General features: G+C 40.3%; 2 protein-coding genes across 5 annotated transcripts in view; one reads left to right on the top strand and one right to left on the bottom strand.

Annotated features, from left to right (window-relative positions):
- Positions 1 to 36,067: 36,067 nt before the first annotated feature.
- Positions 36,068 to 107,266, bottom strand: LOC136844450 (uncharacterized). 3 transcript variants are annotated; one of them, XM_067113699.1, is made up of 10 exons: positions 107,194 to 107,266; positions 102,702 to 102,759; positions 101,918 to 102,052; positions 90,339 to 90,560; positions 87,046 to 87,262; positions 86,521 to 86,666; positions 76,525 to 76,635; positions 66,096 to 66,253; positions 53,800 to 54,012; positions 36,068 to 39,446 (listed from the first exon to the last, which is right to left on the bottom strand). In XM_067113699.1, exons 1-10 carry the CDS (start codon positions 107,251 to 107,253, stop codon positions 38,958 to 38,960), a joined length of 1,809 nt encoding a protein of 602 aa, XP_066969800.1. In that variant the 5' UTR covers positions 107,254 to 107,266; the 3' UTR covers positions 36,068 to 38,957. The 3 variants fall into 3 exon arrangements, with proteins under 3 accessions (XP_066969800.1, XP_066969799.1, XP_066969801.1); XM_067113698.1 differs by having other exon boundaries at positions 106,935 to 107,251; XM_067113700.1 differs by lacking the exon at positions 107,194 to 107,266 and adding an exon at positions 106,727 to 106,797.
- Positions 107,267 to 137,413: 30,147 nt separating this feature from the next.
- Positions 137,414 to 142,411, top strand: part of LOC136844456 (transmembrane protein 47) — a 450,890-nt gene continuing 445,892 nt past the window's right edge. The window contains exon 1 of one of the 2 annotated variants that reach the window (XM_067113711.1): positions 137,414 to 137,541. The gene's annotated coding sequence lies outside the window, so the exon portion shown is untranslated. Of the gene's footprint in view, positions 137,958 to 142,411 lie in introns of both variants that reach the window. The other variant, XM_067113712.1, reaches the window with a different exon arrangement.

The following is a 142,411-nucleotide window of genomic DNA, read 5'->3' as shown; positions in this document are numbered from 1 at the left end:
TAGACCATAATATATTAGCAAAAAAATTAGAAAACATAATATTGTGGACAAAGTAGGAAGATGGATAAAAGAATTTTTGCAAAACAGAAAACAGATAGTGATTGCAAACGATGAGAAATCAGATGAAGTTAAGGTAAAATCCGGTGTGCCACAAGGTACGGTGTTAGCTGCATTGCTGTTTGTTATTATGATTGCAGACATAGACAGTAATGTTAAGGACTCGATAGTGAGAAGTTTCGCCGATAAGACAAGAATAAGTAGAGAAATTACTTGTGATGAAGATAGGAGCTCGCTACAAAAAGACCTAAACAAAATATATGAATGGGCAGAGGTAAACAGAATGGTATTTAACTCTGATAAATTTGAATCAATAAATTGTGGTGATAAAGAAAGAATGCTATATGCATAGAGGACCTAATAACGAGACAATCACAAATAAGGAAGCAGTTAAAGACCTTGGTGTGATGTTGAATAGGAATATGTTATGCAGTGATCAAATAGCAATACTATTGGCAAAATGCAAAGCAAAAATGGGAATGTTGTTCTGGCACTTCAAAACAAGAAAAGCCGAACACATGATTGTGTTTTATAAAACATAAGTACGTAGTCCACTTGAATATTGCAATATGATACGGTACTCACACTACCAAAAGGATATTGCACAAATAGAGAGTGTACAAAGGTCCTTTACAGCTAGAATAGAAGAAGTTAAGGACCTTGACTACTGGGAAAGACTACAATTCTTAAAATTATATAGTCTCGAAAGGAGAAGAGAACGCTACATGATAATACAGGCATGGAAACAGATAGAAGGAATTACCGAAAACATCATGGAGCTAAAAATATCAGAAAGAACAAGCAGAGGTAGATTAATAGTACCTAAAACTATACCAGGAAAACTAAGGAAAGCACAGAGGACATTAATCCACTATGCACCAGCATCGATAATGCAGCGTCTATTCAGTGCGTTACCAGCTCATCTGAAGAGCATATCAGGAGTGAGCGTAGATGTGTTTAAGAATAAGCTCGACAAATATCTAAGCTGCATCCCAGACCATCCAAGATTGGAAGATGCAAAATATACCGGAAGATGCATTAGCAACTCTCTGGTAGACATCAGAGGTGCCTCACACTGAGGGACCTTGGGCAACCCGAACAAACTGTAAGGTAAGGTCTCTCTCTCTCTCTCTCTCTCTCTCTCTCTCTCTCTCTCTCTCTCTCTCTCTCTCTCTCTCTCTCTCATAGCTCGTTTTAGTTATTGTTACTTAATTTTTGTTCGAATTCCAGCTTCTCTCTCTCTCTCTCTCTCTCTCTCTCTCTCTCTCTCTCTCTCTCTCTCTCTCTCTCTCTCTCTCTCTCTCTCTCTCGTTTTAGTTATTTTCACTTTATTCGAATTCCACTCTCTCTAAAAACCTCAACATTGCCTCCAATCGAGCCCCTGCTGTTTTGCTGTATCGCATGTTTGTATCTTGTTTTCAGATGTATGGCTCTACCTTACACTCATTCTCATATAGTTTCTGTAATCATGTTCATAGCCATATTGTAGTTCACGTACTATTGTTGTATGGCTTCTGTAAAGATCTCTTATTTAGTCAGTCTTTGTACCACATCCTCGTATTTTTCTCGTTTTTCTTTATACATACGCCAATTGTTATGCTGCACAGCAGTTTCTTTTTCTCAGCAATACTGGCCAGCATGTTTTTTGTACAACACTCAACAAGGTACTGGCATCGTCGGGCACGCCCGCCCATTCGTCAACTCTGCCATAGGGGCAACACTCACGGGTAAGCCCGGCAGAATTTGCCTGCCACCCGCGCTCCCTGGCGGGCACACCCGCTCGTCTGGACAGGCCTTAATATTCTTCTCAAATTGACAAAATCAAAATTTTAGATATAGCGTCTTTGTTATAACATGATTCATGTCCTTATAGCAATGCCGAACATACTAGATATTCTGTATGTATAATCTTATTTTGATATGCAATTTTAGTCTGATGGATTTCCATATTGTATTCAGTTTGCCCATTTTTTTATTTGCCTTTTTAGCCTTTCACTAAATTCCAACTAAAGAAGCCCTGTACTGAAAGATTCGACCAATACAAGTATTTTTCCATAATGGTATTTCTTCCCTTTGTGCATATGCTGTCATCTTTACTACTGTTTTTTTAGATTTAATCGAGTCCCATCTCTCTGGGTATATAATGCATTCTATAGGGCAAACTTTGTAAATCCTGTGGTGTTTTACAGATGAAAACATCATCTGTATAAGGCAAGTCTGTCCATTTTTTTTGCCATTACTCCAATATAAGCCATGAGCTGGTGAGACAAGGCAATGAAAGGTTTAGTAAAGGAAAAATATTAGTCGAGGTGGAATCGTATTAAGTATTAAGAGAACAGATCATGCAGAGGTATACTGGAAGGTAGATAAGATAGTTCAGAAGAAGATGAGAGATAAAAAGGAGGCAAGAATAGAAATAAAGGGAAAGAGGTGAGCAGGAAATGTATGCCACAAGTAAGAAAAGTTGGTAAACAAATAGATACCAGAAAAAAGTTGCAAATGGAGAGACGTTGTCTGAAGTGCATCCGGTCTTAAGTTAATGGAGTGAGTATTTTGAAGATTTATTGAATGTAGGAAACATGGAAAAATGCAGAGTTGAATGATCCATGAGTGGAAAGCGTAAGCAAGTGTTAAAGAATGCTTGTGGAGGTGACTGTTGAGGACGTAAGAAGGACTGTTACGAAGTTAAAGAACGGAGGTACACCAAGAGTTGAAAGGATGAGGAGAATGAATGAGGGCAATAAGAGGTTAAAGAATGGACAGGCACCAGGAGTTATGAGATTACAGTGCGATACTGCAGAACAAGGGTGACTGTGATGAACTGGCTGTAAAATGGAATGCTCCTGTATCACAGTTTATCATGATGGTTTTTAGCTTTCTTTTATAAAGGTTATTTATCTATTATGTATTTTATTTTATGGCTGGGATTTCTCTCTTTGCTTATGCTTTTAGTTCTTCATTTGGTCTTCCTATTCTCTGGAAGCTTCCTTGTCATATGAGTGACGTTTTGAGAACTGCATATGTATACTTATATAAATTATATATATATATATATATATATATATATATATATATATATATATATATATATATATATATATATATATATATATATATATATATATATATATATATATATATATATATATATATATATATATATATATATATGTGTGTGTGTGTGTGTGTGTGTCTGAAGTTCTGATGTTATTGCTGTGCACCGGTTGTACTTATCTTTTGTTTTCTCCCTTCGTCACCAGAAAGAATTTTAAATAATGCATTTAATACCTGTTGGTCATAGACTTTAATACTGCTAAAGTATATATTTGAGATATATATATATATATATATATATATATATATATATCAGGACAGGGTGACAAGGAGACAGTCGGTCATCTATAGGTGATATTTATTTGCCGACGCGTTTCGTAACACACTGTTACATCATCAAGGCTGCTAGACTAAAAGTTGAAGACTGATATATGCTGTGGCCTGCTTGCGCCAGCAACTCCTATTCTCTCTCTCTCTCTCTCTCTCTCTCTCTCTCTCAACTCTCTCTCTCTCTCTCTCTCTCTCTCTCTCTATATATATATATATATATATATATATATATATATATATATATATATATATATATATATATATATATATATATTATAATATTATATATATATATATACCCCCATACAAAAATGGGAATAAAAGCACGTTAAAAGAAAAAGAAGAAGAAGATATATATATATATATATATATATATATATATATATATATATATATATATATATATATATATATATATATATATATATATATATATATATATATATATATATATATATATATATATATACATTGTCAAGAGGTAAACCTTGCACACGCCGTCTCATTCTCCTAGTACTGAAGTAATGTAACTTGTGAATGAGAACAATTTTACTTTCTTGAATTCATGTTCATTTATTTCTTTTATCTTAAAGATAGTTGCAGGTGGAAATTAGCCCCTATTTCATCTCCTCTCACCACTGCCCTGTTTGGGAAATCTTTAACTCTTTCCTTGCTCTAGTGATGCTAAAGACTTTGATTTCAGGTGCTGATCCATCCAGAGAACACTAATCCCGCCTGAGGCAGGGAAAGCCAGCAGAGGAAGAAGGCCAAAAGAGAAAGTGGTGCCCACCCTGAGCAACTGACCATGTGCTGGGCGCCATCTTGAACACCTGGCCGTTTGACCCACACTGTATAGAAAACGAGACACCAGGCAAATGACAGTACCGCTGCTGGGAGTAAACAACAACGTAATCCTTACATGGCCCTAACAGGATGAGCGAAGACCTGACCACCCTCAGAAGACATTGGAACTCACCCAGGACACTTGGTCCTCCACTCTGTTCCTTGAGATGCCCCCTTTGCAATCCGACACGGCTGTCCCTGAGCCTAAGGTTTCCTTTGTTAGTCAAGTCCCAAAACGCTACCCTCCACCGCTGGCCCACCGAGGAACAAGGAATCCTTCTTGCAACGAAGACCATGTGCCAATGCCAAGGTTCTTAAGTCAGTCATGCCCCTGTTAGCCTTTTACTATTTTTCCTTTTCCTTGCTAAGGCGATATACCTGCAGTGAGATCTGTATTCCTTTCAAGTTTGTGTTAACGTAAAGATACCTACAGTGAAGTGAATTATCCATTTTATTAGTTGGAATTAGAGTCACCAGAATTGAGGCCCTTCTTAGGTACCTTCTGTGCACGCCTTCAATTCCCTAATTAACGCTCCCAATACAGCTACGTAATCACCTATATTCCCGATTACAGATAGGAATTACCTGCTGTGGATCTAATCATCATCATGTGCGTGGTATAATTCCTGCTTTCTCCCCCTCTGCGGTGCCCTTTTGAAGCGGGCCTTTAGAGCTTCATCGGGGAAAATACCCACAATTGTTTGTTGTTCCTTTGGAACGACAGGATTCTGTTTAACTGCCCTAAATTACGCTTCATTCCTCTCCTGATATGTCTTTCATGTAGATATACTCATGTAAGTGAAACCTAAGTGTTTACCTGAAATTTCCCCCTTTGAAGTAGGCCCTCAGCCAACGCTTTTTGCATATGTTTTACTGTACTTGGCCTAAGAGTCAGACATAGTCAATTTTCAAGGTAAGTCTCCATTGCATTCAGTCGTAAAACATGTCAAATATATATATATATATATATATATATATATATATATATATATATATATATATATATATATATATATATATATATATATATATATATATATATATATATATATATATATATATATATATATTACGTTTTTCCTGGCGATTTAGTTTGAGATATTCTCTGTGAGACAAGTAGCAACAATTTAAGGTAATTTAGCCTTGTGATTCTGACTTCGTGGGTCCAGGAAAATGTAAAAAAGAGGAAAACAAAGGGGAATTTCATATGAGCTTAAGGCTCTTGTTACTGAGGGAAATATTACATAAAACACGTGGGCAAATTTAAAGGAGTGTATTTACATAAATGACATTAGTACGGGAAAGAGGAATGCAAGTAGATTATTGATCCTGAAGGGGATTCCTACGGGATGAATGAAACTGGGGGATTTCAGACACAGTCCAAGAAGCTTCCACGAAATAGGGTCCCTCTGAAATGAGAGATATGCACATTATACGCCAGTAATGAAAATAGACAAAAGAATAATGAATTCGAAGCTGCACTGAGGGTGCCAAAGGGCTTCCACGATATATTAATGATAGCTTAGCACTGCCGACACTCGAAGAGCACAGACATTTGACAAGAGATGCAGTGATTACTGGCTCACAATTTAAGTAAATATTACGAGACAAAAGCGTGACTGAATGGAGGTCTTCCAGGGCACATTACCGTAAGACAGGCTCCAGTGTAGAAAAGGGGTCCGTGGATGACTTGCGATTTCCGAGGGCGAGTTTCTTCACGTGTTAGAATGCGGGGCTTCACGTAAAAGGGCAATGCGTGGGAATTTCACGAAGGGCCGGGCAATGGCATGTGGGCCTCCGGCAGGTCAACGGTGGAGCAAGCACGTGGCTTGCGGTCGAAGGGCACGAGGAGAAAGTCTACTTTGAAAAGGGCCACGTGGTTAGCTAAGGGCACTGCCAAGGGCAGGTGGCTTGGTCCTTACTCCCGCCAGTCCAGCGCACGTGTGAGGCGGGAGGCCTCGTGTTTTCTGCTTTTATCTCCTCCTATGGGCAGGGGGCACGTCCAACACATAGGGGGGGGTTGAGTCATGTCCAGCTGATGCCCGCAGGGGTAGTTGTGCCTGTAAGAAAACGACCAGACAGAAATCACTTTTGCCTCGAAGAAAGATCTGCTTAAAGGGAGTGGCCTTAATCCGTTTTAAACCCTTGTATTCTGACCGTGCGAAGTCTCAATAGACAGATGTGTCTATCAATCGAGCCGCTTGCAGTAAATGAAAACAACAGAACAAACAACAACAACAAAGGAGGGGGAGGCAATTTGCTAGCGAGTTCTTGCTAATCATAATAATATATATATATCTATATATATATATATATATATATATATATATATATATATATGTGTGTGTGTGTGTGTGTGTGTGTGTGTGTGGTTGTGTGTATTGAATGGATAGATTTCTTACGAAGGTGGGGCCTGTTGACAACATAATGGGTCAGGTATTGATGCTTTGTTTCGTATTTCTTTAAAATTCCATAATATTTTGTCTCGTTATGCCTTTGTGACAGTATTCGTATCTGCTGATCAGTTTAACGAGAAAAGAATTATTCGTCTCAGCACTTTAGAAAACGATAGCGATTTCTACATTTAATGTCCTTCATTGCGTTCCATTTTGCCGAACATAATATCCAAACAACACAGATATGCGACCACTTTCTTGCAAAAATCGACTGCTGTTTCCTTACAATTGTATCGATTGGTTTTCTGTTCTGTAAAACGTATTGCAAGAGATCAGAAGCCACACAAACACACAGGATATGTCAAATCAAAATTCCCTGGCGCTAAATGAACTTCAGCTTACCAGAACGTACGAAAAACCGTCGGTCCCAAGAAAGAGAGGTCCCCTTTTCTTTGGACCTTGGGGAGGTCAACCCACAGGAGGCACAAAATTTGTCTCCACCTGCACATCCCGGATTATGATGTCAGAGTAGATCCACTAGACCTTGTTTATCGCAGGTCGGACTACTGAATTCTCATTCGTTTACCAACGAGGCTGGTGACTGTCAGGAAAACGTTCGTACTTCCCTATTTTTATTAAATCAGTAAGTCTTGTGTCGTACTGTAGTGGCACTACTGTCATACAAAATGCCTAAATACTATACTATGTATGGTTGTTCCTAGACTATGTATATATATATATATATATATATATATATATATATATGTGTGTGTGTGTGTGTGTGTGTGTGTGTGTGTATGTATGTATGTATGTATATATATATATATATATATATATATATATATATATATATATATATATATATATACATATATATACTGTATATATATAAAACAAGTTTTCACTGCTTTCCTTAGAAGGAAGAATTAAAATATTTCTTCCTAATATCTACCCCACTGACCTTATGAGTTTTATTTAACATTACTTCCTACTGTCTACCCATGTCTGAAAGATAGTTTTGTACCAGGATATCGTTTTATTATTAGTTGTAGTAGCGTGAAAACGAACTTATTCAAGATTTATCGTGAAAGCAAGAATTTAACCGGGACACGCCAATCCATATAGAGGGAAAAAAAGTGTTTTAGACACGGACGTGCCCGCCACTCCTTGTTTTGAAACAACACCAAACGACCCTATTGACAATGATGATTATGTATAGTTCCTCGTTGGTTGAGCGGGTTCCGTTCTCAGCTATCACTCTGTTGGCCGCGAGTTCGAATCTCCGACCGGCCAGTGAAGAATAAGAGGAATTTATTTCTGGTGATAGAAATTCACTTCTCGCTATAATGTGGTTCGGATTCCGCAATAAGCTGTAGGTCCCGTTGCTAGGTAACCAACTGGTTCTTAGCCACGTAAAATAAATCTAATCCTTCGGGCCAGCCCTAGGAGAGCTGTTAATCAGCTCAGTGGTCTGGTTAAACTAAGATATACTTAACTTAGCAGCGAACGACTGCTAAATCACTGGAGTACTTTGGAAGCAAGGGTTTATTTTAGGATATGCACTGGCAAGCTACAAGTCATTCCATATCCCTAAATGATTACTGGTTTGACTCATTTAATTGTCGAGTCCCTTATGACGAGAAACCGTCAAGAAAAGGGTTAAACTTGCAAACACAAAAAGTTAAGTATACATTAGTTTCACCAGACCACTGAGCTGATTAGCAGCTCTCCTAGGGCTGGCCCGAAGGATTAGACTTATTTTACGTGGCTAAGAACCAATTGGTTACTTAGCAACGGTACCTACAGCTTATTGTGGAATCCGAACCACATTACAGCGAGAAATGAATTTCTATCACCAGAAATAAATTCCTCTAATTCTTCATTAGCCGGCCGGAGACTCGAACTCGGGCCTAGCGAGTGCTAGCTCACAACTCTGCCGACTCTCCCAACGAGGAACTGCCTGCAAACACAAAACTAGATATTGGATAGCATGATTGATGAGTGTCTGTGGAAAGAAAAGGATTCTACCAATTTCAGAAAGGCTTGGTCATCTCTTTCAAGTCTTTGCCTATATTGCTTGACATGGTAGAAAACAAAATTTAACATTTCATATATATTAACTTACGGGCTCAATCAGGACGGTCTAGAACATCACCTGTGTCAGTCAAGCACCGTGTTAGATCACATCTTAAGGGGAAAACACATGGGTAAGGGCAATAAGCAGAAAAGAGGGAAAGTTAAAAAAAACAATCAAAGACATTTTCGGAACAATTAAAAACCATGGAAAATGTGTTCACATTTTAGCGCGGTGGAAAAGGAATAAAACCCGGTAGAGGTGCTATCAAAAGGCTGTTTACTTTTATTGGGCATTTTATTCCTGTGGTGCATGATGTAACAGCTTATTTTGTTCGTTGCCGTACTTTTTTCAGGATACGCAATTTGAACAGAGAAATTACCTACTCCAAGAAATTGGCAAATAAGCTGCAAAAACTGTAAATTAATTGTAAACCATGAGGGAATGTATGAATGTAAATGCAGTTCATTAAGTATGCGCTTGTGTAGTTTAAATATTTTGTGTTTAGTTATGAAACAATATATATATATATATATATATATATATATATATATATATATATATATATATATATATATATATATATGACTACAGACATGCATACTTATTACGTTTGTTTCACTTGTATATATATTGATAGGAATTTTAATCTGCCTCATCTAGGTATTGGCATATAACAAATGATATATTTTCTATGGCATCTCATATGAATGAAACAATAAACACTTTTCATCTCATTTCTATGGCATCTCGTATGAATGTAACAATAAACATTTTTCATCTCATTGTATGAATTTTTCTTAATGATCAATAGATTACATAAATTACATCCGCCATTTCTTTGCCAGGTTCCCTATAATCCATGTTAAATTTCACGGAAAGTATTCCCTCAATTACAAAACCCACGAACAGCTGTGGCAGCACTATTTATGCATATACCTCCTCATTGCGTTTGAATTTTTGTCTGAAAAACAAAAAGCTTCTGTGTGAGGAAAGGCTACCCGCTGAACCATCGGTCTGCTCTGACGTCACAAATTATCCCCCTCCCCTGCCTGGCTCGCCCCCAATTCCCCTGCGATTCACAGGGAAGACAGGAAAGGACGTGGTGTAACGTACGTGGAATTAATGTGACTAAATAGTTAAGAATTTTTTCCTTTTTGTTTCTATTGTTTAAAGCAGTCTCTTCCAAAGCATAAAGCGCTATGGTCAAGAGGCAGCCATAGGAAATCAGAACTGACGTTTGCTTCTTCCATAATAGGAACCAGCATATGAAGGAGAACGAATGATCGTTTAAACTTCGGCGCATAATCAAAAATTATCAAAACGTATCTCGGCGACACGTTCTTTACATCATCCTTTAGGAGATGAACTGTCTTCAAAGAAGAATGATAACGGATTTAAGTCATCATAGGATCGCAATGTTCAGTTATGCTAAACAGATATATGGTTCCATGTCCTTAATGCATAAACACATATATGTATGTATGTGTATGCGCATATATATATATATATATATATATATATATATATATATATATATATATATATATATATATATATATATATATATATATATACTGTATATATTGAAGACTGAGATCCTGCGATGGCTTAAATCTGATATCATTCGCCTTTGGAAACATTTCTCCCGGGTGGCCTTGGCCCGTCTCGTTAAGGATGATGTAAAGGAAGAACTTGATGTAAAGAACGTTGAAAGAAATATACGTCAGTTTAGTTTTACTTTTGGTGCTGCTTAACCATGTCGCTTGATGCTTTTGGGAGAGAATGCCTTAAATCAATAGAACAAAAGGAAAAATTCTTAACTTTTTATTCACTTTCATTCTATGTGCGTTACATCATGTCCTTTCCTGTGAATCGATTTGTGAATACTTTATCGATTTTTAACGGATGATCGATTCCTCGCTATACTCGTCAACGCGGGACGTTTTCGGCAAGGAAAATAGAACGATCCTATGCCAATTGGACAAAGTACGATGAGCTGCTATCGCCGACGGTTTTTCTCACGTTCTGGCAAGTTGAAGTTCGTTTAGCACCATATCCTGTGTTTGTGTGGCTTCTGATCTTTTGCAGTGTATATGTTTTATGGAGCAGGAAGCCAATCAATACAATAGTAAGGAAACAGTAGTCTATTTTTGCAAGAAAGTAGTCACATATCACTGCTGGGTATTATGTTCGGCATAACGGAACGCAATGAAAGACTTCATATATAGAAATCATTATCCTTTTCTAAAGTGTTACGAAGAATAATTCTTTTCTCGTTAAACTGAGCAGCGGATACGAATACTGACACAGAGGTATTACGGGAAAAAATATAATGAGATTTTAAAGAAATATGAAACAAAGAATCAATACCTGGCGCGATATGTTGTCAACAGGTCCCACCTTCGTAAGAAATTTGTCCATTTAATGAATGGATTTCCTTCTTATCTTTGTTTGTAAACATTTGGGCTATTTTATTATGAACAGATGCGTTTTTCAGTTTTTGTTAGTTTTCATATTCTCCGCCTTTTTTCTTTTCTATTAATGTGTATATTCTCCTGGCAACAACAATATTCTAAATACGTATTTCTTTAACAACTAAACGTGTAAGTTCTCAGGCAAAAGGACACTGTGAACATGCAGTTTTCTATAATTACAAAAGTATCGTTCCAGACCAATAAAAACATCTTTACGGTTACGAACCTCACGTTCTCAAATTACCCTGTAAGCATGGTGTAATATACGCAGACCGTTTTAACAAACTCGATAAGCATGGCGTAACATGGAACGTTTTAGTAGATTTAGAAGGCGTGACTTAATACGCAAAACGAGTTAACATCTTTAGTAGGAATGGTGTAAGACACAAAACGTATTAATAAATTTAGTAGGCATGGTGTAAAACACAAAACGTTTTAACAAACTTAGTAGGCATGGCATAAGGCACAAAATGTATTAACAAAGTTAGTAGGCATGGTGTAAAACACAAAATGTTTTAACAAAGTTAGTAGGCATGGCATAAGACACAAAACGTTTTAACAAACTAAGTAGGCATGGCGTAAAACACAAAACATTTTAACAAACTTAGTGGCATGGCATAAGGCACAAAGCATATTAACAAACTTAGTAGGCATGGCGTAAAACACAAAATGTTTTAACAAACTTAGTAGGCATTGCGTAAAACACAAAACATATTAACAAAATTAGTATATATGGCATAAGACACAAAATGTATTAACAAACTTAGTAGGCATGGTGTAAAACACAAAACGTTTTAACAAACTTAGTAGGCATGGCATAAGACACAAAACGTTTTAACAAACTTAGTAGGCATGGTGTAAAACAGAAAACGTTTTAACAAAATTAGTAGGCATGGCATAAGGCACAAAACATATTAACAAAATTAGTATATATGGCATAAGACACAAAACATATTAACAAACTTAGTAGGCATGGTGTAAAACACAAAATGTTTTAACAAACTTAGTAGGCATGGCATAAGGCACAAAACATATTAACAAATTTAGTAGGCACGGTGTAAAAAACACAAACGTTTTAACAAACTTAGTGGGCATGGCACAAAACAAAATGTTTTAACAAACTTAGTAGGCATGGCGTAAAACAAAACGTTTTAACAAATTTAGTAGGCATGGCCTAAAACACAAAACATTTTAACAAACTTAGTAAGCATGGCATAAAACACAAAATGTTTTAACAAACTTAGTAGGCATGGCATAAAACATAAAACGTTTTAACTTAGTAGGCGTGGCCTAAAGCACAAAACATTTTAACAAACTTAGTAGTGAAAACGTTTTTTGTTTTAGGCCATACCTACTAAGTTCGTTAAAATGTTTTGTGTTTTACACCATGCCCACTAAAATTGTTGCAACAGTTTCTGTTTTAGGCAATGCCTACTAAGATTTTAAAAATGTTTTGTGTTTTAGGCTATGCCTACTAAGTTTGTTAAAAAGTTTTGTGTTTTACACCATGTCATATAAGTCTGTTAAAATGTTTTGTGTTTTACACCATGTCATATAAGTTTGTTAAAACTTTTTGTGATTTAGGCCATACTTACTAAGTTTGTTAAAATGTTTTGTTTTACACCATGCCTACTAAGTCTTTTAAAATATTGTGTGTTTTACACCATGCCATATAAGTTTGGTGAAACGATTTGTGTTTTCGGCAATACCTACTAAGTTTGTTAGAACGTTTTGTGTTTTGCACTTGCCTACTAAGTTTGTAAAAAACTTTTTGTGTTTTCCTCCATGCTTACTAAGTTTGTTAAAGTGTTGTGTGTCTTATGCCATGCCTACTTAGTTTGTTAAAACGTTTTGTGTTTGTTAAAATGATTTGTGTTTTAGGGCATGTCTTCAAAGTTTGTTAAAACATTTTGTGTTTTAGGCCATACCTACTAAGTTTGTTAAAACGTTTTGTGTTTTGCACCATGGCTACTAAGTTTGTTACGATGTTTTGTGTTTCGCGCCATGCCTACAAAGTCTGTTAAAGTGTTTTGTGTTTTGCGCCATGCCTACTAAGTTTGTTAAAATGTTTTGTGTTTTGCTTCATGCCTACTAAGTTTGTTAAAATGTCTTGTGTTTTAGGCCATGACTACTAAGTTTGTTAAAATGTTTTGTGTTTTACACCATGCCTACTAAGTTTGTTACAATGTTTTGTGTTTTGCGCCATGCGTACAAAGTTTCTTAAAACGTTTTGTGCCATGCCTACTAAGTTTCTTAAAAGTCTTGTGTTTTGCACCATGCCTACTAAGTTTCTTAAAACGTTTTGTTTTAGGCCATGCCTACTAAGTTTGTTAAAATGTTTTGTGTTTTGCTACATGCCTGCTAAGTTTGTTAAAATGTTTTGTTTTAGGCCATGACTATTAAGTTTGTTAAAATGTTTTGTGTTTTATGCTATCCTACTAAGTTTGTTACAACGTTTTGTATTTTGCGCAGTGCCTGCAAAGTTTTTTAAAATGTTTTGTGTTTTGTGCCATGCCTACTAAGCTTGTTAAAACGTTTTGTGTCTTGCTTCTGGCCTAATAAGTTTTTTAAAGTGTTTTGTTTTGCTCCATGCTTACTAAGTTTGTTAAAATATTTTGTGTTTTGCTTCATGCCTACTAAGTCTGTTAAAGTGTTCTGTGTTTTTGGCCATGCCTACTAAGTTTGTTAAAACGTTTTGTGTTTTATGCCATGCCTACTAAATCTGTTAAAATGTTTTGTGTTTTACGCCATGACTACTAAGTTTGTTAAAATGTTTTGTGCTTTAGGCCACGCCTACTAAGTTAAAACGTTTTATGTTTTATGCCATGCCTACTAAGTTTGTTAAAACATTTTGTGTTTTATGCCATGCTTACTAAGTTTGTTAAAATGTTTTGTGTTTTAGGCCATGCCTACTAAATTTGTTAAAACGTTTTGTTTTACGCCATGCCTACTAAGTTTGTTAAAACATTTTGTTTTGTGCCATGCCCACTAAGTTTGTTAAAACGTTTGTGTTTTACACCGTGCCTACTAAATTTGTTAATATGTTTTGTGCCTTATGCCATGCCTACTAAGTTTGTTAAAACATTTTGTGTTTTACACCATGCCTACTAAGTTTGTTAATATGTTTTGTGTCTTATGCCATATATACTAATTTTGTTAATATGTTTTGTGCCTTATGCCATGCCTACTAATTTTGTTAAAACGTTTTCTGTTTTACACCATGCCTACTAAGTTTGTTAAAACGTTTTGTGTCTTATGCCATGCCTACTAAGTTTGTTAAAACGTTTTGTGTTTTACACCATGCCTACTAAGTTTGTTAATACATTTTGTGTCTTATGCCATATATACTAATTTTGTTAATATGTTTTGTGTTTTACGCAATGCCTACTAAGTTTGTTAAAACATTTTGTGTTTTACGCCATGCCTACTAAGTTTGTTAATATGCTTTGTGCCTTATGCCATGCCACTAAGTTTGTTAAAATGTTTTGTGTTTTACGCCATGCCTACTTAGTTTGTTAAAACGTTTTGTGTCTTATGCCATGCCTACTAACTTTGTTAAAACATTTTGTGTTTTACACCATGCCTACTAACTTTGTTAATACATTTTGTGCCTTATGCCATGCCTACTAAGTTTGTTAAAACGTTTTGTGTTTTACACCATGCCTACTAAATTTATTAATACGTTTTGTGTCTTACACCATTCCTACTAAAGATGTTAACTCGTTTTGCGTATTAAGTCACGCCTTCTAAATCTACTAAAACGTTCCATGTTACGCCATGCTTATCGAGTTTGTTAAAACGGTCTGCGTATATTACACCATGCTTACAGGGTAATTTGAGAACGTGAGGTTCGTAACCGTAAAGATGTTTTTATTGGTCTGGAACGATACTTTTGTAATTATAGAAAACTGCATGTTCACAGTGTCCTTTTGCCTGAGAACTTACACGTTTAGTTGTTAAAGAAATACGTATTTAGAATATTGTTGTTGCCAGGAGAATATACACATTAATAGAAAAGAAAAAGGCGGAGAATATGAAAACTAACAAAAACTGAAAAACGCATCTGTTCATAATAAAATAGCCCAAATGTTTACAAACAAAGATAAGAAGGAAATCCATTCATTAAATGGACAAATTTCTTACGAAGGTGGGACCTGTTGACAACATATCGCGCCAGGTATTGATTCTTTGTTTCATATTTCTTTAAAATCTCATTATATTTTTTCCCGTAATACCTCTGTGTCAGTATTCGTATCCGCTGCTCAGTTTAACGAGAAAAGAATTATTCTTCGTAACACTTTAGAAAAGGATAATGATTTCTATATATGAAGTCTTTCATTGCGTTCCGTTATGCCGAACATAATACCCAGCAGTGATATGTGACTACTTTCTTGCAAAAATAGACTACTGTTTCCTTACTATTGTATTGATTGGCTTCCTGCTCCATAAAACATATACACTGCAAAAGATCAGAAGCCACACAAACACAGGATATGGTGCTAAACGAACTTCAACTTGCCAGAACGTGAGAAAAACCGTCGGCGATAGCAGCTCATCGTACTTTGTCCAATTGGCATAGGATCGTTCTATTTTCCTTGCCGAAAACGTCCCGCGTTGACGAGTATAGCGAGGAATCGATCATCCGTTAAAAATCGATAAAGTATTCACAAATCGATTCACAGGAAAGGACATGATGTAACGCACATAGAATGAAAGTGAATAAAAAGTTAAGAATTTTTCCTTTTGTTCTATTGATTTAAGGCATTCTCTCCCAAAAGCATCAAGCGACATGGTTAAGCAGCACCAAAAGTAAAACTAAACTGACGTATATTTCTTTCAACGTTCTTTACATCAAGTTCTTCCTTTACATCATCCTTAACGAGACGGGCCAAGGCCACCCGGGAGAAATGTTTCCAAAGGCGAATGATATCAGATTTAAGCCATCGCAGGATCTCAGTCTTCAATATATACAGTATATATATATATATATATATATATATATATATATATATATATATATATATATATATATATATGCGCATACACATACATACATATATGTGTTTATGCATTAAGGACATGGAACCATATATCTGTTTAGCATAACTGAACATTGCGATCCTATGATGACTTAAATCCGTTATCATTCTTCTTTGAAGACAGTTCATCTCCTAAAGGATGATGTAAAGAACGTGTCGCCGAGATACGTTTTGATAATTTTGATTATGCGCCGAAGTTTAAACGATCATTCGTTCTCCTTCATATGCTGGTTCCTATTATGGAAGAAGCAAACGTCAGTTCTGATTTCCTATGGCTGCCTCTTGACCATAGCGCTTTATGCTTTGGAAGAGACTGCTTTAAACAATAGAAACAAAAAGGAAAAAATTCTTAACTATTTAGTCACATTAATTCCACGTACGTTACACCACGTCCTTTCCTGTCTTCCCTGTGAATCGCAGGGGAATTGGGGGCGAGCCAGGCAGGGGAGGGGGAGGGGTATTGCCGAAAACACAAATCGTTTCACCAAACTTATATGGCATGGTGTAAAACACACAATATTTTAAAAGACTTAGTAGGCATGGTGTAAAACAAAACATTTTAACAAACTTAGTAAGTATGGCCTAAATCACAAAAAGTTTTAACAAACTTATATGACATGGTGTAAAACACAAAACATTTTAACAGACTTATATGACATGGTGTAAAACACAAAACTTTTTAACAAACTTAGTAGGCATAGCCTAAAACACAAAACATTTTTAAAATCTTAGTAGGCATTGCCTAAAACAGAAACTGTTGCAACAATTTTAGTGGGCATGGTGTAAAACACAAAACATTTTAACGAACTTAGTAGGTATGGCCTAAAACAAAAAACGTTTTCACAAACTTAGTAGACATGGCCTAAAACACAAAACATTTTAACAAACTTAGTATTCATGGTCTAAAACACAAAACGTTTTAACAAACTTAGTAGGGATGGTCAAAAACACAAAACATTTTAACAAACTTAGTATTCATAGTCTAAAACACAAAACGTTTTAACAAACTTAGTAGGCATGTCCTAAAACACAAAACATTTTAACAAACTTAGTAGGCATGGCCTAAAACACAAAACATTTTAACAAACTTAGTATTCATGGTCTAAAACACAAAACGTTTTAACAAACTTAGTAGGTATGGCCTAAAACACAAAACGTTTTAACAAACTTAGTAGGTATGGCCTAAAACACAAAACGTTTTAACAGACTTAGTAGGTATGGCCTAAAACACAAAGCATTTCAACAAACTTAGTAGGCATGGTGTAAAACAAAATGTTTTAACGAACTTAGTAGGTATGGCCTAAAACACAAAACGTTTTAACGAACTTAGTAGGTATGGCCTAAAACACAAAACGTTTTAACAAACTTAGTAGGTATGGCCTAAAACACAAAACGTTTTAACAAACTTATATGGCATGGTGTAAAAGACAAAACATTTTAACAAACTTATATGGCATGGTGTAAAACACTTTTCAACAAACTTATATGGCATAGTAAAACAGAAAATGCTGTAACAAACTTATATGGCATGGTGTAAAACAAAATGTTTTAACAAACTTATATAGCATGGTGTCAAACACAAAACGTTTCAACAAACTTATATGGCATGGTGTAAAACACAAAATGTTTTAACAAACTTATATGGTATGGTGTAAAACGCAAAATGTTTCAACAAACTTATGTGGCATTGTATAAAACACAAAACTTTTCAACAAACATATCACATGGTGTAAAACAAAACGTTTTAACAAACTTAGTATGTATGGCCTAAAACACGGAACGTTTTAACAAACTTGGTAGGGATGGTCTAAAACACAAAACGTTTTAGCAAACTTAGTAGGCATGGTCTAAAACACAAAACCTTTTAACAAAGTTATACTCATGGTGTAAAACACAAAACGTTTCAACACACTTATATGATATGGTGTAAAACACAAAATGTTTTAAGAAACTTAGTAGGTATGGCCTAAAACACAAAATGTTGTGACAAACTTATATGGCATGGTGTAAAACACAAACCATTTTAACAAACTTATATGGCATGGTGTAAAACACAAAACATTTTAACAAACTTAGTATGCATGGTGTAAAACAGAAAATGTTTTAACAATCTTAGTTGGTATGGTGTAAAACACAAAACGTTTTAACAATCTTAGTAGGCATAGTGTAAAACACAAAACGTTTTAACAAACTTAGAAGGTGTGGCCTAAAACACAAAACATTTTAACAAACTTATATGGCATGGTGTAAGACACAAAGTGTTTTAACAAACTTATATGGCATGGTGTAAAACACAAAACGTTTTAACAACCTTAGTAGGCATAGTATAAAACAGAAAGCGTTTTAACAATCTTAGTAGGTATGGTGTAAAACAAAAAACGTTTTAACAATCTTAGTAGTTGTGGCCTAAAACACAAAACGTATTAACAAACTCAGTAGGCATGGCCTAAAACACAAAACTTTTAACAAACTTATATGGCATGGTGTAAAACACTTTGCATTTTAACAAACTTAATGGCATGGTGTAAAACACAAAACGTTTTTACAAACTTAGTAGGCATGGTGTAAAACAAAAAATTTTAACAATCTTAGTAGGTATGTTGTAAAACAAAAAACGTTTTAACAATCTTTGTAGGTATGGTGTAAAACACAAAACATTTAACAATCTTAGTAGGTATGGCCTAAAACACAAAATATTCTAACAAATTTAGTAGGTATGGTGTAAAACACAAAACTGTTAACAAACTTAGTAGGCATGGTGCAAAACACAAAACATTTTAACAAGCTTCGTAGTTATGGCCTGAAACAAAACTTTTCAACAAAATTACATGTCATGGTGTCAAACACACAACGTTTTAACAGACATATGGCATGGTGTAAAACACAAAATGTTTTAACAAACTAGTAGGTATGGCTTAAAACATAAAACGTTTTAACAAACTTAGTAGGCATTGGCTAAAACACAAAACTTTTTAACAAATTTATATGGTATGGCCTAAAATAAAACGTTTGAACAAACTTAGTAGCTATGTCCTAAAACGCAAAACTTTTTAACAAGGTTATATGTCGTGGTGTAAAACACAAAACGTTTTAACAAATTTATATGGCATGGTCTAAAAAACAAAACACTTTAACAAACTTAGTAGGCATGGTGTAAAACACAAAACTTTTTAACAAACTTAGTAGGTATGACCTAAAACAAAACGTTTTAACAAACTTATATGGCATGGTGTAGAACACAAAGCATTTTAACAAACTTATATGGCATGGTGTAAAACACAAAACATTTTAACAAACTTAGTAGGCATGGTGTAAAACAAAAAGTTTTAACAATCTTAGTAGGTATGATGTGAAACACATAACGTTTTAACAATCTTAGTAGGCCTGGTGTAAAAGACAAAACATTTTAACAAACTTGTATGGCATGGTGTAAAACACCAAACATTTTAACAATCTTAGTAGGTATGGCCTAAAACACAAAACGTTTTAACAAACTTATATGGCATGGTGTAAAACACAAAACGTTTTAACAGTCTTAGTAGGTATGTAAGGAAGGTATTGAGTGACATACTGGCTAGGTGTTGTCTAGTTTACTACTAGTTCCTTACTGAATTGAATGTACAGAATCTTCATGGTTGTTATTGGCTGGTGCGAGCCGCAATGTAGTTTCTACACACAGACAAACAAGGCAAAACAGAGATTATATTTCGGATATCTGTGCTTGTCGACAGACAAACAGATGGCGATTGTGAGAGACATAATAAATGAACAATGATTAAACATATCAATGGAAAGTCCAGGAAATTCCTCATATGGACATTTGCATGAGATTCAAGACAGACTAATGAATACAATCTTATAAGTGAAATGGCGAGACGTTTGGCGTCTTCACAAACGAAAACATACATACAGTTTGATACAGAAGATTCGGTGGAACATTATGAGTACATGATGGGAATGGTTGCATGGCAATGCAAGTAGTGGTGATTGTACATGAATCGAGACAACAATGGTTAGAGAGAAATAGACAGGAATATTGTATGGTAGAAGTTGCATTCCTTCGAGCGATCGCCGCTGACGCACGGGAGGGAGAGAAAGCGGGATGCTTTGTCTTGTTTTGTCCGATGGCTGACTCTCACGCACATGTGCCCGTAGGACCGCCATGTGGTCCCTTACAGGTATGTTGTAAAACAGAAAACGTTTCAACAAACTTAGTAGGTATGGTGTAAAACACAAAACGTTTTAACAAGCTTATATGGCATGGTGTACAACACAAAACGTTTTAACAGTCTTAGTAGGCATGGCGCAAAACGCAAAACGTTTTAACAAACTTAGTAGGTATGGTGTAAAACATAACAAACTTAGTAGGTATGGTATAAAACACAAAATGTTTTAACAAAGTAGGTATGGTGTAAAACACAAAATGTTTTAACAAAGTAGGTATGGTGTAAAACACAAAATGTTTTAACAAAGTAGGTATGGTGTAAAACACATAACGTTTTAACAAACATAGTAGGTATGGTGTAAAACACAAAACATTTTAACAGACTTAGTAGATATGGTGTAAAACACAAAACGTTTTAACAGACTTACTAGTTATGACGCAAAGCACAAAACGTTTTAACATATTTAGTAGCCGTGGCGCAACACACAAAACTGTTAAAATTACAAAGCCGTACTGAAAGCCAAAACGTTTACGCAAGGTAAGAGAGATAAATACATAAAGTAAAAGTCAGATTCCGACACCTCTCCTCACTAATGAAAGTTTATATTATAGTAATGACATCACCAACCTCTACATAGACGTGTGCAGGTCTTGATTACCGTAAAAGGTTAACTTGTCTGTCATGGTCATTTACAGAGGTCCTTCCCTGCTGTACCAAACAAAATGATGGAAAAGGTTTTTAAAACTGTTCGTGTTGCGTTGCGTGGAACACTGAGATAGAGATATAAGTGCTGCGCCTTTATTAACAGATTTCTTGTCTGTCTGTCGTAAAGTTTTTAATCGTATGTGAGTGTTCGCCATGATACCTGCACTGCATTATTTTACTCGGACATGTGTAGTAAAATGAGAGGTTGCCCTAATAAATGTGATTTTATTTTTATAGTTACAGGAAGTAATGTGTGGCTTCCCACTAAGGACGTTAGTTTTAGTTGTTTATGTGGGGAGAACTGGAACAATAGGCTGGTGTCGTATAATTCGGAAGGAAAGAATAGAGTGGGAACGCAACCAAAATTTCTTGAATGTAATACGATGATGGAGACCATTGGTTTCCTGCAAGAATCGACTAGTTAAATATGCAATCAGAAACTGTCTAAAGAGTGATATTATTGTAATTCATCCGGAGAAAACTTTAAATCCAGCAAAGGCAGTTGACAAAACTACGTTGAAATCTTTTCAGTAAGACCTTTCTGTTACATGTTATTCAGGTTGTCTTTGCAATGTTTTAATAGGCATAATGTTTATAATACGTGGGATTTATGGTAGTTAACGATCTTACGTTAATATACGGAACACAGTTTACTCAAATCGCTTACGTTTGTAAGAAATATAAATTTTTCACTTAGATTTCTGTATATTCTAATGATAAAATGTGCTAATTAGATTTCTGTATATTCCAATGATAAAATATGCTAATCTATACACATATTCTAAACATTGAAAAGCTACTTTGCTTCTAAATCATCTCCAGCATCCCTTCTCATTTTCCTTGTCCAAGTAAGCCAAGGTTGTCCAACCCTTCAGGTGCCCACAGAAACCCAGCTGATACTACCACGTACTATTTTCCCGGGGGATATGTGAAGGACATGCCCAAGCAATCTCCATCTCATCATTATCTCGTCTACTTATGGACCATCCTTTGTTTCCCATTTCTTATTCTGTCCTGCCATCTGATTCCCAACACTCTTCTCAAAGCTTTATTCTCAGATCGACAAAACCTTTTTCTCTGTATAAATATTCATATAACGGAGTGATTTTTATTTGGATCTGTTACGCGCACTCCACCACGTATTTATTTATTTATTTATTTTTATTGTTTTCCTTCCCTGGTAATAAGTACTTTCATCCGTGCTAGCTCCCACTTTAATTCCTTCACAGATTTCATCTTCATTTGCTTTAATACGACCTTTCAGTCATCTGTTGTCACAAAGTTATTACAACTACGGTGCAAGAGGGTTTCAAACAGCATCTGTAGTAATTTACTATACCTTTTCGAAATATTAGCGGTTTTCGTCTTATCAAAGATTTAGGTCAGTTACAGTAATACTTTTGAACATATTTCAGCATACAAAATAATATTCAGGCAAAAGCAAACATTGTATGAAGTAAAACTTTAAAAAATGAAGTAAAGAAGAGTACATTTATATTATAATGTAAAAATATGTGCCACTGTGTCTGTAGAGGGCTAAGTACGAGGAAAAATAAAAGCAAACTGTATATACGTTTATCGAATAGAAAAAATATTCTGCCTTTAACATTGAGAGTAAGTTGGATAAAAAAAAGACAGTATTTTGTGCATATCTCTTGATGTCTGTAAACCAAGTATTATGTCTATTTTAAACTTATAAAAAGCATTCGGGCTGAGTGAATTATACTCGTAGAAGCGGTGGGTCTTCCTTAAGATACAATTCGTCTTGTTCGGTACTTGAAATGTTCTCTTTGTGTTGCAGTGTTCACGAACAGGACGCATTTTCTCTTAATGTGTGTTGTTGCGGTTTTTCATTTCTGTACGATATGATTTCTATACAATATGATTTAGGCCCTTCTGTAATACACCAGTCCGTAACGGCTATGCATAACTTAGTAGCTCTGTTTTAATTTTGTTCACTACCTCCAAAAACCTGTATACGTGAAAAATTATGAGGGAATCCGTAAGGTGAAAACAACTTAACTGATGGTCACTTCAACCTCCGGAGCTGGGGATTAGTTCAGTGTCTGATGTTAACATTTCAACTTTTGTTCAATCAAAATACTATTTTTCTCCTAGTTACGTGCATTTACGTCAATTCAATTTGAAACTTCTCATCGATTATGCACTTAGTTAATGCATAAAACATGATGTATACCAGGCTCACACAAACGGAGTTGCAGCCTAAAGGATTCGTGTCCAAACGCCCACCACTTCGCGTATTCTACAAAAGTGAACCTGTCCAAATACGTTTCTTGTGTCTCCCATCCAGTAGGCGCGTCACACATGTACAGTAAGTAAATCTTGCATGAGCAAGAAAGAGTGTCAGTAGCTGGCCCTTATGCCATGAAAAGAAATTCATGTTAGCTCCTTAAACGAAATCTTGCCTACTCCAAGTACTTTTTTTTCATCAGTCAACATTATACATGTAAATAGAACCTCTGTGCATGGAAATAGTTTCCACACATTTCTTGAAATTCTTTTGTAAATAAGCAGTACTGTATATTGATTCGATGGAGCTTGGATGTCTACGTGTTTGTCAATTACTATCCGAGGTAAAAACGTAATGTTTTAATTTAACTGCGGAAATACTCGGAAAGCTTTGTGATGCATATGATTCGTTTCGTAATTACATCTGCATCACTTACATGTTACTGCATTATTTCCCACCGCAGCAGCCACCCCTTTAAAACAATATCAGTGGTAACGCCTAACATGGGGAATTATAGATACCAGTTAACTTAGTCAACCAAATAAAGGAATTGGGAAGTGTTATGAAGAAAACATTATTCTCGTAGAATTAATTTTCCTTCCTTCAGAGAGCATTTATCTAACCCGTTAAACGTTCCCTCTAGTTCTACAGATATTTGATTAACTTCGTATATTAATCATACTTTTTTGTAAATATTTCAGTTATATTCATGAAGCCGTGAGCAGACGAGCAGGGTTTGGTGTTCAACCCCCACCGCTACCCCATTTAGGAACAATTGAAATATTAAAACAGATTGAATAAACTTGTCAGTGCAAACAGAATAAGTAGACGTTTTAAAATAAAACTCCTGTTTCAAACAAATACTTGGAAGCAATTATGTCTAGTACAGGTTCTTTTGAGTTTAAACTTAGTGAAAAGAATAAAAATGGACATATCAAAACTTAGTAAAAAGAATAAAAATGGACAAATCAAAACTTAGTGAAAAGAATAAAAATGGACAAATCAAACAATGGGTACATTGAATGAAGCTGAAAATTAAATGTGTACGGGAATTGCTTATGAAAGTAAGATTATACTTAGCCTAGTACGAAGGTAAAAAAATTAATCTCTAGACCTTGTCTAATACGATCCGTATTGCTATACGAATATAAATTATGGTATGACAATGAAACTACGTCCAGAAGGTTTTGCCCATTCGAGCGTAAAATTTTAAGATCAGGAGTCAGGTACGAGGATAGAGATAGAATTATGCCATAAGTGATATCATGAAAATTCTATATGTAGGTATGATAATGATAGGGAGATGGCTGGACATGTCTTGTACATGATTAATTTATCAGTCAAGGTAAGGCACCTTTACAAACCAATAGACAGTTTCAGCAGACCAAGAAATCTGAACCTTTTTTGTTCGTAGATGACGAAAGATCACATCTAGAGACCATAGTGTATTACAACAAAATCAGATTTAGCACATTTAGTATGCATTATGTCAAACAAGAATCGGTGCACATTATTTTAGCAATGAACTTCTCTGGCTCTTTTTCTTTTCCTTATAGGTTTCCAGATTTTCTCCTGATCTAAGTCCACTAGCATGCACTTCCTTTTTTTCATTTTTGTCTCAGGATATGCCATAGCTTACTTTACAGGAAATTGGGCTTTGTTAGGCGTTATTCATTCAGGGATATTTTCATATAGTATAAGCCTTTTAACATGCATTCTGAATGAAGCACCCCTGAAATGGTTTATACATTGACCCCTCTCCTCTGTTCAGTCTCATGAGATCTGCACAAGCCTAGGGAATGGTCTGCTCCAAAGACCAGCAAGGGTGATATATGGACCACTTATTGACCTAACATTATAGTTCCTACTGCGGTCTAATATTACTCCATTATCAATGTCACATCATCATGCTGCACCAGATTCTGGGGAATCCAATTATATGCCTGGATGCTAAAAAATTTCCCTCCCAGATGTTTCCTTTCATCGAGGGCTGCCTTAGTCAAGACATCAGCCATCTCCACTAAAGTTGTGCATGGTCAAGCAGACTATTATTTTGCACTCATTGATAAGTTTCTTTTTCAGCTGTTGGAAAAGTCAAAGCCACAACGACTGAGCTGGTGTTTCACAAAATACTCTTTGGAGGCACAATACTTCATGAATTCTAGAGTGATGTTTCAAGAGCTGTCCATGACAGCAACATTCCACCTGACATTTGATTCTGTTGAGCACAGTAGACTGCATGAGTTATTTGCGAAGGTCTCTAATACAAAAGTACAGATAATCAATAGAACTTCATTTTCCCACAGAATCCACTGGTTTCTGGGTTTTCCGGGGACGCCCACGCCTCTTTCCTGCATGCGGGGATGTCCGAGGGGGTGCCATACCCTGCGGGAGGTTTTGGGGACCGCCTCCGTCATCCTCCTCCAGGAATGCAGGTTTAAGACATTCTGCTGGAAGCTGAGTCGGGGAGAAGGCGAAGGGTTCGTTGACACGCGAGGTTGTCATCGTGGGTCGGACACCTGCCATCGGCTCATTCAGGTCACTCCGGGGTCACCAGTGTAAGGATGGTATTGAGTGACATACTGGCTGGGTGTTGTCTAGTTTATTGGTGGTTCCTTACTGAAAAACATGTACAGAATCTTTGAAGTTGTTATTGGCTGGTGTGAGCCGCAAAGTAGTTTCTTCACACAGACAGGGTAAATCAAAGATTATGTTTCTGACATCTGTGCTTGTGGACAGACAAACAGATGGCGATTGTGAGAGACATAATAAATGTACAATGATAAAACATATATCAATGAAAAGGCCAGGAAATTCCACATATGGACATATGCATGAGATTTGAGACAGATTAATGAATACAGTGCAGTAGCATGATATATGTGAAATGGTGAGACGTTTGGCATCTTCACAAACAGAAACATACATACAGTTTGATGCAGAAGATTCGGTGGAACATTATGAGTACATGATGCCATGCAAGTAGTGGTGATTGTACATGAATCGAGACAACAATGGTTAGAGAGAAACAGACAGAAATATTGTTTGGTAGAAGTTGCGTTCCTGTGGTCCCCTCCAGTTGACGCATGGGAGGGAGAGAGAGAAAGCGGGATGCTTTGTCTTGTTTTCTCCAATGGATGACACACACACACACACACGTGCGACTGCAATGCGACCCCTTACAGACTTTTTGTTCAATAGGTTACTATGCATAAAGTACCATGGCACTGACCACATTTACCATGATTCTTTCTTTACTTTTCAGTCAAGTTAAACATCTTGTAAAGTCCCCGCTCAACGCGTTCTCTGTAGAGAACATCCCATTTTCTGTGGTGCCTTTTCATCAACCTAAGGTTGATCGGAATATATATATCATCATAATTGTAAACTGTATATATGTTGTCTTTCTAAACAATCATGTTTTATGTAAGTAACGAGTTATTTATGTTATATGTCAGACATTGTTGATCACTGTGTTCTCTGTATGAACCTGTCCTGTTTTTGTAAGGAATTAGTTTGACCTCAGGTCACCTGTAAATCTTTGTACCAGCGGCCTCTGCGAACTACGCAGACGTCTGCATCCCACTTTATAAGCAGCTCGTTTTCATCAATAAACCAGCAGTGGACCCAAACGGCAACTAAGTCTTGGCCCAATGAACCTAATCCACGCTCCTAGCAGACTAACTACGGCGCTCTAACAAAGCGGTTGGACGTTAACTGACCCTCGTTGGCAGGTCGCCAGCATCATTAACGGACCCACATGGCACACTCCCCCAGCGTGTATTGGTGTGAGTGTTCCCACACACTTCAAGTGAGAGCGCGAAAAGAGCATGAACGGAGACATTCCCAACCACGGACAAATTACCATGAACCTCTCGGAGGCAGACACCTCCCTCTCACAACCCCCTCCCGCGTGCACCTCCACACCGGTACTGCCGCCCCATGCGATAACCCCCCTGACGGACCAACCAAAGACAGCCCTTAACATAAGGCTGCCGCCATTCACCAGGGAGAATGCAGCGTCTTGGTTCTACAGGGTCGAGGGGCAATTCAGAATAGCAGGCCTGACTGACGAGGTGTTGAAGGCGGACATCACCATTAATGCCTTCCCAGGGTAGATAGATATATAAGAAGATTGCCCCTTGGTTGATGACGACGTTGGTCCCTGCCACCTTCCAAGAACTGGAATCCACTCTCATCGAGACCTGCTCCCTGCCTGTCTCCGAGAGAGCTGCCCGTGCCCTCGACCTCGCCCTCAACCCCCGGCAGGAGGGAAACCTCTTGGAAGTGTGGCATGCCCTCCAGGACCTCTTCCCCCTCCCCGAGACTGACAGCAACGGCAGGCGCAAGGAAATCAGTCTGTTGAGGGAGATCTTCCTGTGGCAGCTACTGCCAGAGGTCCGTGGGCAGATCACGGACTTGTACACCCTGCCGGTCGAGGACCTAATCAGGTTGGCGCAGCAGCTGATGGACTCCACGAAGCCGGTCAAGTGGGCGACCAAGCCAGCACATTCTGCCAACTGCCTCCTGCCGGAGGACCCCAACACAGAGCCCATCAACTCTGTTGAGCAGAAAAGGTCGTCCCACCAGCAGAAGAGGGAGGGGCTGGGGCTATGCTACTTCCACTGGAGGTTCGGGAGAGCCACCCGGAAGTGCGAAGCCCCCTGTCCTTTCTTCCCTTCAAAAAACGGAGGAGGTGGCGGCCAACCCCACAGGCCGCCGTGGCAGCAACAACAAAAATACCCAGGGGCCCCTTACCATTAGGGTTCTACGTCCACGACGCGATCTCTGGCAGGATGATGTTGGTCAACACTGGAGCCATGCTTTCGGTGTTTCCACCTTCAGGAGAGGACCGCAGATGACTGCTGGACCCGACTGCCTGCCTGACGGCCACAAATGGGTCCCCTATCTTCTCCAAAGGCACCGAGCTCCTGTCGATCTCTATCCTTGGCCAGAGGTACAGCTGGGAGTTCATCATCGCGGACGTCAGGACTCCACTCCTGGGGGCGGATTTCCTCGCCCACTTCAGTCTAGCAGTCGACGTCGGCCGCGAATGCCTGCTGGACACCCAGTCCTGCCAGCCCCTGCCCTTGTCGCCAGGCCCCAGGGAGCCCGCCATCTGTTCCATCACGCCCCACCAGTATGGTTTCCTCCTGAAGGAGTTCCCAGAGGTCTTCAAACCCGAACTCCGCCAGATGCCCGGGACTCCTGCCAAACACGGGATATACCACCATATCAAGACAAAGGGCCCCCGACGCACACAAAGTTCCGACGGCTTCCCCCGCAGCGCCTTCAGGAGGCCAAAAAGGTCTTCGCAGAGATGGAAAGGATAGGCATATGCAAAAAGGCTCCCAGCCCGTGGGCCTCCCCTCTTCACATGGTGCAGAAAGCGGCACCTGGAGGCCCTGGCCTCTTTCCATGGGGCCAGGATATTCTCCAAAATGGACCTAAAAATCTTATTTTCAGGTCCCAGTAGCGCCGGAGGACATCCCCAAACCTGCCATCGTTATGCCCTTCGGGTCCTACGTCTTCGCCATCTCCACCTTCGGCCTGAGGAACGCGGGCGTGACCTCCAGAGATTGATGGGCAGCATCCTGGGGGATCTCATCATCAGGTTTGACAAATGCACCTTCGGCGTTGAGAAGGTGGAGTTCCTGGGCCACGAGACATCCCTGGGAAGCGTCCGCCTGATGTCATCAAAGGTCGAATCCGTCGAGAAGTTCCCCACCCCTACCTCCATCAGGGCCGTACAAGAATTCCCTGGGATGGTCAACTACTACAGAAGATCCATCCCGGGGATTGCTCATACCATGACCCCCATGACAGAGGTCCTGAAGGGACGTCCAAAGACCCTAGTGTGGGACCCCGACCAGCAGAAGGCTTTCCTCCTGACAAAGGCCTCCCTCGCCAAAGCAACATCTTTGGCTCACCAGGGCTCCAGCGCTCCCCTCCAGCTGACGACGGATGCCAGCAACATCGCCTGCAGAGCAGTCCTGGAACAGGTCATCAGAGGGACCCCTCAGCCCATCGCCTTCTCCAGTAGGAGGCTAAACCCCGCCGATTCCCACTATAGCACCTTCAACCAAGAACTCGCAGCATACCAGGCGGTACAGCACTTCAAGTTCCTCCTGGAGGGGACACCCTTCACAATTTGGACCGACTACCAGCCGCTGGTCCACGCCTTCATGAAGCTGGGCGACGCATGGTCCTCTGGGCAGCAGCAGCACCTCACAGCCATCGCAGAGTTCACCTGCACCATCAAATACCTCCCCGGCAGGAAGAACCCGGTAGCCGACACCGTCTCGAGGATCGAGCTCGATTCCATACAGCTCAGGATCGATTACGAGGACCTCGCCCACTAACAAGCTGCTGACCCTGAGACCCCAGCCTACCGTACAGCCATCATGTCGCTGAAGTGGAAGGATGTGCCCTTCGGCACAGGAGGATCAACATTGCTGAGCGATGTCAGTACCGGACACCCCCGCCCCCTGGTACCCGCCTCCAGACATCGGCTGGTTTTCAACATCATCCACAGCCTATCCCACCCCTCCGGAAGGACAACAGCCAGACTACTGACGGAGAAGTTCGTCTGGCACAGCATACAGAAAGACGCGACGTCCTGGGCAAGACAGTGTATGTAGTGTCAGACAAGCAAAGTGGGACGGCACACTGAATCGGGGGTGGCCGAATTTCCCCAGCCAAAGAGACGCTTTGGGCACATCCACGTCGACATAGTAGGACCTCTTCCCCCATCGGGAGCCAGATATCTTCTGACAGTCGTCGATCACTCCGCCAGGTGGCCTAAAGCTACGCCCATGAAAGAAGCCACTTCCAGTGCATGTGCGGAAGCCCTCCTCTCCAGCTGGATCAGCCGGTTCGGTGTCCCAGACGACATAACGACAGACAGGGGACCCGCTTTCCTGTCCGAGCTGTGGACCTCCCTGGCACGTCTAATGGGGACCACTCACCATAGCACCAACGCCTATAACCCCCACAGCCAACGGAGTGGTGGAAAGGTTTCACAGGTCTCTGAAGGCATCCCTCATGGCTCGTTGCTCCTCTGAAAACTGGAAGTACCAGCTGCCCTGGGCCTTCCTCGGGTTGAGGACTGCCCTCAGAGCCAACGGCGACCCCTCGTCAGCGGAAAAGTCTATGGGGAGACTCTGGTAGTCCCGGGGAACTCATCGTAGAGGACAGGGATGACATAGGAACGCAGAGGCTCCGAGACAGGGTTGGAAAGTTCGCCCCCTGCCAAAAGACATTCACCGACAGGACATCCCCCTTCATGCCCCCCTTGCTGTCCTCTGCCACCCACGTTTTCGTCAGGGACGACACCGTACGCCCACCCTTGACTAGGTCCTACAGGGAAATTCCTGGTGCTGGAAAGGAACAAGAAGGCATTCCAAATATCCATCCATGGGCGGGAAGACTGGGTGTCAGTAGATCGTCTAAAACCCGCATTCCTGGAGGGTTAGCAAGGAAGGCGGACCCCAAGATCTCCTGCGGGATGCGGCAGCCCCTCAAACAACCCCGGTCACAGGAAGGAGGCGAGGGCGTCCCCGAAAAACCCAGAGACCTGATGGAAAGGCATCCCAACAAACCACTGCAGAGGACACGGGAGGGAAGGTGACCGCCCTCTCCAGTTGACATCGAGAAAGAGAGGCCCCCTTCGTCGCCCCAGCAAACACCTGGTTTAATCAGACGTTGCCTCCGTTTTGGGGGAGGGGGCGGTTATTGTAAAGTCCCCTCTCAATCCATTCTGTGTAGAGAACATCCCGTTTTCTGTGGTGCCTTTTCATTGACCTAATGTTGATCGGAATATATATTTATCATCATAATTGTAAACTGTATATATGTTGTCTTTCTAAACAATCACGTTTTATGTACAAGTAACGAGTTATTTATGTTATATGTCAGACATTGTTGATCACTATGTCCTCTGTATGAACCTGTCCTGTTTTTGTAAGGAATTAGTTTGACCTCAGGTCACCTGTAAATCTTTGTACCAGCGGTCTCTGCGAACTACGCAGACGTCCGCATCCCATTTTATAAGCAGCTCCTTTTCATCAATAAACCAGCAGTGCTTGTCTTCCTGCTCATTATTTCGCACCTCTCTCACAATCTCACCAACAAGGATCTCAGTGTTTACTAGCAATCCTAAATGATTCATTAATGTGTTACTCTGAATAAAATGAGCTTAAGTAATTTAGTTTATTATGGAGAATTCACGAGTTCAGTACATATTGGAAATTGTGCTTATCAACATGCTTTGGTTCCAGAAACCAGGTCATTATCTTAGGGGAAAATTTGCATTTTTCAGCAGTTATGGTAGCCTATGGCAGTTAACAACTTTAGATTGCTGTACTAAATTAATTTTATTTTTTATGAAGTGGACTTCTTTTTTTTAAGACTTTTTACACTCTGCAAGTTGGTCAAGATATTTCCAACTTTGTTACTTCAATAGAGTCCTTGCCATCCGTGGGAAGATTAACCAACCATATCTCTATCAAATCTTGTGAATGCTTTATTGTCCTTTCAAGATTCACAAACATTATACTGTACAGTAATACTACTCTATGGCCTTAATATATATACTCTTCTTCATTTTTTCCTTCATTCGGTATTTTTCAGTGGTAGCAAATAAGGAAGAGACTGTAGTGTACTGAGCTCTCAGGCTTTGTGAACAGCACTCTTAGCCCCCAGTTCAGGGCATTTGTCAAGAACACAGTAGCATTTACATAATTTGACTGCCTTCAGTAACATGATGGGACATAATTTATTCCTGTATGAACTGCTTATTCCTGTATGAACTGCAAGCTTGAGTTGCTGACAGACGAAGCATTCAGATGCATTGTTTACATGTATATTTCCAATTCAAAATGTACTTGTTACATTTCCAAAAAAGTGATGCACTTACGATTCCCAAGTAAACATTGATTTTTAATTCATCAAAATTTTTAGAAAATGTAGGTGGTATAAAAGAATGTAAAGAGTTACTGTATACTGAAATACTCCTACCTCTTCAGCTGGATGGAATTACTTTTTCTTCAATATTTAGCGATGTATGCTAACTGGACAGAGAAAAAACAACATAACACTCACACTCATTTTCAAACTTTATTGCTCAATCATTGTTGAACCTCCTGTACCGTACAATCTCTGTAAAATCAGCCACTAGATTGATTGTTACTGAAGAGTCATCAGGAGTGAGGTCTTCCTCTCCTTCCCCCCCCCCCCCCAACACTTCTAGATTATATACTTTTTGCCAACCCATTGTTGTTAAAATTTTCCACTAGACCAGACCATCTCAGATTACTTTATCCATCCTTTTGCTAATGCTAACCTTTTTACCAGTACATTTCTCTCCGTGTGAGTATCTTTCTTCACTATACATATGTTATGCAAACAATTCATCCCACGTTTCAACTTTTCACATGCAGTCAACATCCAAGCTTCACTTTCCAAAGTATTACTATTATTATTATTATTTTTTTTTTTATCTATCACAGTCATCCTATTTGACTGGGTGGTTTTTATAGTGTCGGGGTTCCGGGTTGCATCCTGCCTCCTTAGGAGTCCATCACTTTTCTCACTATGTGCGTTGTTTCTAATAGCACTCTCTTCTGCACGAGTCCTGGAGGTACTCTGGCTTCTAGTTTTTCCAAGTTCTTTTTCAGGGATCTTGGGATTGTGCCTAGTGTTCCTATGATTATGGGTATCTTTCTTATTTCTATTTTCAGGCCTTGATACTTATCAGTTCTTTCTCATCTACTCTGGTGTCCCATGGTATTGTGACATCAATGAGTGATACTTTCTTCTTGACTTTGTCAATCAGTGTCAAGTCTGGTCTGTTGGCTCTTATCACCCTATCTGTTCTGATACCATAGTCCCAGAGGCTCTTTGTCTGATCGTTTTCTATCACTCCCTCAGGTTGATGTTTGTACCACTTTTTACTGCAACCTAGCTGGTGTTTCTTGTACAGGCTTCAGTGGAGAGTTTTTGCTACTGAATCATGCCTCTTTTTGTACTGGTTCTGTGCAAGCACTGGACATTCGCTTGCTATGTGGTTTATGGTCTCATCTTTCATATTGCACTTCCTGCATATGGGTGAAATGTTATTTCCATCTATTGTTCTTTGGACATATCTTGATCATAGGGCCTGATCTTGTGATGCTGTTAGCATTCCTTCTGTTTCTTTCTTGAGTTCTCCCCTCTGTAGCCATTGCCATGTTTAATTGCTGTCCAGTTCTTTAGTCTGTCTCATGTACTGTCCATGCATTGGTTTGCTGTGCCATTCCTTTGTTCTGTTTTTCATTCTCCTGTCTGTATATTTCTCGGTCTTCATCTACTTTGATCAGTCTTTCTTCCCATGCACTCCTTAGCCACTCGTCTTCACTGGTTTTCAGAAATTGCCCCAGTCCTCTATGCTTAGTAGACCTCTCCCTCCTTCCTTTCGTGTTATATATAGTCTGTCTGTATTTGCTCTTGGGTGTAGTGCTTTGTGTATTGTCATGTGTTTCCTAGGAAACACGATTATTATTATTATTATTATTATTATTATTATTATTATTATTATTATTATTATTATTATAATATTTAGTAGTGTAACAAGACCACAGAAGTACTTTGCTGCTAAAGTCATAGGAATGCTCTACATGATTTATTCATGGGTGAAAATTGAAAGTGGAACACATTCAAGTTAAAGAAGTTGAACAGCTGAGTGAGAAGAGACCAAGGAAAGGATGAAAAGCAAAGCAAAAGCAGAAAGTAATGAGGCTAAGATTGAAGACTTGGTTACAATTAAATTGTTTTATAAAACTGAGAACTGTTACCTTCACTGAGGTCCCTACCCTCTGTCAAATAAGATACAAAGCTGTTTATGCTAAAGAAAGAAAACTGGCTGGCATAGTAAGGAAATGTTTGACACTCTCATGGAGTTGCAAGTGGTTTTTTCTTACAAATTTTTTGTTATTTGCTTCTTTAATACTGAAGTGACCAGTCTAATACAACAATGGTACATGTTCTTCATTTCTACTGCTATGCCCAAGCTAGGGTTGCTTTGGCGCACCTTCTCCAACTATTCTGTTGAAAGCTTCTTCCTGTGCTAAACACTTCTCAGAATCTTCTGTCACTTTATCACCCCATCTATTCCTTTACCTTCCTCTCAATCTTCTACCTCTTATGGGTTCAACCGAAGCCCCCTTCCACCTTCCTCCTCACTCACCAGTAGTTTAAGAAATAGAAAGTTACATTCACCAATACATATAATTAATATAAATTGGTAATATGGTACAATCTATTTGAGATTGTAATTCCTCTTTTGAAATTATCTCAAAACCTTATTTCCTTGACACTGAAATATGAAGGAAGAATTCTATACTTTTCACCCTGCTGTCCCTAAGCTAAAAGGTTGGTTGCCTTAATGCATCTTCTCCAACTATTTCTATCAGAATTCTGTAATTGCATCCAGCATGGTTTCAAGATTTGGCTAAGGTTCTCTTATGACCATATGCCCTTGCAGTTGTCAACCACAGTTATCGGCAGTTGACCTAACCTTTGACTCAAAAAAGTCTATCTGAAAGACAGCTTTTGTCCTCTTAGCTTCATTTTACAACAAGCAAAACTACAGTAGTGGTATTCTTAAGCCCCATCTGTAAGTGTGAAACAGACCCATGTTAAAAAAAAGGATACACACATATTACTGAAATAGACCTATGTCAGAAAAGGATACCCAGGCTTGTAAAATGGGTGTCATCATAGTGGTTGGTGTATTATATATGGAAGAGGTTTATGATAAATAGGATATTGAGAATGCTGTATACTAGTACTGTATGTTATAGGAATAGGCCTGTAAGAAAGAGGGTACATGGAATTGTAAAAATCACATTCTATGGCTGTAATATACTAGAAATAGCCATATGACAAAGGGAATATTTAGACGTGTAAAAAGCATGATACAGTATTAAGATGCTATATTATATCAATTTTCCCATTACCTCATCATGTAATATCATAATTTATGTAATCCCCACATAAGTAATATATGTAAAGCCCACATAAGTTCAGCAAACATATATTTTCTAGCATTGAGTACCCGTAGGTGGTACTTGAACCATTTATAAATAAAGTAGGTGACCTTAAAAAATTTAAAAATGAGCCGTCTGCAGCAGTATTTATCCTTTGAAACTAAAATTAGATTATAATTAACACTTTTTGTCATTTCTGCCTACATTCTGTATATATTTGTAAAACTTTTTCCACTTCAACTCAAGTCTAACATGGTACCCTAGACAATATAGACTTAGCCTAGGCTATTATGTCACACAGTACATGCCAACCCATACCATTCTGAAGTGTAATTCATATTTTGGCCTATATTCATCAGATTAGTTTATCTTACATTTGCACTAATTAAATTTGTTCTTCATTTATTTATAGTAATTAATTTTATTTACTTTTATGAATGATTTACAGCATATACAAATAAGAAGTAGACAGTTAAAATTTACCATAGATAATGTAGATAATGATAAAATTCTTACAGATACAGTACTTCCACTATTACACAGCTGTCTGTAAAAATAAAAAATTAATATTGTACTGCTTTCTATTGAAGGTCCAAAATTACCAATGATAACATGGGTAACAAAATGAGTAGTATAGTAAAGTTCTCAGTTTTTAGATGTTACCTTTGTTTTTATTAAAAATAATCTCAAATACAAAAACGAAAGTCAACAAATACATTCTTATACAGTAAACACTTGGCATTATCATACAAGTTGCAGTACAGTTACTGCTCTGCAGTGGTGAGTGTACAAAGAAAAATAGTTGAAAATTTATGCAAATTACCATTTGTTAATATGAGTAACAAATTGAGTTGCATAGGATAACCCTCAAATTTTGAGGGTAAACAATACATAAAATGTGGAATTCATAAGAGTTGCTTGGTGCCTACCACCACTACCAATACTGTAGTACTAACACCATCTCCGCTGATATGTGACAACCACAGAACAATGACATTGAGATACCTACTTCATTCTTTGATTATTGTAAAATATCTTTAATAGGCTTCAAATTATAGTACAGTACATTATCAGTAGTATTGTAGAAGGTATGGGCAAGGGAAATGAAGATTTTTACATGATTGCAAGGGAAATGAAGATTTTTATATGATTACATAAGTTTAAGTAGTTACGTGTGCAGTGGACAGTGTAATGATTTCACAAACTGGATAAGAATATTGCAGTAAAATATTGTTTATAGACTTACACTTACAGTATCAGTAATCAGTGGAGAGAGAGAGAGAGAGAGAGAGAGAGAGAGAGAGAGAGAGAGAGAGAGAGAGAGAGAGAGAGAGAGAGAGTGTGTGTGTGTGTGTGTGTGTGTGTGTGTGTGTGTGTGTGTGTGTGTGTGTGTGTGTGTGTGTGTGTGTGTGTGTATTGTTTATAGACTTACACTTACAGTATCAGTAATCAGTGGAGAGAGTGTGTGTGTGTGTGTGTGTGTGTAGGCAAGGCAACAGCAACAGCACCCTGCTCTCCCACCCAGAATAAATCCTGCTAAGGCCTTACTCACATAAACGTATCCATAAAGATTTCAGTTAAAATGTTTCTTAAATTGTTTTGTTTGGTTGACTTGTTTAATCCCCTCTTATAAACAAAAGTTTTTTGGAGATACTTAAGTGTGGTAGCTTCACGCTCAGTACAAAATCAGCAGACAAACACTTAGTATATATGGTGGTTTTTTTTTCAGGTGACTGAAAAAGCAGTCTATGACCCAAAAAGTAGGCACCAGATGAGAGAGCAAATGAAAATATGTACCCTTTTGTCCTTGTACTCAAGATTGTCCCTATTTTTACTTTTAATCTCACATTTCCCCCTTCTAATTGTGAGACAATGACAATACGGTGTGAGTACATATGGTGGTGAAGACAAGCCTGTTCATAGTAGGCAATAAACTACCCTAAATTAAAATCCTAGTTCTCACATATTCGTGGGATATTTATCTACAGCACCATATTCTTGTATTGTTAACTTGATAACAAAATTTATTTACTAAAATTTTACTTACACTTTGGTAATAGAAATATATACTGTAATCCTCTAAATAAGATTTGTATAGGAGAAATGCCTTTTAGGATAGCTGTCAGAACCTGAAATCTTTGTAAGTCAAAAGGTCACTAGTACATGCATACAGTGTCTGTACTGTTAGAGGATGGGTTTAAAAATATAACCTTTGTGTGATGTAAGCATAAATTGCTATTATGAAACATTTTACCCAGGCTGCTGAGTTAACATTCTTAACTTTCATAAGGCTGGCCCAAAAGGGTTATACATATACATAAAAATCACATTTGTCAGTACTGTATACATGTTCAGAAACATATCCACAAATGCTGCAAATCTCTCTTCACAAATGTTCTTTCTTTTACCATTCTTCTGTTGTAAAATGACAACCTGCCAATACTTACAAATCATGGTGAGTAATGCAATTATATTCTGTTGTACTGCAAATATAATAAAATCAATGACAAAAAATTTTTATACTTTACTGTTTTACCATAAAATAATAGTTTCACTGTAAGACTGCAGATATTGGCGTAGAGTATTAAATAGAATATTCCAAAGGTTACTGATGATTTTTTTTAAATAAAAAATTCTCTGCCAAATTTCACTAATATTATTGTTAGAAAACAATACAGTGCAGGAAAAAGATACTGATATAATCAAATGTCATATAAAGATGCAAAAAGTCAAAATTAATGAAAAGCAGAAACATGAGTCATAACCTGCTGATAGTTACCCAAGTTGAAAAACATGGGTAATGCAGAGCAGAAACATAATACTGTGTGAAATTGTTTTCAACTTGTTGAAAGCAGTTTTATACAGTATAACAGTATAACAGAAGATCTAGCCTATTTTACAAACATGCAATTGAGAGATTTTTACAAGTATCTTACATGCCACACCATATGTATTGTTAGTTTCAAGTTACCTGTTATTTGAGATAGATTGTCTTTTGTTTTATATTGTACCATATCAAGTACTTTTGCCTTTATAAGGAAATTCTCTGAGTATCCAAACCACCAAATTTTAGCCATTCAGATGGTAATGGACTGATTTCTACCATGAAGCCAGCTGGGGCTATAGTAAGTGCATGAATATGAGGCCAGCTGTGCAGATCCAACTTCTGAGAAACTTGGTGGCTGTTGAGAAACTTGGTGGCTGATCAACAGCCAAGACTCACCACTTTTTCATTTAGAAAATTGCTGCTCATTTTTTGTGAACTCTAATAATCCTGTTTTGCTTTCTGCCCCGGGAAAGTACAAGTCTGCCAACTATCATCTCAAATGAGAATATGGTATACTGAATACTTTTTCAAGACACCTATATAGAACTATTTAAGCTGTTAAAATCTAGTATTAAAACTACTTAATATAAAAAAATATTTGTTTAGACAGTACAACACAAAGCTGAACAAGTAACCATAATCTTTAATTATATCTGTTGCTTTAAAACAAATGCAATAATGCTTAAAACCTAAAAAATTATTCTCTAATATACTATAAAAAATAGGCATCATCAAGACCTGAACTATTATCTGAATCATTGTCACTTTCATCCACATAAGGAGTTTCACTTCTCTCTAATATGTCTTGAGCACTTGCAATATTAGGATCAAACTCATTTCCACCACATTCACTAGCTAAATCTGTATCACTGGAGTCTTCTGTGTCAATTAGTTTATGTTTGCAATCATTATTTCTGGCATGCGCTTGTGATGCAGTGTCTATTCCACTAAAATTATCACTTTCTAAAATGTTTCTTTCGCTATGCAGTGTTTTACCAACTCCTTTGTGACACTTTGTTTCTTGTGAAGCTTGATCCACAATTTCCAAAAGTTTTGCCACAGAAGGAGCATCTGAATTTTTGGATGCTGACCTAATTTCTGGTCCCCATAGAAGTGTCTGGTCCAACCAACTTCCACCATGTATCCAGGTCACAAGAGACGGCATTTCACTAACTAGATTAAATCTTCTCACATTACCAATCTGAAAGAAAAGCTGTATTAGTGCTAATGAACACAATTAAATAATACAAATCCCAATTAAAGATATTATAAGGACTTCTCTACATACATAAAAGTAAGGTTTCTAAACTCCTTACGTTTGCTGAAAATTTTCTGTTGGCTGAAAGAACCTTTCAGATACCTGACAAAAAAACCTCAAACCCCAGTTACATTGCTATAAAACAAGTAAAAAATGGCCAAAGTTTCTTTGACACAATCAAGTTTTCTGTACAGTGTGTAATGCTCTATGAAACTCTCAGTCATGGCCCATGAAACTTTCAGCCACAGCCCAGTGGTGGCATGTGTTCAGAAGCATGATCATGGCTAACTTAACCATAAAATAAACCTACTGAGGCTAGAGGGCTGCAATTTGGTATGTTTGATGATTGGAGGGTGGATGATCAACATACCAATCTACAGCCATATAGCCTTAGTAGTTTTTAAGATCTAACAGCAGAATCTGAATGCATGCCATAGCTTAGTAGTCTAATCCAAAATCCCCAACTGCAAAAATATTAAGAAGCTAAAACTTTTTAAAGGGGCTTTAGACTAAGCACTTAGCTTTTATATAAGTAACTTACCAAGTAACTACATAGCTATTATGTTTCATTTATCGGCAGCTTAAATTTGAAAATTCACGGTAGAGTTCCAATATTTTGGTATAGGTAACTTGCCCCGCCCACTTTCAGGGAAGGATAGGTACAACACTACTAACGAGCCCAATTCGTTTCTGCTGGTTAACAGCTTAACACGGTTGTTAACTTCAGCTTTCTTTTGACTTAGTATAATTCGCTGGATGATTTTCATCGTTGTTTGGTGAAGTATTCTGCGTCTTGGTAGCAAATGCGCTAATTGCATTAGCTTATTTAACTTGGACTTTTGTTTTCCAGGATATGTCTGACTCTAGTTCTGCTAGTAGTAGGTTTTGCAGCAAAGTCTGTAATACCAGACTAACTTATATCAATTATGACTCTCATACCATTTATTGTCAATGTACAGGACAAACTTGCTCTTCAGTCTTGACTTACAAAGAATGGGATCAGGGGAAATGGAAGACTTTAATTAGTTACTTACATAAACTAGAGAGTAACAGACATAGGAGAGCGGCAGCTAAGACCGAAGCTAAGAATTCAGTTAGTCCAACCCCTATATCTGCATTTTCCCCTATCACCAGTCCTCTAACTTTACCTGTGACTCCTTTATCCAACTTCCAAACTTCCGAACCCAATGCCATCGCCAGTCTGGAAGCCAGAATGGACCAGAAATTTGGTCTCCTAGTGAACACTGTAGCTCAAATGGGGCTTCAGTGAGGGGCCTTATGGATAAGGTTAGTGCCAGTGATGTCGGTGCAAGTGTTGTGTCAGTGGAGGAAGTGGATACTCGTCCCACGATGCTCCTAGACAAAGGTCCCTGTCAAACTCCCCTAAACCTGGGATGAGGCAAACCGTAAGTCCCAGGGAGGTTGGTGGGGTTTGCCCACGAGTAGTTGGCCCCTCAACCGATGTTCGGAATTCCCAGGACTTGACGGACAGCCACTGAAAAGGTGTCCATATTGGTGTTCATGCACTTTCATCGAGTGATGCGGATTCAGAATCCAACGAATCCAAGTGCAAAGTGAGGAAGTGCAGCTGGCACTTCAAAAGTGCATCCAGGCCATTGAAAAGGCTGATATCCGCAGCTGAGTCTGAATTTCCAATCCCATGCAAGCGAAACAGAGATCGGGATCTGAGTCCCAAACCTTCATGTAGTTTTTGGGATGATCCATCTAACGTGTCGCCCGTAGTGTCTGTGTCAGGGCATCAGTTTCTGTTGCCCAAGCGGACCTCTAAGAAACACGGAGATCGTACTTTTGGATCCAAGGGCTCCGGGCATCCAAGGGGATCCAGTTTAGTGGGATCTGGTGGATCCACGTACCTACAGTAAACCCCCCGTATTTGCATTCTCAAGATTCGTGGGCTCACGTATTCACGGATTTCTCTGTGGAACGTATCTACCCATTATTTTTCACTGAGAAATATTCACTAATTACTGTATTTTCATATCATTTTCATGACAAAATGAACTTTTTGTGATAAAAATATTAAAATACTCAGGTATAAGCATTTTTAGAGGGTTGTTCTTGTGTTTAAACTATCAAAATAGGCAGTTCTAAGTGTTTTTAGAGGGGTTTTAAGCATTCGCGGATTTTAGCTATTCGAGGGGAGGGGGGGGCGCAGTATGCATCCCCTGCGAATACGGGGGTTTACTGTAGTGGAATCGGAAGGATCCAGATATTCAGTGGGATCTGAGGGATCCAGACATCCATTGGGATCCGAGGGATCCAGTCGTCCAGTGGGATCCAAGGGATCCAGTCATCCAGTGGGATCCGAGGGATCCTTTCATCAAGTGGGATCTATGGGATCCAAGTGTTTAGTGGGATCTTAGGGATCCAAACACAGTGGGATCTAGAGGATCTGATGCACCCGCTGAACCAGTTCAACAAGTAGTTTGCGAACAGTCGTCAGTGCACGATGACACCCTTTCCGAGCGGGCGCCAAATTATTCCAGGCATCTGACACCACATTCCACTTTTCACCCATTTCGTCTTCAGAAGAGGACATAGAACAGGATCAGCCTGCTTCAGCCTACGCTTCCTTTTTGAAATACTTCTTGTTTTGTTTCCCGGACTTCTTTTCTCCAGAGATTCCCTTTTTGCCGGGTTCTTCTTTTATGATGAGACAGCCTACGGAAGCTTCTAGGCTGCCTAAGATGGTGCTATCGAAGTCGTCAAAGAAAGCTCTGTCAAGTATCGAGAGCTGGTTGACAGAAAAGAGGAAGATGGGGAAAGCGGTATTCTGCACTCCTCCTCCTTGCTTATCCAAAAGGAGATACTTATCCTATGTGACTGGGGAAGTGCCGTCATTGGGAGTTACTGCCCCCTCCCAAAGGGATTTCTCCAGTTTAATTGACTATCAAGGAGACCTGCCTTCTCCTCTTCCAAGATCTTGTTTACGACTCCTGAACTTGAGCATTTGACTAAGGACATCTTTAAGGTCTTCGAGATCTTAAGTTTTCTTGACTGGACTGTCGGCACTTTAGCCAAGAAAATAGAAGATTGTGCCTTTCTCCGAGCTAACTTCGCTACAGACTGGCTGGGAGTGCTCTCATGTGCGGATAAAGCAATCTGGGAAGGATCCCAGGAGCTGGCAGTCTTGTTCGCGGTGGGAGTACTTAAGAAGCGAGACCAGTGTTGTTCATTCACTTCCAAAGGGGTCACTCCCCACCAGAGATCCGCACTCCTTTTTGCACCTTTAAATCAACATGAACTCTTTCCCAGCACTACAGTAGAACATAACGCAGCAGAGCTGTAAAAGAAATCCACAAAAGACTTACTGGCCAAGTCCACCAAATGCCCTAAGGAGTCTGGACACCAGCTTATTTTTCAATTCTCTTCCATCTTCTTATCCACCCGCTATGACTACCGCTTCTATATATGTATATGTATGTGTGTGTATGTATGTGTATATGTGTATGTATATGTATATATGTGTATATATATGTACTGTATATATATGTATATTTTCTAACTCTTTGGTTTACATAGTGTGGATATTTCCACCTTCATTAAATTTCCTGTCTGTGTGAAAGGAAAGGGCATCATACCTTGGATTGGGGTTCATGTTCGAAGCTAAATGTGGGAACTGTGATTGGGAGTGTCACCCAATCCGATGATGTTTGGACCAGAAGGGTGTTAGTATGATGTCATATTGACACCCTGAAGGTGGAACTATCCCTGAGATCAGCCCGTGGATTCCAGGGGTGGGCTGTTATTAGGGGTAGGACTCCTGGCATATTTTCCGGTATGCCCACCAACATAGTCAGAGTGGGGATGATTGTATTCTAGTAATAGTCTCGGTCCCAACAAGCGGGTTAGGCTTACACTTGTGCCTCTCTGGTATGTTGGTGCTATCCCTTTTGGGTAGGGTAAGGGGTGGACATCTGGGAGTCAGTTCCTACTGGTGTCGTTAGTCGAGAATAGGGCCCCATGAAAAGTCAATGGTGCCTCTTCAGTGTTCACCAGCAGTGTTTTTTTTTTTTTTTTTTTTTTTTTCAGGTCCCCATGTTGAAATTGGTACCCTGGGCCAAGTGACAATCAGACACGGTTGACGACCCAATGCCAGGCAAGAAGGAATACAGCCAGGAATCTCCAACAAAAGCATCTGGTTCCAGTATTGTCACTCTGGAACCATTTGCAATAAAGAAAAGCAAGAAGTATGAAATAGTTCCTGGGGTCTTTGTACCCAACTCATACGAAAAATATTTAAATTTGAAGCTCAATGGTGACAATATTGATATTTTTGAGGTAAACAGGGAAATTGTAAAATGTTGTGGCAGACAACCGAAAATATCCCCTCAGAACAGTAATATGCTCCTGGTAGAGAGTATCTCCCCAGAGGAAAGCACGGTTGATGAGTTTGTCGGCCCTTGCGGGAGTAATGGTGGAGTGCACTCCCACTCCAGCTTGAACTGCAGCAAGGGTTTGATTTATGCCCTCAGCTAATGGGTTTCTCTGAGGAGAAACTTTCAAATGAATTGAAAGATCAGGGTGTAATTAAGGTGAACAGGATCACAAAGAAGGTGGATAGAGATCGGATACCTCAACCTACTTTGATATTGACATTCAATACGTTAAGACTCCCAGAGTATGTCTCTGCAGCCTGGCATAGATACAAAATAAAACAGTACATCCCGAGGCCCAGAAGATGTTTCCACTGCCAACGTTTTGGACACACCCTTCAGACGTGCCGGTCGAAAATACAAGAAAATCCCTATGGTTTGTGTCAACTGTGGAGATGATGAGCATGGTATGTGCACAAGGAACCTAAATGTGTTCACTGTGGTGAGGGACATGCATCATCATCTCAACAGTGTGATATATATTTATTTGAAAAAGAAATTCAGGCATTAAGAGTGATGGAAAGGATAACTTTTAAGGAAGCAAGAGAGCAAAAGCTAAGATTGTAAGACCTGGTCTAAGTTTTGCCTCAGTAGTAGCAAAACCTAGAAACCAACAGAAAGAGACAAATAAAGTAATAAGAAGCACAAAGGTAGAGTCAAAAAAAAGAATCGCTGAAAAGACGCCTAACAGATTCATCAGAATCTATTGACGATGGTAATGCGAAGACAAGGTTCAGTAGAACCAACAAGGAAGACGTCAACTTAGAGCTAAGAAAATTGAAGTGTCAGTTGAGACACACCCTCCACCATCTGCCTCTTTGGAGGCGAGGCCAGCACTCGCTGGCCCGGTGCCAGCTTCTGTTGGTGCCAACTCCTCTTGGAGGACAAACCAGCAGATGCTGGTCCCCAGCGCCAGTCCTTGCTGGTGCTTCTGCCTCTTTAAAGGCAGAGCTGGCTACTGCCAGCAATAGCAAGACAGTTGAGGAGGTCTCTTTAGAGAACACCTCTGCTCTCTCCGTCCCGATTGAGACAGAGAGAAAAGAAACAAAAAAACCGCTCACTGTCAAAGACACTGAAGGAAAGGATGTTGGCTCTTTCAAGGTGGTTATTCCCCCCAAGAAGCCAACAAAACTGCCCATTAAATTGTCCTCCCCAATAGAAAAAAGAACCCTCCCAATCTTTTAAAAAGGAACCATACTGATGGTCCCAGACAGAAATAAATTCACTTCTATAATTCAGTGGAACTGTCAGGGACTCCGAGCAAAGTATGAGGAAGTGAAGATTTTGCTCTATGAGCATTCTCCTGTTGGGGTATGTTTGCAAGAGACCATGCTAGGTGAATATACCCCTTGTCCTAGGGAATATGTTCACTTCAGAACTGAATTTGATTTGGAAGTGGGAAATCACGGTGGATCCCTCATCTACATCCGTCGAGATACTCCACACTACAAAGTAAAACTAAACACTCCACTTCAAGCTGTGGCTGTACGGATTAATTTACGAAGGCAGTATACCATATGTTCCCTTTACATTCCACCCAATAGTCATGTCTCCCGAGAGGACTTAATATCCTTAATGTGGCAGCTACCAGAGCCATTTCTTCTTCTTGGTGACTTCAACAGCAGACATCCATTGTGAGGAGATGTAACATCAAACCAAAAAGGGAATATGATGGCATCTATCGTAGAAAATGAAGATATAGGCCTTCTTAATACTGGAGAACCTACCCATTATCACATTCAGACTGGTACTGTCTCCTGCATTGACCTTTCAATTTGTAGCTCTAATTGCAGTGTTGATTTTAGTTGGAGAACAAGTGATGACTGGCATACCAGTGACCATTCTCCAATTATAATCAGCACCAATGATGATCCACCTATCCCAAGATCACCACGATGGTGCTTAGAGAAAGCAAATTGGAAAAAATTCAAAGATTTGAGCGAGCTGGAAGGGGATGCCAAAGATTTCCCAAGTGTAGATGATGCCATCGATCTCCTCAATGGAACTTTCCATACTGCTGGCTTACATTCAATTCCCTCGAACTAAAGGACTTTTCAGGAGACGGCCAGTTCCATGGTGGTCAGAAGAATTAAGGCTGCTGCATCGAGCTACAAGGTCATCATTGACCAGGTGCCGTGAGACATCGCACTGTGGATAATGTCATCACTTATAAACAGTGTAGGGCATGATTTTGAAAAGCTATGAAAGCTGCCAGAAGACAATCATGGGCAGGATATGTATCCTCTATTAACAGCAGAACACCAGTCAGCAGCATTTGGAAGAAAATAAGAAAAATTCAGGTAAATTTACACCCAATCCTCCTCCAGTCCTTAAAGTAAATAATAATCATGTCACTGATGCCACAGAAGTTAGTAGTATATTTTCTGAACACTTTGCTCGAGTCTCTGAAAAATCAGATAGTTCCCAGGACATCATTTCAGAATGATGGAAGAACAACAGGTACTTGATTTTTCATCAAACAAAAGTGAATCTTACAATATGCCTTTTTCTGAATGGGAATTTGACTCTGCTTTAGCCAGGAGCAAGAACACTGCCCCTGGCCCCGATGAGATTCCTTATAAAATGTTTAAACACATTTCAAGGAACACAAAACTTTTATAATCAGCATTATCAATAGAATATGGGATGAAAGCAGCTACCCTAGCATATGGGAATTGGCAACCATGTTACCATTTCTTAAGCCTGGAAAAGATCCTCTCTATGCAGCAAGTTACCGCCCCATTGCGTTAACTTGCTGTTTGTGTAAATTAATGGAAAAAATGGTAAATGTAAGGCTGATGTGGTATTTAGAGCACAACAGTATCTTAACACCTTCTCAGTGTGGCTTTCGAAAAATGCACTCCACACTGGATATCTTACTGCAACTTGAAACCTCTGTCTGTGAAGCATTTGCCTCCAAACAACACCACGTGAGTGTTTTTTGATATAGAAAAGGCATATGACACTGCTTGGAGACATGGAATTCTCAAGACAATGCTAATAGTGGTCTACGAGGAAAGTTACCTTTATTTGTCAGATCATTTTTACATCGTAGGTATTTTAAAGTTAAAGTTGGCAGTACTTTATCAGAGAAAAGGTGCCAAGAAGAAGGTGTTCCCAGGGCAGTGTTCTCAGTGTAACACTTTTTGCTCTGGCCATAAACAGTGTTACATCTGTTATTCCAAAAGAGGTCTTAAAGACGTTATTTGTGGATGACCTGTCAATATCTTTTGCTGCCACCCGGATGACTGTAGCCGAAAGAAAGTTACAATTAACGATAAATAAAATAACAAGTTGGGCTGAGAAACAGGGTTTTAAAATCTCTGTAAGTAAGACTACTGCTGTCCACTTCTGCCGGATTAGGGAGTACATCCTGATCCAGACCTCTGTTTGTATGGCCATAGAATCCCATGTGTAGAACAAACGCGCTTCTTAGGCCTAGTTTTTGACAGCAGAATGACTTGGGTACCCCATATCAAACATATCAAAGCAAAGTGCCTAGAAGCTCTACACATCTTGAAGGTGCTGTCTCACACCAGTTGGGGAGCTAGTAGAAATCTTATACTAAAGCTTCATAAAACCTTAATTTTATCAAAGCTGTCGTACGGTTGTGAAGTATATTCTTCAGCCTCTTCATCTAACTTAAAAATTTTAGATTCTGTTCATCATTCAGGTATTCGTATAGCCACAGGAGCTTTTCGTTCATCACCAATATCTAGTTTGCTAGTCGATGCAGGAGAAATGCCCCTTGAACTCTATCGTCAGTCATCATTGCTTTGATACTGGTTTAGAGTGCAAAGACTTCCCAAATCTCTGGCTTTTGCTGTGGCAAACAGAAATATTTTTAACAGTTTTTATGAAAATCATCCAAGGTATCCTACTCCTTTTAGCTATAGAATTAAAAAGATTTTAGAGGATACAAATATTGGAAAAATCCCCGTACTTCCTTGTGTGTGTCCCATTACTCCTGTCTGGAAGGTACCTGCTGTGAAATTCTGCAGGTACTTCAGTGGAGCAAAGAGGGATAAATCTGATGAGGAAATGAGGGCAATATTTTTAGAGCATGCTTCAGAGCATATGAATACAAGATTTATATTTACCGATGGTTCCAAATCCAATGCTGGCGTTGGTTATGGAGCTTTAGTGAATCTTTTAACCGAAGAGGTGCGCTTCCTTCAGTTGCTTCAAACTTTACAGCTGAGCTGTATGGCATCTTAGTAGCACTGGAACATATTGCAATACTCCCAGTGTCTGGCTACACAATATTTTGTGACTCTAAAAGTGCCTTAGAGTCCCTGGAAGTCTTCAATACTGATCATCCCTTAGTGTTGAAGATCTTGCAGTGGATCTTCTTGCACCATTGTAGAGGAAGCATTGTTTCTTTTTGTTGGGTTCCTGCCCATGTGAACATATCAGGAAATGAAAAGGCAGACCAGCTAGCCAAATCAGCAGCAGAAATTCGATACCCAGAAAATGTCCTGTTCCATATCGTGATGCATTCCATATTATATGGAAATCCATCCAGCAATTATGGGCACTTCAGTGGGACAGAGTAGGCCCCAATAAAATGAAAGAAATCACTAGTCAGACACACCCTTGGAAATATGACCTAATGCCAAGGAAGTGGGAGGTTGTATTGTGTAGATTACGTGATTGGCCATACACGCTTAACTCACGGCTTTATGATGAATGGGGAGAATGAGCCCTTCTGTGACGATTGCTTGGTTCCACTGACTGTTAGGCATTTGCTGGTTGAGTGTCCCAGTCTGGTGGAACTTAGGAGAATCATTTTTTATCAAATAGCAGTGAAGCAGGTGGTAATTATAACATGGCAAAACTGTTGGGAGAAAGTATGTGTATTAATAATGTTATCTCTTTTATCAAAGAAGCTGGTCTTCTCAAATATATCTGACAGCTGTGCTGTCTTAGTATATATATATATATATATATATATTTTTTTTTTTTTTTTTCTAAAGTTATACTGTTTATCTGATCAAATCTATTAATAGTTCTTTTTAGCAGAATTTTATATATTTATTTATTTATTTTAGCTAGTTTTCTTTTTGTTTTTCCTTTTTAATAAAATTTATATGTAGTTCTTTTTAGCAGAATTTTAATTTTAATTTTTATAACATACTATAAAAATGAAAAGATCACACTTAGTATTCAAAAGTCGGTGACCCTGGTAGTTTGACGCCAGATAACTCTCAATTAATCAATCAATCAATCATCTTCCGCATTGTTTGCACCTAGAACAGTTTCCCTCTACAGCAAACATTTCAAGGAGGTAGAGGTAGATTTCAGCCCCGTTCCCGAGCGTATTCTAGGTCCGTTCAGACAATCAAGAAGTCAGCAAGCAAATCTTCCTCTCGCAAGTGAGGATATTATCCTCCATGTACCAGTGGGGGCCAGGTTTCTACATTTTTGGAGCAAGTGGAAGGACAGAGATGTAGAACCTTGGGTTTTAGAGGTGATCAAAGTAAGATACTCCTCCCATTCAGGGAGAACCCTCCCTTAGTGTCCTCTCCTATCAACTTGGCGGCCTACTCTTTAGGCTCAGAGAGGTATTTTGCCCTTTCACAGGAAGTTTCGTCTCTACTTGCCAAGAGAGCCACAGAAATAGTCAGAGATATCAACACGCCGGGGTTCTACAACCACCTATTCGTCGTCCCACAATCATCAGGAGGCTGGAGACCTGTTCTGGACGTCAGCGCCCAAATTTCTATATTCAGACTACGAAATTCAAAATGGAAACAACCCACTCAGTTCTGTCTTCCATCCAACAAGGGGATTGGATGGCAACCATAGACATGCAGGACGCATATTCCCACATTCCAGTTCACCCATAGGCCAGGAAATATTTACGGTTTGAGTTCCAGGACAAGGTCTTCCAATTTCGAGTGCTGTGCTTTGGACTTTCAACAGCCCCTCAAGTTTTCACCCGAGTCCATGCCCCAATGGCAAAACGGCTACATCTCATGCGGATCAACATCTGCCTCTATTTAGACGACTGGCTCCTACACTCCCCCTCGGAATCAAGTTGCACAGAGGCCCTAAAGAAGACTCTTGCGTTAGCCCAAGAATTGGGCCTATTGATAAACCTAGACAATTCCCAATTAGTCCCGAGTCAATCAATTCTTTATTTGGGAATGAAGATCAACTCTCGGGCTTTTCCCTCCGACAAGAGAATAAAAGCCTGCAATTGGACAGTTCAGAAATTCCTCTCTCTCGCGTCATGCTCGGCCAACGAATGGATGAATTTACTGGGAATTCTCGCATCTATAGGAAAGTTCATTCCCCTAGGGAAACTTCACATGAGAGTACTACACTTCTTTTTGAAAGCCAATTGGCAGAGGAAGTTTCTCCAATCACACCTGAGATCAAAGAGGACCTTCGATGGTGGCTTGTAACAGGAAGGTTTGCAGAAGGGAAATCTCTAAAACCTCTGAATCCCAACCTCACATTATACTCAGATGCATCGGATCTGGGTTGGGGGGCTCTCCTAGAAAACAACGAAGTGTCAGGGACATGGTCCCTACCTAAGAGAGAAATTCATATCAATGTGAAGGAGCTGAAGGCAATACACTTAGCTCTTCAACATTTCTCAACAGCGACTTACAAATCCACAGTCATAGTCCACTCAGACAATATGTCAGCTCTGGCTTACATAAAGAATCAGGGAGGGACCCACTCCTTTTCACTGTATCAAGTGACCAAAGATCTCCTTATCTGGGCGCAAGGAAATCAAACCAGATTGTTACCCACTTTATACAGGGCAAACTCAGTGTCATAGCGGACGAATTAAGTCGTTGCAAACAGGTCCTACCCACGGAATGGACACTGAATCCACAGGTATGCACTGACCTGTGGAAACGGGGGGGCGTCGATAGATCTATTTGTAGCGTCGAGGAACCACCGACTCCCTTTGTATTGCTCCCCAGCCCCGGACCCTCTCACGTGGGCAATGGATGCGATGCTCCGGGACTGGTCGAACCTTTTAGTATGGTGAGAGACTCAATCAACAAATTTCTCTTCCACGACAACATGTCGATGACCCTGGTAGCTCCCTTCTGGCCACAGAAAGAGTGGTTTCCAGATCACCTCAATCTCCTAGTAGACTTCCCAAGATTGCTTCCACAGCAACGAAATCTACTCAAGCAACCGCACTTTCACTGGTTCCATCTAAAACTATCCACCCTCGCTCTGACAGGCTTCAGACTGTCAGGAAGCTTGTCAGAGCGAGACTTTTTGAGATCAGCTGCGGAAGCAATTGCCAGATGTAGACATCAGTCTCCCTCAAACGTCTACCAGAAGAAATGGTCAATATTCTGCAGCTGGTGCAGAAGACACAAGGTATCATCTTCTTCTACCTCTGTAGTGCAAATAGCAGATTTCTTGCTGTTTTTAAGGTCTTCACAAGGATTGGCTACGTCCACGATCAAAGGCTACAGAGCGAAGCTCAACTCTGTTTTCAGACTAAAGGTCTGGATCTATCAACTGATAAAGACATCAGTGACCTTATCAAGTCACTAGATACTGCGAAGCAAGAGAAGTCAGATTCCATATCCTGGAATCTAGATGTTGTTTTAAGATGGCTCTCAGGTCCGCCTTTTGAAGCTCTTGTAAGATCCCTCAGGATCTTACAAGAAAAACACTATTTCTAGTTGTTCTAGCTACTGCCAAGAGAATTAGTGAGTCACGCCCTGAGCAAGAAGGTAGGATTCACACAGGGAGACACGGTCTGTTGCTTTACTTTGAGGTTCCTAGCAAAGAATGAAACACCGTCCTTTCCCTGGCCCTGTTCATTCACAATCAAAGGCTTGTCCAGTAAGAGCACTTACGTATTATTTAGAAAGAACTAAGAATATCAGAGGCGCATCCCCTAATCTCTGGTGTTCAGTTAAGGATCCATCCTGTCCTTTGTCCAAGAACACACTGGCGTTCTTCTTGAGAGACATGATTTCTGAGTCGCACATTAAGATTCAAGAACTAGACTTACCAATTTGCAAGGTTAAAGCCCACGAAATTAGGGCAGTAGTGACTTCGATTTCCTTCAAGAGGAGTTTATCCCTATCTTCTATTTTACAATCCACTTTCTGGAGGTGCAAATCAGTGTTTGCAAATTTTTATCTATGTGACATCAGAACTGTTTACAAGAACTGCAGTACCCTTGCCCCATTATCTTTGGCTGGCATGGTATTGGGGGAGGAAGGGTAGGGGGTACCCTTACACTCCCCTATCTACTCGCCTTGAATTAGGTTGTCGAGTTTTGGGAAGTTGGGAGGTACTGAGTACCTGGAGCACCCTTCATTCATTGTCATGTTATGAATGGGTCATGGTATCTGATCTGTTTTATGGTGTATGCGTAACTTGTGTTTTATGGTCTTAGTTGGTACTGCACCCAGGCCAAGGGCTTTTGTGTTTTGTATGCTTTGGCAGCCATCGGAATACTCCTCTGCTGCAAAGCCCCACTATGTAGAGGCACCTCTGGCTTCGCTGTCATGCCACTACGGTGGAGAGGAACCACATCAGAGGCAGCATTTTCCTGCTGGAGCTCTCTCGCCAGGTAGGTTACAACTAACATTCTCAATGTTAACTACTTACTATTTTAAAATTCATCTCCATTCATGAGTGTTTTTTGAGTAGTACATGCCCATGCATCCCACCTCCTGTCAATGTGGGATTCAGCTATGTAGTTACTTGGTAAGTTACTTATATAAATATGATATTTTTATAATAAAAGTTTTATATATACTTACTCAGTAACTACATGATCATAGCCCTCCCTCCTCCCCTCTCATGGGCATAGGGCATAAACGAATTGGGCTCGTTAGTAGTGTTGTACCTACCCTTCCCCGAAAGTGAGCAGGGCGAGTTACCTACACCAAAATATTGGAACACTACTGCGAATTTTCACATTTAAGCTGCCAATAAATGAAACGTAATAGCTATGTAGTTACTTGGTAAGTATATATAAAACTTTATTTTATTATAAAAATTTCATTTTTCCTGCAACAATATCATTGAAAATTTTGCCAAAAGGGCAACACAGAAGAAAAATTCATCTGGAGCGACCTGTGTAGTGTCTGCTTACTGCCACAGACCATAAAGTAATGGGGATCTTTGCCAGCTTGTGTGCTGTTGCCATGTGTGTGAGTAGGGTAAACGAAAAGGAAAACTAGGTAATCGCTGTAGGCAAGGGAAAGCGCCCTCTTGCCTTGAGTCCTTTAATACTCTCTCACTGTATCAATCAAAGGCAATATTCTTGCCAAGGCCAGCTATGAGAGAATTCTTTGATATTGGCTGATCTGTCTTATGGAGACTTAGGGGAATCATAAGAGTAACTCCTTTGAGGACAAACAATGGCTACACTTTCAAAAATATTTATTTGGCATACACTTTGTTGTTAACAGAAATTTATCATCAATGGTAGCATTCAGAACTAAATTTCCCCTATTTCTAATAACTTTCTTCAAAAACCAAGAATAAGTCTTCAGAGATGCTAATGTTGAACTAAGGAAGAGTTTTGTATTTGAAAACCTTTAAAATAGCTAAGGGATACTTGGGTTTTTAGATTCATTTAAAGTGCAATAAGGGCTTGCTTCTTATGACATACACAAAATAGTTTCTCAGACTTTAAAGAATATGTTGTTGTTTCTCAGGCTTTAAAGAACGTGTTTTTTACTTATCTCTATATTAGCACAGTAGCACATTCTGCCATTCCATACTGTGTATGTCCATTTAGAAATGTATTGATATTAATGGCATGGGGAATTATATCAGTTAAATACTAGCTTGCCTGATCCAACAGTTTCTTCATGAATAATATACTTACCCCCTTAGGTGTATCCAGCATTACAAGTCTACTCAACTAATATAATAAAATTAAATTCACTTACTTCATGAGGCACATCAGCACTGAATGGAAGGAGGACTGTAGCGGATTTTGTTTTAGCATGATTAGTGAAGAAATAATGACCAGAGAAGTATTGCAAAGCATAAAGCCACTGGTCTCTTCTTGGGGTAACACTAATACCATTAGGATTACCAGGTACAATGAACAGCAACTTATCAGCAGTATTCATATGTTCACTTGTCCAAGTATTTGGATTCTGAAAGTAGGAAACATTTCTCAAGATATCTGTATAACAATAAGAAATTAATTTTTTATTGAAAAAAATTTACCATGTAGTATTTTCACACAAACCCATCACTTACTGTATATACTCTCACATAAGTGACTTCAAATGTACCCAAACAATGTACAGTACAGTACTCCTTTTGTCTAACTCATGATCAATAGAAGCACAGTGCAAAGCACTACCTGGAGACTGAGTAACTAAAAACTGAAGGATGGAGAGTGAGAGGAAAGCAGAGGATGAAATATATTAACAAAATAAGGAAAATGACTAGAAGAGACACAACACTCACAGAGTTAATGCAGATGGCAAGAAATAGAAAACACTGGAAGTCAATGATCGCAAATGTTTTAAGAGACATGGCACACTGAAGATGATGAAAAATGACATTTTTATGATAAAATGATGTTTCATTATACTTAACAAAACACTGTAAAAGCTTTTATCTCTTTAAAATAGACACGTCCGAGAAATAAATTTTCAAACTTTGTTTGGAACGCTGATACAATTGGCGGAGATCTAACCCCACCGGATGCCGGTGGGGGTAGCGTGGCAGGAGACATACCCATAAACCCAGGTCAGTTTCATTCTTGGTATACACAAATAGTGAAAACCTGAGATAACGTCTCCCCTGCGGGGGGAGGAGGAGGTTTTATGTTACAGTGTTTTGGTAAGTATAATGAAACATCATTTTATCATAAAAATGTCATTTTCATTATAATGACTTACCAAAACACTGTAAAAGCTGATTCCACATTTAAGGTGGAAGGGCAGGGGATGAGATACCAGTTATTGAAAGGTTACACACACACACAAAAAAAAAAAGAAAAGGAACAAACTCTAACCATGGGTATCTTAAGGATCCATACCAACAAAAGGGCAGGAGTCACCTTACCTGGTAGATGGGCTTTTGCAGGGAGGTACTGCTGCTGGTTGAAGCTCCATTACCTGCAGAGGCCTTGGGCGTAAGCACTGCTAGCCACTCTGCTCCATAACAACCCAAGCAGTCAGGGAAGTACACCGCTGACTGAGACAAGGGGTGACTTCCTTTTGCTCTTGCCCTGAGCAATTGGAAAGCAACCAGACTGAAAAAATGGGTCTCACCGCCTAACCTAAAAATAGTTAGATATATCCCCCTTCCCTATACCCTCGGCAGCTCAACTAGAATGGAGGGTACTCCAGGTGAACTGAGCACCCCCGGCTTCCCATTAACTCAGCGACCATAAAACCACAGGGGGAAGGAAAGATAAGGAACCTACCCCCCTAGTGTGTTCCCTCTAAAACCAAGCCTGCTACCGATACGGGACCTAACGCAAACAGGTCCTGATACGCAACTTCAACCTCCCTAAGGTAGTGAGACGCAAACACCGACTTCGACCTCCAGAAGGTGCTCTGTGTGATCTGCTAAAGTGACTTATTATGACGAAAGGCCACTAAAGTTGCTATTGAGCGCACTTCGTGAATGTGAGACTTGACTAGGCGTGCGTCCTCTTCGTTGATGTGCCTGTGCGCCTCTAAGATGAGTTCCTTGACGAAGAAAGCCAGGGCATTCTTGGATAAAGGTCTGGTTGGATCTTTCACTGAACACCACAGGTTAGAGGAACGTCCTCTGATGCTGGCCGTTCTGGCCAAGTAAGTTTTGATAGCTCTAACGGGGCACAAAGAAGCCTCCAATTCTTGAGGGCCAGCCACTCCGGAGAGGTTCTGAATGTTAAAGGACCGAGGCCACGGGTTGGAAGGAGACTCGTTCTTGGCTAGAAAATTCAAGGTGAACGAGCAAACAGCACTACCTTGTGAAAAACCCACTTCCTTGTCAATGGCTTGTATTTCACTAACCCTCTTTGCTGTTGCTAAAGTAACCAGAAAAAGGGATTTCTTAGTGAGGTCCCTAAGAGAAAGACCTTCTAAAGGTTCGTACCTTGGAGACATTAACCACCTCAAAACTATATCTAAATTCCAGGCAAGGGCAGGTTTTGGGGCCTTAGCTGTGTCTAAGGACTTGAGGAGGTCTGACAAGTCTCGGTTATTTGATAGGTCTAACCCCCTATGGTAGAAGACGGAGGAGAGCATAGCTCTGTAGCCCTTGATGGTTGATGGCATCAATTTTCTTGAATCCCTCAAGTAAATGAAAAATCGGCAAGTTGAGTTATAGACGTCGAAGAAGAGGAGATACTATTTTTTCTACACCAGTTCCTGAAGACTGTCCACTTGGATTGGTATAACTTGCTCGAGGAGTCCCATCTGCACCTCGCAATAGCCTCTGCAGCCTTTCTTGAAAAACCTCGTGCTCTGATGAGCTTCCTGACAGTCTGAAGCCTGTCAGAGCGAGAGTGGACAATCCCTGGTGGAACTTCATTAGGTGGGGTTGTCTGAGAAGCGACTTCTTTTGAGGGAGAAGCCTCGGGAAGTCTATCCGGAGATCTAGCAGGTCCGGGAACCACTCCTTCCTTGGCCAGAACGGGGCAACGAGGATCAGCTCGACCTGCTGATGGAATTTCACTTTGTTTATCACCTACCTGATGAGCCTGAAAGGAGGGAAGGCATAGGCAAACAGGTTCGTCCAGTCTAGGAGCATGGCGTCCACCAAGTGAGTCAGTGGGTCTGGAACTGGTGAGCAGAACACTGGGAGACGATGGTTCTTGGAGGTAGCGAAGAGATCTATTATGGGAGTGCCCCACAGATTCCACAGATCTAGGCACACTTGTGGGTGCAGGGTCCACTCCGTAGGGAGAGTCTGGTTCCGACGGCTGAGTTGGTCCGCCAGGACGTTCAGTTTTCCCTGTACAAACCGAGGGAACAGGGCCACCCTGTTGCTGTCCGCCCACAGAAGAAGGTCCTCGCAGCTTTGAACAGGGCGAAGGAATGGGTACCTCCTGTTTCCGGATGTAGGCTAGAGCCGTCGAGTTGTCGGCGTGAACAGCTACTGCTTGGCCTGAGACGTGGGTCGAAAATTCCTGGAGAGCGAGGTGAATGGCCAACAGTTCCTTGACATTGATGTGGAGCTTCTTCTGTTCGTCCGACCAAACTCCTGACGTCCTGAGGTTGGCTAGATGTGCTCCCCACCCAACATTGGACGCGTCTGAAAACATCTGCAGGGATGGTTGTCTTGGGAGGAGATCCAGACCCTCCGAAAGCCTTTCCGGCGACCTCCACCAGAGAAGATGCCCCTTGACGGCGTGGGGAATGTTGAAGACCGTGGAGTCCGTTTGGGTCCTTCTGTCCCAAGAGTCCCTGAGGAAAAACTGTAAGGGTCTCATGTGCAGACGGCCTAACCTTACAAATTGCTCCGCTGACGACAGAGTTACCAGGAGAGCCATCCACTGATGGGCGGAGCAACTGTCCAGGAGAAGAAACTTCTCCACCGCCTGAAGGCAGGAGGAGACCCTTTTGGGAGACAGAAAAGCCCGAAAAGCTAGACTGTCCAGAGTCATCCCCAAATAAAGAATCCTCTGTGAAGGAACTAAGCTTGACTTTTTCGTGTTTATCAGAATCCCTAAGTCCCGAGCTAACCTTAGGGTTCTGTGAAGGTCCTCCATGCAGCGGTCCCTTGATGATGAACGGAGTAGCCGGTCGTCTAGGTACAAGGAGATCCGAACTCCCTCCAGGTGGAGCCAATGACCTATCGGGGCGAGAATCCTGGTGAACACTTGCGGGGCTGTCGACAGGCCGAAGCAGAGGGCCCGGAACTGGTAAACTCTGTCCTTGAAAACAAAGCGAAGATACCTCCTGGAGTCCTGATGTACTGGAATGTGGAAGTAGGCGTCTTCCATGTCGAGGGTCACCATCCAATCCCCTCGAGCTAGTGCCTGAAGAACTGAGCGGTTCGCTTCCATGGAGAGCTTGGTTTTCACTAAGTACATATTGAGAGCACTTACGTCGAGAACTGGCCTCCAACCCCCTGATGACTTGGGGACTACAAACAGGCGGTTGTAGAACCCTGGGGTTGACACGTCCTGCACTACTGATGACCGCTTTCCTAAGAGAGACCGGACTTCTGTCTCTAGGGCCGAAAACTTGACTGAGCCTCTTGAGTATGCTGTCAAGGAAATGGGAGAATTGGAGAGAGGAGGAGGTTGGGCGAACGGTAGACGGTAGCCTAGCTGGAGCACTTGCACTACCCACTGATCTGCACCTCTGTCTCTCCATTCCTCCCAAAAGAGGCTGAGTCTGGCCCCACCGGCGCATGGAGGACAGGGATCCTACTTACTGGTATGACGACCTTGCGGCTTTGAGGAGAACTTGTGACCCCTGGAGTTGTAGCGGGACCTTGAGTAAGGTTTGGACCTGGAGTTACGAAACGGATGCCTGTTAAGAGGAGATACCGTCTTGGTCAAAGGAGCGGGAGCAGGCCTCGGTCTTGTGAAAGACATAGACAGGATGTGTGACGACGCCCTCTTATCCATGGCTGACAGGACGTCTTTCACTACTGCTTCTGGGAAGAGGCCCTCCTTTGTCAAAGGGTGCGAACATCAAAGCCGTTCTCTGCGAAGAAGTCACAGCCTTAGACAAGAACGAGCACCAAGTTTCCCTCTTCTTCAGAGTGGCCATGGCGAAGAGGGAGGAAATTTCGCCTGCCGCATCATGGATAGCGATATTGGTGCAGGACAGGAACCCCGTGATTTTTTCCAAGACGTCTTCTGCGAGATTAGCCTGCTCCACCTGTTTGAAAACAGCTCCCATTGACCAATCGATAAAGCTGACAACCTCTAGGAGCTTGAAGAGGTTCCTGGAAAAATGTTCTACGTCTAGGGCAGAAAAGGTCTTGGCTGCCTCGAATGAAATGCGTCTTGAGGGGTCCACCAGGGAGCCGAAGTCCCCCTGTGCTGAAATTGCGGATCCCAGTGAAGGAGAAGCTCCTGTGCTGTAATAATTTTGCCTCCTTTTCGACAGCTTTGAAGGAGGGTACGCAAACGACGACTTACCCGAGGACCTCTTAGCTTCCAACCACGCCTCTACCTCTTTTAATGCTTTCTTGGAGGCGGTGGAGAGTACCAACTTGGGAAGTGAAGTGGTAGGACCTTGTTTTCCCAGACGCAACGTAGAAGTCGGAGAAGAGGGGGCTGTCGGCTGAAAATGTTGCGGGTACGACTGCAGCAGAAAGCTGAGTAGAGAAGCGTAATGTGAAGAAGGTCCCGATTCACCTGGGCCTTCCTCTTCACCAGAAAGAATCGGTTCCGTGCCCAGACCGTCCAGGAGTTGAGGAGGGACGACTTCTCTATCCTCGGGAATACCATGGACTTTGCGGACTACCTTTTCTATCTTCCCTTCCAACAGAATAGACTGCTGGGAGGGCGAGGATGTAGCCAAAGGCGCAGATACTTCGTGTGCAGGAGGAGGAGTAAGAGGGCCGGGCCCTTGCGGCAGAACTTCCTGGAGAGGGCTAGGCCTCTTGACTGCACTAGGGGACCTGGGAGGAAGCGTCTGAAATGTATCTTCTTGATCGGATCCCCATGCTGAGCAACCAGGTATAGGGCTGGTTGTCCTTTTCTTGAAGAGTTTAGTAACCCTAGGGCAGGAATTATCCGAAGAATGCCTCTTTAAGGGCCGAGAGGTCTGATCCCACTTGCGATGACGAGGAGGGGGATCCAAGAGCTGGAATATGAAGAGACTGAAGATGAACTGCTGCTACTCTCACCTGAAGAGCTTAACCTTAGGTAGTGCCGCTTCGACTGCGACCACCTTGATGAAGTTTCTGGGGACACCATCCTGCGATGTCGGCGATGGCGAGAAGATCGACGCATCGATGGATCACTTTCACGTCTCCCTGAAGCTTTTCGACGCTCAAGGCAAGTCAAGCTTACTACTTCCGCCACCAGGACTAAGGCTTTCCTGTGCCTTAGAGGACGAGCCTGCTCGTGGGCAATAATTTCTGACCTTTTTCGCCAGCGCCGGACTGTCTTCTAGCCTCAGAAGGCGAGCGGGACAGTTGCCTTTGCTCAAAAGACTCAGAAAACGAGCAGACTTTTGAAACGCGATCGCGAACAACCACATTGTTATCACCAACACCAACACTGACGTCATCACCGACGCTAACGCCGACTATGGTGCGAACGCACTAAACTTAAGACCGACTCCATGAAACCGTTCATTTGCGCTTCCATTTGATTTCTGAAAAGAACGAATTCTGATTTATCAGCCTCGAGGCTGGGCTTGGCTTTAGGAAAACATACTGGGAAGCTGGTGAAGAAGAGGGGGAATATGAGAGGGGAAAGAGCAGCAGTAGAGGAGGGGGTAGGAGAGGAGGAAGGAACAGCCGGTAGAGGAGGTGACGCCAATGCCACCACCAAGAAGATGATAACCTAGCTTCCTTTACGCTAAAGGCTTTCCTATCCCTATCCCTAACCAGCTTAATCTGATGGGAACTGTATGTTTGCCAAAACTCCTGACTCCATTCCGTACATTCACTGCATGTGTTCTCCTGGGAACACTCTTGACCCCTACATGCTGTACACAAAGAATGGCGATCGTATTTAAGTTTAACTAGTTTGGCGGAGCACAAATTCCCTGCGCAAACTCTGGATCCCGAGAGCTTGAATCCGACATAGCTACGAAATCCCAGAGCTAGGCTAGCTAGATAAATAAACAGGCAATTGAGTACTTCACCAAGGAGAGACGCCACAACCAAGTGCAAGCAGACAAAGGAACCCAAACAGTTTGAGGCAGACGGACGCGCGAGAGATGCGTTCCCAATACGCCGAGAATGAAACTGACCTGGGTTTATGGGTATGTCTCCTGCCACGCTACCCCCACCGGCATCCGGTGGGGTTGGGTCTCCGCCAATTGTATCAGCATTCCAAACAAAGTTTGAAAATTTATTTCTCGGACGTGTCGATTTTAAAGAGATAAAAGCTTTTACAGTGTTTTGGTAAGTCATTATAATGAAACCTTACTTTTTGTGTAGTATGGATATGAGGCTGAGAGATCTGCAGGGCTAGAAGGAGGAAACTCATTTATGACTGATGGGTTTGCATGAAAAAATTAATTTTGTTGGAAAAAAATTCAGCCTATCACAATCCCATCGATCACGTTTTCAAATTGTAACTTGAGTGGAAGGACTAAGCTACTGAATGCTCCAGACTGGTGATGAGACCTGAAATATCAAGGTGAACAATTGGGGCTGATATAGGTCAGGGACCAGGTTCTAGTAATACAGAGGGTGCTTTAAGGATGAACCCTTCAAAACATAAAGCAAGGCACTTGTATTAGTATAGGTGCAGACTGACTCATGAAGTGAAGATACCTACTTTTCCTGTTAGACATAGAATTAAGGTAAGACGAGGAAGATGATTTGGTAACTTAGTTGCTTTTGCTTGGATTTCATAGTGTGGTGGTCCTGAATTCAAGCCCTGCTTATGGAATGATGCATTTCAATGGCAAGCACAACTTCCCATGATCTTGGAATTTGGGGTTTGGGGGAGCCTAAAGGCTACCTACCTTCAGTAGTCACTGCCTGGTCACCCCTAGTCCTAACTTAAGTAGAAAAGGGGCTTGACTGCTGATATGTTCTGTCTCTAGGACACTGTGCACCAGTGCCATGGTCTTTCCCTTGCCTCAGTTGCCCATGAGCAACCCTTAAACAATAGGTAAAACTTGGCCTACCGTGGCTACTGGTGCCAGTGAACACATAACTAATGATTTCAATTTCAAGTTGAATCTCTGTTGTAAAACTTTGCAAAGGCATTGGCTACTGTCTGTGATTATAATAAAAGTTGTGACCAAATTACATTTATAAGCTGATGAAGTGGAGAGACTTTGACTGCATGGATTTTACAGCTCTTACCAGTTCCACTTCACCATTTGTTGTATTACTTGACTCTAAATTTGACCTGCCTGAGCCAGTAGCAGGCCATGTTCTTTATGACTAGTTTCTTGCATTGAACCATAGATAGAAACATTTTGGGAAAGTCATCTCATGAGTTTCTAGTTCTGGCTTTCACTGGACAGAAGATGTCCTCATCATTACTGGTGAAGGAAGGAAGAGGCTTTCACTGGACAGAAGGTGTCCTCTTCATTACTGGTGTAGGAAGGAGGAGGAGGAGGGTTGAAATAGGAGGCTGTGATAAAGCCTAGTTGCCTGGAGTTTGAGTTCTACTGCCAGTGCTATAGTCACTAACAAGCACCTATTGATGAAGACTGCTGAGCATACACCAAGCTGAAGCAAATTACCTCTCTTCCCCAACAAAACAAAGGTAATGCCTCAAAGCCACAGGCATTGGAACATGGAAATACGACAAATTTTAAAAATAATTTGTATTTTTCCTAGGTAAAGAAACTCTCCACCCTTCATATATGGAGTCCTAGTGCTGCACATGCCTGCAGATGTGTGTACTGACTGAGAAAACAAAAGTATAATACAGGTAGGCCTAGGATATCATATCCACTCTTTGCTGTCCTACCCAAGCCATTGTGATTCTGGCTACACTTAAGTGTGGACATATGATTTCATGCATAATACAGCTGTGTACTGCCAACCTTTGTACACTGACGTAGTGCTTTTGCTATTAGTGTGGTGTTTTTAATAAGCCCATGAATGTGACATGTGCTTATTCTTTAGGTCTAGGGATGCTAGGAAATTCCCCTTCCTGATGGAACAACCAACCAAAGTCACTCTCTCCATCCTGAAAGGGGTTTACTCCACAAACTTAAGGGCAATCTGCCAGCTCCCTGTAACTTACTGGACAAAAAACAGATGACAGTAGAATACATGTGAATTGTTCCAGACTTCCTTGATTACCTGCTACTGCAGCATTAATTTCATCCAGAGACTGAAACCTCATAGCTATGACTGTAAGCATACTCTACTGACTGCAACAACAGTGGGGCTTGTCTCTAGAAAAAAAAAGTTCGTAGCCATCCCCAATGAAAAAGTTCATAGCCATCCCCAATGATTCCCATCACCAAGACTGCTCCTAACTGCTACCACAATCTCCAGAATATCTGAAAACCCACATGAGCAGAACTTTTACTGAAGGAATGCCATCCCCATTGCCTTACCCCAAAGGACTTTGCTATAGGCTGTCTGCCTTTCCTAGCTAAAAGGGCAACTGCTCTCTCCTAAATGGAGTTGTCTTGTCTTGTTGAGGTTGGGATATGAAAGCCTGGAGGCTGTAGTCAGAGCTGTTGATTTTCTTGGTGTTTTACTGCTGCCCTGAAGGAGTTAAGGTGCTGCCCCTATTAAGGATGGTTGTCCTGGTCAATGCTGAGGTCAGCTTCTCATCAAGTCCTTGTATCAGACTTTTAGGAACAGGAATGGGTGTGGAATGTCCAAAACCCTCTGCTCCTTATTGTCTGTGGAAGACAGAACTGCAGAGTTTTCTCATAGCTAGGTTCCATTTCTTCATTACAACACTATGAAGAAAAGGGGCTCACCCAAGAGACCTCACCATCCTTTGGCTGTGAAACTGACATCCAACAATTTGGCTCCATCAGAAAGCACTGAACCAAGAGCTCCTAACTTCATTCCTGCAAGTTCATCATAGCCAGGAACTATCAGAGAAACTTTTCTATCATATCAATCTCCATTAATGAAAAAATGAATGAGCAAATGAAAATCTCAATTACTCCTATGCTTCAATTATAAAGGAGGATAAACAAATAAAAATGGATCTATCAATTACCAACCAACTCCCCACTGCATAGAAGAAGCAGAATGCAAAACTGCTGGAATTGTGAAAAAAAAAAATGAAAGGGTAACCACGAAGCAAGGTGTCCTTAGGATTCTCAAATGATATTGATTTCTTGCTCAATTCAGGGCTAAGTTATCAACTGAGATTAAGAAAGATGTCATTAATAGAGACACGGCCTACAATCTCAACTAAAATAAATTAACAGAAACCATGACAAAAAGTCACTGAGAGATGATCATTAGAATGGTACTTTTACACCTCAAGTTTGCATGCTCTCAGCAAATATATCCAGGAGTACAGATATAATGAATGAAAAGCCATGTAACACAATAAACATAAGAAAAGCCATGTAACACAATAAACAAAAAATAAGCTGGTCAGTCATAATGAAAGCAAAATTCTTATCCTCTGGTTCAATCCAAAATCAATATCAATTGGGACAGGAAAGAAAATGTCTAAGGGAAAATTTTGATTTTGAATCAAGGGGTCAAGATGCTCAGCCCAAACCTGACAAGAATGAAGAATCTTTTCAAATCAACCTAACTCTATAAAAATGGCCAATTTCCTCAAGTGTAACTGCAGAGCTCAACCTCACAAACTGAAAATTATCTGCCCTTAACTCAGGTATCATTATTCTTCAAGAAACTAAGTTTGGTGATGAAGCTTATGATTGTGTTTTTGATTATGTAAATGTACAGATATAACAGTGAGCATGACAAAGTTGGTGCCACTGTTGTTATTAATGCAACTTAGTTCACAGGAATGACTTCTTGAACCAGTAGTAAAAATTGCAAAAGAAACTTCTCTGAAGTGGAGCAATAAAAATGTTTCATCAGTATGTCATACTAGACAAAAGCACAGTTCTTTTGCCCCTCATATTTAGGGCCAATAGCAATCTTCTTGAAAAAAAGTGGAAAATTCTGAAAATGTGCATTATTTTTTACAGATACACAAATCCTCATCTTTATGTGGATATACTTTGGGTGCAACTGGGGCCAGTTGATGCTCAGAAACAAGGTTTCGAAATTTGGCAGTCTCCCTTGTGCAGGGGTTGTGGGTAACCGCTTGTGCCCACAATAGTCATAGCGTCAGTCTCTCTTTGTCCAGTGCTGCGTGTACAGTAAACCCCCCTTATTCACGGGGAATGCGTAACCCCCCCCCCCCGTGAATAGCTAAAATCCGCGAATACTTAAAACCCCTCTAAAAACACTTAGAACTCCCTATTTTGATAGTTTAAACACAAGAAAAACCCTCTAAAAATGATTATACCCAAGTATTTTAATAGTTTTATCACAAAAAGTGCATTTAGTCATGAAAATGGTATGAATATACAGTCATTAGTGAATATTTCTTCATGAAAAATACTGCGAATGGGCAAACTTTTAGTGAATAATGGGTAGATATGTTCCACAGAGAAATCCGCGAATACGTGAGTCTGTGAATCGTGAGAACGCGAATACGGGGGTTTACTGTACACATAATTTGTGCTCTTTGTCGCTGTTTTCTTTGTGCTATTGTATCTGAATGCCTTGTGTTTGGGCTTCCTGCCCGTTCTGTTTGTGGGTAACTTTTAAGCATGAAGGTACCAGAGAATACCGAGTTTCCTTGTAAGGATGACCAATGAAGATGCCTAGGATGAGGTATATAGTATGTGAGTTTCATGTCAACTCTTACCATTGACCTTCACTTTTTGTATTCAGCTTGCAGAGGCCATGAGTGTTCAATGTCTCTGACCTGCTCAGAGTATGCCTCGTCTCATTTCCAGTGGCAGAGATGTAGCTGGAGAAAAAGGAAAGCAAAGAGGATACTGTCGGTGTCTTCACGAGGCAATGTCTATGGTATCTCCTCTTTTCATTCCAATGTTAGCTCCAGTAGCCATCCCTCCACCAGATGTAGTTTCTACCCATTCTCCCTCCCCTACAGGGAGGAAGCTACTCCAAAAAGAAAGTGAATCAACAAGACCTGCAGTTTTTTAATGGAAAAAACCTACACAGTATTTAGAATTACTAAAAAATGTTATCAAACATATGCAAATGATGGAACTCCTTATACCAAAGGTGCATGCCATTGTGTTCAAGTAAATCTTGGATGTATTTTATTAATGGCATAAACTCCAAACTCCACAAGATTAGTATGCAGTAAATATGCAAGAAATTGCAACATTACCCACTTGGAAAATAAATGACAGACTAATAACTACACCAAGTGAAGCTTCAGAAAAATAGTTTCAGAAACTCGGAGAAATCCATGATATATACTCGACTATAAGATCAAAATTCATTGCAAAGGTCAGATACCAAGTACTGAGCATTAATAAAACATATTCATATTTATTACCATAAAAAGTAAATAACAGCCCTTGACATTTGGAGAAAATAAATTTCATCTTTGGATTACACCATAATTCAATAATAAAAATGAACTTTTTACCTGGCTTCCTACATCTGTGTCTATAACATATGGATGAACATAACATTTTTCCTTCAGGAAACTGGCAAACATTTCCACCAACTCCAAGCATATGTCATTTTCCGGCAAATACAGTAGTAAAACTGATGGTTGGTTGTACTTTAAAGATGTTAACAGCTCTGAAAATGTAGACAAAAAAAACTGTTTATAGAGGACATCAAAACAAGTCTCTGGTCAGGTAAAATTTAGTTAATATAAAAACTATTAAAGGATTTTTATAATACAATCCAGTGCTGCATATGCACATCATGCTGTTTCTAAGTGAGAATGAAACTAAAATTAGAATTACAACTCTTTTGGTGGTTTTAATGTTAAAGACAATCAATTGTGGGATTTTTACTTGGACTGGTATTTCTTAATCTACCTTACCATGCTCAGAGGCATATATGAATGAGGATCCCACAGCATCGAGTTCAATACATTAAGGGCAGCTTCTATATATTTTTCTTTTTTTTTCCAAATTTTTGATGGAAGTTAAGCCTTTCTCTCAATCAGTATGTGGGAAATACAAAATCTGCTTCTAAAAAATTTAGTGTAATGTTTAGAAGCATTAAATTATTTTCTTCATTTCAGGTATTAAAACTCTTTTTGCCTTATTCATCTCTGTCTGGAATATTGCTCTCATATTTGGGATGCTTCACCTATGTCTCCTTCCTTGATAGGACTGAATCATGATAATTTATTTGATCCGTGTCCCTGCCTTACCTCTTTGCTCAAAACTTTTTCTCCCTGCCATACCATAACTTTTGTCTTTCCTACAGGTATTGTTTTGCCCAATATTCTGTTGAGCTTCAGGTTACCTTATCCCACATTTGCTCAGCAGGAATAGATAATGACTGACCAAATCTGCCCATGGATCATACTCTCCACTGTAAAAAAAAAAAAAAAAAAAAAAAAAAAAAAATTGTTTCAACCAATACATCAAACAAGGGTCTGCCTACATTGGCAAAGGCCCCAGGCAGTAGGTGATGTTGGAGGCAGATGACAAAGTCAAGGAGAAAGGCAGAGGTAGATGGAATATCCAGTCATGGGCTAGTCATCAGGCTCCAGAACCTTTGAGGGAGAAGTCCTTCGCAGATGAGTAAACCCAACTTCCTACTCACAGTGGACACAAGTCACTGTAAGTGGAGGAGGCATCAGGACCAGCAGTGCTATCTGATTCAACTCGACTCAACTCTTCACTGCAGTTAGTAGTGACACAGATCAACCAACTAACCCTCACACACCCCACATATCTGTTTAGACAAACATTGCTAGCCCCTATAAGACTGACACAAGAGGTGGGGGTCCATACCAAGGATAAGTATAAATTCATTACAAGCTTTCCCCTGTAACCCCTGACATGTATGCTGGGGTGCAGTAAACAATTCTAGTGAACACTTGTAAATAAATTAACAGTAAATGCTTTAACATTATTGCAAGAACACCACTGTTCCTTAGCCTATTGAAAATTCACAAATTCCTAACTGCCAAAAAATAGAAAATCATGTAATGAATTTCTCAAACAATGAAATAACCCTCCTACAATTAATACACAAGAATGGTAATTATAAAGTATTACTTAAAACTATACACATTCCCTTAAAGACTGAAGGCAACTGGCTACTGTAAGAACAAAGGCACGAATGAACAACTTAACTACTAGGCTAAGTAAGATGAGGACACATGCAAAAACAAAATCCTCTGCTCATGTAAAAATCACTGTAAAACAAGGTGATACATTACAAAAAATGTGAACTGAAATACAATTACACTAAAATTTAATACCAAAAAACATGATAAAGTAAGCTGCAAAACTAATGAATTACATAAAAATTAAGTGAAAAACTAAAATAATAAAAAAGCACAAGAAAAACACATGAACGACTAGAAAAGAATGCCCAAATGTATACATCACTTGGAAGCTAAATCATAGATGAGAGATGAAATGTGTTAACTTCATGGAGGTGTACATGAGATACTTCATAAGGCATAAAACACAAATAACAAGTAGCTCTGGCATCATGGGAGTGCTGGGCGAGTGACATGAGGGCATCTGGATCTTGATTAGTACAACTGGTGTGACTGACTCCATTGTATGTTGGAAAGGCAATATATGATTAATAGGTTAGTACAACCAGCTATCAATCTACCAACATGAAGTTTTCATAATAAAACTAATATTGTAATACTTACCTGAACACCTGAATTATCCCTTAATCCCACTAGCCTGAACAACTCTCAACTACCCATCCCAATATAGTGGGAATTTTAACAGCCAGCGTTACCAACGCTGCAGGTAAAATCTTGTCACTTGAGCTACGGTTGGCAACGCTGACACGTGTGCACCGACACGCCCCATTTTCGTCAATTGCTTTATTCAAGGTCAAAATTGATGTGGGGAAGGAGGGTGGGAATCATTCAGGTATTCAGGTAAGTATTACAATATTAGTTTTATTATGAACACTTCATATTGCAATACACTCCCTGAACACCTGAATTAGCCCGATTAACAACATTTAGAGGAGGAAGGATCAATTCTATTGCACGCCCCTTTGACAAGCGCAGAGATGGTAGCTCACCAATCTGCTCTGCATAAGATATCCATTTAGCCAAACACTCACCATATCAATCAATGGTTTCAGTGAAGAGACATGTTGGAGAGTACTTTGATCGAGTCAGGTCAGTACTCTCGGCTAGGATACCTATCTAGTTAAACACTCACCTTATCAATCGTGGCTTTTGGTGATGAGACATGATGGAAAGTACTTTGATCGCCCGTCAGGTCTGTACTGTCTCAGTCTGTCGACCTCCCATGTGGTTCTTCAGAACCTCTCATGTATGGAGGAGTATGGTGACCTCCCATGTGGCTATTCATAGCCTCTCATGTATGGAGGGAAATGAAGCAGTGTGCCGAGCCGCTGATCCTCCGGATAAGGTCCGACGATCGACGAGCGAAGAAGTATCTCGGTGCCGACGAAATAGCCTAGCCTACTAGAGTACCCCCTTGGACTCTCGTAGGGAAACTATCAAAGACTAAGATACTTAAAATGTACTAAACCTAAGTTCATGTGATTATATTATCACTGTTGCCTAAGAATTCTAAAGACTAAAAGGAATTCCTCTATCTGGTTAACCTAAGAATCTCTTCACTATGCGACTACCGCATCAGCTAAATAAACGCCCCTAGAAAGTAGACTTCGCCGCTAACGTGGCCTAAGAGAATAACCCTCCGCACTAAGCGAATACCACCTCAGCTAAATGAAAGCACCTTAGATAATAGACTTCGCCGTTACACGTGCAAAATAGTGCGACATCTCATGATCTCAGAGTCATTGGTGTTGCTACTGTTGTTACTACTACGACTATAAACTGAAGTTTGATGTTCGACGCGTGTTCTCACATTCAAACGGTTTGTGGACAATGAAGCCCCGCCCACAAAGTCAGGCTCGAACAGACTTCTTCAAACCGTTCGACAATGTGTTCGACAACCAAATACCTGATTCACACGTTCGAACATCACTTCAAACACAGGTCTGCGAACCGCGTTCGACGAACCGTTTGACCGTGTAAACCCCCCCTTAAGAGAATAACCCTCCGAACCTCCGCGTTAATACCCCCTCAGCTAAATGAACGCACCCTACATAATAGACTTCGCCACTAAACGCTGTGAGGCGAATCGAACATCACTAAGTAAAATGAGTAAACACTGAGACGGACTTCCAAGTAGCTGCTTCCAGAATAGACGGCAGTAAATAATTCCTGGGAAAAGGAAGATGAATTGGACATACTCCGAATACTGTGCGGTCGGGAAAATACAGAGCTGAAGACGACGAAGAACAACCCTGAGAAGCCCTCCGAAAGTAACTAATCACATCCTCTGACAGTGGACGGGAAGGATTTGAGGAGACACAAGTGTGCGGGGAAGCGGAAGGAGTTTCGCAACCCTTGATAAATAGACTTTAATGCTCGCCCCGGACATAAAGGTATCTCCGCTGGATCACCAGTAATGAACACTTGCAGATAAAGAACTTTAAACGAACGAGGCAGAGTTTTAACCTCCGACTCTGTCGTCGCCGCAAATTCCGGAAGACAGACAAATATGTATCATTCTTGCACAGGAACCCAACCTCGAAACTGCCTGAAGCTCACCCAACTCTCTAGCTGAAGCTAAAGCCGTAAGAAAAGGCAACTTCTCAGTGTCTTAACGTTATAGTTTCAATAGGTTCAAAGGCAGGGGAAAGCAAGATAAATAATGAAATACTTCCAGTAAGTCCCAATAAGGGCGCCCGAGTCGGCAAAAACAGGACGTTTAATCTTACAAGAACTTAATCAACGATTATCTTACTACTTGAAACTTCAGGAATGTGGAAACTAAATATACCGTTAATCATTGAGCGGTAGTCAGCAATGACCAAATATGAAAGACTCTTGATTTTCCGGAGGAATAAAGGAAAATCCGCTATTTTGGCTAAGGAAGGTCAAGAGATGGAATGACCTTCCTTACGACACTAACTTCTATACCATTCTAGCTGAACCTGGTAAGGCTTACGGGTTGACTTAATCTAAAAGAAAACTATTTAGGCACAGTTTTAGGGGGTCCAGACTGTTTAGTGGCTCTCTCTACAGTTGCCTTGTAACTAGGTCCAGCACGCGAGCGTTTGGAAAATAACAGAAAGAATGCGGTCATCTGAGAAGTAGTAGTTTTGCATTGGTAGGGACAACGGAACTTCCGTAGGGAGCTCTAGGAGTTCCGGAAACCAAGCTTGTTATGGCGAGCTATTTGAGTCCAGGTCATTTTGACACTCTCCCGTAATTTCCCTATTACTTGATTAATGAGACCGGATGGAGGAAAGGCGTACACTTGCATGTGATTCCAACTTGTAACGTCACCTTGGTGACCACTGAAATAGGGATACCATTAGAGAAATAATCCGGAAGTCGACAGTTGCTGGTCACTTCTGGAGAACCTGACATATTACTTCCAGAGTCAAAGTCCACTCTCCCCCCTAATACCTGAACGAGAGCAACCTAGCGAATCTGCCCGTACTTTGAGACTCCCGATATAAATTGGGGAAGAAGAGACACTTTCGTTCTTCGCACCCTCTCAGGACTATGTGCTATAGTATAGTATTGAGTTCTGTGAGCTTGTTCCCCTCTGAGTTCTTCAGATACGACACGGCAATTACGCTGTCGCTAAACATAGCCACTACTCTGTAGCGCACTAAGACTGAGAACAACTGAGGGCTTCCTTTACAGCATTGATTTTCCCGAAGATTTATTGACTACTCTCGTTCCGAGGCCTGGATTCCTCCAAGGTTGATTCCCAACCTTGATCTGAGGCATCTGTGTACAGATGAATGTCAGGAAGAGGGGAGTCGACAGACCTTTCCCTTGTCAGATGCATTTCTGACTACCACAAACGATCCAACAGGCAAGAATCGCTCCCGACTATAACAGCGTTCTCGTTGTGGAAGTCCCAGCGATTCCTGAGACATACCTGAAGAGAGAGCGCATTTGGACACGAGACCCTGGAATTAAAAGAGAGAGAGAGAGAGAGAGAGAGAGAGAGAGAGAGAGAGAGAGAGAGAGAGAGAGAGAGAGAGAGAGAGAGAGACATTCTCCCTAAGAAGCTTCTCCAAGCTGGTAATGGCCGTTCCCTGATGGACGGGAACCTATCTGTGAAGGGCCGATTGGACTCTCTCTAGGGTTGTGAATACCCTCAGAGGAAGAGAGAGAATCCGCTTACCTGAATATGTTAAGAATTCCATAGAATTCCCTCGCTCTTACTAGCTCCTCTGGAGAGGAGGCCAGTTAAACGATCGTCTAGATACTTCAACACTCTGTATCGTCTAGATACTTCAACACTCTGTATCGTCTAGATACTTCAACACACTATATCGTCTCGATACTTCAACACTCTGTATCCTCGACGATGCATAATTGCTGACACCGGAGACATGAGTTAGAAGAAACCATGTTCGTCATACTGGCTACATCATCATCCTTGAACAAGAATTAGCTAAGGCTAATGGTGTTCTAAGCAATCCCTCTTATGAACGTCCGGATACTGAGGGGGAAGATGACCAAGATAGAAATTTCGACTTTTCTTGCTCCAAACGTCGTAGACGAAGCCAAAGCTTTCACCTGGTGAGCCAAACCCCTCGAGATAAATAATTAGGCTGCCAACAGCCACGGATCCAAAGGGACATAGCCGTCACTCTTTAGAACCCGCATTATAATAACTTGAACCGCATCCAGAAAGAATGCGCAAGAGCCTCAGTCTGATTGCGCAACACATACCCCCAAGCACCTGCTTCCCTAAGAGAAGTCCCTACGAGCTGAAACGACGCCGGAGACTTAAACAGGAATGCCTCAACCGATTCGTTGAGGGGTAACCTGACACCTGCCGAAGGATTACCTCGAACTGCGTAAGTCGTCCTACTCGGAGAGAGAAGAGAAGAGTGCTGTCTATTAGAAGCAACTACCGATGCTAAGCGAACATCCGCCTCCTCCAAAGCCTGGCTAACCCAATCGAACCAACCAGCCAACACGAAAAAGAGGCAGGAGCTGGTTTAGTGTCATAAAACCTCAAAATCGGGAGGTCCGGAGCTCTTGCTTGAGGGTGTAACATACTCAAGCCTGTGTCTGTAATTGTACTGCTGGCAAGAGGACATTCCAAGTCCGCCAGAATCTCCTGCACCTACGGATAAGAATCCTGTTCCGCAATGTCCGAATGGTCTAAGACCGACAAAGGAGGAGGCACTGGACGAAGCCCCGGACAACGATGAAGAGTCTGCAATCAGACCAGCCTAACCAGAATGCTGTGCACCCGCACCTAATCGGGTACCCGGAGCTGAATCCGTATTGTTGGACCCGCCGGGAAGAGAAGGCTAAACCGATAAAAAACCCCGTTATTACCAAGGGGAAGACGAGTGAGAGCAGCCAAACCAACATTGTTAAATCTTGGGGGAGGATGCGCAAACGAAACCGCTGTAGAGGGACGGAAGAAGATGAAGGAGAGAGAATGAAAGAGGTAGAAGCTAGCCTGAGTTACCGCCATGGAAAATGCAGGTGATGAAAGCCGCGGACCGCTCGAAGAAAGTACCGCAGGCTCTGCCAAAACCGCGGAGCACAAACTCGAACTGGAATCGACGGGAAGACCCTGTGAAATACCTGATGCTATCGGGACAGCCGCATGAAGCGGAAGCAAGGGGTTGCGCATACCCGAAGGGATGGAACAAGAGACCCCTGCGGCCAAAATCTGCCGAAACAGGGTTTTCGCCTGTCCGGAAGCTCCTCCTACCGGAGAAGACTGTACTGAGGAAGGAAAAGGCGGGAGGCATAGGAATAGCAGACGCATAAAAAAAGTTACCTGAGCGGAGGAAAACCAAAATCGAAAGGAGAGGGAAAACGGAAGATGCGGAAGCCGCAGGAAAGACCAGAGCAGAAGAAGAAAGGGCCGAAGAGGAGACTGAAAAGGGGGTAACAGAGAATGTGGGAGCAGGAGATGAAGCGACAGATAACGAAGAAGAAAACTTAGAACAAAAAGGAAAGAAGGTACACCGAATCTGGCCTCCCTAAATAATCCTGAAAACATATCCGACATGAATCCTGGACACTACTGTGTCACATACTCTCTAATGTTAGAGAAAACATTCGAGAAAAAAAATACATCCTCTCGCCAAAGGTCTATACCCGTCGAAAAACCCCACCCTCCGTCTTATAACCCGCAACAGCCAATTGCAGGTCCCGCAAATTACTTTAGAAGCCGAAAGGACACACCATAATCCGCCTTACTAAATGGAGGAGTAGAAAATACAGGGAAGGGGGAAACTACAGTAGGAGATTTAGAAAACAGTAGGAAGTGAGTTAGAAGCGAAAGCAGAAGGATTCTGCCCCACGTAACTGAAACATTGACTTGAGACTGAGCCAGGTCGAAAGAAGAGATGGAGAAACTCTTGTCAGAGCACAACAAAAACCACTCGAACCCGAAACCAGAACCCGTTCAGGAGAACGACACTGCACCGTTAAAACCTTCTCCTCACCACCAAACCTATCCTCTTTTATCACACCTAGATCTTGATCCTAACATTATCAACATAACATTTATCAATATTACAAGGGGTTTGGGGGGGGGGGGGGATCCTTCACTGCCTGCTTCGCGCCGAGGGGGCCGGCAGACTCTACCCACCTGGAGGCTTGCGGTTCTGCCATTACCCTCAGCACCCGTTAGGGCTGGTTCTGGAAATGTTGAAGAAGACTAGCTATTGAATTTTCCTTACTAATTGCAATCCTATCCTCTAACTGTTTGACTACCATTGAACTCGCTAAATCCATCAACTGATCTGTAGCAGAAGTCTGAGACACTGAGGCAACAAGAATCTGACTGACTTCTGCTGCCGTTACGAGCCAAAGACTTGCGATGACAAATGTAATCATCCCTCTCTTGTGCCTTCCAATGGGAACACTCATCGCAATGAGTCTGACATCACAATTAACCTTCCTACATACCTGATGGAATGTGTATCGTGTCTCAAGGTACTCATCCGTCTTTGCAGGAAGAAGAAGCGATGAGTGCCAGAGTCCACCGTCGTAGACAGTCGAGGCCGACGTCGAAGCCGATGGCACGGTAGTAGAAGGTGAAAAGTCCGTGATGCACAATCGAGACCGGGAACCAGCGAGTCCAAATCCAAAAGACGTTCCACGTCGAAGATATCAGAAAATCCAGGAGAAAAACCGTGAAATCCAATCCAGGTCTTCACCACAAGTCCAAAATACAAAGAGAAGTCGGGCAATAGGATTAAAACCTCGCACTGCAGAAGGGAACAACCTTCCAGCAGCGCGAACAAAAAGCAATTGACGAAAATGGGGCGTGACGGCGCACACCTGTGTCAGCGTTGCCAACCGTTTGTTATGGTAGCTCAAGTGACAAGATTTTACCTGCAGCGTTGGTAACGCTGGCTGTTAAAATTCCCACTATAGTGGGATGGGTAGTTGAGAGTTGTTCGGGCTAGTGGGATTAAGGGCTAATTCAGGTGTTCAGGGAGTGTATTGCAATATAACCATTTCCCTTTTGACTCTTTATTATACATACAATATGTCTGTGAGAAGTGGCAGTGACTCGAGTGGTAGGTGTAGAAATGTTTATACCCGTTTTTGTTCTATGACACGTAGCTCCAACAACTTTCAAGGTAGACCGTTCAGTTTTGTTTCATTTTGCAGTTGAATTATTTTTATTTAAAATGGCATAAAAAAATAAAATAACTTTTATGTATGTGGCAAGTAAAATTCACAAGATATAAGAAAATTTTGCACTTCCCCTCCCCAAAAAATGTAAAAATAAAAACTATTTGCAATGAAATATATTTTTATCCATAGCGCACCCAGAAAAATGACCTAATTATTGCAATGCAAAAAAAAATCATAATTATAGCAAGGAAAATATGAAAAAAATTAATGACAAAGCAGCATCACAATTTCTGTAAAAAAAAGTAACAGCCACCTACAAATTACACAAAAAAACTATACTTTTTTTTTTTTCAAAGACGCATACCCCCGGCAATTTCCCATGTAGACTGCTCAATTTTCTGTCATTTGGCAGCTGAATGGTTGCTCTATACAATGGCATATAAAAGTCCCCATAATAAATTTATTTAGGTAAAATAAAGACTAGATTTTGTGAGATATTGGAAAATTTTCCACTTTCCCCTACAAAATTTGCCAAAAAAACTATTAGCGATACATCTTCAGTTGTTACCCATAGCACAACCACATAAATTACCTACAGATTGGGATGCAAAAGTTGTAATTATACCAAGAAAAATATGAAGAAATAAATGAAAAAGTAGTGTCACATTTTTCGTACAATAAGTGGCACTCAGTCTAGTGTTTGTTCCTCTCTCTCTCTCTCTCTCTCTCTCTCTCTCTCTCTCTCTCTCTCTCTCTCTCTCTCTCTCTCTCTCTCTCTCTCAACTGATGTAATCAAAGTATATAAAATCTAAAACTATACAAAAATACACACATGTTACATATGTATAAAAAAGTATTTCTTTCTCTCTCTCTTTCTTGCATAAAAAAGATAAATAATGTAATTATAGAATAAAAATCTAAAATGTATACAAAACAAATAAACATATATGTTACATATATATATAAAAAATAGCAGGATCACTCACCAAAAATGATCCTCATCTTGTCTGTTGGTTTGTGATTTTTTTTTTTTTGACATTTGCTTATGTCATCAAATTGAAAAGGATTGAAATCTGGATTATGGCTGTATCAGTCATTGGCAAGCAAAAGGGTTAAATAGCTTATCAAGAGAAAAAAAGTCTGGAAATTAAAAAAAAAAAAAAAAAATGCATGAGTTTCTTGAGCAAAATGTAAAAAAAAAAAAAAATTAGTCACTTACTTTTGTTTGCCTTAGTTCTGTGATGAAGGGTTACAATATATGCAAATACAAACATCACAAATAACACAAAGGCAACACTAATCCACAGTCCTATCTGGCTTCTCTTGATCACTGTAAAAGAAAGCAGTTTCCAGTCAGAAACAATGAATTGATACAATATTACATACACAGATAGCAATTAATGTAAATAGCCTTTCCAACAAGTTACAAACAGTCTAAAGTATCATGGGAAATTTTCAAGTGTCTATATATCACTGTTCCTTATAATCACTAATATTTATACATCACTGTTCCCTCTAATCACAGACTTACATGGGAAAATCTACAAAAACAGCTTTAATAAGCAAAACTAAGAACTGTGATTATTTAATGATGAGAAACATCAAATGATTCATAATGTTTTCATGACAAAATATAAATCAGCTTAAAACTAACTTTAAAAATTTTAGTGGACATTAAAAAATTTTAATGCATCATCAATATAACCCATAGAGATTTACTCAACATGCCTTAATCTGCCAATGTGCAGTGAAGTATATCGTCCAATACTGGTTATTGGAGTATGACTCCTGAACATGGTTACTCCCTACAGTGTGGCATACTAGACATACTATACAGTGCAGGCAGTCCCCGGTTTACGACGGGGGTTCCGTTTTTACGCCACGTCGTAAACCGAAAATCTTTGTAAACTGAAAAATCATAGAAAATCATCAAAAATCCTAAGAAAACCTTACTTTTAATGCTTTGGGTGTATTGAAAACAATGTAAACTGAATTTGTATTGAGTTTTTCATAAAAAAAATTCAAAATTTTGATTATTCTGCCATTTTGGAGCCATATTTCTTCTGTCGGATCGGCGTACGATGCGTCATAACCCTGGAACATGCGTCGTAAACCAGGAAATAATTTCTGATAAATATATTTGAAAAGTGTCGTAACCTCAGAACGTCGTAAGCCGGACCTGTCATAAACCGGGGACTGCCAGTATTAAAATTCCTAATGGGATGTCTTTGTTTCCCAACTTTCTGCCTTTACTTTTCATCATTCCCTTTGGTTTCCCCAAACCTAGCTGTTCAACTTCTTTCTTTCTGACTTGCTCCCATTTGAAGAACAAATCCTTAGCAACACTAGTGGATCACGGGGGGGCACCTGGGCAAGTGCCCTGCCCATGAAAAATAATGACTAAACAATATTGAAGATTTAGATAATAACATAAATTAGAAATATAAAAATGGGAAAAAATTAAAAATCTGTTATAGAATAATAATACATACACACACATGTATGTACAATATGAAAAATTGGCGCCCCCCCCCCCGAATAAAATTTTTCTGGATCCACTAGTGCCTGTCAAGCCTTTGAGTTTACAAATGTGACTATAGGGTTTAATTCAAGATGCTTGGTTCCAATTCTCCACTACCTCAAGGGTATGTACTTAGGTGAATGTTAGCCAGGTTTCTCCATCTCCCCATCATGGACGCCACACTATGCCAGAAACAAAGTGATACAAATCCAGTTATTTTCCATCACCCTAGGGAAGTGCAAAGTCGCAACATCCGAGTAGGATGCCAAGACTTAACCACTATACATGTGATTATAGTTCTCTTAAAATATCAAAGTAAGCTGTTCTGTATGTGTTCAAGGAAAGTTAATGGCAATTTTTGCTTATTCCAAAGGAATGTATGCTTAATAATAATAACAAAGTGGTGAGGTAGAACAAACAGACCTTGACCTGGGAAATCCACAATTCTTCATCTTAGCTTAACCCTTTCCTATCTGTATAATTACCATATCACTGAGCGTACCTGAGACCCAAGGTGTCTGGGAGCGCTCGATAGTGCGAAAAAATAATTATTTCAAAAATTCAGCAAAAATAGAAATTTTATGCCAACAACCTTCATTTTGCTGTCCTTTTTTTCTAAATGTTTATATTTTATGGTGGAATAGTCAGAATAAGAGTCCCAGCCCTCTAAATACGAAAAAATGTGAGTTAACAAAAAAAAAAAATTCTTTACTTATTTTTATATTTTCGTTCGTAACCCAAAAACCATGAATGTCAGGCGAATGAATTATTTTTGATGAGAAAGCCAACAAAATTCCCTAAATACTGACATAAAAAATAATGGAAAACGAATAAGTCCAGTTGGTGAAAAAATTGATAGAAAAGAGGGTGAGAAACAGAGCGCTCTGCCCGGCCTATGGTGAGAATTATCGCTAGAAAACATTTTTTTGAAGAGCCCTATCTCGGATTTTTCATAGAAATTACTTTGTAAATATACAAAAATGTAGAGGAAAAGTTGAAGAATAAAGGGAAAGTCAAGAAAAATGGCTTTGGTAATGGCAACTGTTTCCTTTTGACGTTATAAGTTGATCGAAACGAAAAAAAATGTTACCGTTGTCAACATTATCGTTCGTAGCTCAAAAGCTATAACAGTTAGGTGAATTAATTATTTTTTATGAAAAAGCCAACACAATTCTCTAAATATTGACATATAAAACAATGAAAAACGAATAAGTCCAGTTGGTGAAAAAATTGATAGAAAAGAGGGTAAGAAACAGAGCGCTCTGCCCAGCGTATGGTGAGAATTATCGCTACAAAAAATCTTTTTGAAGAGCCCTATCTCGGTTATTTTTCATAGAAATTACTTTGTAAATATACGGAAATGTAGAGAAAAGTTGAAGAATAAAGGGAGAGTCAAGAAAAATGGCTTTGGTAATGGCAACAGTATCATTTTGACGTTATAAGTTGATCAACGAAAAAAAAGTTACCGTTGTCAACATTATTGTTAAGTAGCTCAAAACTATAACAGTTAGGCGAATGAATTATTTTTTATAAGAAAGCCAACAAAATTCTCTAAATATCGACATATAAAATTATGAAAAACAAATAAGTCCAGTTGGTGAAAAATTGATAGAAAATAGGGTAAGAAACAGAGCGCGCTGCCTGGCATATGGTGAGAATTATCGCTAGAAATTTTTTTTTTTAAGAGCCCTAGCTCGGATATTTTTCATAGAAATTACTTTGTAAATATACAAAAATGTAGAGGAAACGTTGAGGAATAAAGTGAGAGTCAAGAAAAATGGCTTTGGTAACAGCAACAGTTTCATTTTGACGTTATAAACTGATTGAAACAAAAAAAAAAAGTTACTGTTGTCAACATTATCGTTCGTAGCTAAAAAGCTATAACAGTTAGGCGAATTAATTATTTTTTATGAGAAAGCTAACAAAATTCTCTAAATATTGATATATATAATAATGGAAAATAAGATTCAGAGCCCTGCCTAAAATCCAGACGTCTCTTATGTGATGCACTAACGCGTTTTCCGCTAGTTTTACCGTAAAAACTTTGCGAAAGCACGTTGGAAACTGTTCTCTATAGACGTCACTGTATGTAAACAACCACACGTGTTTACCCCACCTCGCACGCATGGTCTCTGACAGAAGTGTGGCCTGCCAGGCCTGCGTGGGTGGGATCAGCTGATGTCATTGTGAGAATTTTACTACGCCAGGGATTTGTGCATGCACAGTACAGGAACTAAAAAATTTATAGAAAAAGAGGGTACGAAACAGAGTGTTTCTAATAATGTAATCCTACATTTTATAAAAAAAAATGTAAGATACGAGAGAGAAGCATGGGTTGGATCAGCCGATTTCATTGTGAGAAATTTACTATGCCAGGGATTTGCACATGCGCAGTATAGGAATTGCTTGGCTGGCGTATTGATGCCTGAGTTACATGGTCCAAGGTATGCTTTAGCCTATGGAAACCACCAACTGTCTGAAAATAACAAAAATTTACCCCTACCACACGTACGAAAAATTTCTGTAAATTTTACGTAAAATTACGTCAGTCAGGTAAGGTGGGGGGTAGGGTGATTTTGCGTAAAATTACGTCAATTGGATATGAAAGTGTTAATCACCACTTGTAGATGCTGTTTTTAATGAGCCTTTTCCAAGTGTTTCTATCTTGTATCTTACCTTTCTTTATCTGTCATGTCTTCTTGTAGGCCTTCCTTTCCTTCTTGTTCCTAGCACTTCCATTTCCATGATCTCTCCTGCAACATGTCACCCATCATCTCCCCTCTTCACCAAGTCCTACAGCCATCTCAGTCTTGACTCTTGGGCTTTCTTTGATACTATATGTGCTATGATTTTTGCTGATCCCCTGAAGTATTCATTTCTTATCTTATCTCTTCTCATCAACCCACTCATCCATTTGATCATCCTCATTTCAGACTTTACTTTTGCTACTGCCATGAAAGGCTGATGATATCTTTTTAAGGTTTTCAGGTTTATTTTATTTTTTTTATCTCTCTAATCTTTAGGTCTAGTTCTTACAAGGATTTGAGTACCCCTGGGCCCTATGATGGTGCTATTCTGGCACAGATAACCTCTGCACCCACCTTGAAGATTGAAAGTTCCCCAAATGTTGATAACATCTCCAAAAATAAATTGACTACAGGTAATGACAAATCTCCTGATCCCCCTCCTGACTTCCCCTTCCCTGGGCCCTATAGCCATGCTTCATTGATGACAACTTCAAGCAAGGATGCAGACTTCTCTAAGAAATCTTCATTGAAAATTAAATCCTCAGCACAGCCAGGTTGTGTGAAAAATTTGAGAATGCTCCATATCGAAGACGTACCAGTCAGCTGTGATTATGAAATGATCTCGACAGCTTTGAAATCATTTGGATTTGTTGTAGAAACCAGGATGAACTTTACTGATATTGAATCTAAATGGAAAGCTTGGTTTACCTTTAGCAGCCATGATGAAGCTCTAAAGGCTAGCAGTATGATAAGTGCCATACACATACGTCAAGCTACAGTAAGAGGAGCCTTAACAGACAAAGTCCCCAAAGACATGGTTATTTGTGCCATCTAAATGGACTCAGGATAAACCAGAGAAAAAGCAGAATGCAGAAGCAAGGACTCTTAAACCTCCTATGTGGCTGGTAGCTTCAGCCAAGGAGGAAAATTATAACTACTACAAATTTTGTAGGTTTCTCCAGAAAAAGGTGGGAGGAATAAAGAGCAGAGATATTTCTCATTTTGAGAAGAACACTGTTCTTATTCATGCCAAATCCACAACCCAAGCATATATGCTGACCTTGCTGGACATTAAAAATGATGAAATGATTACGAAGATCAAACCCCACTTAGGATTTAGCTATGGGAGAGGAATGCTATTTGATAAAGACCTATACAACATGACAGAAGAAATTCTAGAAATGAGCCCCAGTTCAATTTGGAGAGTGAAAAAGGTAGCTATTGCTAACATGATCATTTTAACATTTGAAGACTCTGAAGTACCTTCTCATTTCATATTTGAAAATGAAAGGGTATGAGTATGCCCTTTCCAGCAAAGACCAATGCAGTGCTATCATAGTTTTGTTTGGCCACTCACCAAAAAACTGCAAAAATGCTAAAATTTATATAAGATCTGGTGTCTATCATGACGATGAATGTAACAGAAAAGCAAAATGTGTTAATTGTCAACTGGAATATAAATCCAATAACAAAAATTGTGAAATTTACAAATTTGAACTGTCTGCACTAAATAAAGCCAATGCAGAGCATATAAGTATTGGTTTTGCAAAAAGACAATTAGGACAACAACGTAGGAGCTATGCTCATGTTCTTAAGCCACAACCCCTATCTACCATTAGGGGTGCAATGGCAGCACCCTCTAATGCAGCAGGTGCATCAACCCCTGTGGTAGTGGCCCAGCCATCTGGGTCAGGTGCTCGGCCTGTTGAGGCTAGAGCACAAGCCTCCAAGGAGGATAAGTTGGCACTTAACCCAACCACCTTGGAATTGCCTCAGGCAGAGTCTCTGCCTGATTTAATGGAGACTGAGGAGCAAAAGCACAAAAAGAGATGTTCCCCCCCCTCATCCTCTCCTCCCTCAAATCCAATTAAACATGCATCACTTAGTTATAGATACGAAGTACTAAGCTTGACGCAAGAACCCCAGCCTGAATTTACACAAACCGAGAAGAAAGGGAAACAAAATGACACCAGTAAATCAGCAGATAATAAACCAAACCTGTCAAGACCAGTCCTTTCCAGATCATCTCTTGACAATGCTCATAAACAAAAGAGAATAAATGAGAAGGCTCCATCCAAAGGGCCTTCCACCAAGCACAAAAAATACTTTTCACATCAATACTACAATGGAACTGAAGGTATTGCTCAATGCTCATAGCCCAGGTATTGTATGTCTCTAGGAAACTAAGCTTGGAAGCACACAATATAATCCTGGGTTAAATTACAGAATATATAATTTTCCACCACCAATTGGAGATAGAGCTAAGGGAGGTGCAGCAATTATTGTGCATAAATCTTTGCAACACTCCTTGCTATCAATTAACACTCACCTCCAAGCTGTAGCAGCAACTTTCATTTTAGACAAGCAGATTACAGTCTGCTCCATCTATCTTCCTCTTGATTTGGATTTCCCTTACAATGATATTCATTTACTGATCTATGAGCTTCCTACTCCTTTCTTCCTCCTTGGAGATTCTAATGCTCACAACCCCATTTGGGGTGGGAACACAGCAGATGCAAAGGGTAGGATGTTGGAGAGTGTTATGGATGGTCATAATATCACTTTACTTAATAGTGGAGCCATGACTTACCACAATGTCTACTCCAATACCTACTCAGCTATCAATCTGAGCATTTGCTCATCTAGTATTTACATTGATTATGAATGGTCAGTAAATGAATATCAAAATGGGAGTGACCACTTTCCGATTCATATAAAATCAGTTAAGAATCAACCATCTGAGTCACCTCCCAAATAGAAGGTAGATGAAGCAGACTGGAGCTCTCATGGAGAAGAATGTAAAACCATTTCCGTCCATCTCAGAGGCATATAATTATTTTAGTGACACTAGCATCAACAGTGCAATTGCCTCTATTCCAACAACGAAAGGAAAGCCGTCTAGACCAGCGTTCCTGGGTGGAACAAAACCTGCAGTAGTATGAGAAAGATCACTAGAAAATACTATAAAAAGTATAACAGGAGTGTAATAGCACAAACCAAAGTTATTTACCAACGTGCTGTGGTCAAACAAAATAAATATTTTAAAAAAGCAAAAAGAAGGTCATGGATGTTCTTCATAAACAGCATTAGCTCAAAAACACCATTCAAAATTATCTGAAAGAAAATTAAAAAACTAAATGGCAAGTTTGTCCCTGAACTTCTTCCTATCCTTAAGATAAATGGTGACCTAATCACCTAACCAGAGAGGGTAGCAGAAAAATTAGGAGAACATTTCTAGAGAATATTGAGTAGTGAGAATTATTCTCGAGAATTCCAAAACATTAGAAATACCCAGATTTCTCTTGATTTAAGTGAAAATAATTTTGAACCATATAATGCAAAATCTACACTGCAGGAACTCAAAGATGCCTGGCAGAATACCAATCCATCAGCCCCTGGTGAAGATAAAATACTATATGAAATGGTGAAACATCTCCCAGAAAAGTCAAGTAATTTCTTTTAGATACAACAAATAAAATCTGGGAAACTGGTATTATTCTTAAGAGCTGGAAATTATCATTAATCCTCCCTATGAAGAAACCAAACAAGGATCCTTCTTTACCTAGCAGCTACAGACCAAAAGCTCTTACCAGTTGTGTTTGTAAGCTGATGGAAAAGATGATTAACACCAGACTTGTATGGCACTTAGAAACAAATAAATTGCCTTCTCCATTCCAGTTTGGCTTTAAGAAAACAAGATCTACTTTAGATCCCTTGCTCAGGCTCTCAAACCAAATACAACAAGGTTTTGCTAAACAGAGCCAAACAACAGGCGTTTTCTTTGATTTCGAAAAGGAATATGACACCACATGGCGTTTTGGTATTATAAAAAAAGTTGTATAAGTTGGACATTAAAGGAAAAATTATCAGATTTATAAATTCGTTTTTATCAGAAAGATATATAAAGGTAAGAGTTGGGAATCATGTATCACGAACTTTCTTACAAAAAGAGGGGTTCCTCAGGGTAGTATCCTTAGTGTCACCCTCTTTGCTGTTGCCATTAATGAAGTATTAGAGAAGATATCATCACCGGTAAAAGCTCTTTAATTGTAGATGATTTGGCTCTGTACTGTACAGGATATGATGCAGTATCTACTAGCAGGTTCATGCAAAGAGCCATCGATAAAGTATGCATGTGGGCCAATGAGCAAGGATTTCAATTCTCTGAATCAAAAAAGTAGTGTCAATTTTAATTGGGGAGCTGACAAGAAATCGTTGTTAAGGCTTTATAATGCAGTATGTTATCTAAGTTAGACTATGGCTGCCAAGTATACTCATCTGCTTCAAAGACTAACTTAAGGAATTGGACGTTGTGCATAATATGGGGCTAAGGATCTGCACCGGCACTTTTAGAACTTCACCCATTGAAAGGATTTACGTAGACTCCCATCAGCTACCACTGGACTTGAGGCATGAGCTAGGTCTGAGATACACCATGTGGCTGAAAAACTCAAAGGAGAATCCATCTTTTGAGTCTTAAAACAGTGTGACTTGAGGCTTTTTGGATCTACATCTTCAATACCATTTCAGATCAGACAGCTGGGTGAACTGGAGGATGAAAGTATAAAAATGCAGAAGATCCTATAAGTTAAACATCCTGCTATCCCTCCATGGTTTATTCCAGCAATAGATGTCTGCAGTAAAGAGATAGAGAAGAAAGGTAGTCTGGAAGAAAAAGTTTTTGGAGCATGATGAGAGGCATATAAATGACATAAAATCTATACTGACGGATCAAAATCAGAAGATGGAGTGGGATGTGCAGTGGTGTGAGGGGGAATCACATATAAAAAAGTTACCCGACTCCTCATCCATATTCACCTATGAAGCAACAGCCATAGTTGATGCTTTAAATCTTGCATCTGATACGAAATTTAAATCCACGGTAATATACAGTGACTCAAGGAGTGTTTTAGAACCCCTAAAGAAGTTTAATCCTACCCATCCCTTAATTCAAAAGGCTCAGGAATGGCTTTTTTATCTTTCTATTCGCCACAAATCAGTTAAGTTTTGTTGGATTCCTGGGCACACTGGTATAGAAGGGAACGAACTGGCTGATAGTAACGCAAAGGGTGCTGCAAGATGTGATTTCCTAACTAGTAAGGTGCCACATTTGAATATGCATCCAGTTATTAGAGGATACATTCGTAAGAAATGGCAGCAGAGGTGGACTTCCTCCATTTTATCCACAAATAGGAAGTACAGAAATATTAGAAAAAGTATTGATTTTTGGAGTTCAGGTTTTAATCATAACAGAAGATTCGAGATCATCCTAACACGGCTTAGGATTGGTCATACCCGCTTCACCCACAGTTATATTTCAGAGGGTTCCAGTGTCCCAGTTTGTGCTCACTGTGGTGGTCAGCTATCCGTTGAACAGATGCTGGTGCACTGTCCTAGATTTAATCGCCTTAGGGCAAAGTACTTATTAGTGGGGAAGCCTGTCTTAGAAATTTTAAATATTGATATTGAGGTAGATAACCATATGGGTTATCTGAGAGAATCTCATCTTTTTAATGAGATATAATTTAGTATATTTATTAAAGATTTGTCATATTTGTTTTCTATATTAAGTATATATTTTAAATGTAAAATTTATATATATATTTATTTTTTATGGTATTTATCTAATATCATCCTTCATTTTTTACATTCATATTTTAACACTGAATTTTGCTAGTACAATGTTATCATTCACCTTTTCATTATCAATCACATCATTAATTTATATATTTCATCTTCATCGCTGTGCTGAATAATCCCGATGGGTTCCAGCGCTTGGTCTTCAAGACCTAAATTTCATAATCAATCAGTCATAGGCACTGGCACTAGTGCTAATGTAATTACTGAAGTTTGTTTTTTTCATGTGAACATTTTACTTTAAATTATTACTTGGATTTATAATATAGTTTAGAAATTCAAGACAATTGAACAAAATTAAAACACCTACCAAAAACTGGAGATAAAGATATAAAGCAACCATCTTCTGGGCAGTCGGGTGAAACTATCTGTACACTCACTATGTATGTTGCGGGAGTACTCCAAGACTGTAACAAGGGTGTTATCTGCTTGGTATCACCTAAACTGGTTGCATTCCTGTCGGGGACATGGTAAAAATTTTGATGAGTTATAAAAACATATCAGAAACAATGTACTACCCACATGAAAACCAAAGCACAAAGTTTTCTATTAGAGTCATCTAAGATTTGAAAATTAACAGCAGTTCATCATAAATCTAAAAGTAATACTGTAAATAAGAAACATTGGAGCTTGCTAAGATATCAAAATTTCCATTATGTTAGCTTGAAAATATATATTTAAAATGGATACTTACTCATCAATCGTCCATAACAAGATAACATAAATACTTTACTGATATTTATAATACTTAAATGCCATAACGAGAACAGAATGCAGTAGGAAGCAATATGACATAAAATTTACATGGCAAACTAAGGGCAACACAGTGGCTTACATTTCAGGATTTTCTAATAAAATGGATGTAAGTGTCGAACGTTGGTCACAAATATAATCATCCTGGAGGCACTTCATCAAAGATATGTTGTATAAAATACTTGTATCACGGAATGGAACAAGCTGAACTGTCACTGGTAAGTTTACAGAATGATGGATATGATCAATATGAAGAAAGAAAAACACCTGCCAGTCTTTCAACTTGGTATTAACAGGATCTGAAAGCCAAATAAGAGATTAGACTATTACTGAAAACACAAAAAATATAGCAGTTACATGAACCAAGCAATTACTTAAAACAGATACTACTACAGATGACTGGAGTACCAAAAATACAGAAACTGCATAAAATGACAAATTTTCAAGTAATTTGTATTTTTCGTAACATACTTCCATCAGTAGCTAACTACCAATATCACCTTGTTTTTAGTTAAACGGCCAGCTCCAGCTTGCGCTGAAAGTAAATCCCATGTAAAGACCAAAGGTTTGTATACTTGTGGGAACAATATCAAATTTATGCACATTAATGATGATAATGATATTTTTTTATACAAGATGTGGGAAATACCCTTGTTGCTTGGTTAAAAATATTCCAAAGACTAAAATTCATCTCATCAATGACCCTGACACTGATTGGTTTGTTGTATGTACCTTATGATAGAAGAGCATAATATAGTATGAATGGCCAGTAATAGGAGAGCGACTTAGATATAAAAAATTAACACCCTTAAAATGATTAAAAAGCAATTGCCTTCAACACTGAATTTATCATTCCTAAATCATACCAGAAATACATAAACAACTACTTTATTTCACTGCCTCAACTTAGTACTGTTTACCATATTAATAAGAAAAAAAGTCTTAGTGAAAGGTAAATTGTGTATTATGTGACATGTCAAAATTTATGCATAAGCAGTTGTATCAGAGAACATAAGGTCATAAGGTATCCAAAAGATACAACCCATACAAACATAGTTCACTAATGCAAAATAAAAAAAAGGAACAGGGATTAAGCTCGGGTATAAAATAAGAGACTTTGGAGCCAGATACAATAAAGGAAAGATTTAATAAAATTTTTTACTTTTCACATGACACATGGCAAGTGATGGATAGCCTAACTGACCTTAGTGCAATAAAAAGGGCCTCCATACTGCAAGGGAAACCTTCTGTTAGAACTACTGAATACAGTAATAATAATAATAAATATAAAAATAATAATAATAATAATAATAAAAGAGTAGTTTCTGGTTATACTTTCATTTACAGAAAAGCAGCGTCCCTGTGAAGAATGTTCCTAGTACATTACCTGGACTTCACATTTGAAGTCCAGTGTATCCAAGCCTAAGCCTTAATGAAACCTGTGAAGTGTGGTTGGCATACAAGTGACTTCTGCATGGACAGCCCCCCAGGAGTTATTAGCATCATCTTGAGAATCCCAGTAATCTACACTTTATCCAAGACTTTCCTTCACACTGGTCCAAGGATGGAACACAATGCAATAAAAAATTTAGGCAAAAGGCCAAGCACTGGGAACTATGAGGCCATTCAGCACTGAAAGGGAAATTGGGAGTAAAAAGTCTTAAAGGTGAAAAAACCTTGCAGTTGTACTATGAAACATAATTGTTAGGAGAGAGTGGAAAGTAAGATGGAAGAAAGAGAATACGAACAAAGGTATAATAAAAGGAATAACAGGTTGCAGCTAGGGGCTGAAGAGAAGCTGCAAAGAACCTCAAGTAATGCACTGACAGCACTACCCCCATACAGGGCTGTTCCAAGGATGCATGGAAGCATCCACTTTCCAAGCTGCTGAATCTGGAAGAGGTGAGCAGTATACTGGTAGTTTTAAATCATGTATCAAACACTTCTACCATTGAGGTTTCATAGCTGCCAAAGTGCTTCATTGATATTCAGGTGTACTGACCATTCTGCAGGTAGAATTTGGTCCTTCTTGCCTTCAGTGAATTGTCTATCGATTACTCTGCATTGATATTGGAGGATGAGAGATAAGTGCTGAAAATGAAACATCAAATCCAGCTCATGAGGCTCACATTGCTGCTTAATCTAGGACAAAAACATTCCTCCTTTGACAATATGATTTTCTGAGTTGATGTCCATCGCTGAAGACTGCTTGATCTTCCATAACAGTGGCAAGCTCTATGCATGGTGGCAGAACTGCTGCAGCTAGAAATGAAAAGTGATGGCAGCACTAGTCCAGTATAAGCCTGCCAAGATTTCAGACTGGAACTGGTCAGAAACTGTAGATATCCAGTTCCTGCTGGACCAAGAACACAGTTCTAGCCACATCCTATTATACAACAGGATGCTCATTGCCAGAAGTTTAATTGTCAATTTTGACAGGCTCACTACTTTGTAGTGCATCCAGCTCTCCAATAAGGGTAGCAGCAGCACCTTGGAAGTGTTCAAGTAAACTTATTTTCTTGGAAGCTTCCCTTAGCTTCCCCATCAACTCCTATTCAGTAACCTCTGAAGACAGAGTGCTTTGTGTGGCACACTGTATATGGTAAAGTACTAAAGATTCTTTGCAGTATCCTTTCAGCCATAACTACATTGCTTTTGCTTTTCATCCATTTCCTTTGGTTTCTTCCCACCACGCTTTTATTATGAGAGTCTACAAATGACTCATAAGTCTCTTTCATAATTACCCTACAGCAGCAATGAGTGTCTTGGACATTTGCCTGACATAGAACCAACACCTTTCATCCACTTATTACTCCACCTGCATGAAACACTGTTTGTCTGAAGGTTATAACTCACATACTGTATGTACATTTCCTTTTAAGCAAGATTTGCTGAGAGTTAAGATTATTATTTTCTAAACTGAGATCTAAATATAATTGCTTTCCTGCTGGAATGTGATTGATATTTAGTGCCACACAATTACTACCTCCTGAGATTCAAGTCACATTAGCCATAATATTTGTTTTCCATTTCAATTAACTGGACTATAAAGAAAAAAAATACATGAATAATTCATTGTATTTTAGAGCACTGTCTGATGATAAGTTTAACATACAGTTGCAATATCCACCAAAATTTTGTACGATATTCCTGATGAAAACAATTTAAATGACCGTGTAATTTTCGAAGAGAAAAATCAAAGTTAACATTGTATCTTGCCTAGGTCAGTGAAACTTTCATGTTAAACTGTACTGATGACTAAAATTTCTGGTACCTTTAATGCATAAGACAAAGTAGACTATTTTCTTTGCATAAGGTATATAAAATTTAAGAGCATAAAGTATATAAAATTTAAAATGAATCAAATTAACTTACCAAACCGTTTTTTCTCAGGAACTCTGAATGCATACTTTCCACCAATTCCTTCACTTGTTATGACAGACAAATCAAAACTACGGTTTAGATAGTATGGACCATCAAAGAAAGGGCAGTCCCACATCAGATCATCCATCAGAGGAAGACTGACATTTGTTAAAGTAATCTCCCGACAGAGAACTCTGGTCCTGTTTTCATGAGCTTGGTACTGGAATTTTGCACCTGAAAAATGATTAATGTAGTTAATTTAATAAATAAAGGGATTTTGACAAAGGAAAAATCTATTTCTGAGGAAGGTCCCGTGTCACCCGGTGAAATTCCATTACAGCACGAATTTCTAGGTATAACATTGCTAGATATACCAGAGAAAAAGAGCTTTCAGGAAAGCTGGGGTTACTACCCCCAGTCGAGCGCCTTCTAGGAAGACGTCGGTATAAAGAAGGGTGAGTGAAATACCACTACCACGGAAACCTACTGAAAGATCTCTCCCTATCAAAATCCCGAACAGAGCGGTGAGCCGTTACAGCCCCTACACTCAACACCCGCCAGGACGGCGACACCAGCGCCACCTACCTCATTCCATGCTAGCATTAACCCCAGACTTGGCATGTGCAAGTGGGGGGGGAGTACTAGGTGATCCAGGGAGGGTCACCGGGTGACACGGGACCTTCCTCAGAAATAGATTTTTCCTTTGTCAAAATCCCTTTTCTGAGTCCAGTCCCGTGTCAGCCGGTGAAATAGTGATAGAGAATCATGCCAAGGCTGCAACTACAAGGAAAAAAGGGGTAATCTGAAGAAAAAGGCAAAAATTTTACAAAAATAATTTTAATCAAGTAATCTCTTTCATGTAGCAAGAATACTAAAACTAAGGTATACTAAATCTAAGGCACATCAAAAAACTTAATACTATGAAACGTGGGGAGGTCCCCGGCACGACGGGGAAGAAGCCCCAAAAATCTTAAAATTACTTAAAGCAAGGTGAAACATGAAATGTGCATAAAATAATTGCAAATACAACCTTAATACTATACACGTAAACTTAGGCTAAACACGTAAGAGACAAGATCAATGAAAATTAACATATACAGAACATATACATATATCTGGGGTACGTGGAGCCAAATAAAAACCGTCCAGTACCCCATAAGAAAAAACAATCATGGCATGTCAGATTACACTTTTCCATCAACAGATACAAGATACATCAATATGAGGAGCCAGGCAGTGAGGTATAATCAACCAGGAGAATAAGCAGAGAAGTAAATGAGGCAGGCGGGCGGGGGGGAAAGGAAAGGATAAGGATATGATTAGTTAAGGTGGGGAGATGACACTTCCCACAGCTATGGTAGAAAATTTCAGGGCTTCGAGCGATTTTAAATAGTGGCGTTTAAACACTAGAGGTGATTTCCAACCCGTAAATTTAGATAACTCTGAGAAGTCCATATTATGAAAGTAATTAATGGAAGTAGCAACTGCTCGAATATCATGAACCTTAGGAACTGAATCTGGGTTGGCCTGTTTAATGAAATATAGAATTTGTTGTCTTATAGCATTCAGTGAAAGAGTACCACCTTTCTCCCTGATAAAAAGAGGACCCGACTTACTCTGTGGAGTTCTTAAAAGGTAAGATTTAAGTGTACAAACTGGACATAAAGACTGGTCTTGAGGAAGGGGCACCACCTTCCAAGGAGACCACCTGTCCTGTGGGTCTTCGTTCTTAGCTAAAAATCTAGGGTCAGGGGAAAGGAGGACCTCTCCAGACGGGAGGAAGTTCACAAAATTATCACCTCTAGTGAGAGCCGACAGCTCTGAGATTCTAGCACCTGAAGCCAAGCTAATCAAAAATAAAGTCTTCCTTAACAGATCCTGATAAGAGCAATGAAAGTTATCCAACTCTGATGCTAACTTAAGGACGTCATTGAGAAACCACGTAACAGACTGTGGGCGTGATACTGGTCTCAGACGAGCGCATGCTCTGGGGATAGATGAAAAATAGGAATCTGTAAGGTCGATTTTAAAGCCGTAAAGAAATACTTTCTTCAATGCTGACTTGACTGTGGTAATAGTGGCCGGAGCAAGGCCTTTCTCAAACAGTGATCTAAAGAAGGAAACTCCTAAATTAGCCGTCATGATTTTGGCTTCAGATGCTTTCAGGAAGGAGGCTAATTTTTTGACTGCTGAGTCATACTGTCTAAGAGTAGAATCTCTTTTATCTGATTCTAAAAACAGAGTGTTGACAGGGTCAATGTTCGCTCCTTTTTGGGCTGCGAATTTTATAAAGTCCATAAAACTAGGGCATTCTGAATTTTTGAGGAAGCTGACACAGTCTTGGTTTGTACTGTCTGGGTCAGAATGGGCTTGGGAATCCGAAGGCTCCGTAATCCCAGTTCCTGAAGAAGAGGGAACCAATTGCTCTTCGGCCAATAGGGGGCTACTAGGGCTGGTTGACCTTTGAATGTCCTGAGTTTGTGTAATACTTTCAGCAGTAAATTTATTGGAGGGAACAGATAAATCTTCTCCCAATTGTTCCAATCTACTGACATTGCGTCTGTGGCGTGCGCCTGAGGGTCCAGGTTGGGGCCACATAACAGGGGAGCTTGAAGTTGCTCTCCGTTGCGAACAGATCCACTTGGAGGCCCGGAACCTGGCGGCAAATCCATTTGAAAGATTCCACGTCCAGGGACCACTCCGTCTCCAACGGAGTAGCCCTGGACAGGAATCCGCCACCACGTTCCCGCACCCGCTAGGTGGGTGGCTGACAGGTGCCAGCCGTGCTTGTTCGCCAGGGAGAAGATAGCAACCATTACTTGGTTTACTCGACCTGATTTGGAGCCGCCCCTGCTGATGCAATGAACTACCACTGCGCTGTCCAACACCAGCCTGATATGAATCGGTTGGGGGGCGGATTTTCTTCAGAGTTAGAAAGACCGCCATAGCTTCCAGGGTATTTATATGGAACTGCTGAAACATTGTGGACCACGTTCCTTGTACTTTCTGTTTTGGTGAATATCCCCCAGCCGCTTAGGGAAGCGTCTGTGTGAACAACTAGTGCCGGAGGGGAAATTGAAGCGGAACTGTTTTGGACAGGCCTCTGACTGAGGTCCAAGGCCGCAGTCTTGTCTTTAAGATTCGAGGAATAGAGGAGACCTTGTCTCTGAGCTTGACATTGGCTCGACTCCGCCACACTCTGTTTATGTCTTTTAATTTCGCTTTTAAGAGCAGGTCTGTCACTGAGGCAAACTGAAGAGACCCAAGGACTCTTTCTTGGGATCGGCGGGATGCCGATGGATTTTTGAGGAATCTCCTGGTGAGAGATGCTATCTCTTTCCTCTTGGGAGGCGGGAGAGATAACGTGTGAGAGGACAGATCCCACTGGAGACCCAGCCACTGAAACCGGGACTCCGGAGTCAGGCGGGACTTCTCTCTGTTCAGTTGAAAACCTAGTGACTCCAGGAAATTGATGACTATGGACGTAGCCTTCTGACACTCCGGAACTGTTGGTGCCCAAATTATCCAATCGTCTAGGTACGCTGCTAGGGATATCCCTCGAGACCGGAGTTGTTGCACTACCGTGTCCGCCAGCTTGGTGAATACCCGAAGGGCATGACCCTGAAGGAGTAGGCTTGATTCCCGAGTCTGAAACCGAGGAACTGAGAGAAGTTCCGCGCAACCGGGACGTGATAATAAGCGTCTGAAAGATCGATAGAGGTGGTGACGGCTCCACGCGGAAGTAGAGTCCGTGCCTTGAGCTACCGTAAGCATCGCGAAATTTGTCGCATTTTATGTAGAGATTTAGACGCGACAGATCCAGGATCACTCTTTGCTGATCGGAGTCTTTTTGGGAACAGTGAATAACCTGCCTTGAAACTTTAGGTGCCTTACTTTCTTTATTGCTCGTTTGTTGAGCAATTCTGTCACGTAATCCTGTAGGATTGATGTGGGTGGCTGGTAAAATCTGGTTAGAGGAGGAGGGTTCTTGATCCAGCTCCATCCTAGTCCTTTGGACACAATGCTGTGTGCCCAAGGGCTGAAGGTCCATTGGTCCCTGAACCAATACAGGCGACCGCCTACCTGTGTTTTCTCAGTGGGAGGGAGCGGGTTTATTCCCCCTACCACGTCCAGGTCTTCCCCTTGGGGTGGTGTTGGGCTTCCCTCTATGAGGGACTTTGCCTCTTCCTCCCCTTGCAACCCTATTAAGGCCGTGAAAGTATCCACGGCCCTCATATGTGGGGTTGTACGCTGGTGAAGCCACATAAGAGGGTGCAGCTGGTTGGACTAGCACATACTGTTGGGGGTGAGCCTTGGAGGTAGAAGGCTGTGCTACTGCCGAGACCGGGACGGCTTGGACTACCGCCTGATGGTGGGGCCTCTTATGCCTCCTGAAGCGTTTGCCTCCTCTCGTTTGGGGGCCGGCCGATTCTGGGGTCTTGCGCTTATAGGCAGAAATGCCCCAGCGAGAGCGCAGACTCTGATTGGCCCGTGTAGCCTCGGCCATAACGTTTGTGACCTCCTCTTCAGGGAAGAGGTTAGGTCCCCAGATCGAGCTTTTAACGAGCTTGTTAGGCTCGTGGCGGATAGTAGCATCGGCGAAGATGAACTTCCTGCATTCCAGTCTGGCCATGATAAACTCGAACAAGTCAGACTGGAAGCCAGCTAGCAAGGACTTAGCCAAAACTTGAAAGAATGGCTCGTCCGAGCAGGAGACGGCAGTAGCTTCTGTAAGGCAGACGGAGTTCAAGGACCGGGCTAACTTAATCCGGGCATCAAACTCCGTCTTCAATAAAGATTCCGGCAGCTTGGGGAGCTGCTCACTGAATTGCGTGGAAGCGCAGAAGGGGTCCAGCTTCCGACAGTGAAAGTGGACGGGCGTCCACCCAGAACTCATTACTTCCTGGGAATACCAGGAAGTAGGGTCTGTTTCTCTTAACTGTGGTAACGGATTACCATCGGCACGCTCGGGCCGTAGCCAGAGCGACTTTGTCAAGCAAGGGGTGGGTAGGTTGTCTCCCAGGGCGAACATTGTAAAGTTGCCCTTGAAAGGAGTCAACTTTCAGATATCTGCCTGCCACTCCGTCAGAGTGCGCAGAAGAGCCGACTGAGCTTGGTCCCTAGGGACGATGACAGTCTCCTAGGAACCTTATCTGACCAAATCCAAGCTTCCTCTGTAAGCCTCACGAAGCCTGGGTAAGGGGGCAGGAGATCGGGGGAAGAACTCCACCCTCCAACCGTCTCCTGCCAAGACCTTCAACTGTCAGCTTGCCATCATGTTGGATGGCCCGGAGTCTGGCGCCAAGGGTTACCGACATCGAACGGCGGGAGGTCCGCAGTGTCGGGGATAACATACTGTGGTTCGGCTGGGGTGGGTGAGCCATTCCGCCAGTATGTTATCATGACTGGCCAACTTCTCAGAGATTTTATTAAATCTCGTATCTAGGTCCTCTGTAAACCTCTTATAAAGTTGATTTGCAAAGGCCTCTGCGTCAAAGCAGGTTGGCGAGGAGGGCTTGGTTTTGCAGCCCTCTTACTCGCGCCTTTGCCGGAGGAACCAGACTTGCTCCCGGAGGCTACAGGTCCTGAAACCTTAGCCTTTGACGGGGAAGGGCGATGCCTTCTTGGAAGTCGAGGACTTGTAGCCCTTCGCCTTCCATGAAGTCTTCAACTTCAACTTGGGGATAGCAGACGGAGCTCTATCACCCAAGGAGGAAGACTTCACGAAACCAAAAAGAAGAGACGGATGAAGCAGGGGAGTCAAACAGAGGGGCCCGCCCAACAACCTCACTTACCTCACCACTTACCACCTGGTCCTGCTCTGTGTTCATCGGTTCCAGGTTAAGATCCAAGGCGGCTACATCCTCCGAGACCTCAGCGTAGAGGATATCCACTTGGGGTGGCTGGGTCTCATCCTGGATTTGCTGGATGATAGGGGTGGCAAGATCTTCAGGCACTGCGGCCGCCACCCGTGCGCCGGGGTAGAGCAAGTCCCTCAACCTAGCGTCGAGGACGTAGGGCTTCCCCGACGGAACATTCCTGCCAAACCCAGCCACCCAGGCCCGGAGGGATTCCAAGGCAGACTTCTTGGAAGCTTCGTCCGCCTGTAAGAAAACCAACAATTAGCTAAGAATGAAAAACCAGTCCGGGAACCTCATAAACAATATACAATATGAGGAGCATAAAGCGGAAGAAAAAGACTGTCACTTACCGACTCATCCCGGACGGTTGTGCAGAGAGCGAAGCAAACCTCACAACCATCGGGGTGCCAAACAACCAGGTCATCAAGTCGGACCGCACAACCAGCGTGGGTCCGGCATACTACGTGACCGTAGGGTTGTTGGAGGGAGGCGGTACACCCCGGCTCCTCACAGCGAACAGTCTGTAAGTAGAAAAGTACATGAACCTCCCACCCTAAGCAATCTAAAGCCGGCAAGGCCGGGAAACTCAACTACAACCGGAATACTCCGGCGGAGAAGAACTCCCTTATCATAAACTGGGCCAATAAGCTCTAAATTACACAGAGTGGAAGGTAAAAGCTTTCAGACCCCGGAGTACTCCGGGGAATGAAGGAAAGAGAAACCAGGAACTAACCATAAGGGCTGCCAGTAAAAATAACGGCGGAGCCCCCGGGTGTAGGACCGGACTCACGTATATATAATATAAAGGAGAGTACTCCTGTAGATAAACAGACTTATCTAAATATCAGACAAAAATAATAACAATAACAAGTGACGGTAAATACTCCGGAGACCGGAGGGATCCGCTCCCCTTATATAATGAAAATCCTTCCGCCCTTACTTCCCCGCCGGAGAAACAAGACGGGCAAAATGCTCGTATGTTCATAACATAAGCCGGAGCAATTATATTTTACCGTATCTACGTAACCCGACGGGGAGACGAGAGGTATGGATAGTGACTCGAACACGTTCGAGTAAACGAACCACCAACCCCAACACAGCGATGCTAGGGACGATATGGGAGGGAGCGAATCCCTCTACCAACAGGAGGAGTCCCTGAACTCGGAGAAAACGCCATCTAGCGTCACCCGCGCGAGTAGAGCAAGGCTGGAGAGGGGAGGGGGGGAGGGGGAGGAGTAGGCTACCAGGAAGGGAACAGGAGACAGGGAGAAACATATCACCCGCTCAACTGCATCCATACCTCCAAGAAAAATGAAACTTGGGAGGGTAGTCTACTACTGGAAGCTACGCAACCCGAAGCCCGACTCCTACCTAGGCGAAGCCTAATATGGACCTAACCTAGTATAGGCTAGGAAAAAGGGAGGAGTGCAGAAGGGAGGGGGAAGCAACAGGGAGAGAAATTTTGTGCCGAGAACCAACCGGGATCGAGAAGGGCGGGCAAGGAGGCGACTAGCCTAGAGGAAACACATCCAAAGAACTCGATTCCCCCCAAATGGAGGAAGAGAACTAAGGGCTCACTCTGCCCACCAAAAACGACCCGGAGGAAACAGCAACCAAAACTCCTTCAACCTGATCTCCACACCCAGGGCAAGGGGATGGAGGCAAACAAGCCTACTCCACAAAATAACCATCACACATAAAGAATAGAACCAAAATGTGCTCAATAGGGAGCGTAGCCTACCTCGGGAAGCGGTAGATCTGAGGCTGCCGCCACCTTTTAGAGGTAAACCACAAAAATAAATTAAATAAAATAAATAAAATAAAATAAAAAGAGAGCACCATCTCCAAGCATAAAATAATTAGCCTACTTGAGACCAAAAATACACAGGAACCCAACCTGGGGGTACCTGGACGGGCATCACCTAACAAAGGCCGATAGGCCAATGAAATGTAATTAAATAAACAAAAAGGGGGAGCCACCGCAAGGAACCACCAGGAAGGGAACCAAGGGGTCAAAATCTATCTATAACGACGAGGAGACAACTCCAACTGAAAAGAACTGAAGGAGTCGCCTCGCGGTCGACATGGCTGGCGGGGGACGCCGTGGCGTCATAATAAGATCTCAATATTTATGAAAATACGAGACCGTAACAGCCAAAAAATAGAACAAAACCCCACAAGAAGATGGTACTTAACTTAGAGATGGTAAAGCTGCTCGATGCCATCGTAGATGCGAGAAAATCCAAATAAAAGAGAGACGAGCACACAAAAGAAACGGTGCAGTCACGTGCTAGAAAATGGAATGAGGTAGGTGGCGCTGGTGTCGCCGTCCTGGCGGGTGTTGAGTGTAGGGGCTGTAACGGCTCACCGCTCTGTTCCGGGGATTTTGATAGGGAGAGATCTTTCGAGTAGGTTTCCGTGGTAGTGGTATTTCACTCACCCTTCTTTATACCGACGTCTTCCTAGAAGGCGCTCGACTGGGGGTAGTAACCCCAGCTTTCCTGAAAGCTCTTTTTCTCTGGTATATCTAGCAATGTTATACCTAGAAATTCGTGCTGTAATGGAATTTCACCGCTGACACGGACTGGACTCAGAAAATATATATATATATATATATATATATATATATATATATATATATATATATATATATATATATATATATATATATATATTTCTGAAAAATGAAATTAACTTTTTCATAGTTAAGTCCATTACTTTACTATACATTCATGCAAACTTTCAGACTCTTCATACATGATGATGACATCATGTCAAAACTGTCAGCTAAAATTCAGAGGTTGAAACAGCCATAATTTCCTGATCTGTCATCTAAAAATAGGCTGGACTTCAGCAGTACATATGATAAACTCATTTACTATGCTAGTCTGTCTTAACTAAAGGTAAATCATGTCCATTCACCATTTGTATATATTATTTTCACAGCACCTACCGTAACTGTTCATCTTTCTATCCATTCTGACAGGTGTGTCCACAAAACACCTACATTCCTTGAAATACCCAAAGTACATTTTGTTAGTTTTTTGCTGGATAAAAAAGCAGTCTCATTCACTGTATTGAGATGCTGTGCCTTGTGGAAGCTACAGATGTCATTACGACCATTATTGATTTTTGAAGGGAAGCCATCAACTCTAATACTATGTGTGGAAACAGTGCAGGGATGAAGTATGCCAGGGGAACTTTAAAAATTCAATATTTCCACGCCAGGGCGTGAACCTGACACTATCCTGACTAGCAGGTTCAACAGGTCTGCCCCAAAGGACTGTGTTCCTCTAATGACAAGGGACAGTGGATGACCAAATAGTCTGTGTAAATCATTACTGAACTTCTTCATGCCTGTTGCAAACCTACATCAAAAGAAATTATTGTTAGAGGCCTTAAGGCCTAGAGGCCTCAAGGCCTAAAGGCCTTGCACCTTCAACCTGTAGCAGTCTACTACTGATAACTTCTTAAATAAGGATAAATCTCACCCCTAATACCAAAGTTGCATCCATGGAATGCCCCTCTTACTAATGCCTTACTCATGCACAAGCACTGCAAGTTGTTTGTCTCTCACCTGTACCCCTCTTGCTCTTCCAGTATATATTGTAAAAAAAGTTGTACATTTTTAAAGAAATGTCATTCTCACCCCCATGACAATTACAGTAAATTTTTCATCACTTTATCAAAGATAATTCTAATTATCCATGTTATTTGATCAATAATAATTCTTTTAAAATTACAGTACACACTTATATATCATACAAAAAAAATGGTCAAGGCATTTGCATCCATTCTTTAAAAATGAACAGTAAATTACAGGCAGGTGTTGTAACAAAAAACTCAGAGGCTGTTTCAACATTTATATATTCCTCATGCTGTGAAATCATTATGCTGTTCGATAGACACAACACCCTGAGCTGTTTTTTTTTTTTTTTTTTTTTTTTTTTTTGGGGGTAAACAGTAAAATCCCGGTATCTTTGTGAGGGACTTTGATAACTGCTTCCATAGTGGTGGTATAGTAACCAAAAGGTCTATTAAACTGACTTCAGTTCCTGGGATAGGTTTCTCAAAGCAGCTTGATCTACAGGCTTGTATACTGAGTTTCCTGGCTGCTTAAATATTAGAAACAAGCCCTGCAAGGAGGCTTAAAAGTCTGAAGGGAGCGTTCTCTGAAAAGTCTAGCATGTACACATTAGTTTATTTGAGGTAATCCCAGCGATGAATAGTATAAAGTCTGCTACTCATGAAACAGATGCAAGAGTGGATCAGTGACTCTCCTACTGCAACTGCCAAGAACTCTCCAAATGGAAGCATTTAAGATATTCAAAGGCACAAGCAACATATACTGATCAAGGAACTCTAAACATGGTGAGCCTCACCTGAAGACCCATGTCATTTTTGGCCTTATAAGACTCAGATATGCAAAATCTGTTTACAGTAATATTTTTATAAAATGCAAACATATTCCTGTTGTAGATGTTGAAACTGCAGAAACAAATTTATGTTAAAAAATGGTTTATGCAAAAAGTGCCTGTTGGTGCTGATAATCATGTGCTCTGCTAGTACAAAGAAAATGCACCTGAAATAGTTGTTGTTAAAAAAAATTACGTAGAGAACAGCCAAGACCAAAACATGATATTCAGGACTTCCCTTCTTAAAACATTCAACAATCACTCACACCTGTAATTCTATAACAATCATTTGTTCAAACATATTAGGTCTACTTTAAAATAATAAATGTTAGGTCAATTTTGGTTAATTCATGATAATTATCCAATAGAAACAAACTCACTAAACAGTTGTGGTATCCTAATTGAGAGTTACATATATTTGTAAGACCTCACAGCTACCACAAATTAAGTCTGTTTTATGACAAGTCATGACATCAAAGCTTGTTAAGTTTGGCACTTGTGTTGGAGTGTCCAAAAGTGCACCTGTATTTCTGAACTTACAATACATGAAAATGGAGTAAGTTTCATGAAAAAATGGCCTTTCAAGAGCTATGCATATCTTGATGAACAGCTTATGATCATGATTTCTTACTTTAAGTGTTTTTGTATAATGCAATTATTTCCCGTCTTAGTCTATACTTGCTGTATAGAATCTGTTGAACTGGAGAGTATAAATACTGTATCGGTGACTGTGCCTTAGTTAGCCTAATCTAACAGACTGGAGCTCAGGCAAAAATTGTACCAGATAAAATACAGTGGAAAGAACTTCCTTCATGTCTACCATGTTGAAGGGAAAACCTACATCTGCTTGCAATAAGAAAGAACATTAACAAGTGAGATGCAGTTCCCTACTGGAGGATGATTTATGCCTAATCAGGCACTTACACAAGAGATGGTTGGTACTGTAATGACTATAAACAAACTTATGGAAAGAAATGAAAGTATGATGATTCACATGCATACAGTACAGGATTTCTTAAAAGAAAGAAATAACACCATATTGAGAAGAAACAATAAATGGAAATGCATAATGATCTTCCTAACAGGAATGCTCTCAATATATACAGGAATTTTTCAGCAGCCTACATAACAAAACAACACAAGATTAATAGCTAAGGGCTGTATGTCTCTGTCACTGGATCTAAAAAGTATTTATAGTCTAATAAGCTTGTGCCTAATGTGGACATGTAGTCAAGACAAAGTGACTGACTACTACATCCATGAAACATACTTCATTTCTGTGAATGGATGTTCTTCATTTTCTAAAGCTACTCACTATGCCATGTTGGTGTTGGAAATGTCAAGTTCACAACTGCCCTTGATTCCATCCATGTTCTGTGGTAATACATCTGCAAAACAAAAGGTAATTCATCTGGTCCAGATATATCAGATGGGGTCGCAATATAGCAATCTGAAAATACACAAACACATTTTGTATGAGCGACCGTGTTATGAATACAATTTCAGTACTTATTGTATCATAAAAAAAAGCTTCCCAATACAAAATTACCTAATGGCTTGTCAACTTCCTGACTATACAGAAATCTCCATGTCCCTGATTGTTCAGTAAATATTTTACACAACAGTATAATGGTTGTTATATTATACTGTTAGAATATTACTGTAGTACCTCAATGTAAATCAGTGGTATATATTCTTGGAATTATTTTACGAAGCTTCCATGTTTACATACATTTCTTCTGCCAGTTTGGGTAATTTTTCTTCTAAGCCACATCTGTTTACTAACCATTTCCATCCCGCCTTTAAATAATCCCCCAATTCAAGTTTTGACCCATACAATCTATCATTGTTCAAATGGTAGTTCTGTCACTTCCTTCTGAGTTGGTCACTTCTTTCATACTATATTTTTTTTTCAAAAAAGGCTATTATTTAATCAACTAAAGCTGCCAATCTCCCAAACCTTGGTTTGAAAATATATTTTACTTGTGACTTCACTGAATCTAGCTTTTATCTGTTCTCAGTAAAATTTAATGACATGATGTAAATTCCATCAAGCTATGAAATCTCAACTTGCGAAAGAAATCTACAAAATTACCTACCTGAGGGGTCACTCCTCTCTATCCAACACTGGCCACCTTCATTTGCTTTGTTTTTCAGCTGTAAAGAAAACCTTGTTAGATTATATCAAAGGAACTGTTACAAGTTACTAAATTTAAACAAGAAATTATTTAGATTGTTTTCAAGAGATACAAAATGATCAACAAATGTGTCCTTTAGTAGCTTAAGCAGGCTATGTATATTCCTTCTTTGTGATGATAAACAAACACACTGAGTGTCCTATTTTTCTTTGCTTCAGGAAGGAGACAAAGTAAATTCCAATATCAAAAGTTTCATTCATAAAATGTCAGTTTTTAAGATTTAAATGTTTTACTATATTCAAAGAACTGTTATTATTCCCACAAGTTACCGCAAAGGATTAGAAACTATGCCACCAATCATGTATTAGGGCTTACACCAGCAATATGTTAACTTATTTAAGAACTGATCTCGCTAAATTATTCTTAATAAATCAAGACAGAAGTTTTCCTTTAAAATAATTTATGGTTAGATATAAAACCACTGCCTATGACAGTTACCCTACTAACATGATGAACATACTGTATTGCATGAGACCAAAACAATGTATCATCAATGACATGTTTAAGCTATGTATCATCAATGACATGTTGTATGCACTGTCTTATGACAGCTGGAAGCACTGGAGTCTTTCAAATTCCTTCCCTGTTTCAACCTGATACTTCATTTTGAATCATGCCTGCAGCCTGTCATTTAACCTGACACCCCTCTGACTCAAGCTTCATCCTCAATCTCTCCTTCCATAGCATCTTAAAACTGTATGGGACTTCTTGAGAGGCATTGCTCATAAATTTAGCTATAAATATTAATTCAAAATGGTTCAATATCCCCCTTCCTCCATCTACATACACTCAGTCCCAGTTCTAGTAGTGTGTTCTAATTCTCTCCTCCCTTCATCAACCAACTTTGCGTATTTGTTTTTGGAAGCCTTCCTAATAACTATCATGTGGTGCATCAGGTAGTATCTTTTATATCTTTCAGTTGCAGTGGATAATTTTGGGGGGTCCTGAATTTTTATCAGTAGCAAAGTGCACTGCCAGTTATGGACATAGCAGTGTTTTTCTTTTATTGCTTGTGCATTTATTTTTCTTGGTATAAAACTGATTTTGGTGTCATTCTGAACTTGAATACACGTACATTACTTTATTTCAGTAAATTAAAAAAATGGAAAACAACCAAAATAAAAATTCAAAATTATACATTGAAATTCACCAAAAAAATTTTGATGGATGATGTCATCAGAACCTCAGAGGTTGGGAATAAAAATGTTATTTGATGTTACCTGACTCTCAAAAGGGTAAGTTTCTCATCCAACTATGCCACCTTCCTCATTGTATAATAGGACTCTAAAATCACCACGCCTTGCAGACAAGTAAAGGCTTAATTATTACCACAAGATAAAACTGTCTTGTAGCCAGTGTGACACATCTACAAATAACACTACACAAATGGAAAATAAACATACGATTTAACAAGTGAGGTTCAAAAATCAGCATTGGACAGGATCCAAACATTACTAATAGGAGTTCAAATTAAGAATTGTAAACACTCATAAAAATGTAAATAGGCTTTCATGCTACACTAGGCTGGGTGGCAGGAATACCTCCTTGTGTGCAGCCTCAAATGTACAACATGTGGCCATTCACACTGATAAATGTATCACATGACTGCAACACTTGTCTTTTTAACATCTGGCCATTCACATCCACAATTGGTGGTCTTAGAAGGTTCCAGCTAAGGTACAACTAAGGCACTTACTAAGTGCCTATCAATGGTCCCCACACGTCAACGTCTACAGTTTAAAGAAAACTACAATAAAGACCATATAGCTATAAGATGTTTATTGTACACCTGAGCATTTACCATGGGTATTTATATATGTTAAAGCAGTTCACCTGTATGACTATGAAAAATTAAAATATATTCCTCTTGTACTTACACCACACTCTTTCTCTTTGAAATAGAATTTCTCTTGGAAATGCAATTTTGCCAAAAAATTTAAATGATCTGTCATTTTACATCTTTGTATTCAGCCACACAACCATTTGTCTGCCCTTCACTCAAACAAATCCATCAGATTTACTTCTAAAATTGACCAGATCGCATGACTTATCCATCTGTCCCCTTTAGATCTTTAATGCCACTTTTGTTCATGTGATATATATTGACCATACACTGAGCCAATGTTTAAGTTCATCTAGCTTTGTCTTAGTTAACTCAGAAGTTTGCAACCCTTGTGGGCGGAATGGATTGCATATAAAATTTAGGCCAAACACTGGGACCTGTGAGGTCATTAAGTGATGAAAGGGAAATTGAGAGTAAAAAGGTTTTAAAGATGTAACAGGAGGGAAACCTCACAGTTGCACAATGAAACAATTGTTAGAAGAAGGTGGAGAGCAAGATGGGAGAAAGAGAAAATTAGTTATAGAAAAAAGAATGAAAGCGGTTGCAACTAGGGACTGAAGGGGCACTTCGAAGACCCTTAATTAATGCCTACAGCACTCAGCGTGGGATACACTGACGGCACTACCCCACTACAGGGATGCAACCACATCCTTGCATATTTACAATTAATTTTTTTCAAAAGAAAACATTGTTTTTCAAGCAAATATTTAGTTTTACCATCTTAAGTAACCTAATTAGGAAAATGACCGTAGTACTTTGCGAGATAATACAGTACAAGATTTTTTCCTATCCCTCAGACATAAGACACTGTTTTATCTGTTTCAGACTTGAATGAAACATTTCTAAAAACTACTGTTATTTGTGCTTGGAATTGTTTGGTGAATCAGTTTCTTAGTTACAATTACAATCACAAAACTATAACTGATATTTTATTTTTTACTCTTAAAACTTTTGTGGTTTTGGAGTTTGTATTGCTGAGAGGTAACCAATGATTAGTTTGCTAACCAAGCCCAGTAGATGGACAAGGTGTTGAGGTTGATATGGATGAGAAATGAATTGCAAGGTGTAAATACAACCATGGTGATATTTAAGTCAAATTTGGTTATTTTGGGGAGATGCTCTATGAGGGGCAAGAGGGGCAAGAATGCATTTCTTCTATTCTGGGCGAAATGTTGGGAACTGTATCATCAAGGTTACAATTGGTATTTGTGAATGTGAAAATAAAAATACAATAATCACACCCAAAACATTGAAACATTTATAGCATAACATGAAAGACTAGATAAAAAGGCTAGGCATCCATGGCAAATAATTCATCATGCCAAAATATAATCAGACAACTAATGCGCTAGTTTTTGATGCAAGCAGCTAAATTATACCCCTACATGTGTGTTTGAATTTGTTCTGCCCTCCAAAGTTACGTGAATGATTCCCCCAAAAATGATGACGACAAATCAGAGCCTTGGCCTAGCAAGTCAAAGGAATAAGGTGAGATGGCCATCTTCTGTGGGGACAAACCTGTGTATATGGTTGGGCTATATTTTATCTTTGTATTTGTCTATAATTTTTATAACACTAAAAGTCGGGCTTGGGGGGGGGGGGCAGGGTCTGGGAGGGTGGTAGGTAAGTACAGTAACCCCGTAGTCAGGTAGAACACAGCACCCTTGGTAGGGTTAGGTTAAGTTGTCACAGGTGAAATAGCCTTTTTTTTTTTTTTTGCATGTTTTCCAGGGGAGTAGGCTGCCTGATTTATGCTATGCTGCATAAATCTTATCTATATATGTAGGAATAGTTCTGTGACTAATGTGCTAGGGTAGGCTGTCACAAAATATTTTAGTGCTGATTAGGATAGGATATCACCACAGGATTACTACACCCGTAAATTTTGAATTACTTAAAGAACATAGGGCTTCAGAAACACCACAGTACTGCATAATGGGACGTCTAGCTTTATCAAACTCTCAAAACTTACTTGATAAGTATAATTTAGTAAGTGATTTACTTGAAAGTCAAAGTACTGCTGTATAAACCCAATAAATTAGTGAGCCTTTAGGATATCCTACTAAAAAGGAAAAATATTTACTGTAGACTACGTTGGTCAATTCATATTCTAATCGCCCACAGAGAGCGTGCAATCACAAACGGATGTACAAGAAACCAGGAAAAAGTTGACGAAAATTATCCTACGCGCTGCCATAGCAAAAGACAAAATTCTGAAAGAACATCACAACATCACATACAGAATTGGATTATTGGTTACACGTTAGGAGATATGGTAGAAATGATCTTACCTGATGGGTACAGGAAATAGGTCCCTTTTCACTTGGTGTACACAAACCAGATTGGTTATGATAACAGTGTGGTATCCTAGAGCACAAACTTTCATTTATTACACAAGTAACAAACAGACTACCATGCAACACTATAAACGCTACTGTCAGAACTAGACCTATCAACAGGTCACTAAAAGTTGCCATGGCAACGGCTCAGATCTCTATTACTACATGAAAGCGGTTCACTAAGTATATCTCATTAGTAAACAACGTTCACCAGTCTCATGTAAGAAGTTCCTTGGGACGTAGACACACTGAAGACGACAATGTACGGCATAAGGTTGGCGAGTCTAAAGTTTGATACAAATGACTGGTAGTTAATATTATGAGGATTTTTAATGGCTAATTAGTTATACTAACAACTTAGAGTTTTCATACAAAAATAGAGAAAATTTGTCATTTAAAAACTTTCAAGGAGAATTTAACATTTTATTATCATGTTAATGAAAGTAAAATATGAAACGAATTGCTAATTGGCATTGAGTGTTTGCGTGAACGAAAGATATGAAACATCCTGTAGTTATCATAATAACAGACAGTACTCATCGTGATAGTATCGTGTGTATTCAGTTTTATATTGCCTGAACTACAAATTTATTTACGAGGTAATTCGAGCATTTATAAAGGGCAATGTTTTTTTTTAATAATAAGTATTTAAAATTTTAATAAAAAAAATTCCATACTAATTCCACCTCGTTTTGCGTTACAAATTCGGATGGGCGTGAACCAAAATGAAAATGTCTGCGTAATTATTAGGTTAAAGAACTTGTGACTAAAGAGATCAGTCATTAATTTTTTTTTTATTTACCAGTTTCGGACTTTATTTTCTACTATGTTGTCTCTTATTACGGACCTCACTCGTTTGCTGTTATTTCTTTCGGGGGGAAAAAAATTACCGACTTGAATCCCTCCACCAGTTAAGATTTTGATATATTTTTGACAGAAATACTGTAGATTTAAATCTTCGTTCTGGACAGTATTCCCGGAAACGAAGATTTAAATCTACAGCATTTCTGTAATATATATATATATATATATATATATATATATATATATATATATATATATATATATATATATATATATATAAAGATAAAATCCACGAAGGAAACGGAAACACTGGAGTGCTGCGAGGCCTTTCGACGCTAGGTCCTTTACTTAGCAGACTGAAGAAATATAAAAGTAAGTTTACAAAGAAAACTCATACAAATGACAGATGGGGATTATAAAGGAAACATTTTAATCTTAGCCCTGGTATGTATTATTTGGACCCCTGTATTAGAAAAATGTTCAAGAATGACCTAAAAGATAAAATCACTGACTTAATTACAAGTTAGTTACTTGATATATATTTTCTATATATCCGTATGTTTAATATAATTTTTACTTGTAAAAATGTTCATCTTGCAAAAAGTTATTATTGCTTACAAAAAAAGAGAATTATTTTGTTGTACTAAAAAAAAAATAATTTTTTTTAGCTGGTCAGTCACGACCCCGTATAATCTTTTAACTGTCCTGTCCCTGCTTCTGAACGGCTGATCCTAATCCTTTGTAAAACCTCTTAAATATTTAATCCTGTTTTGGCAGTTCTACTAATTCTTCAATTGTGTTGGCTTCCAGGTACATATGTTTCCTTTATAATCCCCATCTGTCATTTATATGAATTTTCTTTGTAAACTTACTTTTATATTTCTTCACTCTGCCAAGTAAAGGACCTAGCATCGAAAGGCCTCGCAGCACTCCAGTGTTTCCGTTTCATTCGTGGATTTTATCTTTATTTATATATTCATCACATTCCATATTTTCGTGATTCAGTTATACACACACACACATATATATATATATATATATATATATATATATATATATATATATCAATAAATTGATTTTGAAAACTTAAAAAAAGCCGGTTGTAATACTTAATCATACAAATAAAATATAGTTTTTGTACTAAAACTTGTTAACAGGTATTTGGGCTGTAAAGCTGTACTACTTGTAAATACAAGAATGATAATAGTAACTGAAAATAAAAAATAATTAAAAATATTCTTTATTGTGTCTAGTGCTACCTATGAATATTAGAGGCGGAGACTAAGTACGTCATAGTATCAGCTGGACTCTTGTGGGCACCAGAAGACCCATACCTTATTGAATAAGAACTATGAATAGAGATGCTGGAGATGAGTGGAGATTTGTGAAAGACATGAATGGCGTAATTGGAGGCGATAATGATTATGGTTTGTGTTAAGTAGCATTTAATTAGGTCCCATCGTGCATTCCCCCCTTATGCTAACCCACTCTATCAGACTGTTCTCTATAAATTTTCTGTCACACACTGCAGAACGCATCCACTCCAAAAAAATGCGTTTTTTGGGAATTTGATACCTGTAGAATCGTCACAGAGAGATGAAGCTAACATTTTCTCCAATTCAGCTTATGATGTGCAAATTGAGGACAACGAGGTTTCTTTTCACACGTCTCGGTAGTGTCCAAAAATCTTGGTCTTAATTATCCTCAAGTAAATACCTGCTTCTGATGGTCCGTGTTCCTCACACTGTAATTTTACTTGACACTGATTTTACTTTTTTTTTTTTTTTTTTTTTTTCAAACCAAATGTTAACTCGTTTTCTGCGTTTTCTTCCTATGAGCCTGTTTTCCCGTTGCCGAAAGCAAGAGTTACCATTTACAGAGGAACTATTGTATGCACAAATCACCAGATAGCTGTTGTGTCTTTGAAGGCAGATCAAATAAAACAAATGTCCTGGTTACAGTAAAAAAATTTTCATAAACTATGACCCTTAAGAAGGATTCTTTGAAAAGGAGTTCTTAATGTACCCAACCTAAAAGTCTCACGTTTGCATTTGTTACAGTCTGACATATTTAGAGTGAACCTCTCCGTGTTCTGTTGCAGCTCAGATTCGAAAGTAGTAGTATCAACTAACCTTCCAAAAATTGAGAAGTGTTGATATTGTCAGTTTAACTGACAATAGGTCAAGTATCAGGTCATGGGTTCCAGAGGCAGGTCATCCAGGTCCCTTGAAAACATGATTAGAATGGGGATGCTGCCTTCATGTGATTTTCTCGATCCTGTTTTTGTTGATTGGTAAGTCCCGAAGTCCACACTAGTCCCCTTATATCCATTAAGACCTCACAACACCTCACAACACAAAGCAAGGGCATAAGGCCGGCTACTTTAAAGCCTACTACCACCATCTCCGGCCTTTTAAGTAAGTATGGTTGACACTTACGTCTCCTTATTATGGTAATCCAATTCTTTCAGGGTAGGTTTAGGCCCCGGTTCTGTTATTAAAGGAAAAAATAAGAGAACATCTACATCTTTTTTTTTTATATTTTGAATCAGGCTTTTACCTTTAGATAAAACTTGTGTAGATGTTTCTAAGAGTAAGAATAGTATCCTTGGATCCTCTGGCCACTGACTGGTATGGCAATGACACAAGTTTACTGATAATGCAACTGTGATTAGCAACTTCAGTTCACATGAAGATATAGAAATTAGGTAACAGAAGTTGTGCTATTTCAAGTTTTAGTATCACTGTGCCAAAACTGCTTTACTTTAGAAAAGTTTAAAAAACCAAACATACATATGGATTTTTTCTTATTAAATACTAGAGATTCGCTCAGTTTTCCACACTAATTAAATACTTCCTGAACATTACTCATGCAGTTAAACTTAACCTTCATTTAAAATATAATGACTGTTTTGAACTCACTGCATCCTTGTTGCCATAGTTATTCTATCATTGAACAAGAATCATGTGAAAGAGTAAAAGCTGAGCAAACAAAAACTGGTGGGAGGAAGATGCAATGAGTAAGAGAAGAGCATAAAAAGAGGCTACAGTACGAGATGGAGACTGAGGGAGTGAAACCCGAGACTGAATATGAGAAAAGATCAACCAAAGCTGTATGTTGTCCTTAACGTCCGGATTTAAAATCTTGGCTATGCCCATTTAGGTATACCTCAGAAGTTCTAGCACCCACATGATCTTGAAACCTATCTTTTTATAAGAAGGACTATCCAACATTTTCATCAATATTAATAAACTATTCTGAAGGATAATGCCGTGTCCCACTAGACAGATGGATGTGTCACGTCGAAATATTTGCCTCCAAAATTTAAGTACTGCAAGTTTGTGCTGATAAGGATTTCAAATACCTTGTTACAGCTGGATGCACCATACTCTACTTCACACAGTGAATTCTGCATTGCCGCACAAAAGCTTTTACTCGTAAATAATGTTCCATGTATCCAAGAGCTTCCCCCTTTTTATCCCAGTCCCACCTTCAGAAAACAAAAGACACTATTTATGATAATCTACACTCCTTTGGGGAAGCTAGAATCTGCGTAGGATCCTGTCACATGTTAAGTAGGTTATGCAATATTCATTGATGTAATGGAGCAGGTGACTCCAAAGTAATAGGAAAAAGGTGCAAATGGTGATATAAGCATGAAATTCAGCACAACAGTTCTTCTTTGCCTTTCTCATAATTAGCCTCCAGCCACACAGAATTTTGCCATTCTCCAAGATGACTGGCAGGTTTTCAAAATGGCTTCCTGTGGAAGTATGAATATTGACATTTAATTGCTTAATCACCCTGGAATTCCTCAGTCACTCTCTGTTTATGTAAAAGTATTGAAAGCAAACCTTCAAGTACTGAGAAAAGTAATTTTGTTGCCTAAAAACATCCAACATGGTTGTCACTATATCCAAAATGGCTGCAAAAAGCCAAATATTTGAACTTACACCCATATATGAGGTAAAAGGTCAGGTAACACAACGATTTGGGGGTAAATTCAGCTTGATCCGTATATTTTTGTAGGTTAGAAATGAAGTAACCCCTTTTTAACTTATTTTCATCCTCATTTGAAAAAAAATGGGTAATTAGCTCAATGCAACAGTGTAATAGTGTAAAGTCAGTGCACTACCAGGGCCCACAGGTTGACACAACACATGTGAGACTCAGCATGGGGTTCAGTGCTAGCTAATCATAGACATACGTCATTAGTTTCCTAAATGCTGTTTAGCTAACCCCAGTTAAAAGTTAAACATCTGCACCTGAATTGGCGAGATGTGCCAGTGCAGAAGAGTTGAGCCAAAGAGGACCGGACTACAGTCTTCTGCTGGAAAGTGTTCAGATCACACAGGAAGTAAATAGCATTGGATGAATGATTAGTCTATGAGTAGGATTGTAACTTATCTAAGCCTTCTTGCATCCCATATCTGAACGAGCATATATGTTGTACAGGTGGTAACAGGAAAAACTCTCGGCTTAAAGAATAAAAGCAATGGCAGCACATTCTTGGAAATCAGTATTTCCTGAAGGGGATAGTAAGACTAACTGGAAGGTTTGTTGCTTGTGCCAAGAGGAAACACATGAAAGACCAGTGGATTCATCCAATGCTGGCTATGGTACCCTTGCTACAAACATTCCTGAATTTTACAACTTATATGCAATGCCTGACGAAGGTGACGGAATCAGGCAGATCTTTGAAAATACAAAGCTAAATATCATGAATCATATATGCTCAAGTTCAAAACCATAAACCTGGTGTGAGATGCAAGATGACAGGTCTGTGTATGACTGGTTTATTTTTCGGAAGCAGGTATACATCGAGGAATGCGGATGGAAAGGTGGTCACTGACCTGCGGATCCCATGTCACGCATTCAGGCAAGAATTTGTGTTTGTTAGATGACATATAAATGAGAATAATTCGTGTTACAATGAACGTACAGGGGTGGTTACATACGTCAGCAGAAAGGCCGGACAGTAATATGTATGGAGGGATATATAAAAGTATGGAATAATAACAGGTAATATACATGACGTGATTAATGCAGAAATGAAGAGGCGCTTGACTCCTTTACAAGTACCCCCCTTCCCCCCAAGACAATGATTAGAGATAATTATTGGATGACGTGAAAATTAATCACGGAGGCGCTGGGGGAGCAGGAGGCAACCCCTTCTTTTTGAGAACTGTGGGTGGGGGGCAACGTCGACTGCCGGATCTTCCACAGCTCGGCTTCTGGGACGCCAACGGCTCCCCCTTGGATGGATGGCGGGTATGTCTGTGGGCGCATTTTGAGGGGGGGACCCTGGGACATCTGCCTGCCTCCTCTTGGATTTTGCTGTCTAACAGGAATGCTGGTTTCAGCCTGTCGATGGAAACCCAATCCTCCTGGCCGTGGATGTCCATGAGATACACCATGGGGGTCCTGTTGATGACTTGGTAAGAGGCCCTGTAGGGCCTGGTCAAGGGCGGGCGACAGGCGTCTATCCTGACGAAGACATAAGTGCAGGAATCCAGGCCGGCCAGGCTGTAGGTACAGTATTGGTTCTGTCCATGAAGGTCTTATGGCAAGGCATGAACTTCTGTGCTAGTTCCCTCAGCCTTCGGAGGGGGGTGTCTGTGCCGTCGGCTGATGGCGGGAAGAATTCCCCTGGAACAGCTAGTGTTTCTCCATAGAGTTTCTCTGCAGGGGACACGTCGCCATCTGCCCTCGGTGCAGTGTGGAGACCCAGCAGGACCCAGGGGAGCTGGGCCTTCCAGTTTTCGTCAGTGCAACGTGTCATTAGAGCTGCCTCCAGTGAGCTGTGTGCCCTCTCTACCATGCCGTTTGCTGCAGGGTTGTAGGCCGTCGTGCTGTGAAGTGTCGTACCCATCAGGCGTGCCAGGGAGACCCAGAGTTCTGACAGGAATGCTGAGCCCCTGTCCTTAGTAATGCTGTTTGGCACCCCGAAGCGGCTGATCCAGCTGGAGCTTCTGCACAGGATGCTGTTGACGCCTCCTCCATAGGTTTCACCTCTGGCCAGCTAGTAGAGCAACCTATGACCATCAGGAGGTACCTGGCACACCCAGACTGCGGTAGAGGCCCATTGACGTCTATGTGGATGTGGCCGAAGCTCTGACGAGGTTGGGGGAAATCACCAATGCCTGATATTGTGTGCCTTGTGATCTTGCTGGTTTGGCACGGGATACAGCTCCTCGCCCACTGGCGGCCGTCCTTCCTGATGCCGTGCCACACGAACTTTTCAGTCATCAGGCGCGCCTCTGTATGCCCTGATGTGTGGGAGAGGCCGTGAATGATGTTGAATGTCTTCTTCCTCCTTGAGGTGGGGACCAGGGGGCGGGGGCAGCTGGTCTTGTGTCGCAGAGAAGCGTTGTGCCCAAACCTCCCAAGGGCACGTCCTCCCACTTGAGTGCCATCAGTGTCGTCCTGTAGGCTGCCGTTTCCGGGTCTGCTGCTTGCTCCCTTGCCAGGTCCTCGTAGTCTATGCTGAGGTGGAGGGAATTGATTTCCACCCGTGACAGGGCGTCGTTCACTGGATTTTTACTGCCGGGGACGTAGGTGATGGTGCAACCAAACTTGGAGATGGCGGCCAAGTGTCGCTGCTGCCTTGTCGACCACACGTCGCCCGCCTTCGCAAATGCGTGTACCAGGGGCTTGTGGTCTGTGAGGATAGTGAATTGAGTACCATCAAGCAGGTATTTGAAGTGCCGCACAGCTTGGTAGATTGCGAGCAGCTCTGTCGAAGGCAACAACTTGTGACTGACGAAGGCTAGAGGTTGGGGGGCGCAGTCGACTATTTGCTCGAGCACTGCCCCGCAGGCAATGTTGCTGGCGTCGGTGGTGAGTCTCGGGACAGTGGTGGGGTTATGATGCGTCAAGGTGGTGGCACTCGCGAGGGCTGTCTTCGTCTCTTCAAACGCCTGTTGCTGCGGAGCGTACCATGTCAGCATTTTTGGCTTGCCCTTCAGGACTACTGTCAGGGGATACACGATGCGAGCGATGCCTGGGATGAAACAGCGAAAGTAGTTCACCATGCCAAGGAACTCTTGAAGGGCCTTGATTGTCTGCGGTGTTGGGAACTTTTCTATTGCTTTCACTTTTGAGGCCATGGGGCGTACTCCTGCTGGGGAGATCTCGTGTCCGAGGAAATCTATTTTTTCCGCCCCGAATGTGCATTTGTCGAACCTGACGACTAAGGCCGCTTTCACACGTATCGACTTTACGCCGTCCGCCGTCTACGACCCAGCGCCGTGCATTCCAGAGAGAGCGCCGTTGTGTTGATGGCGGACGCCGTCCAGGCAACGGCACGACCTGTGCCGTCCACCTGCTAGTTGCCTCCAGTCTTTCATCATGGACACACAGGACCACTTGCTCTACCTATATTACTTATATCTAAAAAGAAAAAACATCGTTCACACGGCAGAAAGTGGGTCCATAATATCAATGTTGCCAGACCAGTGGTTGGAGCTTTTGTGACACTTTATGAGGAACTCAGAAGGGATGCAAAACAGTTTTTCAACTACTTCAGAATGAGTAAAGAATTTGTTCTTTGCATCGTCGCTCATAGACTCAAAGTCCGGGTTCAGGTGATTGCAGATTTCCCTCCATGCTGCAGTAGTTTCAGTCTTGGACTTGTATGCTTCAAGGCTTTTGTCCCAGAGAACAGGCCTCTCTTGAACCAGGCTAATTAACAATTCAACGTCTATGTCAACGTCTTCCATTCTGACTGGCGAGCAATACTATGCACACATCTGTGGTCAGGAAACAACTAAAGTAGTGTCGCGACTCGAGCCGTCCAGTACAGACGGCGGAACGCCATCATGTGTGAACATGTCCATAGAGACCTGTGTACATTTCACGCCGTCGATGGCGCGACGCCGAGCCGTTTCCAAATGGGCGCCCGTTGACAACGGCGGCCGTCGACGCGCGCAAGTCGTTCACGGCGCCAGTCGATATGTGTGAAAGCGTCCCATAGACATCCATGGTTATTTGAGAGGACGACGTCGTGCCGCGGACGGCGGACGGCGTAAAGTCGATACGTGTGAAAGCGGCCTAATCTGTTCTCCTGCGGGCGTTTCAGGATGGCGCGGGTGTGGTGAAGGTGTTTCTCTGGAGACCTGGAGAAGATAAGGATGTTGTCTATGTAACAGACGCAGAAGGGCAGGTCCCCCAGGATGGTGTCCATCAGGCGTTGGAATGTGGTCCCCACGTTCCTGAGGCTGAAGATGGAGTAGGAGAAGGTGTACGTCCCGAACAGCGTGCTGATGGCTGTCTTTGGAACGTCGTCAGGATGCACAGGAACCTGGAAGTATGATTTAAGCAAGTCAATTTTAGTGAAGACCTTTGCCCGTGAAGGGCACTCGTCAGGTCTTGCATGTTCGGCAGGAGGTAGTGGTCTGGTGTGGTAACTAAATTCAGATGACGGTAGTCTCTGCAGGGCCTCCAGGAGCCATCTGACTTCTTTACCATATGTAGGGGAGATGCCCACGGGATCGATGCTTTGGTACAGACGCCCATTTGCTCCATCTCGGTGAAGGCCCGTTTGGCGTCTTGTAGTTTTTGGGGGGGCAGGCGACGGAACTTGGCACAAGTTGGGGGGCCCTGTTGTAGTTATGCGGTGGAAGATGCCGTGCTTGGCCCCAGCCCCCAGTAACTGGCGAAGCTCTGGTTTAAAAACTTCCGGGAACTCCTGGGGGAGGGCGGCATAATTTTTGGAGGCTGTGAAGCAGACGGCGGGCATCCCCGGTCCGGTGGAGAGTGGTTGGGAGTGGCAGGTTCCAGTGTTGAGGAGGCGTTACCTGCCGACGTTGACCAGGAGTCCGTGGTGTCCCAGGAAATCAGCGCCCAGGAGGGGGAACTTGACCTCCGGGATGACGAAAGGCCAGTGGCACCTGCAGCCCAAGATGGAGATTGTGCGGGTCGTGGTTCCATAGCAACGGATGGCAGTTCCATTCACAGCTAACAGGGAGGGCGTGGAGTCAGCTGTCCGGGTGTAGTCCTTCTCCGACGGCGGGAACACCGACTGCATAGCCCCCGTGTCAACCAGCAGGCGCCGCTTTGATATTTCGTCCCTGATGAAGAATCCTGCTGGTCGGGAGACGTTGTCTTTCGTGGCCACTGCTGTTACTTGTGGCTTCGTGGATTTTCTGTGCGACGTCGACCAGCTCGTCCATGGGAAGGGCATCTGCGTCTTTACTTTGTCCCCTTACCTCCTGCGGAAACCGCCGCAAGAATATTGCTTTTGTCAGGCTGATTTCCTTCCTGCGCCCATGTGCATCGGCGCCCGGTAGTGTTACTAGACCTCGTAGTTCATCCCAGGCGTCGCTGGGTGATGCTTCCCCTAGGGGCTGGGTCAATAGGTCTAGTGTGAGCCGTCCTCTTTTGGGGATGGGCATGGAATATGTTTGTATCAGCTTGTCTCGCAAGGCCGAGTACGTGACCTTGTCTGGCTGAGTCAAGCCATGGGGAGATTTTGTTGAAGACCTCTTCAGGTAGTGTCATCATGGTAACGTCTGCCTTGGTCTTCTCATCTGTGATGCGCGCCACGCAGAAATGAGCATCGGCACGCAGAAACCAAGATACTGTGTTCTGGCGCGAAAACGGGGGGAGCTTCACCACATCTGGCTTTGTGGGTGAAAGGGGCACGCAGACGATTTCCGCGTTTCCAGATTCGCATTGTAATTCAGACTCTGCCATCTTTACTGTCACACACCAAAACACGAGTATGCACCGTATTTAGTCTGCTAATGGTGTTAGAATTCAAGTCGTCGATGTGAGTCATGAATGGCGAGGGCCAAAACCGTTCGAAATGCCGAAACGTGCCCTTGCGGGGACACCGTTATTAGTCTGTTAATGGCATGGGTTTCCTCTGAGGAAGGAGCTTTCAGAGGCCTAGACTGTGTCGCCATTTTGAGTCCGCTAAAGGCTCTCCGAAGGTAAATACAGCCGTATTTAGTCCGTTAATGGCTGGGCCAAAACCACATGTTTATTTGTCACTCCTCAGGTCATCAGTTGTGAGATTCAAGACGACAGGTCTGGGTATGACTGATTTATTTATCGGAAGCAGGTATACATCGAGGAATGCATACGGAAAGGTGGTCACCGACCTGCTGATCCCATGTCACGCATTCGGGCAAGAATTTGTGTTTCTTAGATGACATATAAATGAGAATAATTCGTGTTACAATAAACGTACAAAGGTGGTTACATACATCGGCGGAAAGGCCGGACAATAATACATTTGGAGAGATATATAAAAATATGGAATAATAACAGGCAATATACATGACGTGATTAATGCAGAAATGAAGAGCTGCTTGACGCCTTTACACTGGAAATGAAAAGGAAGTCATTGCACAAGACAAAAGATGATTCCCCATATGCAAAATTCACACATAATACCCAAAAAGACAGCTGAAGAGATGCAGGGGAATCTAAGACTGAGAAAGACGGAATCTGCTTTATTTATGATAAACCAGCACCAATCAAATATTTATGGTTGGCCATGACATTGCCCTTACATGAAAAGCTGCAACAAAGTGCCTTCAATTTTCTGGATGAGAAACATTTGGCCAAGCTTAGTGCTGGACCATATGTATCACCCATCTTGCCTAACAGGCATGTTCAACAGGGAAAAGCTTGGCTGAATTCCCAGAAAACTGGAGATCATTATGCTCAGTATAGACAAGAGGCATGTGTCCATGCTTATGCTGAGCTTGTGATACATATGTGAGAGAAGCAGTTGACTAAAGATGGGTGCTGTTATTTCACAATTGTAGAACTTTATGATAAGACTGGAACAGCTGAATGTTGATGCTTCCTTTGTGCACTAAACACTATTGAAAGAACAGGTACTTGCCCATATCCCAGAAATGGGGGCCTTCAAAACGGGAAGAGAGATTTGGCTTGCCTACAAGAGGTAAGTGGGAAAGGCCCTAGCCATGGCATGTGACTACAGTGATGCACTAATTATGGCCAAAGTGGCCAAAACATCGAGGAAGCAGATGCTTGAACATGAGACAGAATTTGATGTAACCTTAACAGCAGACACTTGAAGAGAATCTGTACCACTAAGTTTGCTGAAATTTATAAGTATGCTGCAAATTGGTGGAGATATAAAGTCCCAACTTGAATATGGATCATCATCTACTGATCTAGTTTTAGCACAACTTTTTACTTCAGCTGTCAGAAGAATCCATCATCTTCAAAAGTTACCAGACATTCCAGGTCCATAGAACTACCATTTCCTTATATACCTCGGCTTTTTGGTCTTTCCAAAAACCAGAAAGAAGCAATTAATTAATACACATCATCAAAATGGAATCAGCATCAGCTATGATAGGGTTCTGGAACTGACAAAAGGGTTTAGAGAAGCAGCTGTAGCAAGGGCTGTGGAGGGAGAAGTAGTTTGTCTCACTACACTAAGAAAAGGCCCCTTTGCAACTTGTACTGCTGACAGTTTGGACAATAAATCGAGTGCCACAATAGCATAAGCAGTCTTCCATGGGACAGGCTTGTCATTGTCTCAGCATCCAAGCAGTGATAGCAAGGGTGAGCCCCCTCGATTTGGGACCACCTTGATGTGGTGAGGGGGCTCTTGAACCCCAGGAATCTGTTCCCAGGGTTGAGTTCAAGAGTCCCATTATATTTTTCTTTGAATTAATTTTTGTGGGATTTTCTGCTTTTGCTAAAATTTAATGGACCTGATAAACAGGGAAAGATTTCATAAATGAGATTGGGTTTATGTCCGAAGCTAAATAGTGGGAATTGTGGTAGGACCATCAGCTGCCCGATAATTTTAGGACCTGAGAGATATCAGGTGGAACTATTCTTTAGGGTTGGATCACAGATTCCAGTGGGAGTCCGGTTCTGGGGATAGGACTCTCAGCATTCTATCCAGTTTGCCCATAACACGATTAGAGTGGGGGTGATAGTTTTCTCGTAATACCTTTGGTCCTAGCAAGCGGGTTTAGCTTACACTTGGGCCACTATAATCATGTTGTGCCATCCCCTGTGGGGTAGGGTAGGGACGCAGACATTTGGAAGTCAGTTCTCACTTGTGCCATTGGTGGGAGAATAAACTCCATGAACGGCTGATGATATCTTTTTAAGGTCTTCAGGTTTATTATTATTTTTTTTTACCCTTTCAAATCTTTATGTCTAGCATTTAAAAAGAAACTAAGCTTGGAAGCACACAGTATAATCCTGGGTTAAATTACAGCATATATAATTCTTCAACACCAATCGGAGATAGAGCTAAGGGAGGTGCAGCAATTATTGTGCATGTCATTGCAACACTCCTTGCTATCAATTAATACTCACCTCCAAGCTGTAGCAGTAACTTTCATTTTATGCTAGCAAATTACAGTTTACTCCATCTATCTTCCTCCTGATTTGGATTTCACTTATAATGATATTCATTTACTGATCAATCAACTTCTTACTCATTTCATCCTACTTGGTGATTTTCATGTACACAACCCCATACGGGGTGGGAACACGACAGATGCCAAGAGTAGGGTGTTGGAGGGTGTTAGGGATGATCATAATATCACTATACTCAATAATGGAGCCATGACCTACCATAACATCTACTCCAATACTTATTCAGGTATCGATCTGAGCTTTTGCTCATCTAGTGTTCACATTGATTATGAATGGTCAGTAAATGAATATCCAAATGGGAGTGACCACTTCCCAACTCATATAAAAACAGTTAAGAATAAGCCCTCTGAGTCACCTCCCAAGTGGAAAGTACATGAATCAGACTCGAAGAAATTTAGTGAGTCTGTTCTCATGGAAAAGAACGTAAAATCATTTCCATCCATCTCAGAGGCATATAATTACCTCAATGACACCACCATCAACAGTGTAATTGTTTCTATTCCAACAACAAAGGGAAGCCCTCTAGACCAGCAGTTCCTTGATAGAACAAAATCTGCAGTAGTATGAGAAAGATCACTAGAAAATGCTACAAAAAGTATAAGAGGAGTGGAACTTCTCAAGCCAAAGTTATTTACCGACATACTGTGGCCAAGCAAAATAAATATTTTAAAAAAGAAAAAAGAGAGTCATGGATTCACTACATTAATGGCATTAGCTCAGAAACACCATCCAAAATGATTTGGAAGAAAATTAAAAAACTAAATGGCAAGTTTTTCCCTGAACCTCTGCCTACCCTTAAGATAAATGGTGACCTAATCAACCAACAGAGAGGGTCACAGAAAAATTAGGAGAACATTTCTCGAGAATATCAATGGTGAGAACTATTTTATAGAATTCCAAGACATTAGAAATGCCCAGATTTCTCTTGATTTAAGTGAAAATATTTTTGAACCATATAATGCAAATTAACACTGCAGGAACTAAAAGATGCCTTGCAGAATGCCAAACCATCAGCCCCTTGTGAAGATAAAGTACTCTATGAAATGCTGAAACATCTCCCAGAAAAGTCAAAGAAATTTCTTTCAGATATAATAAATAAAATCTGGGAAACTGGTATTATTCCTAAGAGCTGGAAATTATCATAATCCTCCATATGAAGAAACCAAACAAGGATCCTGCTTTACCCAGCAACTACAGACCAATAGCTCTCACCAGTTGTTTGTAAGCTGATGGGAAATGATTAACACCAGACTTGTATGGCACTTAGAGACAAATAAATTGCTTTTGTCATTCCAGTTTGGCCTTAGGAAAACAAGATCTACTTTAGATCCCTTGATCAGGCTCTCAAAAACCAAATACAACAAGGTTTTTCTAAACAGAGCCAAACAACAGGAGTTTTCTTTGATTTGGAAAAGGTATGTGACACCACATGGCGTTATGGTATTATAAAAAAAGTTGTACAAGATGGGCATTAAAGGAAAAATTATCAGATTTATAAATTCGTTTTTCTCAGAAAGATATATAAAGGTTAGAGTTGGGAATTATGTATCACAACCTTTATTACAAGAAGAGGGAGTTCCTCACGGTAGTGTCCATAGTGTCACCCTCTTTTCTATTGCCATTAATGGAGTACTAGAAAAGATATCATCACCAGTAAAAGGCTCTTTATTTGTAGATGATTTGGCTCTGTACTGCACAGGATATGATGCAGCATCTACTAGCAGGTTCATGCAAAGAGCCACCAATAAAGTAAGCAAGTGGGCCAATGAGCAAGGGTTTCAAATTTCCGAATCTAAAACTGTCACTGTTCGGTTCTGCAGATGCCAAACTAAGGAAACCATCCCAACTCTTACCTTAAATGGAATTATTTTACCTTACTCTAGTCAAGGAAAATTTTTAGGAATGGTCTTTGATGAAAATCTCACTTGGAATAACCATATTGACAAGTTAAAATTGAAAGTGAAAAAGATCACTAAATATTTTAAAAGTAGTATCTAATTTTAATTGGGGTTTATGTAAGTTAGACTATGGTGGCCAAGTATACTCATCTTCAAAGACTAAACTTAAGGAATTGGACATTGTGTATAATATGGGGTTAAGGATCTGCACTGGAGCTTTTAGAACTTCACCCCTTGAAAGTATTTATGTAGACTCTCGTCAGCTACCACTGGACTTAAGGAGGCATGAGCTAGGTCTGAGACACACCATGCGGCTGAAAATCTCGAAGGAGAATCCTTCTTTTGAGATCTTAAAAGAGTGTGACTCAAGTCTTTTTGGATCTAGATCTTCAATACCATTTCAGATCAGACAGAGGGGTGACCTGGAGGATGAAATCATAAAAATGCAGAAGATCCTACAAATTAAACGTCCTGCTGTCCCTCCATGGTTTATTCCAGCAATAGATGTCTGCATTAAAGAGACAAAGAATAAAGGAAGTCCGGAAGAAGAAGTCAGAAACAAGTTTTTGGAGCGTGATGAGAGGCATATAAATGACAGGAAAATCTATACTGACGGATCAAAATCAGAAGATGGAGTAGGATGTGCAGTGGTGTGTGAAGGGGAATCATATATAAAAAAGTTATCAGACTCTTCATCCATATTCACTGCTGAAGCAACAGCCATAGTTGATGCTTTAAATCTTGCATCTGATAAGAAATTTAAATCCACAGTAATATATAGTGACTCAAGGAGTGTTTTAGAAGCCCTAAAGAAGTTTAATCCTACCCATCCCTTAATTCAAAAGGCTCAGGAATGGCTTTTTTATCTTTCTGTTCTCCACAAAATCAGTAAAGTTATGTTGGATTCCTGGGCATACTGGTCTAGAAGGGAAGGAACTGGCTGATAGTAAAGCAAAGGATGCTGCAAGATGTGATTTCTTAACTAGTAATGTGCCACATTAGGATATGCATCCAGTTATCAGACGATACATCCGTACAAAATGACAGCAGAGATGGACTTCCCCCATTTTATCGACAAGTAGGAAGTACAGAAATATTAGAAAAAGTATCGATTTTTGGAGTTCGGGTTTTAATCGTAACAGAAAATATGAGATCATCCTTACACGGCTTAGGATTGGCCAGTGCCCCAATCTGTGCTCACTGTGGTGATCAGCTGTCCATTGAGCACATGCTGGTGCACTGCCCTAAATTTAATCACCGTAGAGCAAAGTACTTACTAACTGGGAAGACTACTCTAGAGATTTTAAATGATGCCGTTGAGGTAGATCACCTTATGGGTTATCTGAAAGAATCTGGTTATTTTAATGAGTTGTGATTTCAGTATATTTAATAAAGATTTTTGTCATATTTATTCTTATACTAAGTATATATTTTGAATATAAAAGTTTAATATATACTTATTTTTTGTGGGTTCTATCTAATATTCTTCATTTTTTCGTTCATATTTTAACACTGAATTTTACTAGTATGTCATCATTCACTTATTCATTATCAATCATGTCATCAATTTATATATTTCACCTTCATTACGGCGCTGAATAATCCTGATGGGTCTTCAAGACCTAAATTTCATCATCAATCAATCAATCAACAAGGGTGAGGTCAGAAACTTGGCCTAAATCATCAAAGTGAAACAAAGTAAAAAATAACAAGTGAACCACATGCTCACTTTAAACATGAATATGCCTTCCCTTCATGGAGTGGAAGTATAGGGCACCAACAAGTTGCACTATCCAAACACATCTCTCATGAGTATGAATGGCTTAAGAAAATCAGTCTATCGAACAAGAGTGAAAATGCTGTTCGCATATCTTGGGCAGCATGTCATGCTTCTTATAAACAACAGGAGCCCTTTGAAGTAAGCTTATCATCAATGTTGCCTCTTTTTCAAGAGTTAGCTCATTCTTTTGCAGTGATCAAACATGTCAAGGACATTGCAAGAGCAACCTCATAGTTTTTCAATCCTGGTTAAACCTCAATTCCAGCAGCTGATCGCCCACTTTTTACAATTGCCAAGCAAACCCAATGGAAATGAACTTTGCAGTATGGTGATACACTTATCATGTTTGGAGGGCTGCAATTAGAAATGGTAGGAGCCTTAGTTCTTGGTGATCTCTTGAAAGACTGGTTGGACTGCTGCTCTTGCAGACGGAGAAATAGCTAATCCTGGACCAGCAGATTCGTTTATTTCTGCTACACATATGAAGAGGACATGTCTAGCCCATCTGGTGACAACCTACAGTTTATATCATCTGCACAAAGCTGCCTATATATCCAGGGAGCAGACGAAGAAAGTTAGCAAAGTTCTGAAAGTTGATCAGAAAACGAGAGTCAGAGTGTCTGCAATTCAACTTTTGAAATCTTGCGTTTCAGCTAGATTTTTTTTGTTTTAATTATCATGCACATTATGCCAGGTGGCTTTCAATTCATTTGAGAGACATGGAGGCTCTCCAAAACGACACATTTGTTGAATTCGCAAAGGGAAATTTCACTGTTCATAAAACCACTCAGCCTTTTTCCTCAATGACTATAGACCAAGCATATGAGCAGAATAATGCTCATGTGAAAGGGGATGGTGGATCCACTGGCATATTTGAAGATACAGATGCTCTCAGAAGTAGGATAGAGACTGATCCTGAAGTAAGCCACCTGATTGATGAGTTTGAGACTAGAAGTGATGCTGATCCAAAATCTGAGGGCAAGGATCATGAAGGAACAAAGTTTGCAGGAAAGGTTTCATGAAATAGTTTAGAATCTAGGAAAAGTAATAAAAAAAATGGGTGACCTTTTGAAGAAGATTCATTGGATCTGATTATGCTAGACAGTTATGAATTTATGGACAGCAAAGTTAGTAAATCCTTGAGATCTATGTAGAGCCTGGGAAAGGCACATTTCACAAACTTTTTTGAGATATTCAAGACACTGAGCAGATTTTATGGGCCACTACACAAGAACAAAATTTTACAGTTCAGTTGCGAAAGGCCTGTTACAGAGTCCAGGTGCAAACAGTCATTGCAAACCATAAAGGAAAACCGTAATCTATCCTAACACCTGTTCATCTTTCAGTATGAAAATCTAAATTCCCCACCATCATGGCAGAGAATGGGCTGATGCATCAGGGCACCAAGTCACAGCTGCTGCCTCTACTAGAACAGCAGGTATCAGATGAACCTGCCACTGATATTTCCATAATGGGTGGTGCAGCACTTGTCAATGCTCTGAGACCAACAAAGGGACTACATTTGAGTCTTATGCAAAAGTTGAATTTCTGTCCAAGGGACAGAAGCACATACAGAAATACAAACAAGCACGCATTGTATTTGATGTACTGTATATAGGGCAGACAGTATGAAAACACAAACAAGACAAAAAAAGAGGGACAGGATTTCACACAGAGTGATCAACACTGCAAAAACTCCTGGCAATGGGCCAGCTTCCTCAGGAAATGACCAGAACAAAACTGAACTTTTACATACTTGGCAGACAATCGTTTCACCTCAAGCTGATAATGCAGCATGCACTATTGTCACCAAAGGGGATGCTCCACTTTGTAGCAAAGCTGAGCAGGGCACTGCTGATCTACAAGGCTGCACTCACGAAGAAGCAGATACTAGAGTTTTTTTTGCATGCTGCAAAGCATGAAGACATCTCAAGGCAATCACATGCAGTTCAGAAACTGACTGTCATCATAGCAGTATCTAGCATGGAAAAAAATTGGTTTAGAGAAACTATGGGTTAAATTTGGAATAGGAAAAGACATGAAGTGGAAACCTATTCATGAAATTGTAGCAGCCATGAGACCAAAAGCGTCAGTCCTTCATTTTTTTCATTTATTTAGTGTGTGACAAAGTGTCTGCCTTTCATGGAAAGGGGGAATTAAGTTCTACACTAGCAGCTGTAGAAGATGAAGATTTGCAAATAATTTAAGAGTGTGTGATGCTAATGTACGACAGAGGCAGGTTGTATAAAGATGTAAATGAGGCTAAACTTGGTCTCTTTGCAAGGAAGCAAAGAGCTATGATTGCATTCCCCCTACGAGGGGTGCTCTTAGAGAGCATTGCAAGAGAGAGCTGCCTTTCAAGCAGGGCACACTTGGAACCAGTCTTTAGTATGCCGTCCAGTAATGCCCAGTCCAAGACACCGGGGAACGCAACTTATTGAAGGTGCCTGGCTTCCGTATTGGACAGATTTGCCAAAAGCAGCAGAATCCTGCCAAGAACTGAAAAAGTGTGGATGTAAGGAGGACTGCCATGGTAGGTGCAAGTGCTACAGCTCTGGACTTAGCTGCCCAACTCTCTCTGCAGTTGCACTTGCTAAAAAATGGTGGCGATATTGGAAAGGTGGATTCAGTTGATTTCTTAATGACAGTATGAATACCGAGACATCATTTCACAGTCATTATATGGAATGGAAATATTTAAAATATTGTCATGAAGTGATCAAGTACCTGGTTATTACACAAATATTAAGACCAAAAAATTTACCTCACTTCAGCCAGATACTTGAAACCTCATGACAATAATATTAAAACTGAATACTCTAAAGGTACAGTGATCCCTGAAAACTTGCTTAACACTTGAAACATCAGTCTAAATTTATCAAGTTATGGGTGAGGCAACAACTGATAAGCTATAAACAGACTAGGGGAAAAAGGGCATCACTCCATCAAATACTATAATTGTTTCCCGGGTTCTACTTCACTTTGATAAATACAATGGAGAACTAGTCAGATATATCACTTACCTTGAGTACACACACAAATATCTCTAATCACTGGTGGTCAAAATGAAACACTGTGCTTTTAAAACTTTAAACAAACAAATTTATTTCTAAGTTCAAAAGTTATAAGTAGAGTTCACAATCTCCAAAAGATTTACTATTACTTGACAACAGTGTAAGATTTAAGTATTTCTTAACCAAGACTAACTCACAAAACTTTAATTTATCAAGGAATCAATTTAATTAAGCAAAATTCAAATGATTAACAATAACACTCACTCCAGATTATAATGTAAATCTTAATAATTGAAATCAACACAAATGTTCACTGAAATCTTAATAATTGAAATCAACATAAGTATTCACTGAAATCTCAATGAAATCAACACCAACAAAACACTAATTAATCACCAACACAAACTTTGGGAAACACTGTGAAATTATAAACACATGAGTATATGAGATTAATATGAAAACACGGACATATAAGAAAGAAATATGCAGAAATAAATATACCAACAGCAATTTCACTAAGACAAAATATGTTTAAAGATTATATCAATCTTTCAAAAGATTACCTTCACTTTTAAAAAAAGATTAAACTCACCTCTTACTAAAATCACAACTATCTTTCACCAAGACAACACTTCAGTTTTAAACATGATACAATACAAGTAAATAAGCACATTACCTTATTCCATTTTGTAATCTATAAAACACACTTTTTCACAATGGCTATAGAACACAGATATTTTAAACCATTCTTAAAAAACATTATATTTTGTGGGAGAGTGACCAAAAATCTCACAACCTTCTATATAAGGGCGATCTGAGAGAGAGAGAGAGAGAGAGAGAGAGAGAGAGAGAGAGAGATCTTACTGTTACCAGGTTCCTTTCCTAACTAATTCTCGTCCACCATCGTCTGTTATACCTACAAACCTGGGCTGCCAGTTAGTCATTTCAAATCTTAGAACAACCTGAGTCCCTTCTTCTACATTCTAGAATACCCAGAATACAGAATTCCTTCTTCAACAAACAGAATACATGGAATACAGAATAAGTACAGTATTCTTTGGCTTGGAAAGGAAATATGTTTGGCCCTTTATCTAAATGATTGGCAGATCACTTCCTGGCTGGACACTTGTCCAAGTAAAGGCCAATTATGAGCGATCTGCGGCCAAAAAACCCTGTCAGTCCTCGTCAGATCTCTTATCTCTCCTCACTTATCTGAACTGGTTACCAAAATATCTCTCTACAGAATCTGAAACTTTAGCTCCGTGAAAGATGGTATGTTATGAACACAAAAGAATATCTAGCATTTATAAGCATTGCACAACATTTACTTACATGATAAAGTCACCTCATTACACCTCACAACACATGAAATAGCTGTAAGAAAAAACATATCAAAATCATAGACAACACATCAAAAACACAGAACACATATTACTTTTACAGAATGGTTATGTATTATAACATCATATTATGATAATATAGAGCGAATTTGGCACCATTTTGGAAAAGTGTCAGCCATCTTGGAAATAGCCATATATTGAGGTGGCTGGAGGTAGATTTTGATTTATGGGGTAATAAGAGTTTTCATGCCAAATCTGTTGCTTGTATCACTATTTGCACTTTTTGTCCACCACCGCACTACCAATGAGGAACAATGTACTCTAGTTAGTGTCCTAAAGTAGATCAATGTTTATGTACCTTTTAATGTTTGTATTTCTAGAATCACCTTTTATTTATACATTTGATTCCTGTTGGTATAGAGAATATTTAGGTACAAAAATTTTAGATACCTTGAGATCTTGCAATGTTAACCCAGACAGTCTTGGCAGTGGTTATGAGTCCAACTTGTTCATCTAGGTCTAAGTGATACTTTTTTATGTATTTGCTTGTCGTGCTCTGATTTACAATAAACTTTGTAAAACAGGTGTTGATAATAATGCATTGTGTATCCTTCACACTTTTTAGGCAATCAACAGAGTATTGTAGATTGTGATTTTAGTGAGTTTAGATTACTCGGCCAGCCCTATAAGAGCTGAAAGTCAGCTCAGTGGTCTGGTAAACTAGTTTAATACTACTAGATCTGTCATGCTTGGTGTTCCACGCAATAGCCTTCTAGGATATATGTTGCTTCAAGTCTACTAGTGACATGACTGGTAATGTTGACAATAAAGTAATACAGTGTGCAGATGATGCAACTCTCCTGGCATCAATTGTTCTGTCTTGTGAAAATGAGGTAATGCTGGCTTTAACGAATGATGTAGTCAGAGGGTTAGGAGGCTGAACTCGGGTAAATCTAGGACATGTTTGAATAACTAAATTCTGCACCACGATATTATGTATTGGCAACAATGCTTCTAATAATTAATAGTTCTTGGTGTTAATTCTCAAACTAATTTTTCTCATGACACAAAGATACATCACCTTTTGCTGCCAGAAAGTTTTGTATTACTTGTAATTTTTCTTGAACTAAAGAGGTTATGATAAGGATATATGTTTCCGTTGTTTGGCTAATTATGTATTCAGAAATTGTTCTCTGTCCGGGTGACAGTAACATCTCGGGATCTTGAGCTTATAGCCGGAATTGCTTGAAATAGTTCATTTCTTTTCTGCAACAGAATTAATCGTGTTTAAAGCATTGTTTAAATATTTCCCATTTGGGTATCATTCATATTTTTTTATTTCAAGGGGACCTACCACTTTTATTCATTACACGATGCATTATGTCGGTATCCCTGTTCAGTTGAAAGTACCATGATTTCATAAACCAGTCCCAAGAATTGTGCCACTAATGTTAAGAATGATGGATACCAATGCTTGGAAGTCCAAGAGAAGCTGTGATATTCTGCTAAAATACAAAACTCTTGTTCCTAGAGTCATTCAACTTATTCAGTTCTCAGATGCTAATGAATTGATGGTTATATCTTAATCTCTTATTTATTTGTTATTATTTTCACTTGTCTTCTCTTTTGTATATGAATATTTAATTCGTGATGGGTGTAATGCAAGTTAATGGCAATTTTTTTCTTTACATATGGATGTGTGCAAATTAGAAATACTCAAGTACAAGTGTTTTCTCTCTTGTTTTTTCTGGGGGAAATAATCAATTTTATTTGAGTTTTTACACCTCTTGACACATTCCCATGATTTAGCACATTTACAATTTCATTCATTCATTCATTCATTAAATTCCTCTTTACTACTTCTCATTATGATGTTTTATTGCTTTTGTTCAGGTAATTTCAGAAGCTTCGATCAAATACACAAATGTTTAGCTGTATTATTTTTAACTAGGACATTTACTGCCTTTGCCCTCTTTTCCTGACAATGGGGAAGATTTCCGCTGTTGAGTCATTGCTTTCTTAATATGACCTTTTTTCCAGTTGTGACGCTAAGCGGGAAATTTATCGACATTTGTCTTTTAATGATACTTAAGAATGTAGAAAATCAGCCATTACAGTTTTCCTGAGCATGGGAACTCCAAGGTAAAACAAAGTTATTCCTGCTGCCTAAAAGTACCTCAGCTGACTGCCTGACTTGCTGTTGGCATGATGGACCTGAGAACTAAACAATAATGAACGATAAACAGTTGCGGAGGCCAGGTTTTCTTATTTCACTGCAGAGATTTCCTTGTTTTAGGATACAGCACTGGGCAACTCCACTTCTTTTATGAGTTATGTGCAAAGATTATCCACAGTCACCTTTCAAAAATACTTTTTTTCCCTACAGTTACATCCAACCTTGGCCTTACGTCAAACATGAACTGATATGTAAAGTCCCCGCTCAACGTGTTCTCTATACCAAACATCCCATTTTCTGCGGTGCCTTCACATCGACCTGGGGTCAGCCAAAACACATGTTTTCCACCATAATCATAAATTGTATATTTTATTGCCTTTCCAATTGATCATGCTATATGTACATGTAACGAAGTATTTATGTTATGTACCAGACATTATTGATCACTATGTTTTCTGTATGAACCTGTTCTGTTTTTGTAGAGAATTAGTTTGACCTCAGGTCACCTGTAAATCTTTGTACCCGCAGTCTCTGTGAAGTACGCAGACATCCGCACCCTGCTTTATAAGCAGCTCGCTTCATCAATAAACCAGCAGTACTTGTCTTCCTGCTCATTATTTCGCACCTCTCTCACAGTGGTGACCCCCGTAGTGGTTCCCGGAAGCCATTAGGCTAACGGACCCATACGGTGACTAAGTCTTGGCCCGATGAACCTTACCCACGCCCCTAACGGACTAACTATGGCGCTCTAACAAAGCGTTCGGGCGTTTACCGACCCTCGTCGGCAGGTTGCCAGAGTCATTAGCGGACCCACACGGCACACTCCCCCAGCGTGTATTGGCGCGAGTATTCCCTCACACTCCCACACCTCCATGCCGATACCTGCACCCCACACAATGACCCCCCTGACGGACCAACCAAAGACGGCCCTTAAAATAAGGCTGCCGCCATTTACCAGGGAAAACCCAGCATCCTGATTCTACAGGTCGAGGGGCAGTTCAGGGTAACAGGCCTAACAGACAAGGTGTTGAAGGTGGACATCGCCATCAACGCTCTCCCGGAGGAGATGTACAGGAAGGTCGCCCCGTGGTTGATGACGACGTCAGCCCCCCACCCTCTAGTGCCCGCCTCCAGACGATGGCTGGTCTCCGACATCATCCATGGCCTATCCAAACCCTCCGGAAGGACAACAGCCAGGCTGCTGACAGAGAAATTCGTTTGGCACGGCATATGGAAGGTCGCGACAGCCTGGGCAAGGCAGTGTGTGCAGTGCCAGGCCAGCAAAGTAGGACAGCACACCGAATCTGGAGTGGGCGAGTTTCCCCAGCTAAGGAGAAGCTTCGGGCACATCCACGTCGATGTAGTGGGTCCTCTTCCCCCATCAGGAGGAGCCAGATACCTTCTAACAGTCGTCGACTGCTCCACCAGATGGCCAAAAGCTACACTCATGGAAGAAGCCACCTCCAATGCGGGCGCGGAAGCCCTCCTCTCCAGCTGGATCAGCCAGTTCAGTGTCCCGGACCACATAACAACAGACAGAGGACCCGCCTTCCTGTCCGAGCTGTGGACCGTCCTGGCACGCCTGATGGGGACCACTCACCACAGCATCACTGCCTACAACCCCACAGCCAACAGAATGGTGGAAAGGTTCCACAGGTCTCTGAAGGCGTCCCTCATGGCTCGTTGCTCCTCCGAGAATTGGAAATACCAGCTGGCCTGGGTCCTCCTTGGGTTGAGAACCTCGCCCAGAGCCAACAGCGACCCCTCCTCCATGGAAAAAGTCTACGGGGAGACCCTGGTAGTCCTGGGGGGAACCACCACAGAAGACAGAGATGACATAGGGATACAGAGGCTCCGTGACAGGGTTGGAAAGTTCGCCCCCTGCCAAAGGACAATCACCAACAGGACGTCCTCCTTCATGCCCCCCGGGCTATCCCCTGCCACCCACGTCTTCATCAGGGACGACGACGTGCGCCCACCCTTAACCAGACCCTACAGAGGACCTTTCCTTGTACTGGAAAGAAACAAGAAGGCATTCCGAATAGCCGTCCATGGGCGGGAAGACTGGATATCTGTAGATCGTCTCAAACCCGCATTCCTGGAGGAGGGCATCGGAGGTGGTCCCCAAAGCCTCCCGCAGGGTGTGGCAACCCCTCGGACAACCCATTGCGCAGGAAAAAGGCGTGGGCGTCCCTGGAAACCCCAGAAACCAGACAGGAAGGCACCCCAACAAACCACTCCGGGGGTGCCGAGGAAGGCGACCACCCTCTCCAGTTGACATCGAGGAAGCGAGGCCCCCTTCGTCGCCCCAGCAGATACTGGCTTTGATCAGACGTTACCTCCGTCTTGGGGGGGGAGTATTGTAAAGTCTCTATAGCGAACATCCCGTTTTCTGCTGTGCCTTCACATCGACCCGGGGTCGGCCAAAACACGTTTTCCACCATAATCGTAAATTGTATATTTTATTGTCTTTCCAAATGATCATGCTTTATGTACATGTAACGAAGTATTTATATTATGAACCAGACATTATTGATCACTATGTTTTCTGTATGAACCTATCCTGTTTTTGTAGAGAATTAGTTTGACCTCAGGTCACCTGTAAATCTTTGTACCCGCGGTCTCTGCGAAGTACGCAGACATCCACACCCTGCTTTATAAGCAGCTCGCTTCATCAGTAAACCATCAGTACTTGTCTTCTGCTCATTATTTCGCACCTCTCTCACAGATATGGCTAATTGGAATCTTCATATGGCATGAAGCGTAATTCCTTAGTTCTGACAAGTCTTTTCGAGCGACTGTTCATACAAAAGAGGTCTTTCATTTTTTTTTCACGTGTGCGGTATGTTCGCGTTTGTTTTATTCAAGCCAGTTTAGGATCCTTTTGCAGGTAGCGCAGGCATAAATATGATATTAAAATTATTAGTTGGATAAATAAAGAATTTTGCTATTTTATGGCTACTTTCAAGATGATTCAAAATCCTGTTTGCATAAAACACACACACACACACACACACACATATATATATATATATATATATATATATATATATATATATATATATATATATATATATATATATATATATATATATATATATATATATATATATATATATACATCTGGGTTACTTAAGTATTAATGACTTGGAGGCTCTAGACGTGACTTCCAAAATCTCTTACTGTTAGAGCCCATTTTTTAAATTCTTGTTGTAGTATTTGTAGTATATTTAAATAGTGATAAAATCCGCTTGATATATTTACCTAAGTAAGTGTTTGCTGGTATTCAGTTTGCCTACTTCTTGCTGAAAATGGTAGGCTTGTTTAAGTTATGTGGCCCCTTCCCAGTGCGAAGCAAACTGACAGTAGTAAATTAGTATCGTATTCAGTAAGTAAGTATAGCTTAGTTTTACCAGACCACTGAGCTGATTAACAGCTCTCCTAGGGCTGGCCCGAAGGATTACACTTATTTTACGTGGCTAAGAACCAATTGGTTACTTAGCAACGGGACCTACAGCTTATTGTGGAATCCGAACCACATTATAGCGAGAAATGAATTTCTATCACCAGAAATAAATTCCTCTAACTCTTCATCAGCCGGCGGCGGGAATCGAACTCCGGTCCATCGAATGACGGTCTGAAGCTCAACCAACTCGGCGTATTCAGTGAGGGTATGAGGCAGACACCCAGCAAAGCAGAGTTTAATGATCAGCCCATCCCTTACCATGCTCCACTCCGTGATTCACTTCTTAACACTGACTGGTTAGAATCTTCGTTTATCACAACCCTCAAGAAAACATTCATTCTTGTCTGGAATCTAGTTACAGTTTTTAAGTATTTATGTATTTACAGAGATGATGATAGTGTCACACCATTCCGGTTTATTGTTCTACCATTGTTGCAATATTCCCTTCTCTTGACGTCATCATTAATCATGGGTCTTTATCTTGTAGACAAAGCTGCTTTAAGTGGTGATTTCCTTTTCCTCGAACTTGTGTGTAGGAATTTGTCCATCGTCAGGAAATATCCGTTTTAGTAAGGAACATCCACTGTGTTCTCTAAAACCCGTCCCTCTTGTTTGTGTATTACTTATCTTGTAGAGCGTGAGCATCGCCAGTACCGGAGGCCTCTCATGACCCATTATTAGTAGAACTGTGGAACAGGCTTCGTAAAGGTGTTACGAATGTTGATACTCGAAAGTTCAAGACATAAGTAATGTTCCTTTAGTTATTTTCCTGACTTTACGTTCACGTGCTGCACATCTGTGATGTACTGTACAGTACATGTGTATGCATTTATTGATTTTTATTTCTCCATTATTTTCGTCTTTACTTTAATGCCCTTACATTATACTCTCCGTAGGGGGTAGTGGCTTCAGAGGACCTCACGTGGTGTACTGTAGGCATTACTGAAGGGTGTTTGCAGCGTTCCCTAGGCCCCTAGCTGTTCCCACTTTTAGCCTTTATTTTACCTCCATTCCCGATTCCTTTCTTCATTCCAGTCGCCCAACCTCTCTAACTATGACCTCTTTGTACACCTGGGGGGTGGGGGGCTGTTCTCCCAGTTCCACCCTGAGATCCTTGTATTTCATCTTTATTTTCTGGATCTCTTTATCTCACCGTCCAACCACTCCAACAACTCGCTCTTTTCACTGCCTTAAGCGCTGAATGGCGGAAAGTGGTCGAGTGCTTGGCTTGACAGCCTAAATTTCATGAAGACAACAAGTCTTATGTTGTACTCTGTATAGGTATTCTATGCACATGAAGCAAGTTGAGCTTCTTCGGCATATTCCAGGATAATACACGAACATTGTGAGTCATAGTAATGAATATTAACTTGTGAGTCATTTACGGATCAGTTTCTAGTGCGAACTAGTTTTGCCTTTTTTTCTTCTTTTTAACTGTCTGTCACTATCGTAGAATAATAACTGGGTGGACAGTATTACTATTATTATTATTATTCAGTAGATAAAACCTATTCATATGGAGCAAGCCCACAGGGGCCATTGACTTAAAATTGAAACTTCCAAAGAATATGGTGTTCATTAGGAAGAGGTAAGAGGAAGTAAAGTGAAATACAGAAAGATCTCCCACTTATATTAGAAAAAAAAATTAACAAAGTCAGCATAGCTTATGTTTATAAGTCCTGTGACTTACAAATGTGGGCCTGGAATGGGTCAAAGGCCTGCTCATTTCAGATTGAATTACTGCATTTGTCTCAGTAATTTGACATCAGATGTTTTAGATGTAAGGAAAAGAAAAGCGTTTATAAACTAAGCATGTAACGACGACCATACATAGACAGGTATTCTCCATTGGTCCTCGACTATATAAAATAAATAAATAATAGATGGATAAATGAGAAAACAAAAACATGTCAGACGGTAGATATGTTTGACTCTATTCGTCATCCGAATCATTACAGCATTTTTTCTGGTATCTTTCTTTTGTTCCTCTGTTAATGTAAACGAATTAACATTGTATCTCTCAAATCACTCGTCTTTGTATCAAAAGACGTTTGTATGTTAATGTATTTCCTTGTGTGGCTGATAAAGGAAATATACTTAACATAAATCGAAAAATAAAACTCCACGTCGTAGAACAGTTACAGCAACTCACCAACAGGATTTGATTTAGAGATACTTATGGCTCCTAAATGTAAGATACATTGGTTACAGTAGGTGTGTTGTATTAACACCACTTGATAATCCGAGCGTTTTCTCTCAAAATGAGTCGGAAATTCTAGGTTTATAATGTGTTTCAGCTATCCGCTTTTTCACTTCGAATATAGGCGATTGCAGTTGTGATCCTTTTACAAGCACTCAGTTTTCAAGTGTGAAGATGTTAGCCTCATGAACTTGCTGTCACGCACAAAGCTGGCCACAGACAAGTTATTCATGTGCCGAGTTTTTCTTCGTATGGTTGTATTCCATTGTCCAAGTAAGAATGTATTATCTTGATCATAGAAGTATTCATATTCTTGGTTTGTGGACTAGCAGTAAGGCGAATGTTATTTTACCATCCCAGGCAGACTCATATAGTATTACAAACTGCCTGACACAGCAACAGTCATCGACACAAGCGCGGAAGATTTCAGTTAGGAGACTGAAAGTGTAACAGTTCATTAACACACACTCTCCGATAGAGATTAGCAGGTGAAATAATGAATAACCCCATCCTCAGGTAAGACATTCCCGCTTCCCACAACCCACATGATGGGTTACTGTAGATACATTTGCGCCCGGGAGATGGCGACACTGGTGTAAATGGAAGCAAAAACTTACAGGTACCAGTGAAGACGATACGACCATTTTTTTTTTTTTATTTATCTTTAATCGAGCCTTCAGAGATCATTATCCACACGGCACCATTTATCAGTGTTGTGCCGCATTCGTAGGAATTGACGCTGGAAACTTTGCAATGGTCAATCTTTAAGGCATTAAAAAAACTCTGAACATTCATGGGACTGAAATAAATTGGGTTCGCAAACATTCATTTCATGGTTTGAGGTTATGCTGTTCCAAGCAGGATTAGGTTCCAAGAGCTTTGGTATATGCCAGAATTTGACTGTACATATGTTTGCAAGGACGTATAAAATATGATATACCAACGAGTCGTTGAAATGCATAGTTTCTCACTTGCTTCATAAAAGTCTGCATATATATATATATATATATATATATATATATATATATATATATATATATAATATATATATATGTGTATATATATATATATATATATATATATATATATATATATATATATATATATATATATATATATATATATATATATATATATATATAACATCTTTATGATGTCAGTGTTGACTTTTGATCCTTTGCGTTTGATATGGTTCGTGAGTTTTCTACATTTTAATTTTGATAATTTAGGAAGGCATAGCATGATTCAGGCGAAAAAGAACAGTTCCTAAAGTGTTATTCAAAAATCCTCTTGAATCTGAAGCTGAGACTCCCGTAACCAGCGTGAGAAGAATGTCTGCTCTCTCTTTCTCTCTCTCACTCTCGGACGATTCCTCAGTACTCAGTTCCTCAGTTCTTTACTCTTTCAGTGTGCTGAGAAGGCTCGGCCTGTTAGGTAGTGTTCGGTTGTCGCTCGCGGCTTTAACGGAGTGTGTACAGTGGAGTGTTTAAAATCCAGGTAAATAACTCGGTGTTGTTGGAAGTATTTTAGTGTCGTGTGTTATTTTGGATGGTTCGTCATTCCTTTAGTGCCTGTGACTGACAAAAAAGTACAAAAAGTTCTTTTTGTTGAATAACCGTGTTGTTAAATGTAGTTTATTTTCATCACTTTTAGCGCGCACACGCTGCTGCTTCTCTCTCACTTACTCCCGCTCTTTCTCTCTACCCCACCACACTACCACCCGTCCCCTCCCACCACCGTGTCTCTGTGGATATACAGTAACCCCCTCCGCTTCCTCCACCCCGTAATCCCTAGCCCAAAGATAACCCACTACCCTCCCATCAACCAGAACCGTACAAGGAAGTGTCTTCGTTTTTACAACTACTCCATTCAAGAAGTCCTGGATTTAATACTCCCTACTTCAATTGCCAACGGTTTGTGTCATTTGTAGTAATTTTGTTTCATAGTTGTTGTAGTTGTCACCACATAATGATTGCCTTAGAAATTTATGTTCTAATAGGTATTTATTTTGATTTTCTTGTCAGTCTGTATGTCTGTCTGTCTGTGTTGTCTCATAGCGCACAAACGCAGACCAGTGTTCAGTTTCATGTTATGCAAATACCGGAAAGAAATTTCTCCACGTTCTAATCTCAGGGGAATTCCTTGTACAAAATAGATGGTAATCAAAGTAATACTCAGATGTCTTCTAGTTTTAAAGTGCTTGCCTTCAATCACATAGATGTTTGAGTTGCAATGACCTCAGAAAACTGAAGCTATTCGGGTCATTCTCCCAACTACTGGTTCTGCGGCTTCTTGTTTGTTGGTGTAGGGTAACACCTCGAAACCCGTTTTGAGATATGCCACATTCAGTTTTGTGCCTTCAAATGCTGTTTGTTCCTCAAACAGCATGTGGACAACATTTTAAATTTACGTTTCCGTAGTGTTAGGCCCAACAAATTATACAGGCTAATATGGAGGCGTTTGGTCTCTGTTTAGAGTTAGTAAAAATTTTGGTATGGCAGTATTATTTTTGAGCTTAAGTATTTTCAAAGGCTCTGTATTTCAGAAAAATTATAGTCAAAATTTCTAAGAATAAAAGTTGCTAGGCACATAATTTACATTGCTGTTGGCCGAGTAACTGACCATGCGGGGATTTCAGTTTATTTTAGGGCATGGCCCCACGTGTGTGTCTGTCAGGAATAGATTGTTTTTCAAGGATTTTCGGTTAGTAGCCAAATGCTGAGAAAAAAAAAATCACGTACATACTGTTTTAACCTGGTTACGCTTCTTAGAATTTAGAATGTCAGACTTTCTGAAAGTAGACCCATTCAAAATAAGGAAAATGACGGATATTGAAAACAAAATAAAACCAGTACTGGAAAAAACTATAAGCCACCACATTATTGATGGGGAGCTCTCGGTGTTTCTCAAGTAGTGAGATTAGAACCCCATGGAATGTGTTTATGCTCGTGGCTGAGAAATAACTTAGCCTTTTGCAGTGTAGCGCAAGTTCAGCACAATATTTGTGAGATCATGTGCTGCATGAGATATGTTGGAGTTCTGTCGAGTGGATGGGGTGTGGAGGGTGGTGATTGGGTCGCTGGCAGTAGGTTACTTCCAGCCATTCCTAATCCCCCATTGTACCTGTTGACTGGAGGTAAATTTGCTGAGAGCTGGCAACGCTGTACCACCAATATACTTTTAATAATTCCGGAGTAGATAATTAATTTTTTTGCTTTCTGTCATTGTAGTGCTTGAATCCTGAACTTTACGGTCAGCGACAAATAGTTGCTTCTTGTTCAAGTAGGAAATATTACGCTATGAGAAGAAAGAAATTATTCGTTGGTATCTCGTACGATAACGGACGAAGGCTACGACCAGAAACCCGCTAACTACTTCTTATACTAACTCGAGAGATGATTCGTAAAAGCAATTCACTATTTTGAAATGTGCCGTTAGACAGAAATTATAATGTAAAATTCCTAGATGTGTTAGACATTATTGGATATTTAAAGGATTTGAAATACAGTTAAATATTTCTTGTATTTTTAAAGGAGATTGCGTTGAACGTTGTAAATATGTTATGTACAATAATACCAGATATGATGAGCGAGACCTGTAGATATAAATTCCCCTCCCAAAACTGACTAAAGTCTTATTTGCAAGAAACTTCTGAGTAAAGTAAGTACTGTAACATAAATTGGAAATCTTTTATGTGTGTACGGGGTCAAATAAATCAAGATGTTAGACCTTTATCATGAAATATATAACAATGCACTTTATGTAACTGGATTTAAAATAGCAAAGGTTATAAGGTATTTATTTTTTACTTTAAGCAGTACGCAAAGTGAACATGTTTTTTTCATATTATGTAAAATTTAATAAGGTAGTTGCAGTTGCCATTTTTAAAGGCGGTACCTCAAAACGACCTATGGTCAAATTTAGGGTTTTCATGAAAACTTGAGCGTATAACCTTTCAGTTGATGTAGTACACTACACTGATATGAATTTTATTTATTCTCATGCCTTTTTTTCCACTGTTAATTTTCTTTTTTTAGACTAGACTGTTTTAGAATGCACAGGGTCTGAAAAAAAAGACGGGGTTTGAAAAGGCTGCGCTTTTTACAATGTTTGTACAGAAGCAAACAGGAAGGTAATTTCTTTTTTTTTATTTGTAATTGACTTTTCGTCGGACTCTCTCTCTCTCTCTCTCTCTCTCTCTCTCTCTCTGCATGAGTTTTTTTTTTTTGCTAACCTTAGGCGCATGTGAAAGCATGAGTCAGTTTTCGAATATAAAAATTGCTAATGCCTGTTCGTTTTGCCTTCCTTTGGATGTGGTCAGTTAGCTTGTTGCTATAAAGGAGTATTCGTTTCTGCCGTAAGCCCTGACAAGTGAATTAAAGCCGAAGAGGGATCGTCGGTCAGTCTCCATCGGCAAAGGCATGACTTACAAACTGTGATTACGTGCCGCAATGTTATCTTGGCCAGCGAGTGCATGTTTACACCGTGGTGATAAAGATGTCCAGGGACGTGAGCGTGGAGATTTGTAATAACTCGACAAATAGCCAATATGTGTACTTTCTTTTGAGACCTGCCGATTATATGTATGCTTTCCTGTATCGTGACAATGATCTTACTTTAAGTAACACAGATAGCAAGTGTTTGATTGTGTTTTATTAAAACCTTAAACTAAATAGCCAACTGGCCTAATATCGGAAATGTTATTTTTTATAGTGAGTTTCGTTTCTGTTTCCGGAGATGAGTGCCTGATAATGCTTTGGGCTGCAAAAGAGAAGAAAATAGGGTGTAGGCTACCATCTTGTGGTATCATCTTCAGATTGACATGGCAGTTATACCACATTAAGAATAACAGGTTTGACCTTTAAATGTCAAGGTCACTCGTCCTCGATGATTGAAATACTATATAGCCAATTGCTTAATTTGGAGAATCCTTTTCTTGCTAAATCACCCAGTATTCTTGAAACCTCCCTTGCTGTGTAAGAGTTCAAGATACAGTATTTATTCTTTCTGTTCGTTTTCCCATTTTGAGTGAAGGTGGAAGTTCAAAATGCCCAATTTACGTAGGCCTGGGTAAAATAGGATGTCTCTGTAGCCTAACTTTGGAGAGAACTTTGGGTGGAAGGATGTTTAATTACCAAAAGTTAGGTAGTGGGCTGTTTAAATGGCCATAGTGAGGGGAGGATGTTAAAATGTCCACTATAGGGAGAGAGGAAGGATGTTAAATTGATCCAGGTAACACGCTATACATTCAAGAAGTACACACACACACACACACACACACACACACACACACACACACACACACACACACACACACACACATATATATATATATATATATATATATATATATATATATATATATATATGTATATGCAGTAGCCCAGCATTCAGGGTTTAAATAAAAATGTCGCTGATGCCCCGTGTTATTTCTCTTTCTGGAGCCTCTTCCTGTTAAAGAAGACGGCTTAATGTTGAAAAAATTATATAGGCCTACATACATTCATGATATATATATATATATATATATATATATATATATATATATATATATATATATATAGAGAGAGAGAGAGAGAGAGAGAGAGAGAGAGAGAGAGAGAGAGAGAGCTAGCCTGTATCCTCTTAAACTCACAAATATAGCCATGCACAAAGCTTTCGTAGAGTTTTACAAGTGAACTTGTATATGCAGTGTAAATCATGAAACCTGGGTCTGAGATTGAATATTATTACTTCAATTTTTTTTCTTTAATTATTGGGAAGAATTGGCCATGCTATAGGCTATATATTTTGCTATAAGAAAACAGCCAGTACATGCAAATTCTGTGACTCGCACGTTAGGCTCTTAAGACTTCACTTAGTAAAACAATAGTGATTTGCACAAGTATTTCATTTTCCGTGGCGTTGTTAATCGTAATGTCTCTAATGTTGTGTTGATCATTACTGTGATTCCACTGTCAGCATTTAGAAAAAAAAAAATAAAGAATAATTAGTCGCCTCTGTAATGCTTGTGGTTTGACGTGAAGCTCTCGCCTGACGACCTCTCAACCACAGGCCTAGCGGATGTGGGCGACAGACGTCGTCAGACCTAAAGCTGTTATTTAGGGGTTATTTTTGTAAGGGCTGAGAGGTCACACAGCCGACTCCTCGTCAACTCATTTGCAACTTCATTAGCTCACGTTCGCTCGTATTTCTGATGATGACAGTGATTTAAATTATTATAATTGAGGTTCCTTTTTCATTTTTTATCATTACCATCATCGCTATTAGAGGTTTCTTTGTACTACCTCTTTACAAAGATTACCCTGCAAAAGAGTGCATGAAAGCAATCTCTTAACTGTGCAGATTCATGTCCTCTTGGGCAAAC

This window comes from Macrobrachium rosenbergii, chromosome 12 (assembly GCF_040412425.1).
Source record: "Macrobrachium rosenbergii isolate ZJJX-2024 chromosome 12, ASM4041242v1, whole genome shotgun sequence".
NCBI classification, from domain to species: Eukaryota; Metazoa; Arthropoda; class Malacostraca; order Decapoda; family Palaemonidae; genus Macrobrachium; species Macrobrachium rosenbergii.
The sequence above is the reverse complement of the archived record's forward strand: the minus strand, read 5'-3'. Positions and strand labels throughout refer to the sequence as shown.

Coding starts and splice junctions, on each gene's coding strand:
- LOC136844450 (XM_067113698.1), bottom strand. CDS start 107,120: ATGGCAACTTTTAGTGACCTGTTGATAGGTCTAGTTCTGACAGTAGCG. Junction 87,263..90,338: donor TCCTGAGAAAAAACGGTTTG/GTAAGTTAATTT, acceptor TTTGGCTTTCAG/ATCCTGTTAATACCAAGTTG. Junction 54,013..66,095: donor ACACAGATGTAGGAAGCCAG/GTAAAAAGTTCA, acceptor TCCTACTTTCAG/AATCCAAATACTTGGACAAG.